Here is a 121,896-nt window from a genome sequence, read left to right as displayed (position 1 = left end):
TCGTTTGATCTCGTTTCAATATTAGAAATATTGTCTTACTTTGGCAGAAGACTCGTTTTAAACAAGTCGAAGATAAAAAGTATGTAGCGGCACATGAGCTACAGGACAATTCAAATCATGTTGTTTATCATTGTTGCAGCAATATCGTTAGAATATACAATGTATTAATAAATAAACTCCGAAATAAAATAATGTCGAACAAAGACGAATTTGAATTTTCCGACCCTGCCAGTATAAATAAACGGACGCAACCGAAAAGAGTTTAGCTATCAAGCAGTTATCAACCAGTTATCTAACAGTTATCGTATCTACGAGTGTCTCTCGAGTATTTATCAGCGATCTTATTTTGCGACTTATACACTGTACGATCCTCTCAGGGAATATTGCCCGTATATCAATTTATTTAATTATTTTTAAATATATTCTACAGTTTCAACAACGAGCAATCTCATCTAACAGATCTCACGATCGAACATCCTCTACACGAGTCCTCCGCAGGTACTTTGTCGTGGACGATGGAATTCGAATCAGGTTACTCTACTCCGAACTTGTGTCGAAGAGAACACAATGGCTCCTCAAGGGCAGCTGCCCCCAGTAATGTTCATGACGACCGATCAATTACGAGAAACATAGCGAGTAGGACTTTTTCGGAAATTCCAGAATGAGATTGCAAAATCAGCGACATTAGCCGAGAACCTTACACGAGCTATCCTTAACAATTAATATTCTTTCTTCCTTTTTACAACGCTAGGATCGCCGACTGAATGGCCGAATAAAATATCCGAGCGAATTGCTGGTAACCGTGTTACCGCGGATATCCGATCGACGAGTTGCTGTACACGGTACGAGTGCAGTGTATCGCGCGAAATGGTCATTAGAGCGACGCATAGGGCAGTCAATAGAGTAATCGTTAGAGGTGTGATTTAATCGTGGCGCAGCAGGCCGAAAACGAACTCTCGCGGTCGACAAATAATTCGATCGAACTTTATTCGCGACCGCTGCCGGCCAAATGAGTTTCCGAACACATTTAACGATAATGAGCTTCGACCCCGGTGAGAGGCGGGATTATTTCGCGCGCCGCTTATTCCAAAGGCTGCTTTCGCTAAATCTGGATTATCAGGCGGAGGGTGAGGCAGAAGGGGGATGGTTGTGGTTAAAATACGCGCTCGGTGAAAGTGCAAGTAGTCGCGATAACGTGGCAACCCGATGAACCTAAGGTCACGCGCGTACAGAGACAGAAAATTATCGGCCAATTGCTGCTCTATCGGGTGAAACCCTGATAATAAAGCGAGGATAGAAGCTAGGAATATCGGATAATTATTGAGAAAAAGCTACCGATTTCGTAACCTAAATTGCTATTATCACTCGCTCACGAACCGAACGCGTACGTTAAAAGCAGAGTAAAATTAGAAGAAACTTTAAGTAGCTGTGCGTAACTAAATATGCCGAATAATATTTGTGACGGCACTCGACCACGAAACTTTCCAACAGCTTCGCGACACAAAGCGCTATACCTTCAAAACGTAAGGTCAATGTGCCTAATGTCCCATCGATATCCCTACGGTTCCTTCGCCGAATATTCGGAAGAATATGTGCATAGTGGCGATATCGAAAGGCAACGAAGAAACGAATCCGTTTGGTTCCGAACAATATTCATTCTGCTCCGAGCTGCGAAATGCGACAGGTTTAGCGTCATAGCGAAGCAAACGCAATTCCGGAGATGTGATTATTAACTCTTGATTCTTAATCTTTAATCGTTAATTGTTGTTAATCGTTAATCGTTATTTGTTGTTGATAGCTAATCGTTAATCGTTAATTGTTGATCATAAATTGTTGATTGTGGATTGTTAGTAGCTTAATAAACTTTTTTGTAGAACAACAAGAGTGTTTCTTGTGGGCACCTTCGCCAACGACTACCTCACGTTGATAGTTAACTGGTGTTAATAGCTAATAGTTAATTATTAATTGTTGTTGATAGTTAATCGTTAATCGTTAATTGTTGACCATAAGTTGTTGATTGTTGATCGTTGATTGTTGATCGTTGATCGTTGATTGTTGATCGTTGATCGTTGATTTTTCATTGTTGATTGTTGATCGTTGATCGTTGATCGTTGATCGTTGATCGTTGATCGTTGATCGTTGATCGTTGATGATTGCCAGTAGTTTAATAAACTTTTTTGTCGAACAACAAGAGTGTTTCTTGTGGGCATCTTCACCAACGACTGCCTCACCTTGATCGTCAGTTATTGTTGATAACTAATTGTTATTTATTAATTGTTAACCGTAAATTGTTGACTGTTGATTGCTAATAGTTCAATAAGCCTTTTTTGTCGAACAAGAGTGTTTCTTGTGGGCACCTTCACCAACGACTATCTCACGTTGATAGTTAATTGGTGTTAATAGCTAATCGTTAATTATTAATTGTTGTTGATAGCTAATCGTTAATCGTTAATTGTTGACCATAAGTTGTTGATTGTTGATCGTTGATTGTTAATCGTTGATCGTTGATCGTTGATCGTTGATCGTTGATCGTTGATCGTTGATTGTTGATTGTTGATTGTTGATTGTTGATTGTTGATCGTTGATTGTTGATTGTTGATTGCCAATAGTTTAATAAACTTTTTTATTGAACATCAAGAGTGTTTCTTGTGGGCACCTTCACCAACGACTGCCTCACGTTGATCGTTAATCGTTGTTGATAGCTAATCGTTCATTGTTAATTGTTAATCATTAATTGTTGATCGTTGATTGCTAATAGTTTAAAAAGCTATTTTTGTTAAATATCAAGAGTGTTTTTTGTGGGTAGCTTCACCAACAACCACCTCATACTCTACACGGTACACACGGTAAAGTAGCAACCCGAACGACAGAATCTAAATAGGTAGATGCCCACTTGGGCGTTTTTGCGCGTAGGTACTTGGAAGACTAAGATCGAGCCGAGATTACAGAATCGTTTGGACGATACACGTCCGGGTTCTCGGTACATCGACCTATTTCACAATTTTCGAATTCGGTGAGTTGTAACTAGCGAATATCGTGGTCCGCTCGCGTTATAACTCGCAGCTACTTGGAATCGATGGCCGGAGCGCGCCTTCCAGCCGATTTTTATTCGGCTCGCCAGCGGATAAAGTTAGGAGAATGGCCATAGATCAGGTGGCTACGTGAGTCTTCCTGGAGCAAAGATATCGACGCCGATTTATTATTCCGGATGAAGGAGTACGCGGGACGAATAGCTAAGCGGTGCTGGACGAGCTACTCTATGCGAAATGGAGAATGGACAGGGCAGCGTGGACAAATTACAAGGTCGGATTATCGTTAGGGCTATTAGTAGCAATTAGAGGCTAAACGAAGGCCAATTTGGGGAATAGAAAGTCACTCGGAAGCGTATTATCCCGGAAGAGTATCCGGCGCTTAGATGATTCACCCTCGTTATCTTCCATCTCCAAACGATCTCTACGATATTTTCCATTTCCGATTTTCCAGACCGAATAACCGCTGGAAATCGAGACGCACGGCCCGTATGTAGGTAGAAGATCCCGAGACTCCTCGGGAAGACAGGAGAACGGCAAAGAGAGAGAGAGAGAAAGACAGACAAACAGATAGAACAGAGAGGGGAAATAGAGTGAGAGGGGAAGAGAGGGGAAACAAGAGCGGTAAAAATGAATCGATAGGCGGAGTTTTTCATGACGCGGCGCTGGAGGCGCCAGAGGGTGGGGGTCGCGATAGGCGGAGTCTGGCTGATTTAGGGCCGCCATTTTGTGACAATGGACGAGAGGGGGGGTATGCCTATCTGATTGGCTGATCTACGGACTTCTCTCGTCCCGAACAAGCTTCTACAGATTGTTCGGTTGTACTCTCCGTCGGTACTCCAGCCACCCGGCGACCCGGCAACGCCGCCAACCCGTCCACGTCCCTTTCCCCCACCACCGCCACACGCACACCGCGCTTTTACCCCCACCCAGCCGACCCGCAGCGCCGTGAAAGCGAGACACGCGTCCTTCCCGCCACGGAATCGAACCGACTTGGCCCGACCACAGAATCACCGAACCCTTTCCTCGCCGAGATGCTTCTTTCGGTAAAGCGCCTATTACGTTGTTCTTGCGATTAGCCGAAAGCCTGAGAGCTCTTTTCGCATCGTCGATCCTAGTTCGGGTCGGGCCGATGTTGGCAACCGATGGTCGATAAGACAACGAAAGAATATCGTTCGTTGTAAATGGAATTTACGTTCCGCCGTTTACGTTATCGTCCCAAGATTGTTTATTTTCGATATATTGGACGATTCTTGCTGTAGCTTTCGGTAAAACTCGTCGTCTATCGCGATGATCGAGTACGTTATCGTCGTACGAGGTAAGAGGGCGATTAGCAAGTTGCGTGGAAGGTTACTCCGTGTACGTGTCGCGTATTTGCGTCACAGAGAAGAGAAACGAGGAGAATAAAAGACAGCAGTAGAGATAAGAAAACGCATACGCACACGTATAAATAGACAAAAATAGGCGAATAAGTGCTACAAAATACACCGAAATTCCGTCTGAAAGCTAATGTTCCTCGAGAATTTTCCCGAGTCTCGAAGGTAGAAAGCGATCCGCAGAGCGATCGCGCGTCGAAGGTCGTTGGCCCGTGAACAGATCTCGCGGATCGGATCCGAATCGGCGCGTTTAGAACGCTTTTAGGTGGAAGACAAGTCCGAATAGCGGATTGCGTGTAGAGGACAACGTCGAAACCGGTGCAGTAACGCGCGGATTGTTAACGATCTCACAGAGGAAGCATAAATCAACGATCGGCCTTTTTCTATTCCCAGAGAAATGCACTTTGCTAGCAAAAGTATTTTGCAGTGGACTATATTCTTTAGAATTTGAACAGGTTTGGAATTACGCGATAGGACGAAAGAAAGCTGACGCGTTATCGATACCTATCGATCGTCAGAGTCAATCGGTTACTCGTTAACGCCGTTCGGCGACGTTATCGACGAGTTCTCGCGGCTGCATCGCGATAGAGCGGATCGGAAAAGTCAGCCGCTATCGGATCGCCCGACCTGGGCCAACTTGTAACGCCAGTCGGTGCTCTCTTGTCGTCTCATCTCTCGTTGCTTTCCGGCCTCTGGTTTTCGGAGGAGGGGCGTGTATCTTAATCGTCGTATCTCATCTAGATAGGCCGCCGGCATCCAGATCGGCTCACGGAAACGCGTGCACGCGTGTACCTGTATCTAGGTAGACACGTAAGCTCTGTATGTTCGCCCGACCCGCTCCAAAACCGAACAACGTACCATCGAATTACCGGCCGATCTCCAACCTGATTCTGTCGTTCGTCGTTTTATCGGTCCACATCTCCGACATACGAAAATTACAATAGCGAATTTCAGTCTCCAACAGGTCGACGATCGATCTTTACTTGCCACGATGTCGCGTGGCAGCAAGATTTTCCTACGATACCTGTCTTTCGCCGCGTGTTTGACTTTATCCGCGTGTTTAACACGAACGCATCGCGAAATACGAATGCTGGTTTTTCCTATTTTTTTTTGGATTGTTCGACAACGTTCGATAATTTAAAAGTACGCGTGATGCGGAGCGCGCGGCGTAGTTGAATCGGCGGATGAAAAATTGGAAGAAACGCGGACGAGATTTCTTCGAACGGCACGCGGAATAGCGCAATTATCGGCGGCACGCGGTGAATATCCGCGGCGATAGAACGGGCGCCAGTGGAAAATTCAATGTTCCCGAGCGAATTTAATGCAGTTCTCACCACCGATTGGCAGATACTGCGGCTCGACGCTGCCAAATCGTTCCATCAGACCGTGCACGTACCATATGCTCGTACGGCCTGCTTTGAATACATTAATAACCCCCGGCGACTCGGAATATTTGCACGACAAATTTGCGTAGATCGCCGATAACCGCGCGTCTAACCTAACGTGCAAAGTGTTTTACAATGGAACGCCGGGGAAATTTACAAATGTTTGCTCGTTATAAATATTTCGGCACGTTACCCCTTCGCTACGTGTCTTCAACAGTTTTCGCGAGATCCAGGGACCACGTTCCGCCGTTTTAAGGTCCGTCAAAAAAAAAAAAAAAAAAAAAAAAATAAAATCCAACGGGCCAAGATCGCGTTGTTGTTACACAGATTTCTTATTCTACGAGTTTCATCGTACAATCCAACTAACATTTGTAACAGCCTTTTGTAATAATTCGCCTAGGCAGATACAAAGATCAAATGTGCTAATCTTCGATTTATTTCTCATTGCAGCGACACTGGTTCAGGTTGTTCAATTTCTTCCTGGTATTCGTCGAGATGTTCTCGTGGGAGACGTACGAACACCTTCCTCGTACGCTGTCGGATGTTCGTACGTCTCCTGAACCAGACAGACGAGGAAACAACGGAAACATCGGAGACTAGGAAATGTGACTGGGAAACGTGGACACCGTGGATGTTGACGAACACGGTATGGATGATGTATAATACCTAAACTGTTACATATAAAACTATGGTAACCAATTCGGGTGCGTTGCACGGTCAGCACATGGAAACAACATTGCACGATTGCGTATAAATGCACCTTTGCTGCTCGTTACACGTTATCACTGTTCGTTCGTTCACGAAATTCGATACAGATATCTACACACGCAACATGTTTTCTAAGAGTCTAGTTCTGTTTCTTACGATTTAAACGCGCGGCCTGATATTCGGTCGTATAGATACAAATACAGTCCTTTAGTGGTTGATGCGTACTTTGATGAAAATTGAAAGATTTTCGAGCGACAACCAGCTAACTCGAAACACTCGCAGTGCATTTTTCTAACTTTCGTACTGGAAGTTTAGCTCGTACAGTAAATATAATTCCGTGCCATGAAATTATCTTTCTGTAATCTCCGTTTCATGAACTTTCTCTCGATCCGCTAAGGGAGCAAGAAAATAGCAATGGAAAATGCAGCATCGTTTGGCTGAACCGGTTAATTCTCGACCAACAGATAGCAACCGAGAAACGTTCGACGAGGATTATTGAAAACTCGGTGTGGTGGAAGGCAAAGTGCAAGGGCGAGTGGCTTGCTGCTGGTTCCTAGACTTTGCAAGTACCGTAAAGATGTCCCCCGGTGAAATCCAGCTTATCGAACGAACGAATATTATGTAGATGCGGCCGCTAGCTAGGGAGGTGTTGAATAATTCCGTCGGATCAGTGCGCTGATTTCATCGTTCTCTGTCGCGAGCGTGTGCGAGCGCGTGCCTTTACGCAGGTGTAGGCGCGCCTGTGTGCGTTTGTGGCGATGAAAGAGATGCCTTGCGCGATCGGTCGACCCAAATTTAGATCGGATCGAGGAAAACGGGAGGCACGGCGCGTGCCCCGCGCGAAGATCATCGCTCAGATAGACGCTTTCACGTACACTGTCCCTAGCAATGCGATTGAAAAATTTGCTCCGTTAATCGGCCTCCTGCTCGCCGCTATCCTTCGCCGAACCTCCGATCCAGATTCGTCTCCGATGGATTTTCCAGCGCTGTCTTTTCAAATAATGTAGGTATGTAGGTAGATACGGTGTTTCGATAATGGGTTACTATGGATACAACGTTTGGCCGCGGTTCGCACTCGCAATATTAATTAAGCACACGTCTCTCGTTTACGACGTTCGTGACAAGAAAAAGGAAAAACGCGTGTAACCGTTATCGGTTGCTGAAGAGAGTCTGTCACGTGCCTACGCGCGTTCACACACAGACGTCGCGATTATGCTAATTGCGATTCATTTTCCAACAGTTTGTTCCGCTCGTTCTGCTCGACGTTGCAAAAGTATCGAGCAACCAAGACGGGATCGTGATCGGTGCGCACGATCTCTCGTATCGATTTCCTCTGAAATATCTTGCTAAAGGGTAACGCCGAGTCCTTCTTCGAGGGAGAGCCGGAGAAAGGCTGAGACGAGAAGATTGGAAAAGTGGGAAAAGGAGCATAGGGACGTTTCTGCCGGGTACGTAAATTTGCCGGCTGCTGTTGACGGATCGACCGGAAAGCAAGAAACTGGAATCGTAAACTCGTTAGCGGCTCTGTCGAACGTATTAACCGCGAATCCTCGGATTCCGTGCACATCGTCGATTCGGCAAGCGAGTGTAAAGAGGGCAGCCCTAGAACGAACAAGGGAAAGAAAAAAAGGCGAAATCGCGGTTGGAAAAACAAGAGGCTAGGCACCGCGGAAAAAGGAGCGCCGCTAGGGTCCTGCTGGAAAGAAGGGAGAGGCTCGGTGTTGACAGGAGAAGCAACACGAACGCCGCTGGGTCGTTCTCGTTGGTTCGATGGTGGGGAGGGAGTAAACGCCCGCTAGTAGGTTGGTCCGTGGCGGTAGGCGTGACCGGGTCGTGCCGAGTCGTGCCGAACGCTGGCGAACCCTAACGAACGCTGGTGAACGCGAGGGGAACGTCGAGACCGGTGTTTTCGTTCGCCTTAGTTCCGCGCCGGGTGCCACGACAGTCGCATCGACTCGAGTTTACGTGCGCGCGCGCGCGTGCTTCCAAAAATCTTTCTCTCTCTTTCTCTCTCTCTCTCTCTATCTGTCTCCCCTCCCAACGCGGATCGAGCAGTCGAGCGAGAGGAAAACAGACGGCAGAAGGAAAGCCAGGGGAACTCGCGGAGACACGCGAACCTGACATCCCGACGACCCGGTTCGAGCACCAAGCCCAGCAGCTCTCCGTGCACGATTTACCGTGCTCGTTTTCCCTGTGCATCGGTTTCGTTACATCGTACTGTTGTTTCTCACGAACGGCTCGGCCACGACTCGGACGACGACTTGGACGACGACTTGGACGACGCGCGCGATACACAGGGGCCCAGCTATCGACGCGGGCAACCATCCGAACGCCACGATGTGCTGTGTGTGTGTACTGTGCAGTGTCTTCTTGGTGCTAACTTAGTGATAACGATATTGAAACACGCCCACAGAGCGACGAGACGCCGCGCGGCGACATACCGCGCCACTCGGAATTCATAACTGTTCAGGTAAGCGTGTTTGGCTCGTAACGATCGCGAACCGCCGCTCCACCGATCGCCGACTCCTTTTCCAGAGAGGAGCAGCGTGTACCTCTTTGCACCGCGGTTCACGTTCTATCCTCTTATCGGTGTAACGAACGCTAAGTCGAATTTGGAGTAGATTCCGTGACAGTTTCCAGCGAATACCTGCTAAGCGCCAGATCGCCGTACGCTTTTCCTCTGGCGCCTCCATTCGATTGTCTTTCGCGATCGACTATTCTCTTGCGAGTGTGCGATAGTTCGATAGTCGGTTGTTTTTCCTTCGACTGTACAGGGTCGTTGTAGGAGGTCGTTGTACATCACCCAAGCAGTTGTTTCTGTTCGTGTTTCTCAGTGCGATGGATGCAAACGGAGTTGAGAGCGGAGTGAATATCCGATCGCTGTGAAGGAAAATTGGCGTCGTAACGTCGACGTATCGCGATCGAGTTGCCATCGGTCCGTAGGTCGAATTCTCTTAGGATCGAACGTCGGAGAAATCGGAATTGTAGAGATCCGTATGACAGATTTTTCGGAGTCGCAACGATACTCCGGTTCCCTTTCTGGCAGAGAAAGTACGACTTTGGAATTTAGGAAGTCTCAGGTCCTTACGTAGGAGAAATTCAAGTTGCCGGTAGGTTGTTTTCGAAATTCGTCCCTCTAACTTTTGTCTGCCTTTGCGTGACAAATGTAACTGCTTACAGACGAACGCCTGCGATTCCATACAAAAACAGCGGTGCCTTTTTATTCGGATAGGTCGTTGACTCCGGTCTATTTAGAGGTCGAAGAAATTGCTTGTTTGCTCACGCCAGTGGGACGAAAAGATGGCGCCGACGGTCGCTAATTCTCTTTCACGCTGCGCTGTTTATCTTCGGCTTGCGTACACACTACCCTACGAAACTAAAAGTTAACTCGAATCTTGGAAAAATTCGCTCGGCGTTACGACCTAGCGGTCAGAGAGCAACAGAAAGGCGAAATGTCGCGCAATCCTACGCTAGTCGATTCGGAATTTTAGGTTCCCAGGGGAAACCGCGGCATAGGAGAGTCCAGTTTTTCCGATCGATCGGGTTACCGGCTTTCCATGGCAAATTGGAAACCCGATGCACGAATAATACTCGTGTAACTCGTTACGGTCGATTGCGTAACAGTTTGATTTCCACGAAAACAGAAAGAGACATAGTTCTTGTGTGTGTGTGTGTGTTAGGCGACCGGAGTCGATCGAACTCCGACGGCGCAGGTAGATCGACCAATTCACCGGAAGAAACCCGGCGAGAACGCGCGGTGAGTCAGGTCTTTCCGCGACTCAGGATTTTCCTTTGTTCTTGCAACGGCCGTTTGCCTGCCGTAGCTAAATCTGTTGACGCGGAAATGAAAATTACGAGCGTCGTTAGTGCCTGTCGTAGGTATCGTCTTTGAGAGGCAACGAGCTCCGTAGAAAAATTGCTCCGCCGTTGCTAGTTCTTTTCTAATCGATTAGCCAGTGAAGGACGATCGATTCGTGGATGACGTCAGCGGAATGATTTAAAATTGCTGTAGCTAATCCCTGTAGGGATACAGCCTGATGATTCGCCGTTTCGTAAACGAAGAAAATTGTCCTCCAAATCTACCAAAATCTCTAATTAGGAATCGAATATTCGTCGCTTTCTAAGCGCAAGTTTCATCGTATCGCCATCGATTCGTATCCTTTACACGGCTCTGCCAGTTGCGTTTAGTTTCCACGTACGTTCCACTTAGCGGCTTATTAACATACGTTAACGTCGATCATATTTTCTTTTCAACCGTCAAGTTGACAACTGCCGCGACCAATTGTCACGTCGGGTCGATTGCATTCTCCGTAAACACAGGCCGTCGTTCGTCACTTTTCAAATTGTAAATATCTCGTTCGGTACGCGTTTGTAAGATTCCATCGAGTCTGGACGTCGAGTAAACAGGAAAAATTCGCAGGTCAAAGCATAATCCGTGTGCTGCCACGGTTTCCAATATGCCAGTGGGACGGTGGCAATTGAATTTTTCGGAGCGACAGGTAGAAAATCGGAGGACAGGGCGGCGAGTCGGCGAGAAAGTGGATGATTTTCAAAGGGAATTCACCCCTTACAGAAGGGAGGCGATATCGGCCGATGGTTTGCGCGCGGCCTATAATTGCTAATTTGCAAGTATAATAAACGACCGTCGGTTTCTGTTTTCATTTATTAGCCGCGAAATGCCTCCGCTTATTAGCGCAACCATGCATTCGAAGCAATTCGCTCGTTTCTTCGCGATAAACATTCTCTTCGCCGACGAAACGCCGGCTGCGTTGCTTCCTCCTCTTCGTCCTCATCCTCCTTCTCTTCCTCCTCCTGCCTCGCCATTCATCGATTCTCCAATTTTTATTTAATTATTCTTCGTCCTTCGTTCCTTCTATGGAGTCGCGTATTTAATGGAAAATCACGACGGTGTGTAGCGAGGGAATTTTTCCAGCGGAAATTTATACACGCGGATTTCGCGTCCTTACCATCTTCAAACGTAAACGGATCGACTCTGTCATCGATAGACGGCGCATTTTCGCTCGATTTCGTATTTTTACCAATTGCTACAACCGAAAAGAAATAGAAGAAGAAGAAGAGAAATAGCATGGAAATGGGCATTTGATTTATTAAATATCGCGATAAGTATTCCGCTTTGGATATCTCGCACATCTTCCAGACATCGTACACGAATTGTGCGCGGTGTTCTACACCCTCGAATTTCTTGTAAATGTGCGAGAAGCCGCGGTCTAGTCGTCGATAAATCGAACGATATCGTAGATCACGAACGAGTGCTCCATTGTTTCTGTAATGAACAATCGAATTATTGGTCGATACGATATCGAGTAAGATCTTCGTATTGCGAAAATTCTCGGTAACGTTGGCTCCAAGGATCTACGCGTTTTTCTGTTTATCGGAAATCATCGAATCCGGTATTTCCCATTTATCAGGTTCGATGTAAATTACGAGATCGGAGAATTCTTCGTAAAGACGATCGACGTAAGATTCTGCTTGCCACTCGTTGTCGTCGTCGTCGTCCACTTTGCAACAAACGTGCAGTGTTGTATTCGACAAATTCGACAAATTCCGCCTCCAGAGGCGCCTTCAGAGGTTCGCAGGTCTGCGAGTATCGCGTTTCCCTGTTGGAGCCTCGATCCGACGGCTGAGAATCGCACGCGCGTCTTATTCTCATCTTCGTCGTTCGCACTCGCGTCGACCATCTCCATCGTCGTCGAGCTTCCACGCTTTACGACTTCTCTGCCTATTCGAATCTCCAGCTATCGCATGATCAAAATTCGCGCACGATCTCGTAGCGACTGGGCAACTGGCGAACGAAAGAAAAGATTCTAAAACGAAAGATACAAAAAGACATTGTAGTTTTGCGAAACGTACCTGGTAAGAGCAAACGATTGTTATTTGTATGGTTCTATGGTTAACTCATGGTGTATCAACTTGAAACTTTCTTTCATCCGGCGATGAAAGTCGAATTTCGGTCAACAGCATAGGATTTTCTGCGTCGCTGTCTTTCGCTCGCGTTTCTGAAACCAATTCTACCTCTTCGCCGATCTCTCAACAGAGATTCTAACAGCATATCGGAAATCTATAACACCTGATGCGATCTCCGTGGTAATTTAAATATTATTCCATCGCCGCAGCTGCCCGCAATACTTGTAATTCCGACTTACGCTGCTTCGTCGGAGAATCAATTTTCCGATCTTGGTCGGACCGATGTGACTGGAAATATTACGCTTCCGCTCGAATACGCGTGCTTTCCAAATATTTGCTTTTTCCACGCGATGCGATTTTCTGTTCGCCACTAAAATAAAGTAGCCGAGAGAAAGAAGATGTGGGAAGAGACGAGCGAGCAGCGATCCAAGAGGCGCGTAATTAATTCAGGCACGTGAAAAGATCGGCCGGAAAAGGGCAAAGATACGTTTCACCATGCTTCGGGGACGATTAATCCGACTGGATACATTTTTTTCTACGTTGCACGCGAGTCTTTGGTGGACTTTGCTCCAGGTTCGAGGTCGCCGCTTAACGATTTTCGAGGCGGTGTCACGAAATCGGCGGCGAGTTGCTCGCACGTGCAACGCGACGCCGTTCTTTTTTTTTCGGACGGAACAAGATTAACAAATCTCGATAAGATTATTCTACGCGATACGTGATCGGCCGGCTCGCTTCGATGGAGGTGTTTTTTTCGCCGCGATGATGTAACGTCGTCACCTCTTGCGATAAATCGTGGAACGTCGCGTTGCGGCGATTTTCGCGCCGATGACGCGCCGATGACCACGATGGAAGTTAACCAGGTTCTATCCCGAACCTTCCGGGCAAAAATCTTATCTCTGCCTCGCCGATAACACCAGATAAGATCCGTTGCCTTGCATCTTTTCGCGATTTGTCGAAATATCGTGGTTCTTGCGCGAAATCGCTAGATTTAATAATGACAGAGTTGGACTCTGAACTGCCAACAATTTCAACTTTGACGATTCCACCGTCCGTCAAACTTCATCTTCTCCACCGACGTCCTTCGAGCTTCGAACCTTTTTTTCGTCTCTGTATCTCTCGAGATACCTGGATTTTTTCAATTATTCTATCGATAAAAGGAGATATAGCGCACGAGAGGTGGAGAAATTACGTGGAATGGCAGAATGAAATATTCCAAAGCTACGCGTCTTTTTGTAATATATTTATCGAAATACAACGTTCATTTCGGCCGATGAGGACAGTCGTAGAACGACGTGATTAGATTCTGCGTTAGAAGACTCAGGTTGGAAAAGGCGCGGTGAAAAATGCGTGAAACGCAGCAGCGTAGATTCTCTTGGGTTATTTTCGACTCGTCTAATCTTGTCTAAAGTCATTTGGTAGTTTTCTTATCGGCTGGCGAGCTTGCTTATCTCGATGGTCGAAACATTCAGGCCCACCTCACGATTTCAAGGAGTGATCAGCCGAAAATATCGACGCCGACGATCGCGATCGTCTTTCCGCTTGTCTCCCGCCATCTCTGCCGTTTGCTTTCGCGCGATTCGCTTCCTCCAGCGACCCTTCGTCGTCGCGTAACGCGAAAATCGCACTTGGGCCGGCGAATTCTGTCATTTTTCCATCGTCCCCTCCACCCGTTTCCACGAGTTCCGCAATTTTTCTTAGCTTTTGGTAGAATCACCGCACGACTCTGGGTATCTTTAGATTTTAGTCGGAATTTATGCAGAGGTTTTAGGTATTAAGGCGAAATAAGGCGCGAAATAAGACGAACAGCCACGAGAAAAGTAGTCGCCGATCGACGCGTTTTTCGCCTGCTGTGGACGTGCAATAACTCGAACGGCAAAGTCTACGAATTCGACAGAATCGTAATCGCTTGGAAATGGAATCGAAGGAATCGCGTACGCGTATTTGGCTGCGGTTTCGCTCGTCAACGATATCGCAGACGATGATAGCTCGGAGGTTACAAGCTGCAAGGTTGTGCACTTTTGTCTAAATAGCGGAAAAATTGGCGATAATTATGAGCGTAATTATTGAATTATAATTAGCGTGGAGAGTAGCGAGAGGCGCGAGGAATTATTGGAACCGCGTAGAGGCCGATTTCGTGCTGTTAATCTTATCGCCAGGCTTTTTGTGTATATCTTATCGGATCTCGTTCTCGAGTATTTTGTTTGGCCTGGACATATAATTTTGAAAACGCCTCGTCCCTCCGTCATCGACTACTTCTACGTACGTAATATATTTTTCTAGCAATTCTGCTGGCCATTACAAACATCTATTTCCACAAATTTCTTCCCATTTTTATCTAATCCGCCGTGTTTACGAGGGACCGCGAAGAGGCGATCCTCTGCGACGATGTTGCCGAGAAGGAGCAAAGTTCTTGCAACCAGCGTATTGTCATTTTCACGCGTAATGTGTACAGTTACGTGTCGTTGTCAACAGCTGACTGGTCGCAATCGAATTATACAGCAAACTGTTCCATAGCTGTAAATAAATAGACGAAAAAAGACATTGTCCATCGCGGTGGTTTTCCGAGCGTACAACGCTCTATCGATATCGGACGATCGGTCCTTTCGGTTACGTCATCCACGACCTTGATCATCGACTGTGTACCCGGGCCGATTGATAAATCATTTGGAGGCACTCGATGGTCGAGTGGGCCGAGCACACATCAGTGTCGCCTGACTGAAGCGCGCAGATCGGGAGCTAATTAACCGAGATCTGTCGGAGCGATCGGCTATCGTGATCGCGGACGGGTGAGTCTGGCCGCGAATTTCTTGGTTTGTTCGCGCGTTTATCTGCGAAGATCTGGCCGAGAGATCGACCCGCCGCCGCCGGCCGGAAGGAAGAGCCGTGGAAATTGGCCGGTCGATCGACACCAGCGCGACCAACATTCGATTACCATCTTAGATCGGTTGTTCGCGCTGCTAGTGCCTTTTTTCTCTGGTTATCTCGCTCCTTTTCACGAAATTCGCGTGCATCCTGGCGCGTATTTGCGGAAGAAAACAGCGACGTTCCCGTGTCTTCGATGATCCGCGTCTAATCGCCTAACCAGACGAACCGACTGTTAGCAACCGGATCGCGTGCTTTTCGGCGGCCACGTCTCCAGTTTCGGTGATGTTCGCGTTGCGTAACCCGCGAATGACATGTTTTTATTTTAGTAGCAGCCGGAGCGGAGTTAGTAATTTTCGACAAAACGACGTACGGCAGCTTTGACCTTGCGAAATTTCAACGTTCCGCGACAATGCCTCGCTTCGTTTCGCGATACGCGCGGTTACGTAGTTTCGTAAAATCGCTTGCGGACGAGCAAGAAAATCGATGTACGTTGCCACGAACGAAGCGAGCGACTAACTTACGGACCACGCTGTGTACGTGCCTTTCCACTGCGTCCACTAATCGCACACGCATTTTCTTCTTTGTCGTTGCAGAAGGCGGGGTCAGAGACAGATTTTCCTCGCGATCGTGAACGAAGCGCCAGGATCACCTATGACCTGGCCGAGCGTCTTCAGTAGGACCACGCTTCCGGCAGAGAGGCGTTTTTGGCAGCGTTCCTAATCCCCTTTCCATTTCCCTTCCCCCTCGCGTCCCCCTACCCCCGTGCATCCTTCCTGGTTCTCCCCCTGCTGGAGCAACCCCCTCTGAACGATCCGATCGTCGACCTTTCACCCTTCCGCTAGTCGCAAGAACAGCATTCTCGACAGGATGGACATGAGCAGCGAGTCGAGCGCGGCTAGGTGGTACGAGCCCCCTAGGTCCACGCTGGAGCCGCCCTCGGGGGGCGCAGGAGTCGCCGGAGTCGTCGGCAATCCCACCGATTACAGGGGTTACTACCCCCACGCAGGACCAACCGCCCATCACCCCGCAGCCGCCGCACATTACGCTCACAGTAAGTGTAATCATTTTGTTGTTTTTCTCAGCAACGTTTCTCAAGTACGCTTCGTTACCGCACTGCGAATTTTCAATGCGAATTCACATTTTCCACGGTGTAACGAAGCGTCCTTACCGAGGCGAGTATTTACAGAAAACAACGTACTATCAGATTGTCGGAGAAGCGTCTTTCTTTCGCAAACCTGTCTTTTACAACGCGAAGCCAAGTGTGTGAAGTGTCGCGCTCTTTATCCCAAGAGAATAAAATCGATCGTACGTAATTCGAGAAAATAATATAAAAGAAAAAACACCGTGCGTCTGTTATTTGCTCGTAAAACGAAAGACAGTTTGAAGACAACCCGATAGTTCAGACGTCCATGTGTTTTCGATATTTCGTTGGTTCGGGTCGCGTGCGTTCCAGTTTCAAATCCGCGCGCTGTAGTCGTAATAATTTCCATTTTCCGGTGTTTCGAGCGTGTTCTTTTTTTTTTTTGAGATTAGAGCGGCGGAGTTACAGTCAGTAGTCGATCAGTTATCAACCAGTTATCAACGAATTATCAGCGATCTAATTAACGGTCCTATTTTACGACTTCTACATTTTACGAGCGTCTCAGCGAATATAGCCAGTATACTAATTTATTATTTGAAATATATTGTATGGTTCAACAAGAAGCAATAATATTTAATAAATCTCACGATCAAACGTCCTCTATACGAGTCCTGTACATTGGAAGGTGTGGTTGGAATTATTCCGTTTCTTTCGGCAAGATCGTGCAGGGTGCTGGCCGAATTTACAGATAAGATATCGTTACGTTTGCTTAGGCAAATACACCCGCGGCACGTAACTTGTATCTTATCGTCGTCTTCGCCGAATTCTTCTCGCTTTTCGGTGAAAAGAGACACTCGATTTCTAGTTGATCGATCGATAGATAAAGCCAAAGGAAGCTTCTTTATCGCGGCCGATCCTACTCGAATCTGGATTTTCCCTTTTTTGCACGTTAACCCTCGGTGTAATGGACGAAAATGTTCGAACGTCCTATTCGCGAAACACCGCATGTACGGCGATAATTTTACTCTCAATTTTCCCTTACCGTAACGAGTACCGTCTCGACGTATCCGCCCGAGTGAAAAGTCACTGGAAATTACGATACAATTTCACGATGAAGTCGCATACGTGCGTGACACGCATTGCTACGCGTTCACCTTGCCTCTTCCGTCGCTGCTTGGTAATTGTAATTTATTCTATCGATAATTGCTATATAATACATATATATATATGTGTGTGTATGCGTAATAATTATTACGTTAATGATTATAATTCGTAGTTTGGATGCTAATAAACAAGTAGCCCCGGAACGCGACACTTTGTATAATCTCGTAAAACTTCCCTTCGTAACTGCAACCATAATTTACTCCGTATGGGATAAGTGTACGGGGTAGCCGGTTAACCGCTTGTGTAAAAAGCGTGGGTATAAATAAGTTTGTCGTGCTTCGTTATACAAAATATTTCGCGTAAATTTTACTCGCGAATCGACGTGAAACTGTTTAAGGAAACGAGAAGGAAACGTCTGGCGATACTTTGTCATAGAACGTTTAACGATTGTCCAAGGGAATATAGAAATTGGTTATCCACACACAGGGGTTAAAGATTAAAAATTGGCGCAGGGAAGGGGTTGCCGCTGGCGTGCGGCGGTGTTTCCACCCCCAACAGTCGTAAAACTGGCCGACATACTCGCACGGGGTAGAGTACGCGGGTCGCGTCGGCTGGTTTTTTCGCGTGTCTCTCGTGACTCGGTTCAACGATCGGCTAATGGCGTCTTGGTCTAGCTCGTTAATTACCACGCGGATATTTAATTATGTCGTCGTGTCCAGGCTGCCCTCCGGGGCACTAAAAAATTCCTGGAAATTTTGCAAAACATCAGCCTGGCTGCACGAAACTCTCTCCTCTTGCCGTTAAATTCTTTCGGCGGCGTTCTTTTTTCGCGGTTAACGATTCCCATGGTCGACGGTTTCTTTCGAAACTGTTGGCCATCGTTTCACGCGAAGACGGACGATCGCGTACTCGCCGGAAGTGGATGGAACGCCGGCCTCGAATTAGAGGCGAGTACGGCGATTGAAAAGTAACATGCTGCTTCTTAACCTCGAGGCCGGCATCTCGGTGCGCAATCGAGCCTCGATTATCCACTTTCGAGCACGCGACCGCGTACGCCGAAACGGCGGCTCTCTTTCTCTCTGTCTGCTGCTCGGCGGTTCTCTCGAACCCTCCACACCTTTGGCAAATGACTTTTCGTTTCCAGTCGACTATTTCACCGCGGTCGTCAGAACCAGCTCTACCCGGTTAACTCAACCCCGCCGCGATCCTCGAAATTTTATGTCGCGGTTCTATCACCGGCAAAAACGCCTTTAAAACACGTTGACTGCCACGGCAAAGTTTCCGGTAGGACCGCGTCACCCGTATTCGGATGGCGCTTATTCGACTACTTGCGAAGGATCGTCGTAGGTTTTTGAGAAGATATTCCAAAGGAAATAATAAAACTATCGAATTGTTATAAAAATAACTTGACAACAAGTACCACCGGACGACACTAACTAGCGTCGAACGACGGTAGCGCAGTGGTTAGCTTCTTAGGTTACGAACGGTTCGGGTCGTCCCGGGTTCAAATCCCGAATTTTCCGAATTTTCCTAGTGCGAATTTTCTTCCACGAAAAAATGAGAAGAAAAGCAGCAGTACACCAGCGGTGACATCCACGCCACAGCAGCTACAATTATCACGATCTGAGTAATATGAAAATTGGTTTATTGAAAAAATGATTTACTCGCATTACTGAAATATCGATGGGAGTAGCTCTAGCACAGCAGCACGCGTGGCCTCTGACGGAGATTTCAGTGAAAACGCGCGTGGCAGTCAACGTGTTAACGTGTTCAAATCGAAAGAAGAATTCACACTCGTATCGATAACGATTCTCTGGTATTTCGCTAAAGACTGTGACACAGGTAGAGTTCTCTTCATATCGAAAGGAATAGAGAATAATCTGAGCGAAAGAACGCCGGGTTAACCAAGCCTGGCGAAGTTTCAACGGGCCTCCATTTTCTCGTCGTTGGTTGTCTGTTTGCGCGTCGCTTTTCGCCCGTGTGTGTAACGACGAGGCCGAGAAAAAGCGATAGCGCGTACGGTCTAGGTAACGCCGATAGTTCTCGGTTCTCCGTCGCTGGCCAAGCATGAAAAAGCAAAGAGGACAGAGAAGAAGAAGCTGGAGAGAAAAAGAGCGCAAAAGGGACAGAGAGAGGAGAGACAGGAGTGATGGCGGTGGGACAGAGGAGGGAAAGGAGCCAAAAAGTGCACGAAGAGGCACGAAACTCGATACAGCCGGTCGGATCTCGAGGCCCTGGAACGCGATATCCCTGATTCTTGCCGACGTGCATGGATCATACTCGGTCCTCTGTTAACTCGTGCTGCGCTAAAAAACCAGCGCCCTAATCGGAATCAAATCTCTATCTGTCGTTGGAGCCGCGGCTGCTCGCCATCCCTGCGACTTCTTTACGACTTCTCTCCGCTCTTCTTTCCCTCTTTCCTCTTTCTTGCGCTGGCTGCGTCGGTGCTTGACCCCCTGACACCGCCGGCCATGGTCCTCAGGAATTCCTGCTGGCCGTGTGAGAACGTGTTTCCAGAGCAAGCAGTCGTTTCTCCGTCTTACCAACCTCTGATTATCGCCTCCGATTGAAACGTCACTACCTGTATCCTCCCCGTCATCCATCAGTGTACCAGTCGCTGTTTTGACAGCCGAAGCCTCGCCAACCTCGCGGGCAACAGACTCGAGCACGCGTATCGTCCCACACGGATTCTTCCACTCGATCGAATCGAATCCTGTTTCACGAAACGACTGCCACGCCAGGAATTTCTTACAGAGAGGGCGGGGGGGGGGGGATGGTCGTTGAGAATTTTTGACGAAAGTTTGACGGGTTTTCTAGCGAAAATTCTGTTGGTGCACGATTAGCGGTAGATCCTGGATTTCTCTCTATGTTCGTGGGAAATTTTTATATTTCAATTATGCGTGCATTTTGTTACTCGAAAGTGAGTTTAACGCTAGAGCCACCGACGATTGAAACGTGTACGGATCGCGTAGGAAGAAAATTAGCGTGGAAGATAGGCAGGAGAATAGGCGAATAATCGAAGTCAGAACGTTCGTCCATTTATTTTACGAAGAATCGTTCAAAGTTTCAAATATGCGTCGTCGTTGCAAGCCTACGAAACTCCTATGGAAAATCACGAATTGACCGCTTCGACCAGCCTCTGGCGTATACCTGCTTGCACTAAATGACGTAAAAGGACGAGGTAATATAATATTTCTGCTTTCTGTAACAGTTGCTAGGTAGAACAACTCCGTATCAGTGGCACCACTTGTTCCATCGCTATTCTAAAAAAATACTCGTCGGCGTGAAAAATGCGCAGTCCAGTCGTTGGAAACGTACGATCGCTTGCAGTCTCGGGTCGTCCGAATCTGCCAGCCTGCAGGCTCGTTAGAGAAACGGTTCCCGGAGGATGTTTCTGTCCGCGAGTGATCGATCGAGGAAAGTGCCACGCGGATCGGGGGCGTGCAGGGCGATGGGTAAAAAATAAACAAGACAGGCGGACGCTCGCGCTCCCCGGGATGCATAATACACACAGTGGTTGCGGCAGACAGGAAGGAAGCGCAGCCAACCGCGAAGCCCACGGGCTCTCAGAGAGGTGCATACGTAATTGCAGGCCACGCGGGAGGCGCTGCTTTTGTAGGTTACCCTCTCCTCTCTCTCTCTCTCTCTCTCCTCTGCCTTTTTCCCTCTTTCTGACTCCCTCCCTGTCCTCCTCTCTCTCTCTCTCTCTCTCTCTATTCCTCCATCTCTTCCTATCTCTGTTCTCGACCTGGCGATCCTCCTGCTGCGCTCCTCTCGTGCGTGTTTATCTCGGTCGTTTTATCTGGCTGGCGTTGCACCGCGCGTTTTTCCGTCTATCCGCTCCGTCTCTCGCATTTTTCCTTCTCGCTTTCCTTCGTCTACCTGCGGCCGCTTAATTGCTCTATTTACCCCCTGCTCGCTTCGGTCTCCTGGCTGCGTACGACCCCGTCGAAAGTTTCGCCGTGCAACAACGAGCGCGGAGTCTGGTTTCGTGCGAGCGAACTGCGGAGGCCCGCCGCGACGAGCCAGCCGGAGGATCCGCCGGTCGAACACGGCGCACAGGTCGTGCAAAACTCGCGACCGCCGCCATCTTGCGCAAATGCACACGCCAACCGAAGGCGGAGCCTCTCCCGGGGCTCTCTCTTTCTCTCTTTCCCGGTTGCGTCTGTCTTGCTGGCCTCTCTCTCCCCCGGAGAGACCAGAGTCTCGCGAGGCAGATGCAACTCGCGATGCAGCTTCGCCGCGATCAATCTTCCTCCTCGTTCTTGCTTCTCTCTCTCTCTCTCTCTCTCTTGCTCTCTCTCTCGCTCGCCTCTGGCTAAGAGGGTTCCTCTGGACTCTCGAGCCAAGTGCAGCGAGTCGGTAGCCCCCTCTCGGTGTCACGATTCGACGCTACGCTCGCCCTCCGCCTGGCGCATTTTTTACTTTTATCCAGAGGTCAGCCAGTTTCCTGGACCCGCGATCCGTTTTCTTTCGAGCTGTCGCGAGCGCTCCGGGCTCCTCGCCGTGGATTCTCGGTTTCGGGCTGCGCCTCGTTTACCCGTCGGTGACGGCGACCAGAAAATAAGAGACGAAAAATCGATCTGGTAGTTTCTTCTTGCGAATAATTGGCGAGCGCTTAAGAGAGCTCGCGGCGAGGAAAAAAGAATCGATAAAGCCGGGGCAAGCGTATGGGGTGAAATTGCATGTTATTACGAGAAAGCCGCTGGTGGCGGTCGACGACCAAATGAGACGTTATTTTCTCCTGGAATTTCGTACACGCCGTGAATCTTATTACGACCGAGGCGCGGTCTCTCCGCCCCTCGCTGCTTCCACCCCTCCATCTGGCCTTTTTCTTTTTCCCTTTGTTTGCCATCGTAATTCCGCGATTTACGACGTGCCGTGGCGAAGTATTTTCGCGAAAATAACTATCCTTAATCTTGACGTGTCTTTAATGCTGGCAGATAAGTCGCGTTTCGTCGGTAGCGTTCGATGAACTCGAAAACTCTGGCCTGAAGCCGTTGCGAACGAAAATCGCGAGAAAAATCGCTGTTACGTCGGTTAAACGAGTAGTCGGTCTGTGGCGGCACTCGACAGCACAAATACCTCCACTCGACGTAAACAATTAACGGACGACGGTAGCGCAGTGGTTAACGCATTAGATTACGAACGTTCGGAACGCGGGATCGAATCCCAGCGATCGAAGTCCGATTTTTATTCCACGATTCTAAATAGGAAGAAAATATAGCAGTGCCCCCAGCAGCGACATCTACAGCCACCAGCCACAATCATCACGGACACGACTTATACACACCTCAGGTCGATTCGTGGAATCGCGGACTGTTAAGGGCGATAGATGGCTTAATCGCGGAACGGTGCGCGACGATTGCTCGATGACTTACTCGAGCAAAGAAGAGGCGACGTAACGAGGGAATAATTAGCGGAGGCGACGGGGCCTTCCCTTGAAATAGCGACGAGAGCCGCGCATAATTCACGCGATTTCCTTTCTCGACGCGATTTTCTCCTGGCTGGCTCGCAGTGAATGAAATGGCCGCGCTCCTTATCCGCCGCGATCTCTCGCCTCAATGGAAAACAAGCGTCGGCGAAATGGCCGCCAGAAATCAATTTCCATGCATTGGCCGGTGTTGAATCAGCGTGGTTAAAAATTCGTGCATCGACAGGCTTCCTTGCTTTCTCGTTACGTCTTTTTATACGTTTGTATACGTCGATAGGGAAAGGCTCGTCCTTTGAAAGCGACGGCCCGACGCTTTCAATCCTTTCCAGCCTTTCACACTCGTCGCTCGTTCACCACGCCTTTGCACAAAAGCCACGCGGCCACAGCCAACGGTTACCTCGAGGCGGCTAATTATTTGGAGTGCAGCCGCTTTGATGTCGAATGCCGACCCAAACGGAGATACGTCGCGCCGCTTTCCATTCACCGGATAAATCGCGCACAGAAGATTTCGCGCCTCTGGAAGCTCCACCGATGATGAATGAGAGAATCCTCTGCTTTTTCCATCGCGCCGCTCGCGTAAATCTCGCAGTCGCGCGCAAGTATCCCGACACTTGGTGCGATTCAATTGAAAGATCGATATCTTTATCGCATTTTCAAAGCTTATGGAAATTGTATACGCAACGTCGGATATCCGGCGACTCGCGAGACCGTACCGCGTTCGACCTTGAAACGTCTCATCACGCGCTAACTTGTCTTCTTCTGTTCGATGGTAAGCTCGTATTGCTTCCGACCTACGCCACCGTGCGCGAGTATTTGGACAGCCGGTGCAGCAATCCGATCGAAAGACCCCCGCTACTTTTATTACATTTTCCGCGTTAGAAAAATCGTCGCGTATGTAGCGTCGCGAGATCGCACCGTGTTGGACATTGAGACGTCTGATCGCGCTGATTTATCTTCTCTTCGGAGAATAAATTCGATAAACTCAACGTACCGTGTTGCTTCCGACACATAGAATCGTGCGCAAGTATTGGAACACTTGGTACAATTCAATCGGCAGATTGGTATTCGTCGAAGCGGGTTTCGCTTTAGGGAAAACTCCACGTCTTTTCTAAAGTTTAGTTTTCTTAGCCCAAGGACCCATTGAGTATTTTTTAGCGTTAAAGCAATTTGAAGGTTTCTTAGTTTTCTAGGAACGTGCGTTGCACGGACGATGCAACGGGGTACGGACAGGTCAGTTTTTCGTAATTGTATAGACACCCATAGAACCCCATAGCTTCGAAGCTCTTTCGTAAAGCAACGCTCTACGAGCAACATTCTTCTTGTAGTTAGATTTGCTTAAATATTTTTCTTTATTATTTAATTTGGACCTTACAATTTGTCTAGTTGGACATTTGGTAAATTTTTCTAGTTTAATTGATATAGTTCATAGGACACCATCTTCGAGTGCTTGACACTAGAACTACCACGCCAGTCAAATTCACTGGTTTTACAATTTTATTTTCAAATTCCTACTTCATGTTGTATTTTCTTCCCACAATGACGCAATGACTTTCGCAAGGATAACTAAAAGAATAATATAATGAATTTTATTTTGTTTTCTATGTATTCAAACTGAGAATAATTTCGTATTAAGGCTACTTATACCAATAACAGTCAAAATGTAAAAAGATCCTGTTTATCGAATCCCAATTAACCAGTTTCCCCGTTTTCTACAACTTGCCACACGTTTTTCAAATTTTTACCGCGTATCGTTCGATATCAGTTATCAGGAAAATTCCGGATCGATCGCTGGATCGCTAGATGCTAACGCTAGAAATACCACAGCAGTGAAAACGACTTGTTCTACGATTTTATAAATGTCTTTATTTTTGTTCATTTAATTCTTTACATTTGTCTAATTTGGATATTTGTTAGAATTTTTTAACTGTAATTTTATAAATGTGTCGACTCTTATTTAGGGATCATTGTCCTAGATGGATTAATAACATCAAAAATGTACTACATACCATGGAATTGTTTCTGTGAGAAGTAACAAATCAATAAATATACAAATATTCTATTATTAGGTATTTTTTAAAAACCTGTCATTTTCACTAGTTTTGATAGAAATAGCTTCGTGTTCGTCCACGCATGGAGATGCTCTCTCTCTCTCTCTCTCTCTCTATGAGATAAAAGCTTAACAGTATTTTTATCAGGTACGTTTGCAAAGCTACGTTAGAAGAATCTTTCTCTGCTGCTAATTCCTTGCTTCTTGCTATAACCGCGATATTACCTGCTCCGCTAAATTGCAAGTAAAACGTAGAGTACAACCGTATTTATCTTTGATAAATAGCTGACACTTGATCGAATCTGTAAGAATTCGCGGAACGTGGTTGAAAACACACAAGTATTCCACTTATTCCGCGATCTCGGCACTCGACAAATACGTTTATATTCGCTGAATTTAGATATTTCCGTGGAATCAATGTTATCCACTTTCGATTATTGCTTCCTTATTTATAGCAATTAACACGAGCTATTTATTTGTACCAATGCTACTAACCGTGTCTATTGGATTGGCAACTAAGAGATTGCGGGTTTTGTCATTACCACCTAATTTATTCGTTCGCCTAATTCATTACCATTTAATGACAAACCCCGCAATCACTTAGTTGCCAATCCACTAGATGTGATCTACGTACGTGACGTGTACGAGATGAGATCGGAGACGAGAATCGGTGCTCTATAAAAGTATCTGTTTAAAAGCACAGAAAACTCTTATGCGTGTATCGCACGCGTTATATAACGCGTTTTGCAATTTCATCGACACTGCAACGACTCGCACGACTGTCGTGATTCATCGTCGAACTTGAAATCGACGTTGGTTAAAAAAGTATATAAAAATTGCAAGTTGTTTATCGCAGACGCGAATTTACTACAAAATCCTGAAATAGAGCGAATAATCATCTCGTAACATAAGCGTCAAACATTATCCTACTAAATAAGTTTGAAGATTTGTCAACGCGACGGCTAGCCGAGTCGTTTGAATCGCGAAAAGAAATTCAACTGAAGTATACTTATCGATAATTTCCACGCGACCAGGTACACTTACGCTCGTCGATGTGCACGTTCTGTACGCGGAAACGTCGGAATTAGGAGCGAAAGTCTGGAAAAGAGGTAGGCGTGATCGTTCTAATTAATCTCGGCTCGAATTAGTATGCGCATAGTGCGCGATATCGCATCTATAGGTGCGCATCTATGCCACGTAGAAAACGAGCTGTGGAAAAAGGCGCTCGAGGGCCAGCAACGATCGCACGCAAATTCGTCTGCTGGAATCGAAAGGAACACGGCGGCGAGCTACGCCGATCCGGTTGCTAGATATTCAGCCGACGAGTCAATTATCATATTAACAGCCGGAATGTCGTATCGCGACCGGTGTGACTTATTGCATCGAATATTTTCAACGCGCGTGGGCGTAGTCTGGCGAGGAGTCGTCGCGATCGAGTAAGCGATTAATGGATCCGATCTAGATTGCGCGTAGATCTCGCCGCTTTATCGTTGGCCGATCGTGTAGCAGTAGCTGCAGCTCTAGTGGAGAACGTACGTCGCGTCGTTCGAGGACGTCGAATTCCTTCCGCGAAAACAGGTTTCCACCGAGAGACGAACGAACCACGTTCTTTTCCTCTTTTCCATTATTCCTGTCGTTTCGTGCTTCTCAAAAGAGTTTTCAAAAGATCCACTGCCATCGCGGATCCACCGACGCACCCACCTTTTCTCGCCGGTATATCCTGTCGCCCATCAGCTCCGATAAATAGATGTTCCGATACGAAATCTTATCCCGGTGTCTAAGGTGAGGATTTGCCAGCTTAGCTTAACCCACGATTCCTCTAGCAGCAAGCAACCAACTACGTCCGTTTGAATCTCGAGCAGTGCGATCGCGCTCTTTACATTTTGCATGGACAGGTGCCAATATATTTGGACGCTGCCGACTGACGGTATTTTGTATTTCACTGTTATCTTCTCAGTAACTTTTATCGAACGAAACTTGGAATATTCATAAAATAATAGCAGGCATGTTTAATAATATAGATGTATTTGACAAAGTAAGAAACACGACGAATGCTATTGTCTTATTAATCGATTAACGTTATCGCGCTGTTCAGGATTTTTCCAACCTGTTTCTTCAAAGACCCCCAAACGGATATTCTTCCTGACGCTGGAGTTTTTCCTGGGTTTTCAGTCTTCTTAGCGACTGCCTTTAGCTCGTTGTGTCTCATACTATTGTCCAATCGACGATGGCTTAGGTGTATCTTAAATCGTGTAAATTAACGTTGCACGCCATCGTAATTCACCATGAACTTGTCTCTCTATTTTACGTTCTATCGTTTTCGTGTCGCCGATATTATCCCGGACTTTCTTCGGTTTCGGTGTCTCTACGTAGTTTCCAGTATCTCAGGTTTCGCCTGTTCACTTTCCACGAGCTTTCCTTGCTTTCCCGACGCTCGTCTGCGACGTTCGAGTAACAGCCCCATGGGAGCTTCTTCGTTGCAGTTGGGCGAAAAAATTCGTTAGCATAACGCGAATAACGCGTGCAAGTTGGGGATCGGGAAAAAGGAAAAAAGGCACGGTGCGAGGTGGAAAAGCGGCGCCATATTAGAAGCGACCTGTTTCCAAACGACCGCCTTGGGAATCGACGCCTAAGCAGCTCCTCGAGACTGCCTTAACGAGACCTCTTCGCCTTTTTCTGCTTTTCCCGGCGTCGCGACGTTTGCCAATCTCGTTGCCGGTGAAATGCACGCGTCGATCGCTCGCCCCACAGAAAAACTTACTCTCGGCCGTGGGTGGAGGAGAAGCGAGCGTGAACGTGAATGAGAATGTCTCGGGGATAACGAGAGACGCGGCAGCTTGCGAGATGGCGGCCGCAAAAAGCGGAGAGGACCGGCGCGCAAACGAACGAAAAAGAGCGAACGTCTCGCGGAGAAAGGAGAGGTAGCGGCATGATAAATATCCCTTAGCGCGAAAGTTTTTATCGAAGGAAGTGCGAACTGGCTTCTGCCTCTCGTTCCATCCGCCACGTTGCAAAAATTAACCCGTGAAAATGACGGATTTCCGATTTCCCGTTCTTCCAGCTGCCGCAGACTTCGACGTATTTTTGCAACAGGATTTTCATCGATTTTTGTTTAGACGGCCGCGTAGGTCCGAATTATAATGATTTACGCGTAGAATGTTTAGGTTACACGTATCCGGACACCCATTTGCAGATCTTAGTTTCTTTCGTGAATTTATCGCGTCGTTTCACGATCTCGTTGTTGCTCTTGCACGACTTTTGTAATTGATGTTTATTAACAAATAACGTTGATGAAGCTATATCTGGAGATACGTCGTTACGTAGAGTAAAATTACCCGAACGTCTGCATCGCTCTGCTTTCGTGTTCATCGATCTTAGGTGGTTGATACACGCTCAAAGGCACAGAAATGCGTAGAAAGGTACAGAATCAGACTTTGCGACAGGCGAAAGTATGAAATGGATTGCACGATGAAAAAAGACAGATAAAATCATCCGAGAGCTTCTTTTATCGTTCGCATACCTTCGTGTCTCTCCTGTAAGCACCTCTTCGCTTACCTGTCTTTATGATAATTAACCCTTTGCACTCCTATGTTGAGTGACTCGATGTCAGTTTTTATCTGAGGAGTTCCTTTGTCGAGTTCCACACGACATCCTTTCATGTCCAAATCGATAGATGTCCTAGAAAAGCAGGATTGCATTTTGGAAATTGTTTCAGGATATATCATACATTTAAAAATTAGAAAATAGAATAAAATAGAATAAAACTGGTATTTGAGTGAATATGCTTCTTCCTTTATTTATTTAAATTGTCTTATTTTTTAGTTGAAGTAAATTTCAAATGAAGCACTTAAAAGCTGCTGGTAACGAAATTGAAATAAAATTCGCAGTGCAAAGGGTTAGTTATATTATAAGGGTTAATTATTGCATCCTGGAAATTGTTTCAGGATATATCATACATTTAAAAATTAGAAAATAGAATAAAATAGAATAAAACTGGTATTTGAGTGAATATGCTTCTTCCTTTATTTATTTAAATTGTCTTATTTTTTAGTTGAAGTAAATTTCAAATGAAGCACTTAAAAGCTGCTGGTAACGAAATTGAAATAAAATTCGCAGTGCAAAGGGTTAGTTATATTATAAGGGTTAATTATTGCATCCTGGAAATTGTTTCAGGATATATCATACATTTAAAAATTAGAAAATAGAATAAAATAGAATAAAACTGGTATTTGAGTGAATATGCTTCTTCCTTTATTTATTTAAATTGTCTTATTTTTTAGTTGAAGTAAATTTCAAATGAAGCACTTAAAAGCTGCTGGTAACGAAATTGAAATAAAATTCGCAGTGCAAAGGGTTAGTTATATTATAAGGGTTAATTATTGCATCCTGGAAATTGTTTCAGGATATATCATACATTTAAAAATTAGAAAATAGAATAAAATAGAATAAAACTGGTATTTGAGTGAATATGCTTCTTCCTTTATTTATTTAAATTGTCTTATTTTTAAGTTGAAGTAAATTTCAAATGAAACACTTGAAAGCTGCTGGTAACGAAATTGAAATAAAATCCGCAGTGCAAAGGGGTAATTATTGTATCCTGGAAATTGTTTCAGGATATATCATACACTTAAAAATTAGAAAATACAACAATAGAATAAAACTGGTATTTGAGTGAATATGCTTCTTCCTTTAGCCATCTAAATTGTCTTATTTTTTAGTTAAATTAAATTTCGAAAGCTGCTGGTAACGAAATTGGAATAAAATTCAGAATGCAAAGGGTTAATATCAACATCTCTCGATTTCAGCGAAAAATAACTGGGAAATGGCGGGGCGACATGGAAAATCGATAAAACAAACTACCAAACACAAAGGTCCAGACATTTACGAACAGTAACGAAGAATGTGGCGCGAGGTATTTTGCAAAATTGGCGATCGCGAGCTTTCACCGAGATCTTGTTCTCTTGTTTACTTTCCATCTAATGCACGAGATCCAATTACAGGCGGGGCATCGCTGCATTCGATTAATTGCATGACGCTGCAGCTGCTCGTCCCGTGCTCTCCCTCTTCATATTACGTTTCATGCTCCTAAATTTAGACGACTTTCCACAGCAGAAGCACGTGCATCTTCAACTCGTCGTTCGTTCCCAACTAAAACGTTCATCTCGATACGATCTCTCTCGATTGTCGCCGATTTCGGGCCACTTTCCTTCTGTTAGACGACAAAATTTCCGACGACCAAATCGCTGCCGCGAGAACCGTAAGGCCACAGGTAGAGTCGTAAGTTTAGCGAGGAATACGGAGCGTGACGTCGACTCGAAGCTCGAATTAACGGCCGTAATTCAGCTGCGCTAAGGGGTGCAACGGGGTGGAGTTTGGCAAAACATTCGCTCGTTATCAGCGTATGCCGCCGAGGTGGCGGAGCAACGCCGGCAAGAACCATTCGATATATCGATCGTGCTCGTGCAACTTGCACCCGACGTAAGCAGGCTTGCGCCCGAGTCACGAATTTGCACGAAACGATTCCTTTTCGCGGAACCCGGTGGAGGCAATGGTTGAAGGAAACGCGAATCCTGGATAGGCAACGTTGCAACGTTCAAATCGTTAATGAACGTCTAATTATACCTAGTCAGAGGCGGAGTCAATCCTCTCTCTCTCTCTCTCTCTTTCTTTCTGGTACAAGGATGTACGGAATGTAAGGGTGAATGCACGATGGCGTACGTTAGAGGGATGAAAAAAGGGGGAGAAGCGATGATAGCGCGCGTGTCGAGCGAGAGCGGGCTTTGCGCGCGTAATTAAGATGTCCTCGGCAATTAGCTGCCTTTACGATCGACGTAAAAGCCGATCATTCCGCGCACGCACGAATCAGGTTCTTCTCTCGGGCGCAGGCAACGATCGCGTAGTTACGAGACCTGTGGAGAACGTCGCGTCGCGTCGCCACCATCTCTGTCTTCGGGCGTGGAATTGACGAGTTTGATAGTAGATCGACCACGTGCAACGATAAGCTCGCAGCCGAAGCTGGAACGCGAATACGATCGAGCTTTGCTCTCAACGAGATATCGTGCAAGATATCGACGATTCTTTTCTTTTTTCGTCGAGATATCTGCGTTGTTTCGCACGAGGCACAGCTTAGATCTACGTAGATAGGGTGCCTGTACGTAGAAGATCGAGAAGGAAAAGTGCGAAGAGTCGTCTAACCAATCCGTTTCCGTGCGTTTTTTCAGCAAGGATGTCGAGCAGCGGCGTGACGAGCGGACCGGTGAGCCAGGTCTGTCGGCCGCACTTCCACAGTTCCGTGCTGCATCCGTGGCTATCGGGCAGCGGGGCGGACACCTCGAAGACGCCCTGGGGATTCCCGACGACGACAGGCTCGAGCGGCGGCGGCGCGGTCAGCGACGATAAACCGCAGAGCCCCCTGGGCTCGTCCCTGCCGCCGACCACCGGCAGCCTGTCGAGTCACGGCGGTGCCGGGGCTGGCCACCATCTGTTTTCCTTCCCGCCGACGCCGCCGAAGGACGCCACCCCCGACAGCATCACCGCCAGCACCACCTCCAGCACTACCAATAATAATAACAACAACACCAGTAGCGCGAACAACAACAACAACACGAGCAATCCTCTGTCAGGGTTAGGTGGCGGAGCGAGCAGCGAGTATCAGGCGGCGGTGGCCCACGCGGCGGCGATGGGCGTGTTCATGCACCATCAGGACGCGCTGGGTGCAGGGGGCGCGAGCTCCTGCGACGTAAAACCGAGCGTGATGCTAGGCCACCATCACGGAGCACCATCGCCGCCGCATCAGCAACACAACGGGACGACGAACACAGGAAACGCTGGGAACGGGACGAACGGCGGAGCGACCGGTCAGGTGAAGCAACGAGAAGGTAATAACCAGTCGGGCAGCGTGTCCGGCAGCCAACAGGCGAGCACCACGCAACAGCAACAGCAGCAGCAGCAACAGCAACAACAGCAACAAGAGGCTGCGTATCAGGGGAACAACGTGGCGGCGGGCGGTGGTGGCGGTGGTGGCGGTGGTGCGAGTTCACCGTCGTGTAGGGACAGTTACGCGGCCGCTGCCGCCGCCGCCGCCGCAGCCGCGGCCGCGGCTGCCTCCAACACCCACCATGCCACCTCCGGATCCCAGTACGACCCGGCAACCAGCGCGTATAACATGTACCAGCACCTGCAGTATCCTAGTACCACCCACCACCATCACCATCACCATCATCACGGCGCCTCCTCGTCGTCTTCTTCGTCTTCGTCCCACAACCCGCACAACGGGACCGCGGTTTCCGGTATTTTCGGGCATCACGCCGCCGCAGCCGGGGCCGGCAACGCGACCGGCGTGGCCGGCGTTAACGTCGACTCGAAGTTGTTGGTCGGTCACGCGCACGCCAACACGCCGAGCTCGCCTTCCGCGCAGCAGCAGCAGCAGCAAAAGCCCAGGAACAAGTCGAGGACGTCCGCCGGTAAGCGGCACGCCTACCACCTTTCCCTCTTACTTTCTCTTTTCTTTCGTTTTTCTTTTCTTATCTTTTGGGTTCTCCTTGATTTTCCGAATTCTTTGGGTTTCAACATGCAACGGCCTAGTCTCCGCAACATTCTAGCCAGTTTTTCGAAGATCCAAGCCGCGCTTCCAGACTACGATACAGAACTACGAACACGACATAATCGGACGTCGGTCCGATGGATTATTTCTCATAGGTTTAACCAGATTTAAGATTCACCGACGCGTTACTCCACGCAGTCTAATCGCGAAAGTACACCGTCGGCGACGATCGACCGACCGTTTAGGATCATCGATGTTCGGCATAAATTACTTGCTCTCAATGGATTTTGCTTCCTGGTAATACCATTGTCGATCTATTGCATTCGTATCAGCCGCGTCTTGTAACGTAAAATGCTAAGCGAGGTAAAATTTCTTGGAATTGTTCGACGTTGGCCACAAAAAGTACCGGCACAGCATTGTATCGTAGCATTTACATAACCATTTGCGCGGTAGGTGTTTGTACACCGTGGTATTTGTTACAACGTTATTATTTATCATCGTTGTACGTGTTATTCGCAATTAGTCAGCTATATCGAAGTATATGAAACTGAACTGCGCAACCTGACAAAATGCGCTTCGTCGTAAACCGCAAGCGTGTGAGTGCCAATATGTTTCGTAGCCACTGTAGGTACCCGATACTAATGGCCGGCAGTGTGAGCACGCGTATTGGCCGAAAGTGCCAACGTATACAAGTAGAATAACATAGCAACGCGTGACAGTGAGCGATAGAGAACAGAGTATCTACCTCGATCGTCTTTCTTTCGGTTATCTCGGTAGCTGCGCGAGTACCAACGTACTTACGGAGACGAGGCCGTGCGAGTGCTGTCGTTTCTGGTCTTGGACTTTTTCACTGTCTGGACGTAGCGAGTTCCACGCAGTAGAATGGCCAGTTCGTGATCGGACGAGCCTCGTTCCCACCGAAACGGCCGCACCCCATTTCACTTTTTCTTTCCTTTGGTTTCACGTTAACGCTTTTGGTTTCCTTAATTTTGCTTGCACGCACGAACCCCGGTGCACTCGACTATCCGCAAGCACTCGAAGCACCGGGATTCGCGCGGTTTTTCGCTTTCAGTTCCAGTATCCTTCGTTTGCTTTCACTTTTGTCACACCGGGTACTTTTTCCTTGGTTTTATTTATCGACTCGAGGTTCGCCTGCACGGCGTTCCTCGCGCCAATCGATATTCCTCGAGCACTCGTTCCTAGAATATAGCGAGGCACGAAGAACACCACTTCTTTCTCCAAGGAAAGAAACCTTGAGTCGTCTTTCTTTCTTTCTTTTTTTTTTTTCTTTTTCAATTTTGTTCCGTTTTTTGATCCCCGAACGAGCTTTTGGTGGCGGTCGTCTTTCGCTTACGGTTCGTTGATACGAACGACCAACACGTCTCTCTATATATATATATATATTTTCTCTTTGTTTTTTTTATCGAAACGAGCTGAGTGTTGTCGGCGAGAGGGAGACACACCGACGCGTATTTTTGTATTTTTGCCTCACCGATGTGTTTTTTGAGTGGCACCCGCGAGACGTCGAGCGTGAACAGCACCACACCTGATTGATTTTTATGACGAACGTGGATGCACAGGGCGGGACACCGAGAACGGCAACGCCTAGACGTCTCTGATTCCAAACGTATGACAATCTCGTTTATTCCTTTGAACAACGTCTATGCTATCGCAGACGTTGCACGGTAATGTCTCTCGATAATTGTCCGAAAATCGGCACAAGCGTCGACCAATTATCGGATCGTGGAATTGGCTCTGAAGCTGCAGATGACGCGTGCCATTTTGCATGGAACGTGGAAGAGGACAGCGCGAGTGAAAAAGGAAGAGACCCGAGGATTGGCTTTGGAGAGCGAAGCATACCTGCGGGACAATATTAACCGCGGTGACGAAAGATTTTCAATTTTGTTATATACGTTGCACACTTAGCAACGCGATATTCGCTCACGGTATATTTGCATATTTAACGACGTTGACTTATTTTCCGTCGTTAAAAGCGATTTAAACTATACCGTGTTTGGTCTCGTTTTAATCAGAAAAACCTGGCAAACTGGCTGGTCAAGGTTTAATTTAAAAAAAGTCACAGGCAAAAGAGTTTCGTTATTGCGTTAGTATTGTCACGCTGACGTTTAAATTCGGATCGGATTACGCTGGTCAGCGGACGAGATTCGCGCTGCGTCAAAGGAAACTCTTGGAAGAAGCTGGTCTAGCGATGCGGATGACGACCGGACATTTATCAAGTATGTACACCACGCTGGGCAATTATCGAGACGTTACTGTTGCTCTTATTTTTTTCGAGGCGTCGGAGACGCTCGAGCGTCCGCTCGCAGGCGACTCGACTCGGCGCATTCCTTTCTCTGTGCCTTTCTCTCTGTATGGTTCTATTATATATATATATATATTTTTTATAAATACACACAGGTGTAAGACACACACGCGCGGGCGAATCAGCACACACGTACCTGTTTTTTTATTTTTTTCTATGTATCTCTCTATCTCGATGTGGTGTGGCTACATGCTACTCGTTTTTTGGTTTTGTCACTGGCAAAAATCTCCCTCTCGAAAAGAGTCTGCGGACCAACGTTTTTGCCGTGCTTTCTCGCACGATTTTTCTCTGCGCCACGAAGCGTTCGACCGATCAACTCAACGGCCAATTCTTTGATTCGGAGAAACTGTGCCGCGGATACTCGAGCCGTTTGACGGAAAACTAAGGGGCGGCCACTCGCCACAGCTGGAAAGCGGCAGGAAAATCGGGCAAAACGGAAATCTGGGTCGTCGCTGGCGATCGAAGGGGAGGTAGAAAGGGCGAAGGGGAACGGGAATGGGAATGAAACGGTTGAAAAATGCCGGATACGTTGATTGCGGTAATAATAGCCGGTCTGCGGTGAGGACGGCGCGGCGTGGTAAAAATCCTAATTCCGGGAACAATGGCCCGACTTCGCGGCGTGGAAGTCCGCTAATTAAATCGACTTACGACACACACAACGCACAGCGTGCCAGCCTCGATGACTGCGAAGCCAGACAAATCCGTGGATCTCGTACAAAGCTACGACCAAACGTATCTAAATGCTCTTTTAAATCGCTAGAATTCCAACCATATTAATTACAACGAATATAACTTATACAGGGTGTTTCCTAATAAACGAGCGATGTTCGAGTAATCGTTGCGGTACCTAAAAGCGATAAGAACGTAGCTCGTATCCACTTGGGTTTCTTCGATCTCGTTTACGAATTTTCTGTTCTATCGTTTCGTATCTAATTCGTCTTTGGATATCGATGCGCGACTCCTTCGATACAGCCAGATATTTTTTAAATTTGTCGAAATCCTCGTTCGATTTTATGGCCACGTGTTCGAAGAACTTGAAGAGGTGTGCATTATACAAGAGACTTCGAGTACGCCCACGAGGAAATATGCAATGTACGCGCGTGCATTGAGACGCAAGGAAGTAAATTTGAGTACGAAGGTAATCAGATACGAAATGATAGAACACCAAACTCGTTACGCAAGTATATCTCGTAAACAAGATCAAACGGCGTCGATTGGAAGGCTTTTTTATCGTTTTTGAACGCTGTATCCGTTGCTGAAATATCGCTCGCTTGTTATGAAACACCCGTTATAGTTGTATAGTTCCGGTAATTGGAAAAAGAAAAAAAGAAAATCTAAAAATTCTTCGTTTTGACGAGTTGTTGTGGCGCAAAGGCTGTCCGCCAAGAGAACGGACAGCTTTTGCGCGAAAGAACCGCGTCACGCCGCGCCTATCGAGTCGAAAGTAAAAATTTAGCATTTCTAATTCGCGAGAGTTACGAGAGTCTCGAAATACACGCGACGCGTATAATTTTCATCTTCGTTAGAACGTTTCTTTCGGCTAATAGCCGTAGAGAGATTTCTCTGCCGCGGATGCTTTTATTAATTAATCGTTAACGAAGACGCGTGTTTTTGCCACAAGTGAAAATTGCAATTAACGAGCCAGCTCATATTCCGTTGCTTTTCTCCTCGCAGCGTTTCATGCTCTTTAACTCGAGCGTCGTTTTCGTAAAAAAAATCTTCGTAGGCCTGGCGATTCGAAAGTTTAGACGACAACGTTCCATCCGCAACCATTTTCGCGCAGCAATCGTTCGAAATCGGAATTGAGAAGAAGAAGAGGAAGAAGAAGAAGAAGAAGAAAAAGAAGAAGAAGAAGAAGCAACAGCAACAGCAAGAGTCGCCGGGCCAAATTCGTGACGGAACGCCGGTTTCCTCGTCCTGGATCATAATTCATCCGTTTATGGCAAAAGTGGCACGGCTTCCATCGGTCTCGTTCCCCCGGTCGAACTCGTCTTTTCGTCGAAACAATCCGCCTCTTTCTCGTAAGCATCGTTTTCTCGGACGCGATACCGAGACGTTAACGATCGGCGATCGCAATTAAAACAATCTCGCGTAGTCGTCTCTGAATGAACGCGTGCACTTGCGACACGATAAATCGCGTTAAAAGAGCAAAGATTACGGTTAAATTAGAAATCGTCGGATGTATCTTTATTTTTCCTTTTTTTTTCTTTTTTTTTTTTTCTTCTAATATTTTCCTGCCCCCCTGGTTAATCGAAGAGTTTTCGAATCGCTCTTTGGCCACGTCGGTTGCGTAAGATTCGACACGAAAAACGCCTCGGCGCAGTCTACAGATCTTTTGCAGTCATGGCGAACGCTCGATTCGATCTCGAGGAGGATGCAGCTCGAAGGACCACTTCGAGAGACGCGGATTTCACGGCTCGAGGAAAATTCTTGCCTTTTCATCGGATAAAATTCTCCCCTCCCTTCTCTTCTCTTCTCCCGTCGTACGATTCCCAAAACTTTCAGGCTCGTTCCTCGTTAAGGCGAACGAAACAGGCAACGCGATAAAAAGTATGTTTGATCGATTTATGGCGAGTACACAGCGTATTACGATTTTTATCAAAGTGTACGAATGAACGATCGGTTATTATCTAATTAGGAGCAACGACTATTACTTTTTCATGAAATCACGCCATAAATCTGTAATTGCGTTCAAAAAAAACGTAGCAGTAACATGCTTTGATATTTATTATACGTAGGTAATGCTGTAATTAACTACGGTTAATTGCCGCTGTAATTAAGAAATTTGAAAAATCTGAAGACGAAGGATTTGTTAGGTAACAAATTAATTTTATACGTCCTGGGAATCGCACACGTCGCTTTTATCATTGCACATTGATTTCCAGTAATCGGTTAAACCGGTTGTAGTATTAGTATCATACGCAGTTACCACGATTATAAGAAATATAGTCATCGCCGTTTAATTTCTCTATAATTCTATAACTACATATTTTACAACTATAACTGTCCTACTTGTTTCTTCTTCGCGACCCTATCTCTTCGGACGTCTCTTCTTCTTCGTCTATTTTACTCATAGAACAGACTGTATCTCTTCGCGCATCTTCTCTACTTAAATCATTTTGCCAGTAACGAGCGTGAAATACGCAAAAGATAGGAAGATCGCGTTAAATGGTAAAACCAAGCGTTCGAAAGGTGCGCGCGTACTGCGACGCGTCTCGGGTCGCGACAGACCCAGGTAGAATTAAACGGACGATAATTAATCATGGATAAAGAGTACGACGCCTGAAACTTTTGATCCTTCCCTTTCCGTGTGCTGTCTGGTGGGGGTTAGAACTAACGATACCAGGTCTGTTCATCCTTCGTCGTGCAATCCCATCTGAAACGTCGTCCCCGCTATTAACAAGCCGCTATCGGACGATCGTGTTCGATCCACGAGTCCTTCGAACGGCCACGGTCCTAAAGAGACTCTGCTTTTGCTCTGGTAATCGCTTGATATGGTATGTCTGCAACTGCATGCGACTCCCATCACCGATCTTCGTGACTTGGTGTCCGCGTCGAGCACGCTGACTCGTCGAAATCCTCCCATTTTCTTCTTGAACGTTCTTCGCGGACCTTCAAATTTTCCAGGTCGTTTCGAGAAGCCAGCGTGCTCGAGCTTCTTCCCAATACGCTCGATCGGACGATATTCAAACGGAATTCTTCCAAACGGCATAATTTACGAACGTCTTGTGAATCGTCGAGATACTTTTGCATGGCCGGTGCTTAGTCCGAAGTGTAGTTTCAGCGCGTTTGAAATTAAGCGGAGGGAGAATCCCATTGCTGTTCGTTCGATCGACGTCACCGAACGTAGCTTCTCTTTGACACGAAGCGTTCCAACACCGAAGGATTAATCAATTTGTTGTTTTGACGGTGCGACACCGACAGAGGGCCGCGAGTGTGTGAATTGCGGCGCAACTTCCACGCCTCTGTGGAGACGAGACGGCACTGGTCACTACCTCTGCAACGCTTGCGGGCTCTACTACAAGATGAACGGACAAAACCGACCTCTCATCAAGCCGAAACGACGCCTGGTAAGTACCTAAGCTGAATCATTTTGCTACACTGGCGTGCGCAAGTACTTGGACACCTGGTGTCGTCGAAAAATTCGTTATACCTTCAACAAACAACGATTCGATTGACTTTGATTAACCGGATCAAACGGCCCGCCAAGTCAAAATTGAAAGAAGAAATACACGCGCGTCTATGGAGTTTCATATTCGTCAAAATAAAGTTTTCGAACGTGTTATTCTCAGACAGCAACGTGCAACGCCTACGGTTACGATTTTCGTACAACTTGTATCGTTTTATCTATACTAATTAATATTAACTAACGTTTTCATCAATATGTACCAGGTGTGCATGGTCGTTGTACGTTTTATTTATCTGTGATAATTCGCGAGTGTCGAAATGCTTATGCATGCCGGTGTATTTTTACTCGAGAAGGATCGAAGACGCACACAGCCTTCGTGCCATTTGCATTGTAAAGTCGTGGAAAGGAAACTTTACGTAACGACGAGGCGTCGTCGAAAAATGTTAGTTGGAACGTCGGACCTTGCGGTTTGACCTGTGCGCGTATCGGAAATCCGAGATTACAGAGCTGCCTGCAAAGGTGTCAGTGGGTTTTCGTTCCGTTCGTAAACCGACGGAGGCAACCGACGAATCGTCTAGGAGCTGGTGCACCTGTCTGCCTCGTAAAAGCGTGTCCTTGATCGTTTCCTCGGTGCGCATCGAGCCGCACATTACACTTAATTAATACACGCTCGCGATACACGGCAGTTGTGTGTTTCTCGCGATATGCAGATGCAGTCATCAGAATGCAAGATAAAACAAGGCCAAGCTAATTTCCTATATACGCGGCTATTAACACACCACGTTCCCGTTCGCGTATTCCTCGTCGATTCCAGCGTTACGAACTGTCCGAAAATCGCGCACACACGATTTTCCACCAAATGAAAATCGTGTCTCGCTAGAGCAGGTCTGTTTCAGCAGCGAAACGATTATTAGCCCGTTGTGTGCGTCAAAACGAGCGCGGTTCGCTCGTTTTCCAATGATTCGTAGCTCGCTTCTGACAAATACCTTTCTGACGAAGAAAACCGCTGACTTTGAAAGTGCACTGTAGCAAATAGTAGCAGGAAGATATATGCAGGCTGGTCGTGAGATACGATCAATCTGGTTCGATCAAGTGCCATGAATATCCATTAGCGCGCAGCCGCAAAAAATTCTAATTTATCGTTTCCCAGCTTTGCACCTTTATCGAATGAATTATTTGTTGCTTGCAACGAGTTTGACAAAACTGAGTCTCAGTCGGCAGCAAATGTACGCGACGCGTTAGAAATGGAAATTTCGGATCACCAGGTATCGGTAGGGGCGGATCGATAACGCGAAGGGTAACCGGGGCTTTCGTGCGATCGGCCCGTACGACTCGTGCGAATTCCATCTATTTTCGTCGAGCAGACGCTCTGGCACTTACGCAAACGGAATGGCGAAACTCGATATCTTCCCTCCTTTCCACGTCAGATTCATAAATTCGCGTCGTCTTTCCACGGAACAGTTGGCTTTGGGAAAAACGTTTGGCCCACGAAATCGCCGAAGAATCGTCGATTCGAAGTGAAAGTGCAGGCTTTCGGCCAGTGGATCGAGGCGAGTCGCGTTCGCGAGAGAAGAGTCTGCATTCCGCGGATGCAAAAGCGCATAGCACGGTGACGTTTCACTATCCCTCTCGCGCGCTTTCTCTCGTGCGCGATAGAGCAAAGCTGATGGATTCAAGCTTTTTCTCGCCGCCACCTGCTCCTCTAATTACGCCGCTCACGCACGCACTAGATTTATTAATCGTCGTGTTTTTGCCATCATTTGTCGGCCGGCTGCCTCGGCCTATCAACTCGCCAAACGCCATCCCCAGCTTTTGTTCGGTTTCGCGCGGTTTCCAACGTGTCGCATTTTTTGTCCAGCGAAATGCCATTGGTTTTCGAAGCAGGAGAACTGGAAACTGTTGGAAAATACATCGCGACCGTTGCTCATCCCCAGGGTGCGCACGTGAACAAAGATCGCATCGTTGTTACACCTTTCTGCTCGTTTTATTCGTCGTTTCATCGGTCTCCACGTGGAAGATAGTCATCAAGACCCGGAGATTTATTTCTTCGTCGATCATAGTGGTTTAGTAAAAAAAAAAATGTAGCTAAAGAGACGCGTGTAACGCGAAGTACGTAAATACGCGTCTCTCGGTTCCAACACCAAACGGAGCTGATCGCTTGCGAGTGCCAGAAAATTCGAAGCGCGTGTTTGAAACACCGCAACATCGTGTGGAAAAACGCTCGATACCGTGAAACAGTGGCCTGAATAATTCGTCCCTGATATAGTAGGTTTTCCCGGAAACAGCGAGGGTCTAACGATCGCCGCGTAGTCGGCGTCAGCTCAAATATTATGACAGCGCGACGAGCCGAACCCGCCCACCTATCACTCACACAGCGAGGACGTACTCGCGTAGATCGGTAGGCGCGAGCCGAACCTATAAAATATGTATCGGTTTAAACCGGTAGGCGTCGCCTGATCGCCGGCACGCGTGTCACATTTTCGGCCCGACGCTATAATTTTCTTGCCGTGGCCATTTCCTCGGGCAGCAGTAGGCTTTCTCTGCGCTGTGTGTTTTAATAATCGACGAAACTTCGCCCTCCATGTTACGCGAAAGCACCGGTCACGTCGAATAAATCATTCAATAGCATCGTATTTTTTGGTAATTGCTACGAGCCTTGTCCCTTTTTCCCAGTTGCTTCTGACATTTCGAGCTCCCACTCCTTCTCGGACAGAGCGTCGAAAACGATTTATTTTTGCTTAGAAATATGTACAAGACGAATATTGGGCGATAAAATAACGCGTAATATTTGGATTCTCAAAGGTTGGTCCCGAATGCAACGAAACGCTATATTCCCCTAACGCACGCGTTTGTTTACGTTGATCCAGAGTATCCATCTAACTGCACTGTAATTTCTAGCTGCTCTTCGACATTTACAGGTTACCAGGTAGAATTTTACCATTTTCTGTACTAATTTCATAGAACAATTCCTGAGGCAATAGATTTGTGGCGGCACTCGACAGCAAATACCACCACTCGGCACTAAGTAGAGTCGAACGACGGTAGCGCAGTGGTTAGCGTCTTAGGTTACGAACGTTCGGGTCCCGGGTTCAAATCCCGGCGACCCGTAGTCCGATTTTTCTTTCCACGATTCTTAAATGAGAAGAAAATACGACATCCACACCCGCAGCAGACACACAACTAACTCGTCCCCTACATGAACAGTAACCGCACTAACTCGACCAAACTAATTGCAATCGTAACCACTACTCCACCTCAGATTGGTTATGTGACAGCAGCCATCACTGTTATAGTATCTGCTGGTGTAGCATTTGACTCATGTTCAATGGGATAATTATCCCCCATCACTGCTATGCTCATTCTACAAAACAGATTGATTTAAAAACGTATATTGAATCATTCATTTCTGGTTATAATTCGGCACATAGCTAAACAATATTGTGACACGATTTTCCAGAACTTCTAATGGTTTCTTAACCCATTTGCATCATGGCTCTACTTTAGAGGATTGGTCCCTACGATGGCGCGCGTAAAGTGTTCAGAAAATTTACTGTTCGAAACGATTGGTAGACAAAATGTTACTTCGCAAACATATCGCATCTTACGTTCTTTACAACAAAGGGAAAAAGGAAAAATTGTTTATTTAAAAAACAAGAAATTAAATCATATTATTTCTCGTGGAATACTTTAAAATGGTCAATACAATAAACTGATATAGGCGAAATGCTGAGAAACGGGTCAAACGTGACACCTGAAGAATACTTGGCGACTGAAATAAAAGGCAGTCGCAGCGCGCGTTATAATCCGCGCTTGTTAACTATGGTCCAATCTATTGTTTCTGTACAGTATTCAAACAAATTGTTGTTCAAGTTGATAGGTTTTAAGCACATTTGTACCCCGGTGTGCGTATATCGTTGGTAGGTTTTAGCGCAGCGTGTGTTACGTTATAAAGGTAAATCGCGAAGCGGACAGGATGCGAGAAGCGGGAAACGTTGAGTTATAATTGGAAGGGAAATTTCGAAATACGATACCGTGGAAGGAAAAGATGGGAATCGTTAGTTACACCGAAACTGAAGGCTGCGCTATGAAATACAAATTAAAAATGGAAATACCACGAGCTCTGGGTATCAAGAGGGAAGGAGGCGTTTGCGCGCTATAGGAGAAAGACCAAGAATCGGCCAATGTGTAGTACAAGGTTGAAAATAAGCAAGTTATGGAATTACAAAGTAGCGAATTAATCAGTAGCCTTGTGTAACACGGTGCATAACTTCGTAAATAACGTCGATAAATTAACATTTTCCACTTCGAATCTCTCAATACGCGCCGGCCACGGTGTGGCGTCACAATTCTGTGGTAGCCCTTCGACACGCTCCCATGAAATTTTTTATAGTTTCGATACAAAAAACCTGCATGTTTCCTACGTTGCGATATACTCGTGTTGGTGATAAACAGCGTGAAAAAGAAAGCAGGAGAGTGTGACTGGAACGTACAAGTCGATCGTCGAGAAGGGACACAGGGTCGATCGACCCCCTCGCGAGACCTCGTGGAAAAAGGCCCCGAAAAATAGGAGGAGCCACCCGGGCCATATGCTTTTCGCACAATATGTCGCGTTTTTACGGGGCCGTGCCATGGGAGCGAATCCGGTCGCAGATGTGACGAGAGAGGAGAGAAAGAGGGCCGCCGATACGATCAGCGAAACAAAGGGCGGCCACCACCAGGTATTCACCCCCTTCTTCCCCGTACTCTGTCTCTGCGCCGAAATAATAAAGTCGTGGCACATATCGGGCCACGTGAAAACGCATTGTGCCGACGTGTCTCTTCCACGGAAATTCCAGCCGTGCGTTATTATGAACGGGTACGGTCTAACGTGCTCGAAAGCCCCGATGGGCCAGATAGCAAGGGTTGAAACCCTCTCTTCGTCGCTCGGCGCGTCGTCCCGCTCAACCGACCGCCGCCATTTTTGATTCGTTGCGCAGATAGCCTGGAACAGCTGGCAAGTTTTCGCTGCTGCTTTTTTTATTCCTCTCCTCCTTTCTGTCCGCGCCGCGTTTCTACCTTCTCTTTTTTCTTTTTTGCCGGTTCCTTGCCCGGCTGGATGTCTCTGTTTTATCGGGCCGCAACAGGGGCGAGAACCACCCCTGCTGTCATTGCTTACGGTTACCTTCGCAGCGAACGCGCGTTTCGTTATAAAACTATCGCCGTGTATTTAGCTTTATTTGTTACGGACGGAGCTGGATTTGTTCGAACGAGATTTCGCTCGACGCCCGACTAGCTCAACTTCTGCAAGCTTCAGACTGCTTCTGACAGCTTCGTTTTGTAATGTAATAAATTGTTTTATATTAGTTTGTTGAGTCACGCACGAACAGGATAATAGAAATATGACGTATCGTACCTGATTCAATGAAATAAAATAAAACAGAAATTGTCGTTCGTCTGTTATCGTCTTATAAAACGAAAGACACTTTCCGGAGAAGCTGACACTTAACGTAGCGCGAGCTTCTGTCGGGAAATAATACAAAACGAGGGAAATTTGCGAGTTTCCATTACGAGAACTCCGGTTGTATAGAAGACGAGTCCAGATAAATAGATTTTTATCGCAGTGGACACCGCGTTCGGACTATTCGCCACAGTATCCGAACCGATGACTGTGTCGAGTCACTGTCGACGCAGCTTACGAGGAACACTGTGGAGAGCAGCTCGCGATAGTTTCAAGCTGCAGATCCAGCCACGAGCTAAGTTCAGCTAAATTCGAGAACGTTCGCCTCGCGTCTGTACGAAACCGTGTGCACCGGAAGCACCAGCTATAGCAAGATGTATACAGATAACGATCGCGTCTAATCCGACTTACTGGGCGCAGTTTTCTGTACGAAATCGCAGTGATTCAAGTTTCATCAATTAAAATTCATCAGGACTCCGAAACAGAACTGTAAGAGCGAACGTAACTCAACGAGCAAACTCATATCAAATGAGCGAATCTATGGAGCAGATTTAGTAAGTTCGTGGACGTGCTTGCGAGGAGAAAGATGATCGTAGGTGGTAAATAATTCTGTTGCTTCGAACTGCGAACGTTGTACGTAAAATTGCAACACGTTGCACAACGTGGTCCCTGGCTGACGTTAAACGTCCCTTTCGTTTCACGCGCAAACGCATTTTCTACGTTCACGTTTAAATGGAAAGTGACAGAAAATTATGTCAAATGACTATTAACTGTATCTATCTTATTTTTTATTTATTATCGCTTAGCTCGTGCCTCTCGGCTTTGGGCGAGCTTTCGGAATTTTTGGACTTTTGCCTTCTTGCTGTGCTTCCTTATTGTCGTTCCTCCCCGTCTTATATTGCCCTCCTCTTCTCTGTTATTGTTTTTAGTTCTGCTAGTCCTTCTCCAGTCTCGTTTAGTATCTTTTCCGTGTCCTTTGGTCCTCCCGTTATTTCGCATTCTTCTATTACATGTCTCGGGTCTTCTTCTTTCCTTTTACATAGCCTGCATCTTTTTCCTCTTCTTCTCAGTATTCCCTTGCTTTGGTCTGGTTTCCACATTTGAATCTTGCTAATACTTTTCCGTCCTTCCTCTTCATCCTCCTTTTCCAGTATTTTGTAACTCTTGCTTGGCGATTTTTCTGCAATGTGTGTTATAGTGTCTATTTTATTATCATTTATTATTGCGCGGCAGAAAATATCTTCAAGCCCAACTTTGCTCGGTTTAACTCGCCGCTGAACCTCCGGTGATGCGCTGAAATGCACGCGGAACTCGGCGCGCGTTGCGTTCAACGGGAGAAGAGGAATCGCCAGGGCGAAGATACTCGGCGGAAGATTTTCCAACGAGCGAATCCTCGAGAACGTGGTGCAGCCACGAGCAGAGAGGCAAAGGGCATGTGGGGCAGCGGAGGGGCCAGGCTTCTGCGAGGAATCGCTCGTTAACGGCTGTCCTACACGCTCTCCCTTTTCTTCCCTCTCGTCCTGGCGATGGTTATCGCGCGCGCCATGCCACGCCGCGCCGTGCAACGCCGAGTTACGGTCCTCCGGGCGTTCCTGGACATTCCGGTGGCAACAGAAGCGCCAGCGTCGCTCGCGGCACCCGTTAATCCAGCCGTAGGAATTTTTTCCCCGAACTCGCCGTTGTCTCGCGTGCCCTTTGACATTTTTTTCGCCGAGTCGGTGGCATCTCGAAGGGGAAAGGGAAATTCGAGGAGAAAATTCGTTTCTCCGTTTCCTCTGACTCGGCAACGCGCATAGCGGCTTTCCTATGGCTCGCAGACACGCACGGCACAGACAGAGTACAGTACCTGACGTCCAGGTACCGGAAAGTACGCGAAGAAACAGGAAGTGAAAGTTCGATGGGAAACGCAAGATGCGAAAATCGGGAAGAGGCAAATACTGGGAAACCTGGTTGTTGCTGGGAGGAGCTGGGCGGAGTTCGCGAAATAGCTGAGCCGCAGATGGGATCGTTGAAACGTTTAAGAAGACGTAGAGACAGCTAGGAATCTGGAAAATTGTGTAGCCACGAGAAAAGTCGTCGTGAGAATAAAATATCGAGACATCGGAAGATGTAGCGCACTGATCGAGATGCGATTGATCGCTACGTTTAAAGAAAGGAATGAGAAAATAAGCCACGTAATGCTAGTTTATCGAGCGAGGAACTGAGCGAGTGTGAGATAAGCAGATGAATATGTGTGAGCATGTGTCGCACCATAGTCCTGTCTCTCTCTCGAATCGAATGAACATCCGACGAACGTCCAATCTTTCTCCACGCCTCGTGGTCGTCTCTTGCGCGCTCTGCTGCAAAGATTTTCGAGTATCGAGTTGCGAGAGACGGCCACGTGTCGCGAGCAGGAATCGGCCAGCGACTCTTCCGAGAAAAGAATCTGCTCCGCTTGGCGCGGAATCTCGAACGACCGACGCTGCGAGTCGACGAAGAAAACGTCGTTCGCAGTCGCACAATGCGACTAGGTGTCGTCGTTATCCGAGACAAGAATCTACACCGCTATTGTTGCGATTCGCGCGTACGGTCGAATTCGTGAAAGCGTCGTCGCTCGATTTTCCTGCTGGTCGAAAGTAAAGCGAGTTTTCGCCGCTTTCCGAGACCCATCACGTGCCTCTAATTATTATGGACGTGTCGATGGAAGAAGCAATTGCTGGGTGCTCGTCGTGCAAGCTTCGAAGCTTAGAAACAGAAGAAATAAACCCGAAGAGGGAGAGGAGGCGGAGACGAAGAGGAAAAAAAAGCGATTTCCCTGGCAGGCGGATTTCGTGAGATCGGCACGGTGGTTTATGAGCAGCACACGCAGCCATGGTCGGGGGCAGAAACGTCGACTGAATTATGTACCAGATGCAAATGTCGTCGTATTGTCCGGTGCCGGCGGCGTGCTCCATCCATCTTTCAGCTTCCTTGAAAATTCCGCTCATGAGAGACGAGATTTGCATCCGTTCACACTTTGAATACGTCGCTGTCCACCACCGGAGATCCAACCGCGCTCCACTGCTCTCTTTTTCTTTCTCTTTTTTTTTCCTCGAACGAGAAGGCAAAAAAAGAAGAAAAAGAGAGGAAGATCGTGTGGCGATTCGAGATCTTCCTGTCGATTTCTTCGCCCCTTTATTTCTTCGTTGCTTCTCTGCCAAGTAGAAGTTACTATTTGCTGGAAGGAACAGGTTCCTTCTTCGAATCCTGAAATTCTTATCATCCGCTGGAATCGCGAATTAGACCGACGATCCTCTTGCCGAGCGAAGTTGCGAGCGGTTTTGCCGTCCGCGTTCTCAAGGAAACGGCCAAATCGGACGAAATTTCGGTCATAAAGCCGCGCGCGATTCTTTGTCGTCGCGACGTTCACGTAGTTTTCAGACTCAGACGACGCGATGCAAACGAACGATCCGCCGATCGACGCCGGCCAATAAGTTGGTCGCGCGTCTCGTTTCGCCGCACGACAAGCGCCACGATTTATTTCGCGAATTTATGCCGGCCAGGATTGCCTACGTCTCTCAGCTGCATCAGTCGGAAGCAATTTACAAGTTAATAGGTTACGCGGTCTTCGACCCTGCATTTATTCCCTGCGATCGCCTAATTGGCTGGTCTACCTCGTTCGTGGCCTAAAGGCGTCCAGCTTCTCGTCCAGCTTCACGCTCTGCCGTCGAATTTTCCAATCCAGAAACGGGAATCCCTGTGGCTGGCTGTCAAACAGACAGAAACACGCTACCGTTTAAACATCGAAGCAGAGAGTAAACGCTAGCACACTTATCGCGACATTTACGTTTACTGAAAGTGTCGAGTTCATTAGATGAAAATACATAGAAAATATATTTCAACACAAAAGTATAAGCACAAATGGGAATATAATTTGAGCTAGCAGTGTTACCCTATAAAGCCCCGAACCCATCGTCGCCTGTCTACTGTCTATGGTCTGCCTTCGTCCCAGTCTATCGTCTATAATACGCTGTGGAGCAAACTAAAAAGACCAAATGTAGAGTTCTCTTGGAAGCGGTGACCGCATCATCAGAAAGAGCCAATGAAATCCAAGCGAAGTAGCGTGAAACATAAAAAGAAGATCGAGGTGTAAATCACATTGGAGTGTACAGCTAAGTGATTGCGGGTTTTGTCGATGCCACCTAATGACAATCCTAATGTCTTTCCTTCTTCCTTATTTTCCATCTACAGCATCGTAAACATATTGTACCTATCGTTTGTATCGTATAACGCGATGTGTACACGTGTGCGTATTTTCTATTGCAATTTAGCTTCTCATCTATTGGATTAAAGTTTAAAGTTTATCGAGTCGAGAAAATACAGTTTTTGGTACATTATTCACAACAAACATGAATTTTTGTAATGGTATGTTAGGCAAAGGTACCGATACGCGGCGGTGCGACGTAGCCATGCTGTATAATGTGTCGGCGCTTTACATTTTTCGTTGTGTGATACAGTTTTTGGGTTTAAGCCTCTGGGGAGCGGAGCTTTTTTATGTATTTCTTTTTATTTTTTTCTGTCGCGAAAACTTGGTCGCAAAACAGGACGCTTCGGTTGCAAAACAGGACGCTTTGGTTTTCTCATCTATTGCGGGTCCTGTCATTGGGTGGCATTGACGTTGCTGAATCGCCAAAATGGCTAAATTGCGATAGAGAATACGCACACGTGTACACATCACGTTATACGATACAAACGATAGGTAAAATAGGTTTACGGCGTCGTAGATGCAAAATAAGGAAGAAGGAAAGACATTAGGATTGGTAGGTAGATATTAAATAGCAGGGCGGCAGCGTGTGTTTGGAGAAGGGTGCAGAATTTGAATTTGAATCGCAATCGATGCGATAATAAGAGAGTGGAATCGAGAGTGGACACCGTTAGCTCGAACAATAATACTTTTTTCTCGTCGCCGGCCGGCTACTTAAGATTCGGCACGCCACGATTGGATGACCAGTTTCGACTGTCCGACAAGTCGATCGATCATTCACCGACACAAAGAAACAATCGGCCGCTCGATAAACTACCGTGCTGTACAAGCGACGCTCTCGAAATTGATTTACCTCGGCCAATTCGGCTCGCAGCGAGATCGCTCCTCTTTTTACGCCCAACAGATTTGTTGGGAAATTTTCATACGCCGTTTCTTACCTTCGTATTTCACATAAAAAAAGAAAAACGAGACGAGAGACGGTTAATGCGACGTAAAAGTGGTTTCCAAAGGAGGTTTCCACGCAACCGAAATGGAATAATACGCGGCGTAGGCAGAACAAATTGGTAGGAAGTTGCAGGTGAAACGTAGCAAGGAGCAGCGCGTAGGATTTTGCGCGCAAAAGCCGCGCGAGAAAGTACGAAAGAATTTTTCTCGCGTGCGTCCGCTCGCTTCCGTGCTCTGGCCGCTGCTCAAAACGATATTCTCCGGCCGAGAAACCTCGCGGTTAAATAATTAAACCAGCCGACGAAAGAAAATCTTCCGCCTCGATAAACGTTGCCCGCTCGTGAACGATAACGAGGTGGAAAAAGACGAGGAGAAGTGACGGAGGGTTGGCGGCGCAACGAAAGAGAAATTCATTCGCAGGGAAGAAAATGGTGTACGAGTGGATTGCAACCCGCCCATGGAAAAGTCGATCGTGGCCCGAAGAATGCATTGTTTCGAGGTCAGCGCACCAGCCCGGCGTCGTGCACACAGGTGCACGATGCAACCATGTTTCACGGTGATCGATCGTGTGTGCAGCTTGCGATTTATATGCAGGAATGTTTACTCGCAAACGAACACTCGCCAGCGTGTAATTACGGACAATCGCATTTGCAAAAATTCTGTTCCACCTTGCCCGAGACCTAGCAACCTCTCCTATTGTCTGTTCTACTTTCGTTCGCCCCACGCAGAGTCACCGAAATTGTTATCTTTTGCCACATGTGAACGTGATCAAGGGCAGAATGTTGCGTCGTTAGGGTGGAGAAAGAGGTTGGCGAGGGAAGAGAAGGTAATCCAGGCTCCTATCGTCGTTTCGAGGCGTCAGCCTCGCTGCCCCTCGTCAAAAGGGAGAAGGAGTCTTCCGAGAAGGATTCGTAGATTCCCTAGGGCAGCTGCGCTCGCTATCATTGGTCGCGATCTCGATGGATCCCACCCGAGTCCTGGAAACGACCCCTCCAGCGATCGAGCACCAATCCTATCCCGTGTTTCCCATGCCGAGGGTAGATCCCTGCCTGGGGTGGATTTTTCGGAGCTGCCGTCCCCGCACGAAATTACACGGGGCGAAAGATCGGAATCCTCATGAGAAACGTTAGCCCGGCAACTTTCCAGATATCGCTAGGACTTTCGCCTTATCTTCCTTCTTCTTCCTTTTTCCCGAATTTTCCGCAACTTGCTAGGCAATCCTAGCGAACGACGAGACGGCTAAAATTTTGCCTGCTTCGTCCTTGACCAGCATTTTATCGAGAAACTATCGTCCAACGAAGACGAGGATGAAATAATGATAATTAATAACAATTAACGTTAATCGATAATAATAGCGATCGATAATAATACGTAATCGTAGAATCGTAGAATCTTATTTTAACTCGTCGCGTTTTATCGTGTGTTAATCGACGATCGAGGAACTTTGATTTTCTATCGACAAATGTTCCATGTAATTGCATAATATATTTATATTTTAGAATAAAATTCAAGTGCAATTTCTCTTCCTGAATAACTGTGTTAATGATGCTTGAAAATGGTATGAGAACGTCGCCTCTATAGAGAAAAACACAAGTGCCGATAAATAAGAGTTAATTGTTTCTCCATTTTTATCTGTGTCGTCTATCTAAACGAGTGGAACATCGAGTTTCCTTTGGAACTAAGAACCAGCAGGTACAAGCTTCTCTACGGATACTTTACGCGTTTCTTTTTTCACGAATTTCCGCCACGTTGTCGCGCAAGTTCTCTTTTCACAGTGTTTTTCCATCTCCCTTTACGAAACGCATCTCACGCGTTCATTTCCAACTTGCGATCATTCGAAGACAGACAGTCGCATCTATCACTTTGTACGTTCTCACCGTATTTCCTATAAACAATCGTACGATACGTCAGGGCTTATAGAGCAAACGTCTTATTAGAAGCCTGTGGATTTCTACGCGGAACGAGGAACGTAACGCTGCTTGCGATTATCTAGCGAGCCAAGTAATTGCCATTTTCAATTTAAACGCCACCTCGTTTGCAACCTGCTTTTGAATTTCAACCCTTTCAATCTTCTATTGGCAAAGATATGAATCCGCTGCTTATTGGAATTTTCAAGCGCCTCCGAAGGGCTGTAAATTTCACCGTCCTGCTGTTACCGCGATAAATATCCCAATAGCGTTCGCTGTATTTAAACCTCGCGATAGAGAAAATCGGCCAACGACGGGATCGTTGCGTCGGAAATCGCCACGGACCCGGTGGAAGCTGGCGCGGAACGGCTACCAGAAAAAGGGTCTCGTCGATCTAAAAAGAATCGTCGTGGAAGTCCATAAATCTTGGCGAGGAGGCGGAGAGGCGCGGGTGGACGGGGGTGGTGGTGTAGGCCGACTGGTTGGCTGGCTTCTCCATGGTTGGGGCCCGCGGGCACGAAAAACGCGGCTGCCGGTGGCGCGGTCGAATAAATCAAACTGGCGTGAAAATCAATTGTAAGACACTCGCCTCGCGTGTAGTCGTCCTCTCTCCCTCTCTCTCTCTTTCTCTCTATCTCTATCTCCCTTGTGGCGTGCTCTCGTGGCTTTCGTGCGTTATCCGTGAACCGAGTCACCTTCCTTTGTGTCCCCCGCGTTCCCCGCGTACGCTCGTTCCGCGTTCGTTCTTTGTTCCTGCGCGCTCGTGTGGCTCGCGCGGCGAAGGGTGTGCGTGAGCGTGTACGCGCCGACTCGAGCCAACGACACAGAGAAAGCGAAAGAGAGAGAGAGAGAGAGAGAGAGAGAAGAGAAGCGTCGCGGATGAACGAGGGGGGCGAGGCGAAGGGACGTGGGAGTCGCGGGGACGCGAAGAATCGCAGAGGAGAGGGTGTAAAGTCAATACGGGTGGAAAGGCGCGCAGACGCCCGGCGTCGACCAATGCCGGTGCCGGGCATCGCGCATGGCGTCCCTTCGGCGCTGGCGTCGCTCCATCTTGCCATCGCGACGCCGCGGGTAGTTTCTGGTCGACGGGAGCTTGGAATTGCGGCAGAAATATCCTTCGACGACGCGACGACCTACCATGATCGCGGTATCGCGAGGAAACGTAGGCCAGCTGCATTGTCGGTACAGAAGTTTCGCATACGGTGGCGGACAGAGGAAACTTTCAGATTCCTACGCTATGAATTTTGGTAACTTTTCTCCTAAGAACATGCGTTTTACCATTTTGTCATTCGCTCTATTCGTTCGTTGATTCTATCATGTACAGGGTGGTTGAGGTATTCGACGTCTGAAAACGATGGAAACGGCTCGTATGGGTATAATACGCGTTCCCATTCATTTTGTTTACGGGACACAGCTAGTTCTTTGTGCTCTGTCGTTTCGTATCTGATCGCGTGGCTTCGTACGAGACGCTGGAAACGACCTCCTTGCATTTCAATGCACGCGCGCATTGGATTTTTATTTATGCGGGCACTCGGAGTCCATCGAAAGCGTCAGAGCGCTACTTCGCTATGAAACCGAACGAATTCAACGAATTCGGGGAATATTGAAAATATAGGAATCAGGAAGCATGGAAAGCGTATCGCCACGTCGACATAGCGAGACAGCAGCGACGTCTCCGCGTTGAAGATCAAAAGAAATTTATTTTCAGCATCTCGTACGAAAGTAATCGGATACGAAACGATAGAACATAAAACTCGCAACATTCTCCTAGAGAAGATCACGCGGAACGTACGTCGATGTCCCAACGTTTTCCCTTTGTCCCTTAAATATTTCCCCTTAGTATGAAACACCCGGTACAAATCGATCTGACAAAATTCTCGTGTCTCGTTGTACTTTCTTTCTATTTTAGAATCCTCCCCTTGCTCGTCGCTGTGCTATCAACGCATTAGCTTGTCCCCAAAGTGTCCTTCGTTTTACACGAAAATAACAAATATACATTTTTCCTTTTATATTGTTTTATTCGTCCATTTTGTAGCAATGGAACAAAAATTGAAGTTGAATTAGTATGACGCATCCTGCGGTAATAGAACAGAATGGGTCATACGTAATTCGATAAAATGATATGAAACAAAGATGTGGTGCATCTGTTTGTTACTTGCTGATTATAAAACGAAAGAAACTTTGAGGACAAGCTATCGGGCTGGTGTGTGATTCATCCTGATGAATACTTGACACACAGGTATATCGTTTAGAGATTCCTCAAAGAACGAAGAATATCGTCAGAATATCAGAAGGACGCCACTCGTGAGAAGCATCCTGGTGCTTTCACGCTTTTGCTATATATATTGCGCTGGCAACTAAGTGATTGCGGTACTTTGTCAATACCAGCTGATCAGTTTCCAACACAATAGTACACCTTTGAATTTCATCATACGCGTGTTGTTAGCAGATTGTCAAGTTTAACGAACGAATTCAGAGACGTAAGTTTCTTCGCGCGGTCTGCGTCTTCTTCTCGATCAAACGTACGAGAAGCTTTCGCAGTTGGACTGCACGATCGGACGATTACTGTTAGGTCGTCCGAAAAGTTTCCTTCGTTTTGCGAAGCAACGATAGACGTACGATGTTTCGTCTTTTATATTATTCTGTCGAATTTCGTACGATCGATTTTGTTCTGTCGAGATAAACACAGCGACGTTTCACACACTCGGTTTCACGTTTATACGAAGGTACATCGTTGCAAGAAACACGTTTGCCAGAGAAAGACACTTTCCGGACAACCTAATATATCAGCATCGATCATGTGCCTCGCGACATTATAAACAAACAGCGTTGTGTATTTTTCCACTGTTAGGTTTTTCTTACAAATACACTAGTCATTAACCAGTTTCGACGATGTTTCCAGAGTCGAACGATGGAAATAGAGAAATGGTCGACGAGTTTTCTCGTCACCTCTATGTGTCTGTCCATCCGTCTCTCCGTCTCTCGTCTATTTCATCTTGTTCCATCACCACCTAACGACAAAACCCGCGGTCACTTAGTTGCCAAGCTAATAATACGAATCTGCTTGGACGCGACAATGCCGCTCGTAACCGACCACCGGCTCGATTCAAGGACCGGTCAGGTGCGTTCTCGAAAGTACGCTTGACGAAATAATACGTTCACCGGGGAAAAGTGCAGCGACCCCTTCCTCGAACCGTAACAACGTCGCGTTATCGAAGCTAATAACAGCTCGAAACCAGAGTGGTCGTTAACGAAGACAAAAAGCGCAGCGCGCAATTAAGCGATACGATTGGAGCGGCTGCTGCAGCCACGATATTTGCTTGTCACTCTCCGTATCGCAATCGAGACGGCCGCGACCCGGCCGGCCCGCCAGTCAGAACGAGTAGATCTTTTTTTTATTTTTTTTCTTCTCCAGCAGAGTTTTTGCTCGACGTTATCTCGCGCGTTGTAATCCGGTTAGAAGGCAGGCGAAAGCACGGAGAAAGCGAGAGACACAAAGGGAAAGAAAGAGAAGCGGAGGGGGTTGATAGCAACCCGCAAGAGCAATGAAATATTATAATGCTTGAAAAACTTGTTTGCTAATTTAACGCCAGTTGGTTCAATTATTTATTTGTGTTAAAATTAGCAGCGCATTTGAAATCTCGCGGAAGTTTCAAAAATGTGGTCGCATTGTCGCTTGAAAAATAGAAAGGACTCGGGATGATTTCATCCTTTGTTGAAGCTGTCGCGCGGGATTACCTGGTTATGACGCGATAAGGCTTACTCTTACGAGTTAATACACGTTGAAGGGATCGATATCCGCAAGTGTTATTATTCAAGTAGCTGCGTTATCCGCGGATCATTTGTCCGACAAGCAACGGATAAGATAACGAGGATGCTTCCAAATTGACGGACTATCTCGCTCCGCTTTATTATAGCAATTAAAAATCTGTTAACACCTGGACGACTCGTGTATTTCTAATGGTATTTTTAATACCGTTGCTACGATTTCGAACAAACGCTCCATAACATAGAATACAATTAAATTACAACAAGTAATAAAATATACTTTTCGTCATTAGTGTTGTTATTTCTATACTCAGAGATAGGATCGCAATAGTTACTATTTTATTCAGTGGATAAATCTATCATCACAATGTTGCGAGCCAAAAAAAACCTTTATTGCACGCGCATACAAAAAGATAAAAGCATAAAACAAAATAGCAAAGTACACAGGGATAAAAACAAAAAAGCATCCTAAGCCTATCGATTAAATCTATCGATTCTAACTAGGATTATCTTCCAGTTGCTATTTCTTATAACTAACGCATCTGCACATGGATGGCGAGCACCAACTCAACTTGTCATTTCCAACAATTAGTTTGCCATCGTACGGTTTAGCGACGATCCCCATAAAAATTGGCCAGAATTCCGTGTACAGTGTTGGTATTGCCATACTTTTACACGTTTCGGCCTGCGCCGAGGAAGCCTCCTGGATCCGCCACTGAGGAGAAGAGCCGGTCAGACGTGGTCGTGGTTGGTGATCGATTGCAGAGCGTTTCCGGTGGAAAGTCGGGAAAGGAATAATAGCGTGCGCGCGCGGGGGCGGCCGCGCACCCCCCAGGAGGAGCCGTGGCAGAGGGTGAGCGACAAGTAATGGCCGCCGCGGCCGTTATTTATCGCTGTGTCCCGGTGCACACGCGAACACGTAGGCGCGCACCGGCAATTTCCAGCGATAAGCGAGCGCGTGCTCGCGCTCGCTCACGCCTGTCCCGGCGATTAGTCGCGCGACTGAATAAACGGCGTGACGACCGCTCTAAACTCGAACAACACCGGCCTCGCCGATTAACCGCGCGCCTCCTCTTCGTCTTGTCGTCGGCTGCCTGAAATCCCGCGTACCCATCGAATCTTTCGGCTCTTTCCGAACGCAATTCTTATCCGTCGAAGTAAAATACGACGCAGCGGACGAGTCGGCCATAGGTTGATCAGGACACGCCTATCGAGATCTTGGAATAAATTACACGCTTTACGTGGCTTTTATTGTTTTCTAGTAATTTTCCTGTAGATTTGTTGTTCCGCTCGTGCGTCGTATTTCGTCGTTTTAATTCTCAGTCGATCTAGCTGCATTGCATTAAAAAGGAATGTAATTGATCGAATCTTTGGTACGAAGAGTACAAGTTGATAGCTTTCTTTTAATCGCTAGCTTCGAAAATCCGTCTCTCAGCTTCGTTTCAAGTTTATACGTTTCTCGTCAATTTCAGCCGAATGCAGCGATATAAAATCGTAAGTAGGTTTTTAGTTAGTCGGAGGATATTTCATTTCTCGTTGTCATTCATCTAATTTCTGTCCGACTAAATTCAATTCGGCTTAGAGAAATGGACTTCGCTTACGATTCCTTTCATTCTCGTCATATCTGCCTTGCTATCGCTCCTTATTCAACACCAGTTGCCTGTTTACCTTCGAACCGTTCTACTTTTATTTCTACTTTATTGATGCCTAACCATATCGTTGCTTCTGCTCGTCCAGAGGATATTTCACTTCCTTATTTCCCTATTTCTATAAAATTAAACCGCGCAAGCTGCACACTCAATTTCCTCGGTTTACAAGCTGACGAAGATAGAACGATGGACAACTGGAGCGACGATACAACTCTGAACGGAGTATTCGTTAGAATCGTCGACTAAACACGACAAATGGGTATCCTAATTACACAGGGCCGTCACTGTGAGCGTTGTTGGTCGGAAGATGGGAAGCCAGGTTTCCTTGGCGGACCACGCTGCTGGAAACAGCTGGGCGCCACGATTGCAGGATCGATGGAGTCGCGGATGCTGGGAAGTCTGCGGGTGCAACCGCGACGAACGTAATTTATCGCGACCATATAAACGCGTACGAACGCGCAACAGCTATTCCCGGCGACAGTCATGGGTTTTACTGCCTAAGATACAACACTTACCATTCTCATCATTAAAACGTCGGCCGGTTGGCCGACGCTCGGGGAATAAACCACGCGCAGAATGTAAGCTACGTACCTAGTCGACCAAAGCGAACACATGTAGCGATAAGCGCGGCTGGTATAAATTACGACCGATAAAAAGCTTTTACGGTAAATATTAATCCAAGTATTGGCTCATTAAGACGAGCAATCTGTTTCGTTCGAGCGCTGCCTTTTATTTCACCGTTACGCGGAATAAATTTACACGCCGCCACCTTTCCACGGTCCACGATCGATTCCCGACCGTGCTAACCGGTGTATCCACTTTCTTCCTTGCAATTTTACATGCTGCGTCTTACGATTTGCCTCTTCCTTTTCCTTTTCCCCAATAGAATTTCCACGGAGACCGCGTCGCGTGGAAAATCGCGCTGATTCAGCCCGAACGATTCTTTAATTCAGCCATTACACTTACGTAAATAATAACCGCGATTGCGTAGACGGCACGGCCGAGCCTTGAATATTAAAACAATCGTCCCGACGATACCGCCGATCTATCCCGGCAGCAGTGCAATTTTATTTGTTCGTTGGCTTCGAGGGCAACTTTCTCCGGCGATTAAAACGTTCTATAACCGGATCACAGCGTGCACCGTGGAGGATGGCAATTTTTCGGAGGAATAATCGCTTCTTTTTCCAAGATCCGCGGCCGTTGGAGCGTGCCCAGACCTCGGCGGAATAATAAACGCCAGGCAAGTGGGTACGCCGCAACAAAGAGCCTTTCTACCGTGCTTAGACCGTGGCATTATTATTTATTTATAGCGTCATTATGTTGTCTCTATTGTTGTTGCGGCTCGAGAGCGTATGGTAAATGTTGACCGGGTCTCTCTCCCTCTTTTTCTATCTCTCTCTCTCTGTCTCTCTTTCCTTTCGTCCTCGCGCCCCCACCTCTCTCCCTCTCTCTTCGACCGCTGCCTCTCGAGCCACACGATCGAGAATACATAATTATCGAACGCTTTTGCCGACGGCAGGAATCAAGGACGATACACGTGTATTTTTTCTTCCATTAACAATTATAATGGACTGGACCGAGAGGTTCGAGATCGAGCGATTCCAGAGAGAGGAACGACGACGATTAGCAGCGGAAAAGTTACACGGAGGATGGAAAATCGTGCTGAAGTGACTGCCACAGCGCGGTGTTTTTAACCCTCCTGGTAGACACACGTTTGCATAAATATTTATCTGGGACAGTTGGCCAATTGAATTCGTATTAGCGAAATGTTTTACGAGCGCAATTATTGGCTCGGCAACTAAGTGATTGCGGGTTTTGGCATTAGGCGATAATGACAAAACCCGCGATCACTTAGTTGCCGAGCTAATATTTTCTTTGTATTTACTCGAGCGGCGATCGTGCGATTATTCGACTGGTAATACGAATGATTGTTTCCGCTTAATTTCAGACGCCAGCACGACTCTCGATATTAATTTAGCAAATAATTAATTAACCAGGGACGATCAACTTTCTAATCGGCCGTTTGAAAAAGGTTGATTGTAAAAGGCAATGTTGCAACAACCGGGCAACATAGCTTGAAAATATATCTCACGTTCGGTACCATGTCCATCCTCCGCGTAGCGCATAAATATTTATGCATAATACATAATTTTATCCGAATAAGCTCTTATCTGAATAAGTTATTCGATGAAACTTTTATTAGGATAAATTCTTACACGAATTTCTTGTTCGAATAAATCCTTATTCCTGCGATATTTATTCATCAGCGACGAATAACATTTTATTTCTTGTTCTCCTTCGCTATCTGTTGTTCGAATAAAGCTTTGCCAACACTGTCATCACCTCAAACCCGATATTCACGTTGTTCGTTTTTGCATACACATCGAAGTTCCACTTTAACGCGTGTGACGATGTCTCGTTCTTGTGAAATGTGTTTAGTAATTGTAATAGTTTTGTGGCGGCACTCAACAACAAATACCACCACTCGACACTAACTAGTGTCGGACGACAGCAGCGCAGTGGGTAGCGCCTTAGGTTACTTACGAACGTTCGGAACCCGGGTTCGAATCCCGGCGATCGGTGTTCCGATTTTTCTTTCACGATACAAAAATGAGAAGAAAATCAGCAGTACCCCGGTAGCTTATAGTCGACGTCTACATCAACAGCAGCACTATCGCGACTACTATTGCACTTATATATGTATGACTACTATTACACCTCAGTTTTATATATATAGTTTAGTAGTTGCAATAGAAAATATTTCTACCGTGGAATATGCACGTTTCAACAAGCAAAGTTCACGTTGACAAGTGTAGTGAAAAACGCATGTTAGCCATGATATTTCCGAACGCTACATGGAAAACTTGTAGCAAGAGGGTTAATACAATTAACCGGGCGAACGTGACAACCCAAGACGGATTGTCACGAGCCACGGTGGATGACAGCGGTTGAATAATTACCGGCAGCTAGTCTGGTTTTATCGTTGACCGAACAAATAACAGAGGCCTGAGTGTGCTTAATGCGGTCGAAAAAGGGGGGAAAAAAGGAAGAGAACGGAGGTGATGAATGGCCGGCACGTGGAAACGCGGCGTGTTTTCCAGCTACGCGGAAAACCTGGGAGAAAAATCGCGGCCGCTTTTTTCCTCATGTCGTTAGAAATGTAAATCCACTCACATCGAAGCCACATAATCACGACGCAAGCGAATGATTAATTCAAATTCGATACGGATCGTCGGATAGGTTGTCGTTTTTATCGAGAAACGGAAGTCGATCAGGCCACTTCTTCCTTAGACTTTGTAACACGAAGAAGCGGACGAGTTTTTGAATTTTCCATTGGAAAGTTTGTCTCGAAAGTTTCGATCGCCTCTCGAATGCCCTTGAAAGCACCGGCACACTCGAAACCGGATCAAATGGAAAAGATTTCCCGATGACTGCCACGAATCTTGTGAAAAAGTAAGCTCGCTGCATATGCATATCGCTTATTGAATAACATAATCGTGTATAATGTAAGGTAATGTTCGCAGTGAAGTAACGTATGCATTTATTAAATAAGTCGATGATTAAATAACGACGATTCAGAATACTTCTATGATATATTTATCTGATAACAAAAACGTATCTACAGATGTTAATTTGTATCGCCGACTATAAACGCAAATAGAAGTTTTAGAATAGAATTTACGATCATACGAACTCTCCGCACTTTCTTCCGTATTTTATATCGATGATGGCATTCGAGTTCTAAGATATTGACCATACGCCAAGCTTTCAACGCTCGTGAAAATAACCGAGATTTTCGAAACCACGCACTTTCACAAGACTCGTCGAAGCAGCCAAGATCTACAGGATCTTGGTCGGTTTCGATAGTTTTATGAATTCTTCGGCCGTCGAATCTTCTCATTCGAAGCTACTCGAATTTTCACGATGTCTGAAAAACGTCGGATCTCTCGCAGACTGACGTTCGAACGTTCATCGCTAGCGCTAGCCGAATGGGCTCGCGATGGAGCGTAGCGCTATCGCGCCGCGACCGGTATCAAAGTGGCAAGGCTGGCCACCTTGCCCCAATAAGCCTGAACAGGATATTCAATCCTGTGCCGTTGTCGGCGTGCCGCGTTGTATATTGTCTGACGTGCATACAGTTGGATTGCGCAATTCGTGGCACGCTTATGCACGACAAACTCGCGATATATTTACCTGTACACGGTTTTACGTGTATTCGCGCGCCTCGTAACCACTTGCCCGCGACGATGGAGTCGAGTTACTTTGGTTACTCTCGCGGATGATTGGCGTGGACGCAGCGCGCGTTCCAGCTCCACCAGGTGGCCAGGCTTCCAGAGCCCCATGTTTCTCTCCGCTTTCCATATTTTCCTTTACACTTTGCACGATGATCGCGTCCGACTCTTATCGAATAATGCGATTTCAATTTTATTCCTCTGTTTCGTTCTCTCGTCGTCGGCGGTTCAAGATCTTGACGAAGATCGGCCAGCAAGAATCGGATTGAAGCGCGGAAACGCGATCCAGTTACACACAGTCGCTTTCGGTATAACCGTAACAGCTCGCTGCGGTGCAAGTCTCTGCACACTCGCTGCAATTCAATAAAAATTCAATTAAGACAGTTGATATTCTTGTATTTTCGATGGAACGTTCTTCCCTCGCGTTGACTCTTCGCTTGCTGCGATAACTGCGACTACTAAACTTGCCTGTGAATTGAAACTGAAACGAGCAATACAGCTGCATCGATCGAGTTCCATAGTTGGCTGTAATAAATAGCCGATCAAATCTATAGAAACTTTTAGAAGGCCAGTGTTCGAGACAGATGTTTCGAATTCTAAGATCGCAACATTTTTAACAGGCACGTTTAAAGTGGCGTAACTTGCGTGTTCCCGTACGAACAATTTTCTATCGTTGCTCTTTTATTCCTGTCAATTAATATCGTTTATCGATCGGTTGCTTTTCATCGATATCTACCAGCTGTGTCTATGGTTGCCAGAGATAAGGCGAAATTCAGATTAAGCAATGATTCGCGAGTGTCAAAATACTTGAAGCGGCCGAAGCTGCAGCCAAATCCACGGGATTTGTGACACTGTCGTGGAAGGGATCGCGTGTAAGTTGGAACAACGGTGTCTAGTTACGAACGCGCGGGCGTCTAGGTGTCGTAGCAAGAGAGCAGCGTTGTAAAACGACTTAAATGCCACACACCAGCGGCGTTACACACCTGGATAGCGATACTCGTCCGTTGGTGAGGTAGGCGACGCGCGAGCGCGCTGCCGCATACGAACGCGCACGTGCACCAACAAGGACGCACGTGTACTACAAGAGACAAGAAGAGAGACAGAGGGTCGTGTACGCGGCGTTATACGCGTCGGCGGTGGCGAAGTTTTGTCCAGTGACGTAATTAATGCACTGGCTAGGCTGGAACTTTCTCGTGTCGAGGCCGGTGTAACACCCGCCAATTCCGCCTAACGCTCATTATATTTTGGATGTCCAAGCTTTCCCACACCTGGACCTCTAGCTCGCCTAGAGCTTCTAAAAATACCAACGGCCAAGCTCGTTCATTTCCAACGTTTCTCAAGTATTCGTTCTTGAAATTACGAGTAGATTTATCCACGTTATACGTTATGATTTAACAGTGGAAAATACAGCAGGGATAGGCATGGGGTCACGGTGCAGCGTCGTCGATGAAATCCGAACCCAACAATAAGGAGCGCGGGTCTCGTGGTGGAACTAGACTCGCGTGGTTCTTCGAATAATGCGCGTCTTCGAGATGTCCAACTATGGGGAACAGCGAGTAACTGCGACATAGAAATTCTCCAACGATTCCAATCGAAAACTCGAGGATCCTCAATAGATCTTGGTATGTTGGCAGGGAAACAATACATCGCCACCTTGAGATACCTACAGTTAGAGCAGAAATATCCAAATTCAGTAATTACCCAAATAAAACCCGTTAATTACCCAATTACTCGACACGACATTAAGCATTAGATTGAACTAGAATCGAACATACTATAAACTCTTATAATCCAAGTTACAGTACCACGGCGAAATAATCTACTTATAATTCTCAATGAGAATTGATTGTAAAAAGTCTATGAAATAGAAAAGAAATCTTCAAAATATACATATTGCATGAAGGAGCATTCAAAAAGGACCGTAATTGGCGCCAAAACTACCGACAGATAAGGTAGGAAGCTGGTACGCGTCGAAGAAATGAAAGCGCGGAGAATAGGCAAATGTTTGTAAAGCAAAAGACACGACGTTTCTGTTATTCGTGCATTTCATGGAAAATCGCTCGAATCTGTAGAAATGCATCGTTGCGACTGTGCAAAATTTCAATGGAAAGTTAGGAATCGACCATGTTGACCGTGGCAGTTGTAGCGTTAATGGACAGAATGAAAATCGTGTACGTGCGATGCGACGAATTTTAGGTTAGGTGGCAACATGGAGCGCCGATCCAACGGCATTTTCCTCTAGCGAACGCGTAGATCCCGTGAAAACGGCTTCTCCTCGCGCGGCAATGTAATGGATAAACGTTAGCCGGACACGGCATTAATATACAGCGATAATGAGACTCGCGAAGGAAGGGAAACGATTAACGTTCGATCGAAAGTAACGCGGCGCGCTACTCGCGTACACCGTACAGACAAGATAATTTTTCCTTGCAACATAGTCGTAGCCGCGGTAAAAAAAAAAACGTCTCTAATTGGATCGGGCAATTTGTCACGATCGACGACCACACGGAGAAATCATCGCGTAAGCCAGCTACGATTTTCAATTATCGGCTGATCTTGTCTTTCACGTTGATCGCGTCTACCATGTAATAGCCGGTAAACGACATTGCAATTTTCTGATAACGGGAATTGATTTTAATTCGAGCCGTAACGATGCTCGTTTAGAAGCCACGGGCGCCCGCACCATTGCAAACCTTGCCATATATTTCCTGCGCGGAATTCGCACGTTCAAGGTTGAACGAATTGCCCATCTCCATAAACAGCGAAAACGATCGATCGGTAAATTGAACGCGTTCGAAATTGCGATCTCGCTCCAGCTTTCCCACGCCGGTTTCAACCTTTTTCTGCTTCTCCGCGCGAGTTTCCAGCTCGTCCTTTTTCCACCCGACACCCGTTACATCGGATACGCCCGGACGAAAGTACACGGTCGAGTGTGGGTGTGTGTAAGAGGTCCAGCCTTGCCTCGGACGGAGGCTGGGTGTGGCCGTGACTAAAAGTTCACTAGAGCACACTTAACACACTTAACACGCGGTTTCTCCGCGCGATAGACGAAGGCCCCCGACCGATATGCAGGTACACGCTGCCAAGAGAAACCGTTTCTTCGCCATCCATCTTACAATTACAGTCCTTCTGTTATCGTTCATCCTCCACCAGCTTCACCGGTGCCCACCACTTCCGATCGCATCGAATGTCCGCACGCGCCGCACGATTACGATCGTTGTTATTATACTTGGAGCAGCAGTCGATACACTAAGATACCTGAAAGTGTTGGAAATTTTGGTCATTTAGAAAGTCTCGCGAAACACGAAGGTCTCGGCTATTTCGGTTAGAGTTTTGAAAGCTTGGCGCGCGGTCAATATTCTCCGAGCATCTAAAAAAAATCCAAATATCATATTAATTTCGAATTTTTAACGTGATATTGATATTCCGTAGATGTAATTTTATTCTTTCCGTATACAGGGTGGTTGGTAAAAATTAAAAATAAAATTAATAAAAATTAAAAAAAAAAAATGATAAAGTGCACGCGTACCGAGCGGAGATTCAAAGTCGATTTTCTCGAAAACAAAGCCTCGAACGAAAAATTTGTATTCTATATTTTCGACTTCTTTTTTCGCGTAGAATCACCCCCTTTCCGCCTGTACCACTAGTTACCAAACACCCTGTATATTGTTTATTATTGGAGCCGATAGTATGCTATGTAGTGTCATTGACGTAAATGTCGGAGAAAATGTAACAAGATCGAGATATCGGAAACGCATTACGCCTTCCAAGACTTTCGACACGTTCGGCGATTTCGTGGCATAGAATCGTTTCCAAACTAAATGTCCGTCGCTGAGCGACTCTTTTTATCGCTCGCCGAGCTAAAATTCTCTAGAAAATCGAGCAAACTTGATGTACGCGGCGTTTCTTCCCGCAGCAAATTCTTCGACTCGCGGAAAAATCAACGAATTACGAAACTCTTGCGCAGTTATTTTCTGCTACTCGAAATTACTCTCCAGAGATGAAATACTCTTCGATTTTGCGTTACAACTCGCAGATTAGATAAAACTAGAGATAAAAAGAAAGCTACTTTCTTTAATTGGAAGGAATATTCGGAAAAAAGCTTATCGATGTTACGGCAAAATAATTAAAATCGGCAAATAGCCTGCTGTTCCAGAGACAATTTCATGCCTGGAGAATAAATTTGGACAGAAAAGTAATACACGTCTGTATATTCTCCACTTATTCCCAAAGTTTCCCAACTTTTTGAATTTTTGGATCGAACAGGCATCTTCCCTCGTTGGCGTGAAAGATGGAAATCAAATGGAAAGCTCGTAGGAGGTTGGTTGGTGCGAAGGGAAAATAGCCGATTGGAACGAATGATCGGCTCGATGGACGAGTTCCTACGGCGGTTTTTTGCCCGGAGAGAAATTAATATCGCGTCCTGATCGAGTGGAGAGCATTTGCATATCGACACGTGGAAGATCGCGTCGACTCCCGTTCGAACGCGGCTCCATCTCGTTCACAGCAAAATTGATGCGGCTGTGATCGCGAAAACTCGACCACCCAGTATCCCGCAGCCTTGCGAGCGAATTTTTATCGAATTTTTCCAAGCCTGGCGTACGCGAAATCGACGCCTCTCTGATTTACAGCTTCACTGACGATGATGACGACATTAACGTTATCGATCGTTGGCGATCTTTCGCGGATACTCGAGAAGTTGTATCCACGTCCTCTCGCAGCGATTAATAGCCTTGTCGCTAGTCGTTTTTCAAGCGCGCGTCGAGGAAAGCGTATTTCGTTGATTCACGAGAGAATATTTTCATTTTCCGCGACGTTTACGCTCTCGGATCTCGGATCGCGTAAAACATCACGATAGCGATCGCGATGGTATTTCGACTGTCCAGGAGTTGCTTAATGGCTGTCCATTTAGCTGGCAAACATCTTCTTCCCATAAAAAGGGAAAAGCAAAAAGGAAAAGGGTGGGAAAAAAGGGGGGAAAAACAGGTTAATAGCGTGGAACGCTGGTGTGATTTTTTCCAACCGGGCGTTACGGATTGACTGGTGAAACGAGAGAATATTCAGCTGGATCGACGCGACATTAACGATATCGTTAGCGTAAGAAACGACGGCCGATACGCGCGGCGTTTGCTCGCTCGATCGACAATTTATTCGCTCCGGACGTTGATCGTTAATTACAAAATTACAGAAATCAGTTAAGTCAATGAAATCGCGTAACATAGTGTTTGAGGCCCTGAACGAGGAGGATGATGATGCCATTAAAGTGGCATCGAGCCTCCGTGAGGCAGAGAGAACGGCGCTCGCGCGCTCCGACCACAGACCACACACGCCTGTCTACACGTGTCTACACGCCAGCCAACTGTATGGTAATCGTGGCCAGGCTGCCAGCCATCCTATCATACCGTATATTATCTAACTGCGGATTACGGCCGGCGAATCGCAATTATCCCGCGTCGCCTCGTGCCTATCGTTTCGCGCGCCTCACCGAAAGCCACCATTTTACCGATCATTAGACAACGTTTGTCCGTGATTAGTAGGCTGAGGATATTTACGCGAAATTACATTTTTATAGCAACGATCGAGCAGATGCCAACTAACCAGACAAGTATTTATTAAGCGTCCTGATGAATACTTAACACACACGTATACCGTTTACAGATTCTTCAGAGAACGAAGAATATCGTCAGAATATCAGAAGGACACCACTAGTGAGAAGCATCCTGGTGCTTTCACGCTTTTGTTATATATATTGCGCTGGCAACTAAGTGATTGCGGTACTTTGTCAATACCAGCTGATCAGTTTCCAACACAATAGTACACCTTTGAATTTCATCATACGCGTGTTGTTAGCAGATTGTCAAGTTTAACGAACGAATTCAGAGACGTAAGTTTCTTCGCGCGGTCTGCGTCTTCTTCTCGATCAAACGTACGAGAAGCTTTCGCAGTTGGACTGCACGATCGGACGATTACTGTTAGGTCGTCCGAAAAGTTTCCTTCGTTTTGCGAGGCAACGATAGACGTACGATGTTTCGTCTTTTATATTATTCTGACGAATTTCGTACGATCGATTTTGTTCTGTCGAGATAAACACAGCGACGTTTCACACACTCGGTTTCACGTTTATACGAAGGTACATCGTTGCAAGAAACACGTTTGCCAGAGAAAGACACTTTCCGGACAACCTAATATATCAGCATCGATCATGTGCCTCGCGACATTATAAACAAACAGCGTTGTGTATTTTTCCACTGTTAGGTTTTTCTTACAAATACACTAGTTATTAACCAGTTTCGACGATGTTTCCAGAGTCGAACGATGGAAATAGAGAAATGGTCGACGAGTTTTCTCGTCACCTCTATGTGTCTGTCCGTCCGTCTCTCCGCCTCTCGTCTATTTCATCTTTTTCTTTGCAATTCAACGAGAACCCGACGAACAGGGACAGTGATCCGTGGAATTTCACTTGGTAATCGCGGTGCAGTCACTTCACAATTCTCCCGATCTCGATATTCTAATTCGGCCGCGGTGTGAAACCGTATCTATTCAAATTGCCCGTCGTCCCATCGGTCGGCGGCGTGGCCAGTGAATTTAAAAAGACGCGTATACGCGCTGGTGGGCGGTGGAAAAGGTTAAGAGTATTCACCACACGTTTTCTGCGTGCACGCGTCCGACGTGGGAATTCGTAAAAGCTGCGGCGCCCTACGATTTTCGTTGGCGATCGACGTTCCTTGAAAAAATCACCGCGCCAACGAGACAAACGTGTCTGCAGAAGTTGTTCGCCGAGACACGCAGCGGCGGGTGGCCCGTACAGTGAAAAATTGCTCGTTGTTGGTGCACCGAGGACGAAACTCGAGGGAGCAATGGGAATCTGAAAGAGGAGAAACAGAAACGAGGAAAACCGCCGAATCTCGAGGCGAACGCATTCTCCGTCTCGAATATTCATCGGAATTCGATTGCGCAAGCTTCACCTGCCGATCGCGAAGGAAAAGATCAAGGTGGAAAGAAGGCGGCCGGTGGACTGCGAGAATACGTGGAAATCCGTGTCGAACCAAGTTCGCTATTGAAGGATCGAGCCGGTGGAGATTTATGTCGTGTCGGGACCGTTTACTTGTAACGCCTTGAATCGTAGATGGCTATCCTTGCGGAAAGCCGCATACGCGCCACTATCCCGCGCCAACAACCAGTCGTTGAGGTTGAAATCGAGCCGCGATTCCGTGTCATACGAGAGCCACGAACGGTTCTCTTATTCCACTCGCTGCACGACGGTTCCAAATTTCTACGTTTCTACGAAATTCTTACAGATTGCTCGAACGTTCCGCGTTCGGTTCCGCGGATTCTCAGATTCCAGCAATTTGCGAGGTTATTTGTATCGGTGGAAAGGCGCGGTAATTACGGCGAGATACGGCGATCGCGGACAACCGGCGAGGAGACGAGAGGAGAGAAGAGTCGTCGGGCGGGTCGTATGCGTTAGCATTTAAGCGCGGGTCCGTTGGACTGGCAAGGGCAGCAGCCGGGGGCTGCCGGCCTCTGAGCAGTTAGCCAAAGTCATAAATCGAGTTTCGAGAGCTGAATCGCGGCCACGGCACGCACACGCACTCGGAACGCGCGTGCTTTATGCATTGTACGCGCGTAGATAGGGGTGGCCCGCCATAATTCACCCTGCTTCTTCCCTCTTGGGATTTTTGTTTCGTTCGACTTTATACAATACATCGGCCGCGCTCTCCGACCTGCTATATCCTACCTCGTTATTCCCTGTTCATTCCACGGAATGCGAAACGGAAAGTCTCTCGAAATAATACGATCGTTTATTCCACGCTATCCGCTGTTTTCTACGATCTGGAAAAAATTGTTCCGTTCGCGGGAAATGTAAGTAGATCGGGTCGTGCTTTGTCCCGCGTGCTCGCTTCCGGCCGTGGTTTTACCTAGGGAAAATTAATTTGGAATTTAGTATACGACCTTAATGGCCGTGTCCCATATACACGTGCAACCGTGTAGGTAGGTAGGCGACGCGTACACGTGCAGCGAGATGCATTTGAACGCATCCTGGTGTAACTGGCAGCATTGTGGCAGGCCGGTCGATCGTGCCGGCGCCGCTTCCTGCTGGCGTAATAATTAACGAACAGACCGGCCAGCTTTATGTTTGTTTAGGCAGCTGAACGAGCTTCGCGTGAACTCTCGCCATCTCGGGAAAACTATAATGAATCTCGTGTCACCTCGTTGAGTGCATAAAGAGCTGACCTTAATTGCGCGCCGGCTCGCCGCGACGCCGCGCCACCAGGAAACCGACTCGTTTGCCGCGCCGCGTCCGTCCCTTCCTTATTTCCATCAATTCCTTCGGACCAACTTCTCCCTCGGTTCGTTCGTTCTAATTGCTAGCTGCGATTCAAGTCGCTCGCATGTTCCAGCGACGAGGATGATGCACATTCGCTCATCAAAGCGGCACAATTCTTCGCAACCGTTGCCATTTAAATTACACTCTACTGGGCTTTTCGACGAAATTATCCTCGCGACAGGACAGAAATAAATCGTATCAAACATCGAAATAAACGATATTCCGTATGAAGCGTGGAAAATACGAAAGAGGGTGTCTCCGTCCAAGCGGATACGACGAAACGATCGTAGGAACTGGAAGGACGTGGAAGCGGAGGCCACGCCGCTTCGAAGCTTCTTTTCGAATCGCGAAGCGGATTCCACGACGAGGACACGGCCGAACGAATCGCAGTTTCGCAAAACGCCCAAGATCCTAATCGTTGGTTGCATATAGCGAGGAAAGCACCGCGGCGCTCTCCCAGGCACACGTTATTAACCCATTGTTTAGCGCATGGTAGCACTTAGAGGCAAGTGGAAGATGCAGTAATTTAAACGTCCTTTGATCCGCGAGAGTTGTTTTCAACTATCGCCCCGTAAATCATCTCGCGCTCCATAAAGCTGCGGCCTCCGTCTCGCTCTCTACTCCACTTTTCACGCTCGTTCGCCCCCGCTCCGCGGCCAAATAACAGGCCACGATTTACAGCGTAGTAATTTACAGCCGAACGTAAGCGTTGCATACCGCGGCCTCATCGTGTAAATACGCCACTTTATTTCGCCTGGGTCTGCCCCTTCCACGCGGCTCTCTTCCACGCGATTCCGTCCATTTCTGAATTGTCTGGCAGTGTGCGCGCATAGAAAGTACAGTCAACCGAGAAATTCCTCGCTGCAGAGAAAGAACGTGGCATACGCGCGAACGCAACGTCCAGCTGGCCGAAAACGCGATGGAAATGCCGGAGAAAAAAAGTGGTTAGACGATGAATGGCAGAGGCAAGGGGAGCGCGGCATCTGTAACGAACCGATTGCAATTAACAGGTAGACAGTTCAATAATGCCGCGAGAATTCCGTACTAATTATCGGTTGCTTTATTTCGCCGGTTCGACGCGTACCGTTATTCGCCAGCTTTCTGCGCTGTAATTTTCATCGCTAAAGCTCTGTCCGTCGTGCTTGCTCCCTTCGAGCAGACGGCAAGCTTCATCTTCCTCGAGTTTCTCTCGATAGGCTGCCGATAAATTGCTAGGGCTACGAAAAATCGAAGGTATAATTGTTAGTTCCGCGTTGCGATCCAATTAATAATCGGCTGTGAGGAGGCCGCGCGAGGCGGATACGCTCTCCGGACCGGTGCAATCAAGCGGTGCACAGCACGCGTAAGCCGGAAACCGGCTCGATGGCTTCTGGGTATCTATTTAACGACGTTACTGCGTGGCCCGTTGGCAAAAATCGCCACTACCGTTCCTTGTACCTTCTCGTTGCTCGTTTTATTGCCAACTCTTATAATCTCGCCGATAATAATTCTTCGTACAAGTAATTCCCTCTGGCGGTTCCCGCGGCAATTCCAGGCTACCCTCGAAGGGCCGAGTCGTCCAATCGTTGCTTGTCGTTGGTGTTCGCGTGGTGCAGTCCGGTCGTTTAAAGTTTTAAGCGGAACCGTGGCGCGGAGTGTCGAAAAGAGTAGAAAAAACGCGTGGCAGAGAGAAACGAAGGGGGCCGAGGGTGGGAAGAGCAGCGGAGGTGGTTCGGTGGCGTTGTCCCACGGGGCGACCCACCGTTCGACTTCTCCCCGCCTTATATAAACCGGCGATCCAGCACGCTTTGCTGCTCGTTTTGCTCGATTTCGATTGCGCCGGCCCAGAAGAAGCTGCTGAACACGCTGGAACATTGCTCGCAATTTAAATAAATTCACCGTGTCGTCCCCGTGGCTCTGCTCCAACCGTTCTATACCTTTCCTCCTCCTCCTCCTCCTCCTCCTCCTCCTCCCTTTGCTTCTTCCACGCTGCTCTGTTCAGCTTCGTTCAGCGACGACTCTCGATTTTTCGGACAAAGTAGAGACGCAGAAACGTGGCGATTCTACGATGCCGAGTAACGAGTAATTCGTACGAGTTGGCGAACTCGCTGAACGATAAGGAACGCGCGGCTGTTTCGGCGTAAACGTCGAGGCGGCCGAGTCAGGACGACGAATTAAGACTGGTCGGTGATCGCAGTGATTAGAAAGGCAGAGAGGAGCGTTGGATCGACGGAACGCCGCGGCGTGGTCGGCTACGTCACGGCGCGTATCGGGTACGCGGTGAAAATCGTTTGCCACGTCGCGTCGCGTCGATCCGCGTGCCGCGTTCAGCGGATAGAAGATGAGTGAAAGGTTGCCTGGCCGGACCAAGGTCTGTTCAATGTCTCGTGCCGGAATAGCCGTAGAAAACGGGTCGTTGCATCGAATCCGGTCGCCAACGAAATTTACTGGCTCGATAGCTGGCGATAGGAATTCGCAATTTGAAAGGAAACGCCAGTTTACGGATAATTGCGATCTCAAGGGACAACCGATGGACTTGGCTCGCGTTAAATCTCGTTCCTTCCACTCTCGCGCCTACTTTTTTTACATTTATCGCGTTTAAAGCTTCTCCTATTTACCTCGTTCCTCCAGCTTACGCGATCTTCTCTCCACTGTTCTTAACCAATTAACTACCGTCCGCTTTTCGCTTCCCTTCCTCGTCGCCTTTCAGTGAGCAATTTCCTTTTTCTGCTCTTCTATTTGGCAGAAGCGTAATTGGAGAATTAATCGAGTCTCGGCTTCAGAAAATCAGGCTTCTTCTTTTCCAGGAGTTGCTCTGTCTAAACGAAAAACGTTGCTCTATTTTCCGCGAGCTCGCCGATTAATTGGATGCCACGTGAATTCCTCTCGGCGAATTTGTTTTCGCGCCGGATTCCCTATGACGTGCCTCTTCCCTTCTTCCTCCGCAACATCGACGAACGTTTCGCTCGGCCGAGAGGGTCCGAGCTTCTCAAGGATAGGCGAGGCTGGTTAATCGCGCGACAGACAAAGAGACTGTTACGATGTCCTTTGCTTCGCTAAATACCAGCGACGATGCATCTTCCCTTAATAGAATATTATTCATCGGTGAATCGCGCGCGGCGAAAGACAAGCGGCTCTTCTGCAGCGTCGCTTTTCCAATTTTCTACGCGGCGATCGGTTCTACCGGAAGCGCAAGAAACGCGTCGAAGACGAAAAAAGCGGAGGCGCGATATAAGCGGCGGGTTATCACGGCTAGCCGGGAAAAATCCGGCTGGAAAACCTGTCGGCGAGACATCGGATACGACGGTCATTAATATTAATCGAATAAATCCAGACGCGTTTACGTGGCAGGCAGTCGTTTTCGCACGATTTTCACACGACCTCGTCAAGGCGACATCGCGCTTCCTCGCTGCGTTCTCCTAGAAAAATACACAAAGTATGTGCGAAATAATCTTCTCTGGAAAGCGTGTCGCTGGTTTAACTAACTGACGCGTGACTAGCCGACAGCGGCGATCCTTCGTTCGCTCGTCTGCCCTCGCGAGCCAGCAATTCTAATAAATTCTAATCGTATGAGTCTGAAACGCATAAACCTACAATCGCTCGTGGCAAACGCGATGGGAAAGTTGGAAGTTTCTTTGAAAGTTGGAATAATGGGAACGAAGGAAAAAAGGAACGTGGATAAAGTTGAATATTATAAAGTGGAATCGTGCGTTTTAATTGCATCAATTGTCCAAGTCAAGCGACGAATATCGGCGGGCCAAGCTCATCTCGCGCCTCGGCTTCGCGCTAAATCGCGTGTCGCGAAACTGCGAATCGAGAATGTTTTGGGCGTTTTGCACGAACCCTCCGATCGTTCGTATCCTTCTCTAGCCGGTGGCCAGGACTCGTGGAACGGAAAACGGCGAACAGGGGAGGAAAGAGACGGGGGAAGAGAGACAAAAGGGGAAGGAGAAGGTGCACCGAGAGCGGGTCGAGCGCGCGCTAGTGTTAGGAATGTGGTACCACTGCTTGTCACAGTCACAAGCGCACGCTGCACGGTACCACCGGTACCTTGTATTATGCGGCTGCGGTTGCATATAAGTGCAGCGCGAGTAGTGGCCCGGTAGGCGTACGACGCCTCGTGCGTTCGTCTATAGTTTATATTGTATATCGAGCGGCTTGCCGAACGCTGGCCACGTAGCCGCTTGCTTACCTGTGCTTGCCTTCGCTTGCGCGCGTCCAACGACCTACGATAATTGGCCCTGGTGTAACAGGTTTCGCAAATCCCCTCCACTTTCCATCGGTTCGAATTTCGGAAAATTCGAAAACTCTCTGTTACGATGGAATTTCGCGCGCCTCGTTACTCGTCGGTTCACCTCGCTCGATCGCCAATGGCCGGTCAATCGGCAAGTCAACCGAGACAATCGATGAAATTGTGTTATTGTCGTTTTATTATCATTATTGTTGTTCTTATTATTATTATTGTCATTGGCAGGCGATTAAATACAAACGTACGTATCGTGGCAACGCAACGTCCTCCAACGAAGGTCCAAGCGCGCGACTAAATTCGAAACGCGATTCGGTCTGCGAACACGAAGCTCGAGGTGTACGGCGCATAACCGGCATAGTTTCGCCTGGCTGAAATCACGAGGCATAAATTATCGCGCATATCACCGTGGCGATGCAATCGGCGTGCACGTAGGATCGGAAACGCAATTAAAATAAAATCAGGGTCCCGGCCGGCGCGCTCGCTGGCCGCTCGCCGCCAGGGAACTGCGCGTCCAATCGATGCCCCTCCCATTGTTTTCAAAGAGAATTGCTGTAAATCGGAGGATTACCAGGCCGGTCGGAGAGATCGAGACTTTTCCGGCCGGATCGTACGAGTACGAGTAAACGATCGTTTTACGAGCGTAGCCCCGATAACGATCTCCGTGTATCCTTGACTAAATCGTGACTAGAAGCGGAGGGAGTGCGCCGATACAACCTCGATACAAACATTGTTCTCATCGGGATACAAATTGCTCGTATGCCGATGCGGTTCGGCCCGTGGTAGGGGAATAAATAAAATCGAAGGAGAAAGGGAGAGAGAGAGAGAGAGAGAGAGCCCGAACAGCCACGTCCTTAAGCAGCCTGTTCCTAGAACAATTGCATCGGCGATTCCAGGATTTTTAACATCCTCCGCTTAATTCCTTCGACGAACTTTCAACTATGTGTGTACGTCTGTACATAAATCCATCGTACACGGTGAGACACGAAAGTATTCGCACAATTGGAATATGGAAATAAAAAGAGAAACCTTGTTCGTGTTATCAAACATATTCGGATAAGCGTAATTATAATATCGTTTGCAGTAAAATAAATACACTGTGCAAGCTGTTTTAATAAGCTCGATAAGAGAATAATTTAATTGACAATTTGTTCACAGTGACACGTAACGATTAACATAGCAATTTGCAGTAAGAAATGTACGAATTGCGATAAACAGGTGGACGTTCGAGCGGAAATATCTCTCTGCTTTCACGTTACGAATACCCTCGTCTCTCGTTGTACGGTAGGCGGCTTTCAGTCGCCGTTATCCTTTATTTAACACATTGCACTCCGAATTTTATTTCAATTTCCTTACCGGTAGCTTTTAAGCGTTTCATTTGAAATTTACTTCAACTAAAAAATCAGACGATTTTAAATAAATAAAGGAAGAAGTAAATTCACTTAAATACCAGTTTTATTTACACTATCGTTGTATTTTGTCATTTTTAAGTATAACAATTTCCAGGATGCAATCCTGCTTTCCTAGGACATCTATCGATTCGGACGCGGAGGAATGTCGAGTGGAACTCGACAAAGCAGCTCCTCAGATAAAAACTGACGTCGAGTCACACTCCACATGGAGTGCAAAGGGTTCAAAGCGTTCGTTTCGGATTTTTCTAAATAAATCGCACGGCGTATCGCGGCTGAGAATTCGGCAATGATAATTCTATCGGCGAGCGAGATCCGGCTGCGATTTCGGGACAACGGCTGCAGCGGTAGCGCGATAACGGGACAAGAGGAAAAGGAAGCGAGAGTCGGCTACCGATACCTCGGCGAGAGCCACGCAAGATGCGTCTGTCGGTCGATCGAGCGTTATTAATTAACCCGATAGGCTGATTAACGAGCGGACTCGCGACCGCCGGTGCGCGCACAGTGTACGTCTTTCATCCGGATCGATTCCGCCTTTCGCCGAATCGGCCGGTTTTCGCGGAATCGCTCGACGATCGGGGACACGCGCGCCGCTCCGCAGGAAGTTCGCCGCCCAAGATTTATCGAAGCGCGAGTTATAACAGATATAACAGCGGCCGCGGAGTACGTACACGTACGCTACCGTGCACAAGCGTCTGGACACTTATGAATTACGACAAACATACAGAACTATCGAGAATTTTGGATCTTAATTTTGTAATCTTTATTTTGTTCTTTCACTTTTATACTTCGGAAAGTATCGATGGACCTTTTACGATATTACCATACGGATATTATACGAAAGATTTGCAAATTTCATTGATGCTGTAATGACATCCAACTGTCGTAATTGTATTTTTAAAATTTGAAACGATTCTGAAAACGAATGCAGAAATTATGAGATATTTGGTACAAGTACACGTACATATATTTTGCGGAGATTAGAAAAATATTTAAATAAGCGATCATTCGTAACGTTGGTAAGTCTCGGTATTGAGTGGGAGCATTTTTAATACAATGCAGTATGCCCTTAAGGTGACTATACATACTGTATATTAGTTTTATATTAAATATTCTGTAACTTTTATATGTATTTTCAAATTGGCAATATAAATAGGGCAATATCGTTATAGTGGTAACAAAATTTCAAAGTGTTTTATATACAACACACGATATGAATATTAAAGTTTTCTGGGACAAATGTAAATACTTTAGCAAGCCACTGTACATATCAATGTTAACAGTATGTTTTTGCATATGTAGAAATAAAATAGAAGTAAACTTTCAAAATATTTGTTGAGAATTGTGGATCTTGATAGCTGAAATAATGGTATAGGAACATTAAATTTACACTTAGAATTCGTATTAGAATAGTTATTTATTTATTTGATAATCGATACACACTTGCTCGCGTCTCACCTTCTTCCATACCACACTGTTAACTCAACAGTTTACATTCATCTGTTTTCGAAACGCCGCGCGAAAAACATACTTCCACACACTGATACTCACACACAAATATCGCTACCTCGCATCTAACCCAGTCCAGCACACAAAATTATACAAATCTCAATAAGAACAATAAAAACAATGCCCTGTTATACGGATCACGCTATAGCACGCGTATTAAGAAGACACGTATACGTAAAGTACAAATTGTAAAGTACAAACTAAATATTAATAATTAAAAAAAATATCCACGCCACGATCCGTGTAAATTTTATTTAAGTACAAGTCTTTATTCGATCGATTTTTCCCCGTGCTACTCCAGCAAATTGTAAATTGTACATCGAACTACTCTAAATCTTTTGTTAATCACGCAATCTTTGAGGTCCCCTGGATATTTGTCTATTAAAAGTCGTATGAATTAAATTGCGGGTGTAGTTAGATACACGATACGTTAGGTCGTCGGAAAAGTGTCTTTTACAACAGTGCTCCTTCGTCCAAACGTGAAATGTCGCGGTGTTTATCTCAACAGAAGAAAATCGATCGTACGTAATTCGAGAAAATAATATCAAAGAAAAAACATCGTGCGTCTGTTATTTCCTCACAAAACGAAAGACACTTTTCTCACAATCTAATACGTTAGGTACGTTTAGATACTCGTGAAATATTGCACGAGTACGCGTGTAATAAAAGTTAATACACGCGAAATACAAATCTCTATTAGACAGTCGATAGCGATGGATTTGAATGAAATTATTGGACGGAGAGTTGGAGAACTGGATCGCAAGAAGGTTGATGGTTTCCGTCTCTGATCTTATCTCGGGCAAGCGTATACGCTTGGTATACGTTGATAACAACGATCATTCATATTAATTAATATAAATAAAAAAGATATAAATCAAAGATGCATGAAAATTGCAACCATCGTAATGTTCAGATCTTAGAATAAGTAGAGTACGTATTTGCAACGATGTTTCAAGAAATTTCTATACATTTGATAGAGCGGCAGCACTCGATCGACGCAGGTAAACCGCTTGCTGCAATTTCAATTTAACGTTCGATCGCAGGTATGGCGAGTAGCGAATAATTAACGTTCTTCCAGCATAAAGCTTTAAAATATCGATCTTACGATTGGATTGCACCAGGTGTCCGAATACTTATGCACGGTTTGCGTACGTCATAACCGGTACAATATCTCGAGGACTGAATTTATTATCGAACGGAAGAGGATAAATCAGCGTGTGATGAGACGTTTCAAGGTCCGCCGCGGTACAGTCTCGCAAGCCAGCATATCTCACGTTAGATACACGACAATTTTCATAATGTTGAGAATCTAACAAACCTATCGATCCGTCCATTGCATTGTATCGGGTGTCCAAATACAAAGGTATGCGCGCGATAGTGTAGATCGATGGAGAGAGTGAGGCGAGCGCGCGCTCACCACGTTGACTCGATTCCGATGATCGGCTATTATGCAAGCGGTTCCGAGAAATCGAGGCTGGAAAGCGAAAGAAGAAGGACACGAGTGGATGGGCGAGTTCGGCAGAGTCGGATACTGGAGCAGGCAACGGTAATAATTGCTCCCGCGCCGTCTGTCACGAGCGATCGATAACTCGCCGGCAATTAACTTTGAAAAATCGTCCCGAGTCACGTACGATCCGGTTTCCTACGGATCACGCCGCTCTCCTCGTCCCTCTGTTTCTCCGTCAACCACGATATTAGATTCTCCTGGACGAACAGTCTCTCGTGCGCGCGGCCCAACGACCGCGCGAGCCCTCGTCGTCTTTCAAAACGTGTTCTTACCGTTGTTCGAATTTCGCGCGCCTCGATAGCTGGCCCCGCGGACCATTAACAGCGGATAAACGATCGTGCGGATGTTCATCGCGTTATCATCGGCATCGTTGTTATTATCGCGATCGTCTACACGCGAATAAATAGCGCGCAGCAGTTAGACGAGGTTTCGTGGATCGTTCAGCCGAGAGAACGAGCGACTGCTCAACCGGGACACCCGTGCACGCATTGTTGAGCGATTAGGCGGTTGGAACTTGGAACTGCGTAGGATATTCCCCTCGAGAGACGGCCTTGATCGAATTGGCCGCGAGCAGACTGGTTCCGTGGAATCGCGCGACGCTCTCCGGACCTCGATAGAATAATCGAAAATCCTCGATAGAATAATCGAAAATCCTCGATCTTCGGAGAAATACCGTTGCGAATCTAGAACCAAAAGAGGAGACTGCTATCGTGTGAACGCGCAAGGGTTGAAAGAGTTGCTCGGTCGAGTTTGGCCTCTTCTCCGCGAGATTTCTCGTTTCTCAGCGCTAATTTCTTCGGTGATTCCTTCGAGAGCTCGTGGACGTTCCCGGGAAATTAAGAGCGCAGCAATGGCGAAACATTTGCACCGGGCAGGAACCCTGGCGCGAGCTTAACTCTAGACGACGCACGCCATTATCAGAGAAAAGCGGAGATCAGAAATACCCGCGGAAAGATTTCTCGTTGCTTCTGATTGTCTTCCGCGGTCGTTCCGCCTAACGTTGGAATCGGCGTACCGATCAACGGCCCATCGTAACGAGCCGTAACACCCTGGTGTTGTGACGAGGATAAGAGCGACGATAAAATTACAAACGAAGCTTTCGCTTAACGAGTAGCCTGACGCGCAAGGGATTTGCAATTCTGAGAATCGTCACTCACGGGGGTAGGAGAGTGAACGATCGAGGCCTAGCGCACACGGTGCCACCGATTGGCCGTGTAATCGGCGTTTCACAGGGTGGTTAGCAGAGTGGGGACGATACCGACGCGATCCGCGAGCCGGGAACCGGTTGCCTTCGAGGAGGCACACAACCGTGGACACTGACGGATATGACATTTCTGAAGTTCGTGGCCATCTACGTTTCTCTTCTCGTTCGTTTTACCCGCAGCTCGTTCGTTGGCCGTGTGCGAGCGCGCGCGCTCTCCTCGCATCCTCGTCCCTTCGACGTCCTCCTTTTATTTCGATTCGATTTTTCTGCCGGTCTTGTTCCCTTATTATCTCGTTTTGCTCGTCTCCGGGCCACGTCAGTTTCTCTCTCTTTCTCCGGCTCTTGCCGCCCGGTGGTTCTCCAGCGTTTCGCGTGCATTTCATTTTGCCCTCCTCCCTGTCCGTTCGCCCGTCCAGAGGGAGGCTCTTCCTTCCACCCGGCGCGGCGCGACGGTTCGGTTCGTGCTTTTATTTCCTGTCGACCTTCTTGCCGCCCCTTTTTCCTTCGACCGGAGGACCGCGCGCGGCTCCTCTTTCACGTCCTACGAGTCGTTCTCGCGTCATTCTCCAAATTTCTTTTTATTATTATTTAATTTGTACTTTACAATTTGTCCAGCTGGACATTTGGCAAATTTGTCTAGCTTAATTGTTAAATAAAATGGCTACCCCCAGCGGGATACCATCTTCGAGTTTGACTATTTTATTTCTTTAGGGAGGTCAGTGGGGTGTTTTCTTTTTAGTCTTCAAATTGAACGCTCTCGTCTCGCTCGAAACCATCCACCGTTCTCTCGCAATCGAATTTCGCCGCCACGTTCCGCGCACTTCGTCCGATCGCGACGGTTAACGATCGAACGAGCAGTCGCAGCAGAACGAGCACCCGCCCTTAATATTATTTTACCATCGTCCTAATTATTATCACGAATATCCCCTTCCCCTTCTTTCTCTTTCTCTTTCCCGTGTTTCATCGAATCTCCGACTTTCCCAGACAGCTTTCCCCATCAATTTGGAAACGGCGCAGCTCGGTAGGACGAGCGGCAGCTTCGCTTTTCTCCCTCGTTTAATAACCATTAGACCGACCAGGCCTCGGACGATTTTCAGACGACTCCACCCCCTCGTGTCGGAGGCCGGCGGGCGCGAAGGTGAAAGGCTGGACGCGGCGAGGGTGTGAAAGATCTAGAGCAGATAGGGGCCTCTATATTGATGAGCTGGCTCTCCGCGTATTGATTGCACGCGGAGAGGCTCCGCCGGGGCCCGGAGCACCCTGCAGACCCCTTTTGCTACGCGCCAGCCCCGATAAGATCCGCCAGATAAGCCATGATTACACACCGCGTCGAGCCACCCCTCTTCCAACGTTCTTCTCTCCTTCCTGTGCCACCCCGCCACCGATTGTGTAAACAGTCTTCCGCGTTCATGGCTGTTTCGTTCTCCTTGCCGTCCAGATAACTCTCAGTTTTCTTTTATATTATTTTATTCGCACGGACAGTTACCCTCAAGTTGCATTTCCACGATCTTACGCAGGTTAACGCTGGAACTATCACATCAGGCGAATTGACTGGTTTTAGAATTTTATTTTAAAATTCCTACTTCACGTTATATTTTCTGTCCGCGATGATGTAATGACTTTCGCGATGATAACTAAAAGAATAATATAACGAATTTTATTTTCTTTTCTATGTATTCAAGCTGAAAATAATTTTGTATTAAGGCTACTTACACCAATGCCAGTGAAAATGCAAAAGGATCCTGCAATCTGTTTATCGAACCCCAATTAACCAGTTTCCTCGTTTTCTACAATTTTCCACACGATTTGACGATACCAGTTATCAGGAAAATTCCGGATCGATCGCTAGATCGCTAGATGCTAACGCTAGATATACCACAGCAGTCAAAACGACTGGTTCTACAATTTTATAAATGTTTTTTTTTTAATTTAATTCTTTACATTCACAGTTTGTCCAATTTGGACATTTGGTAGAATTTTTTAACTGTAATTTTATAAATGTGTCGACTCTCGTTTAGGGACCATGGACCTAGATGGATTAATAATACGAAAAGTGTACCACATAACATGGAATTGCTTCTGTGAGAAAGTAATAAATCAATAAATATACAAATATTCTATTGTTACGTATTTTTTAACGACCAGTCATTTTCACTGGTTTTGGTAGAAATAGCATCGTGTTAACTATCGGTAGTTCTAGAGACGAGAAACTAAAGACGAAGAAACCGCGTTTTGGAAAACTGCCTGTCGTGACACAGTGGCTTTTATATCGCGGTTTTTCGAAAGAGAGTTGGAATGCGGTTAAGATAGAAATTTAATGATAAATTGATGGGAGAAATGGGCCAGCCGCGTCGCGTAATAGTCATAGTGCAAATAAACTCGATGTATTAGGTTGTCCGAAAAGTTCCTCTCGTTTTATAAGGAAATAATATATGCACGACATTTTTATATTATTTTATTATTTTATTCTATTACTACAAAATGGATCATACGTAAATCCGTAAAGTAATATAAAATAAAAACTGTCGTGCATCTGTATTGTTTCACTTATGAAACGAAAGTAACTGCTCGGACAATCTGGTACTTATTACTCAAGAATAAAGCTTCTTGAATTTATTCGCCATTCGCGAATAACAAGTAGCTTGAATTTATTCGTTGTTTGAAATGTTCAACCAAATGGACGATTTGTACATTGCCAAGGATATAGGAAAATATAATACATCAAAATTGTTCGTCATTGTAAACAATTTTATCGAGCAGATCGGAGATTGTATGGGCACAAAGCCTAACAGTAAGCGATTACCGCGATAGCCTCGATCGTCCAGCTTCGATTCCAGAGATCTTCGAGCATCGGACTAGAAGCGAGGATCGAATTATCGAGCTGCTTTCGATTAGGAGAATTACGCGTACGCACGGATTCTTGCGCCGTTTTGTCGAAGCAAGACAGGCGAAAACGGTTACATTGTGCGGACGACAAAGGGCGAGACGCAGCCTGTTTCTCTCGAGGACTCTCGAGACGAGGACGGGACGGAGACACCGAAGAAAAAGAGGAAAAACAGTTGCGTGGACATTTTATATTCGTGGACACGCGCTCCAGAGGCGCATTGTGACGGGGGCACAAAGGGGGTGCAATTTCGACGACGCGTTTTCGCTCAAACAGCTTTCAATCGGTTTTCCATTAGAGCCCTCCCTTCCGCCTGCGTCCACAATGCCCGAAACCGGGTCTGCTTTTCGTTCGAAGGTTAAGTGGCCGATGAATGGAAAGCGAGAAGGACGATTTCCAAACGAAACTCGACGCAACCTGACCCTGTGAAGAGCGTGCGACGATCATCGAGGATCTGACAAAAGATATACAATGTTTAACGTACATTATAGATCATCGATCGCAATAAGGTTCCCAGAATCTCTGGAGATCCAGCGAGATTTAGTACGCTCGATGCCACGCGCGAGTGCTTGGAAAAACGTCCCAGTCGAAAAACATACCTCGAGAGGACAAAGTTGCTGGAAGAGTGGATAACGCGCCGCGTTTTTAACAAACTATCGAGCGTATCGATGCTACAGAGTTGCATAGACCGGTGCTGTCACGTAAAATCCGTAACTGTCGGGACGGCGCGACGCCACGACGAGACGAATCCCTTGGTTCTCGCTCGCCGATGGGGAAACAGGTGTAGCGGAGACGGTCTCCGATCCTTTTACGAGACTGTGATCCGGGCTCACAGGTAAGAACACGGGCTCGCATTTCCAATCCCCGGGACGAGGATTATGGGCGGCCGATTTCACGCGATCCCGGCTCGGTTTCTGGCTTCTTGATTCTGGAAGCTTCTCTCGATTCTCCTCCCACGAATCTCACGGCCGGAGAAAAGCTGCAAAGGGATCCCTCTGACCAATTCTGTCGTCGAAAGCTTCGTCCCCTGAGTCCACGGATTAACAGTTTATATCAACTTTTCGCTGCAAGCGGACCAAATCGTTTCGATATAGAAGCTCGTTCGTTCGAACAAATTGGGGGGCGAGACAGTTTCGATAGTAGAAATTCGCTAGACAGTTCTTATCGGGTTCTTCTAACGGGTTCGGATATGTGTGGTGACTTAAGCGTTGCAATTTCAATTGTTTCTTATTCGACGCTCGAATTTATTTCGAATACGAGTAAATTCCACTAAAGGAATTTTTTCTATTTAATCTAAAATTCTACTTCTTCTAAAATTTATTCATTATAATTTTAAATCTAAAGGCTAAAAAGACATTAGCCTTTAGATTTAAACATTCGATTCAGCTAGAACCAAACATACGATAATCATTTATTATTCACGTTATAGTAACAATTTACTTATAATTCTTAATGAGAATTCATTGTAAACTACTTCCAAATTAAAAGAAATAGAAAAACGAACGAGTAAATGACTGCATGTATTAGTATACTTTGTACCGCGGATGATATTAATTGATTACAATGATTACCAGACTATGGTAGCTCGCCATTAACACTAAGCTTACCAGGCTGTAACCTTCGCCAAAAATTGAGAAATCGATTAATCGGACGATACAAGAATTTTCATAAAGTTGGCTGAACGAAGGGAACGACAACTTTAAGTTCAATTTTGAAACCGGTCTTTGTGAGGTCTGGTGAGGTTAGGTTAACCCTGCAAACGAAAAATCTGTTGCAAGATCGGTAAGTTTGGGCACCGGTGTACGCAAGGATTATCGGTGTTTTTGCTTATTATTATTATCTAATTTGTACTTCACAATTTGTCCAGCTGGACATTTGGTAAATTTTTCTAACCTAATTCCTGAATAACACGTGGATCGATACCCCAGCGAGATACCATCTTCGAGTTTGATTATTTTATTTCTACGTTTAGATTAACACAATTTTCGAAATCCCTTTTGCTTCTCTATTTTTCCTTATCTCTTGTTTTATGTGGTTTCTTCTTTTATTTAATTTGTACCTTACAATTTATCCAGCTGGACATTTGGTAAATTTTTCTAACCTAATTGCCGAATAACACGTGGATGGTTACCCCAGCGAGATACCATCTTCGAGTTCGACTATTTTATTTCTTTAATGAGGCCAATGGGGTTCTCCCTAGTCATCTTTCTATGACAGTTTATCGGTGTGTGCGTGTTCGATCCTCGAAAGCGTCGCATCGGACAGAACAGCGACGCAAGCCGAGTCGACCGCGATCTAAGAGGCTCGAGATCGAGCTGGAAGACGGCGAACGACTCGGTTGGTTAATGCGTTACAGGTGTGATATCTGTGTGTTTTCTTTTCCAAAACTGTCGCTGCAGAGCGCGGCGAGGCGGGCGGGCACCAGCTGCGCCAACTGCAAGACCGCGACCACCACGCTGTGGCGGAGGAACCAGGCCGGGGAGCCAGTCTGCAACGCGTGCGGCCTCTACTACAAGCTGCACAACGTAAGTAATCGATCATACATTCCCTCCGTATCGACGTTTCCTCCGCTGGATCCCCAGCCGCGACCAACCAACCAACCAACCAACCAACCATCTTTCCATCGGATTCGACGGTTCAGTCTCGCGTTCGCCACGCCAAACGCCGTAGCACGCCGATGTATCCCTTTGTCAAACGTCTTTGGAACAAACGGTGCTTGGCTATTATACTTTATTTGCCGACAACTTCCGTTCGGAATCGGGGCGAGCGATCGAAAGCGGAAGATCCGTACCACTCGATACAATGTTTTCGAGAAGGGAGACATCGACAAAAGGGGCCCGGGTATTAAAACGACGGATACGAGATCCGACGAACGAGAGCGGCCCTTCGATAAACAGCGGAGGCAAAAGGTCGTCCTTTGGCCACCGTCGAAGCCACCGATCGTGAACCGGCCCATGTAACGTAATATCGGATCGCTATTGTCGCGGCAAGCCTCTTCAGAGTTCCATTGTCGACCCGTGGAACCTAATTCCTCGATCCTCTTTCTGCCGCGGTGGTCGGATTTTCCTCGCATTCTCCGCCACTTTCCAATCTCGCCGCGCGTTACCGCTCCGACGTTCCATCTCTTTTTAACTCGTGCCATGCGCCAATCAGTTACTGCACCGCGGATTTTTATCAATTGTCTGTTTATTTAACGGGCACAGGGCCTTCGGTGTCGCAAACGAGCGTAAAAGAGCCAGCTCCAATCTTTTAAACTGAGATTTTTATGCAATCTTCACGAGTATAGTTAGAGTAATACAATTGAGATAGCCTCTTGCGTCATTTACCGAACGTTATACGTAACACGTGTGTCAATGATCGTCGCGTAGACGTCTATAAACAGGGCTTAACCTATGACCTGTTTTCGAGGAATATCCTCGCCACGAAGAAATATTTCGTGTTGCTAACAAAATTAAATAAAACAGTGATTTCGTTACAATTTAATTTTGTATTATACAGGGTGGTTGGTAACTGGTGGTACAAGCGGAAAGGGGGCGATTCTACGTGAAAAAAGAAGTCGAAAATATAGAATAAAAATTGAGTCGTTCGAGGTTTTGTTTTCGAGAAAATCGACTTTGAATTTTCGCTCGGTACGCGTGCACTTCTCGTTATAACGGATCTCACTGTAGATCATCGTCTCGATGGAAAAATTAAAAAAAAAAGAATCACCCCTTTTTCGCTTGTACCACCAGTTTCCAACCACCCTGTATTTAACAGCCACACGTGCTCTGTCTTATTCGTCATCGCTTACATTTGGCAACGCGCTTTTCAAAGTCTTCAACAACAGCCAGCTAATTAAAAGTTCGACAATCCTCACGACTCGCTTGCGCACATCTCGCGACACAAATCCAGGGAGAAACGTAGGAAGCCGTGTAGCCAGCTTGGAACGTGAATCTCGAGGGTGGTTTGGTTGTTTCCGAGAGACGCGAGAGAGCGGGTGGCCACTCGAGTCAGCCCTTCCGCTTACGCGACGCGACCCTCTGTTGTGGCAACAATTAGGGTGCTCAGCGGGTCGCCGGACGTGCGAAGAGTGTCGCCAGGATCCCCTCGAGGCGGTGGCGGCGGCGGGGGTGGAGCGTGCTCAACGGCGTGTGACACAGGAAGCAGCGATGAAGACAAAGGGAGGAGGGAAAAGCGGACATCCTGCGCGCAGTTTTTCTCAGCAACTCGACGTATTTCACGCGGCTAGCGATCGCCCTGTGGAGATGTTCGAAGGAACGCGGCTTGGCGTCGACCTATTTAGATCGAAGTACGCGTCTCATCGCTCGTCCCAGTCCAAGAGATAGCGGCGTTTCTTCGCGAATCATCTCTTAGGTGTGGCATTTTCTCGCAAGATGACGCGCGATGTCTTAGCTGGCAAACTATCGAAATAGACGAACGACCAACCATTATTTTTGCCACAAACGCGTCGGCTCAGTTTCTTGTACGCGAGCGGAGTGTCGCGAGGTAGAAATTTAGCGCTGATATTGTAATCGTCGGAGAATTTTCTGTGCGTTCAGTTGAAAAGGGGCCACGAGAGAAGTTCGTGCCGCTGATGATTTGGTTTGTCAAATTTGACAATCCTGCGATAACAACGGTACGTTCGAAAGGTAAAGACGCGTCGCGTGGCGGAGACGCGGACGCGAAACGAGTTGGACGATTTCAACGAAGCGCCGTCACCTCGAGTACTCGCGTTTTCTTGGCTTTTGCGATCGACGTAGGAAATTGAAGCGGTTTCCAGGCTGTGAGCGATCGTACACTGCTCGTCTTTCTTCGCCTTGGCGGAGTTTTCGCGGCTCGGAGAGGGCAGGCCAAAAATAAGGCGCGTCTCTCGCGCGATCTCGATAAGGATTCGTTTGCGGCTCGCGCTAATTGGCCCGCGATGACACAACGGCTCCCACTGTCCGCCCCTTCTGCTGAAAGCAAATGGTCCGTTCGAATTTACGCGGCTTTTTTCCCTCCTCCGCCAACTTATCAGCCCATCTTCGCTTCAAATACGAACGCACAGCGAGCCTCTGAGTCCTGTTCGCCGTCTCCGTCCCGAGTTATCCAGATTCCACGCAGTTGCAACGCGTACAGTCGCGGACGCCGCGTACTTTTCGCTTTGCACTTTCCACTGGAAATCGCTGCAACCAAATCACCGACGCAGGAGAATCGCGTTTTCTCGCGACGTTTGTCCGACCGAATCGATAACGAAGACGAAGAGAAGGGGGCGAGGCGGGGGCAGGATAGCGACCAAGGCAGCAACGTACAGCAGCATGAGCAAGATCCTCGCGCTGGTTAATGCCGGGCATAAAGGCCGGGCCCAGACACGTTTCCTGGTAATCATTAATTAAGCGTAGGGCCCCCTTCCGCCCCGCCTAGCGACATGGGACGCCGTGCACGCTCCACCAAGGGGGGAATAAATTCGGCGACTCTCTCGGTCGATTCTTCCCTTCTTCTCGTGCGGCGTAAAACGTCGAGACGGAAACGCGCGAAACTCGTAGCTCCGTTCCCAACCGACCTCGTCTTTCTTTCACTCGCGAAGAACCGGGTAAGCCGGAATAGGCGACTGTCTTCGGTGACGTTAAGCCGACACGTTACAGTCTCTCGCGCCGAATCTCGGTTGCCCGGTCCGGCCACTCCGTCGAACAATCGGACGGCGAGGATTAGCCCCGGGGTCCGTGCACTCGTCCAAGGTTCCCTGGATCGGTCGTCGACGATACAGAAAGTTCGATGGAGCAACAACCACTTTGGTAGAATCGACGCGCGTACACAACGCAAGGGATCCCGGATCTCGGCTGGACGAAGGAAAGGAGAGCGGGTGAAAGGTGGAAGGAGACGAACGAGGAAGGAAAAAGAAAAAGCAATGGAAAGAAGAAAAAGAGACAGAGAGGAAAGAGAATCGATGGCTACCAAGTATGCGTAAGGAGGCTCGGGCGAGAGATCAATCATTTCGAGAGCAGCGTCTCCGGCAGTTTCTCTTGTACCTGCCACCAGAGGGTATACGGCTGTTGGCCGGGCTTGTCCCGAGATTCGAGATAGACACCGTTGCTCTGTGGCGCGAGTGGTAGAGCAAGAGAAAGGAGAGGGACGCGCAACGACAGATCTGGCGTCGTTAAGATAGAGCGGGCCGATAGCGCGGTCGCGGTGGCGCGCGCGCCATCCAGCCAGCCATCGAGCCACGGCTAGTCGAAAATACACGGATTATTCGTGCTCTCGGCGCCGAGCTACCGGCTGCTCGAAATATGGTAATCGCCGCTCGAAATCCTGGCCGGAGGGTCGCCGGGGTCGCCGGAGAAATTCCTCGAACGGGGACGATACTCGTTCCCCCGGAAACCGCGTTCCACGATCACCAAAGGAGCCGGAGACGCGAGAATTAGACGCGCGAATCTTCGCCGCGTTTTGCCCTCGCGCGTTCCGCACAATTTCCGAACGTTCGATTTGGCGGCGTTTGAACGAGCCGCAGCGTGTTTAACGTAACACGAATTACGTATACGCGTTAGATACAGCGCGGTCTTGAATTAAACCATTTAAGGAAGCAACGTTCATTGACGTAGGCGCACCCAGAATCGTGCGCGTTTTGTTAAAGCGTTTTAAATCTTACACCGCACAACATCCTTGCGAATTGATATTCCGATTACGATCTATCGCTGAAATTGCGCCGCGTTGCTTTCCCGCCTCTTCTGCTCGATGCTTCTCCTTGCGAATTAGAAAGCGCGTATTTTTCTCCAAAGATGCTTTTATATCTGCGCAGAAACCTCGTTATACGCGTTTCCACGCTACGAACGTACGAATTGTAGCCGGTCGTCGATTTTACGATCGACGCGTCGTTCGCATATCGTATCAACAGCTCGACAGGAGGAAATCGTCGCGTCGATTCCGATCGCCGCGCGACTTTAACTTACTTTGCCCGAAATCGATTTCGTCGGTCGAGTACGCGCCGGCATATCGTGAGTTGCTGGAGGAAAGAGGTGGGAGATGTACGCGAGGGGAGAAGCCGCCTGAAATTTGAAATGGAAAAGCGACGGAAATAGCCGAGTCAGGGGATCGTAAACAGTGGGCCGCTGTCTTTTCCCGATACGTATCTCGATGTCAGGTTGAAGATAGGCGCGTGTGTGGCCCGAACGCGCCGATCGACCGATAACACCGGCAATTTTCGTCGTTTCCACGGCAGATCGACAAGGTTCTCACACTTCCTTTTCATTCGAAGCGCGGCTGCGGATAAATCACGCGGACGTTCGACGAACGCAACAGCGCATCGCGTCGCGCGGCTTTGTCCCCCCGAGGAAGTTGTAAAATCGCGCTACGGGGAGGAGGAACGGCGCAAAGGGCCGCCAATTGATATGCCCCCGACGAGCCGGCTACGAGACATTCCTCCGTGCCGCTTTCTGCGAACGTTTTAGCCGAGCTAGAGATCCGAGTCGCCTCCGCTCGCCTCTGTTCCCGTTTTCTACGCCGCTTGCGATCTCCTCGCAGAAGACGAAACACTCGCGTCGCTTCCGAAAATCCACATTTTCAAAATTATCACCAGTCGTCCGCGAAGTAATAAGACGCCTCGGTTCTTAACTCGTCTAGTCGCATTTTTCACGAAACCTGTGATTAACCGATCCACGCGCGTACGTGTTCGCACAGACAATGCAAATTCGTAATAATACGATGGAAATTGTACCGGGTGGGCAATAAATATTCCTAGCTCCGTACAATAATGTCAGACTTTGGAAACTTCAAACTCTGTTTTCTCCGAAGATGTGGAACAGCTGAGAACTAGAGCGACGAAATGCATTCGAAAATGTTTTCTTTATTTCTAACTATCGTCTTTCGATATACTCGCAGATCTTACACCAACACTTATCCCAATGTAAAACGAGTATACACGTATACGTACGATATATGTGTACGATATATCTCTGTGGCGAGTTTGCATAATTATCGTTGCACGCTGTCCTCTAAATTTAAATCATCGTTTCCTGCGAACCCTCCTTCTCGCAGAAACTCTTTCAGTTTTACGAAAGGATGGCCCGTTTGATACGTCGACGCGTTTGGAGTATAAAATCGTAGACACGTTTCTCGATGTTCAGGACGCTCACTATCGCGCACACAGTCTTACCATTCGCATTGAATGCTCGCAACCATCTTCTTACCGATGATTCATCCACAGCCTCGCCGCTGTACTGCGAATTTTTATGCGCATCCGTATTTTTATAAACCTAATTAAACAAACAGAGTCTAACTAGATATTTATACATCCGTTATTATAGCGATTATTATAGTAACTATACCGTTGCTTCTTATATTTTTGCATGTTACGTATATCGCGCGAATTTTGGCAATTTTAAATTTCCTACAAATGTGCAGACTGTTGCAATTCGACGGTGAATTTCTTCGGACGAGAGTTTTCAACGTTTCAAAAGCGCGTGAAAGATCTTTGAAAATTAAATTTCCTACAAATGTGTAGACTGTTGCAATTCGACGGTGAATTTCTTTGGACGAGAGTTTTCAATGTTTCAAAAGCGCGTGAAAGACCCTTGTGAAGGAAATGATCTTTTATAAGCACGTTCCATCGTCTCGTAGAAGAAAATTCGTCAACTATACTTGAACGCGGTCAATTCCGGACTGAGATTATGTAAATCGAAAATAGCAGGACGCTTGGTTTCCGAGAGAAATAAATAAAACACTTGGCCATAGATCGTAGATCACAGATTACAGAAGAGATCGTATACGAGATCAATTCTTAACTAAACACGCGCATATCCTGTTTTCTCGAAAATGAATCCTTAAAGCAAGCAATTTTATTTCCCACTTTTCCACGTCTCCACTAACACCTAGTTGTCGTCGTCGTTATCAGACTGCGCGCGTTTACGCATCGATAGAAGATTTGAATCGCACCAAATGCGCACAATATTGGCAAATGTACAGGCTGGTTGGTAACCGGTGGCACAAGCAACAAAAAAGAAGTCGAAAATATAGAATAAAAATTTGTCGTTCGAGGCTTTGTTTTCGAGAAAATCGACTTTGAATCTCCGCTCGGTACGCGTGCACTTTATGGCTTCTCGTTATAACTGATCTCACTGTAGATCGTTGTCTCGATGGAAAAATTAAAAAAAAAAATCACCCCTTTTCCGCTTGTACCACCAGTTACCAATGTTCGAAGGTCGAAAACCATTTTTTACCAAAGTTCTACTCGATGACTTTGCGCGAAAATCCACAGAGTAAATGTCATCGATTAGCCAAGTTCGAATATACTCGACAAACATTCGAACTCGAAAGCGAAGCCTCGAGAGACAAAAACGTGTCACTGCGCGCCTTCCGTCAATTTTTTCACGTAGATTCGCCAGTGTTTGCGCTCGTACGCAAAGCTTCATCGACAAACCGCGTAACTTGTACGTTGGACCATTAGAAACTTGGAGCTTTGGAAATGCATAAAACTTGTGGAGCGCCTGTTTCGACAGCTGTTCGTTAATTCATGAGTAGCAGACCTCGTATTCGAGGAACGAGCGGGGAATCGGTGTTAGAGAGTGGAGAAGGAAATTCGACCGTAGGTAGGCTCGTCTCCGATCTTTCATTCATTGACCCCACCCGGCGCAGGTTCGCGGCGCGATTTCGTATGCGATCGGTGTGCGGTTGCATCGTGTGTGACCACATCAATCTGCATTCGAATCTCCGCGGATGGGGCCGTCTCTCTCCCTCCGGCTCGCTCCTCTCTCTCTCTCTCTCTCTCTCTCCCTTTCTCTTTCCCTCTCTTTTGTTTGCACCTCGCGCTCGGTTTCGTCGCTCGGTTCCTATTAAAGCCGCTCGTATTGTATTCAAATCGGTTCGAGCTTTCTTTCGTGTCTGCTTGCCGTTCTGGCTACTTTTGCTCGCTCATTAAGCTTCATCCGTCGATCCGCTAAAATACTGCGTTTTCGAGCCTCCCTCGACTCTCGACCTTCGATCCTCCGCTCGCGCCATCCTTCCCATTCCTTCGTCTCTCGTCCACCGACCTTATCTCTTTCCACTCGCTCATATTCGCGACACACGCGGATGGATATTCGTACGAAAGTGAAACTTCGCCTTTTCGGAAACGACGAGACCGCGAAATGTACCACGAAGCACACCGATCACATTTGGCGTAAGCTTCCCGTCGATTTTAATTTCGTTACGAATCTATCGTCCCATCGTCGTACGCGTCGAATAACGAGGAATAAATCCGCTAGAATCCTCGGATAATGGCGTACAGCCGGCAGCGTGATCCTCGCTGGCGAGTAACATGGTGGTCGCGTGTGACAGTGTGACTCGAATCAGCGACGAGAGTCAGAGATCGTTGGCGATTGCGTTTAGCTGGTGGATAATTTCAAGGCGTCCCGGACAAAGCATCTCGATCGTGTTCTCCGACGTAACCGATCGATCGAAAAAGCTGGTCGCAGAGGCGGCAGATTTTCGCGTCGCAGGACCAATTATGCGTGCGTGTGCGCGCGCGGATGCTCGCGGTGCGCGTGCAATGCTTAAGTACGAAATAACTAGGTATGCAAGTGTGGTGTGCCGCATGGTTGCGGCGGCCGCCGCGGCGGAGGAGGAAATGCACGGGCGGCGGGCGGAGGGGCAGGCGGCAGGGGTGGAGGAGGAGGCGGAGGCGCGCTTTGTAGTTGCCGCGACGTGACGCAACTGCCAACTTAAGGAAAAGGTTCCTGGTATTGCGGGATGCGCGAACGAGCCTCCGGAGGTGGCGGTCGTGGCATCATCCTCCCTCGTCCTCCGCCTGCCCAGCCCCTCTCGCCTTCTCTCTCTGTCTCTCCGTCGCGTCCTTCTCTCGATCGCTCGTCGCCTCTCCTTCCCTCCGACACCCAAGCCAACGTCCAGACGGTCAACGACTCTTTTCGGAATTACGCGATTGCTCGAATTTGCCGAATTACGCCCGATCCCATTAGAGTCTCGGCACGCTGCGCTGCTTCCCCGTGACCCTTCGGCCGCACCGACCCACCAGCGTATCCTTCGCGACTAGAGCTCTAGCCCTTTCGTTACGGTGCTCTCTGCTAGCCACTGCTCTGCCACCGTGTGTGCGTATATGCTGCACATTCCGCGTGCTGTTACATTCGACGAGCGTTCAGCGTTATCGGCCGACCATAGCCGACTATAGCGACGTTAGCAACTTGCTACATAGCGAGCGTGGAAAGTGACTGTAGCATTCGGTGACCATAGTCGCAGTTGGCAACGAAAGGATTAGACGAAAGTTACGGTTGGTCGATCTGCCTCTGAACTGTTTCGAACGCGTGGAGAAAACTGAGTTGCACGTTTGCGAAGTTTAACGTTGTTGCACGCAGCGGAGAATATTCGCCGCTTCCTACACGAGCTGCTAATCCGCTAATTGCGAACAGCAGTGTTTCCCTGGCGAGACTCGCATGGGAATTCGCGGCTAGTGACCGGCACGCGAATCTCTTAATTACGGATTGAAGAACGATCGACCGAGCCCACTCCCTTCTCTCCCCGTGTCTACGTGTGTCAGAGGGCTGATTTATTTCCATTTCATGTCACTTGCACATCGGTTGCCCTGGTTGGTGAGAAGCCGCGTTAGATTAAAGCCGATCGACTCAACGAATTGTTGGCTACGACTCTTGCAGGTGAATCGGCCGCTGACGATGAAGAAGGAGGGCATTCAGACGAGGAACAGGAAGCTGTCGTCGAAGAGCAAGAAGAAGAAGGCCGGCGGCTGTCTAGGACTTGGCGGCGTCATGGGCGATATGATCAAGGCCAGTGGTCACCTCGATCTCGACAACAAGCCCTTCCATTCTGGCTTCGGCTCACCCATGAGTAAGTACTGCACGCTCTATTCTTAAATTCTTCGACAGATTTTCTTTACCTTTTCCCACGCGATGCTTCCAATTTCATCGGTGAATTTTAGTTTTACCGATTACGCTGAAGCGGCACACGAGCTCCCATCCTCCGCCTGTTGGCGACTACTTTCTCAATTTCTTCTTTTCATTTTGAATGCGCGTTCATCTTCATACTTGGCAATTATTATTTTACATGTTCACGTTAATCGGAGGCAAACCCGTTGTATGAGGCGTGTTTGCAAAGGAAAAACACTTTTGAGACAACCTGATACAATTTAACCGTCGACAAACTTGTGGTCTGTATTTTAAATAGAACAAGGTGGATCATACGTAACGTTTGGCAGATTAGGTTTCACGTTTGCGTAAAAATACATTTTTGTATGAGACGTGTTTGTGAAGGACAGACAATTTTGAGACAACCTGATACAATTTAAATATCGACAAACTTATGTGTGATCCACTTTGTTCCATTTAAAATACAAATCACAATGTTTGGCAGAGTAGATTTCATGTTTATATAAAAGTATATTGTTTTATGAGACGTGTTTGTGAAGGACAGACACTTTTGAGACAACCTGATACAATTTAACCGCTTACAAACTTATGTTTGATCAACTTTGTTCTATTTAAGATACAAATCACAATGTTTGGCAGAGTAGGTTTCATGTTTGTGTAAAAATACATTGTTTTATGAGACGTGTTTGTGAAGGACAAACACTTTTGAGACAACCTGATACAATTTAAATACCAACAAACTTATGTATGATCCACTTTGCTCCATTTAAAATACAAATCACAATGTTTGGCAGAGTAGGTTTCATGTTTATGTAAAAGTATATTGTTTTATGAGACGTGTTTGTGAAGGACAGACACTTTTGAGACAACCTGATACAATTTAAATATCGACAAAATTATGTATGATCCACTTTGTTCCATTTAAAATACAAATCACAATGTTTGGCAGAGTAGGTTTCATGTTTATGTAAAAGTATATTGTTTTATGAGACGTGTTTGTGAAGGACAGACACTTTTGAGACAACCTGATACAATTTAAATATCGACAAAATTATGTATGATCCGCTTTGTTCCATTTAAAATACAAATTACAATGTTTGACAGAGTAGGTTTCATGTTTATGTAAAAGTATATTGTTTTATGAGACGTGTCTGTGAAGGACAGACACTTTTGAGACAACCTGATACAATTTAAATATCGACAAACTTATGTTTGATCCACTTTGTTCTATTTAAGATACAAATCACAATGTTTGGATAATTAGGTTTCATGTTTATGTAAAAGTATATTGTTTTATGAAACGTGTTTGTGAAGGACAGACACTTTTGAGACAACCTGATACAATTTAAATATCGACAAACTTATGTTTGATCCACTTTGTTCTATTTAAGATACAAATCACAATGTTTGGATAATTAGGTTTCATGTTTGCGTAAAAATACATTGTTGTATGAGACGTGTTTGTAAAGGAAAGACACTTTTGAGGCAACCTGATACAATTTGATAAACTTGGTTCCAATGACTCGATCGAGAGTTCTCGTAGCTTTAACTTGCCGCAAGCTATCGTACTATAATAATGAACTATGGTATTGTTAACTCATATTGATTTCATGTCTAGTCAGAAACATAATTACATAGATTTATTTGCTTTAATTAATTGCACTCGAAGTGTACTGTCTCACTTATAGCTATGGTTATAACGCTAACTTCATGAGGCGCGGTCAAACGACCGGTTTCAAAGTTTCATTGAAAATTCTGCATTCGTCGTTGTTTCCTTTGCTCGTCTAACTTTATGTAAATCCTTCTATTATTCAATTTTTCTTGACACAAGAATCTACATAAATAAATAAATAAATAAATAACGCGAACGAACCTACAATCTTAAATTCAATTTTAAAACCGGTCGTTTCAACGAACCCGGTCAGGTTCCTATCAAATTGTCCCATCGACGAATATTTTCTCGCAAACTCTCAACATTCGAACGAACCAACCGCCTACGCACGTCGCTGACTGTTAGCACTTTCGCTATCCGCGAAACACTGAATTTCATAGGAGCAGGAAATACGAGACGAAAATGATTTCTGATTGCAGGCACGTCGCAGCATCATCACACGATGCACCCAGCGATGCAACACTACATGTACCACACGGGGGTGGGAGTGGCAGGTGGTCTTCACCAAGGGTTCGCGCCCCCGGCGCCTCCACCGATCCATCCCCACTCGCACTCACACTCCCATTCCCATCACATGACGAGTCTTCAGGGTCTCCAGCTGGCCGCCACGACGAACGCGATGGTGAGTCCTCCATTGGCCGCGTTTCCGCCCTTCTAGCTGCCCTGCTTATAGCCGCGTAGTGGAATTAGAGTAGACGGAGAGAGCGGTGGTTCGATGAAAAAGCCACATGGATGTTCTGTTTGTCTGGTTTCAGACCGGTTGGCGATCGGAGTACACATGAATCGCGAGTGATCAGCAGCTCAGGACGCAGCCCACCACTCTAATCTCGTTCTAACGTAATCGCGAGCTCGAGCTCTCCTCTCTTTCTCTCTCCGCGAACGATACCGAGAGACGTTCGAGAGGCGCACACGGACGGAAAAAAAGAGAACGACGCGAACGAAAAAAGAAAAAAAAGAAAAAAAAAGAGAAATTAACGCACGAGTCGCGAACCATTTAGAACGTGCGTTGCCCCCATTTCTTCTTTTTTTTTTCTCCCTTCCTCCCTTCTTTCTTTTCGTTTCTCCCTCTCTCTCTCTCTCTCTCTCTGTGTCATCTCGCATCTGTCCCCTTTCGTTTCGCGGTCTCGCGTCGCTGTAAATATGTAAAGTTTCGCACAAAAGGTAGGGCCGTCGAGCCCGGGCCCCAAGTACAAACAAAGTCAGCTATAACTTGTATCTGAGTCTAATTAGACGTGCTCTGTACATAGACGACGCTATACCTTAAACCAAGAGTTTCTATTACGTGCGTGGCGTGAGAAACGGGGGTGAGCGCAAGCCACCCCCCTCCTCCTTTGTCGTGTAATCGATCGTCCCTCCGAGGAGGCTTCGAAGACGATTCTTACAGGGTGAACCAGCGGAAAAAATTATTTATTCGAGACGTTCGAAGGTGTTCAATTGTTTTCGAAAGGGTATGAAACCCTCGGGAATCGGAGTCGGTCTTCGGAGGCCGGTGTGAGTAATATTAGATATTAAGCGTGTATCCGTGAGAGAAATCGTGCAATTTTCAAAGTCTTTTTATTAAACGAGAATTCCGCGCGGGGACCATTGGACGCCGATTTTCTTCCCTCGCTTCTCTACGTTTCTTTCTTTCGATCCTCGGCGCCGTTCTGCCTTTTCCACCGGTCGTCGATCGCCTTCACACGCGCTACTGCTCCTAAGTGTCCGGACAGGTCGTAACGACAGCACGCAAATTCTACCGTAGTATAGAAATTAACGGGAACTTAATTGTCAAAAGCAGCGATCACCGATCTGCCATCATTTTTAACCCCTTTACGATTTACGTTCGAGAATGTCCATAATATTAAGGGCTATGCCCTTAGTTGTGGGTTAAGGGGGTTAAATGTATTTGTAAAAGTGCAATAACCTCTTGGGTACGATGTGCCACCATAGTGGCTTTCGCGAATATTCTACATTACGGCGCGCCACCATAGTGGCTTTCGCGGATATTCTGCATTACGACGCGCCACCATAGTGGCTTAGTCTACCGACTAATTGGTTCACCGTTTGACTTAATTTGCCTTGCTTCACACTTTTTTATCCTCGCAATGTTTTTGGACAGTGTTAGCAATATATAATTTGTTTCTGATACGCCAGTGTCAGGTATCAATTGCTGCTTCTCGTTAAAATAAATATACCATTGTTAACATGGCTGTTTTTAACATGCTCACCCGTACCCTTATAATTTTGTAGAATCTGAAAATGGCGCTTGGGAATAGAAAACAAAGAGCAATTTGAAAAACACTGACGCGAAAATTCTGACGTGGGTGAATGCGTCGTACCGTGCTTTAAAACATATCACACTCGATCGTATTATTAACAGCGTCGCTTTCGCCTAATTCAGATCGATCTTCTTCGGAGGTATCCTCAGAACAATCTTCGTTGATGTTGACAATTTCGTTTAATATCTTATTATATCTGCTGGATTTACTCATGGTTGCTGGAAAAGGGGTCGAAGGAAGAAAATACTATGCTCAAATTCAAATATCCTATTATTTGCAAATACTTGACAATAACGGGAAACGTCTACCAAGTTCAGTTATCACTGAAACTTTTGCACACTGTGTTTGAAAAACGGTTGGTTTATGAAGTCAGCTAGTCAATTTCACGGGTTTCGCAGAGAAAGATATATTACATACAGATTTGAAAAATTAGAAAGCCTCGGAAAAGATAATTCTTTGGATGAAATGATTAATTTACGATGAAAACTGGTTAAAATTGATCCTATGGTTTTTAGGATATTTCATTTCGAAGTTTGAAATCCCGGAAACTTAATGTTAATTATCAAAGTAAATTATTCGAGTCTCGGTACATGCATCGTACGTTTAAGGAAAATTATGATTTAGTTATCAAACACGTGGTTGCGATGTGTTTGCATGTGTAGGAAACAACATTATCCGCCACACATTGCCGTGCTGTACGTGTTACGCGTAATTCGCGTCGAACTCTGCCGTGCAAAGAAACATCTTCGCGCAAAATTCCCAAGAGGTTAAAGGCGTAACGATCATACATTTTGCTATCCATTGCGTACACTGCCACGTACTATACCGTTCAAACGTGAAAGTTTGAGTCATTGGAGTCTCGAGTTTCTGTAGCTGCTCGTTCGGCGATCGAAGAACCTAAGGATGAAAAGTCGCGAAATAAAATAATTGTATACAGTGTGGCAATAGAAAATTGCGTGTTTATTGTAGCTACATCGGCGTTTGAAAATCAATCGATCGAATTTTCTATTAGCCGATTACGAAGAGCAATGTCACCGAATTTCAACGTAGTTTTATAATTAAAATACGTCGTATCGAAGAGAAGCAAATGTCCGGACGCTTTCGAGCGCTGTATCTGTTTCGCTTTGCGAGGATCCTGCGATTATTCACAGCGGCGGCGGAGAAAACGTTTCGACTCTCGAAATAATTCCGCGAAATCTATAGATTCTCGTAGTCTTGGGCAAATTTCTCACGAACTCGTTACGTTCGTTAGCGTTGTGAAACGTTTTCTGTTGCCACGAATATCTCACGTCGATCCGCGGCTTCTCCATCTTTAACTCGTATCACTCGACCGTCGAACAGTTTGGCTCGGCGTTTTAATTTTCCCAGTTCCGATCGAATTTAATTTTACTTTGTCGTAGGGAAAATTCAAGCTAAGAAAGTTCAATATCCTAAACGCGAATAATACATTATTGTCGTCTGCGAATATTTATGGAAATTGGTATTTTTGTGAATATTATTTACGAAATGGAACTAGGATAGGCAAATGTTTCGTCTGTATCGTACACAGCCGCATTTTCGATATTTCCCATTTCAATATTCGCATGTTACGTGCATTCTTCTATCCTCAAATTTGCCCCAAGCGTACATTTTAAAATCCACCGTCTACTGATCTGTAGTCAGTAAATCAACAACACTGTTTTCAAGGTTAATGACACGCGATTTCTCCACTCAAACTTAGTTTCACCGTTCTTTAATCGCGCACCATTTTTACATTTACTTTTCTACGTTTCCCTCTTCCCCATTTTAAATGGCAGAACAGCTTTCCACCGCTCGTCGACGATACGCGACAGCGCTAAGGGAAACACTCCGGTGACTTGGTACTTGCAGATAATTTTCTTATTTTTCCCCATTTCCGTCACTCGCTTACGGCCACTAGCCGTTCGCGGACGAGACCGCTCGACGTGCGAGCGTCGCTGTTGATCGTTTTCCTTGTTCCTTGTCCAGGCTTGTATTATTTTTGTCAACGATTAATTTATCATCGTTATCACTGTTACTAGAAACATTTAAACGTCTTCTACCTTGTCAGCTTCGAAATAATATTCGTCATCGCCACTATCACAATCGAACATGTTCTTTCTGGGTCTTTAAAAAAAAAATATACAGGGTGGTTGGTAACAAGCGGAAAGGAGGTGATTCTACGCGAAAAAAGAAGTCGAAAATATAGAATAAAGATTTGTCGTTCGAGGCTTTGTTTCCGAGAAAATCGACTTTGAATTTTCGCTCGGTACGCGTGCGGCACGTTATAACGGATCTCACTGTAGATCGTTGTCTCGATGGAAAAATTAAAAAAAAAACAATTTTTATTCTATATTTTCGCTTGTACCACCAGTTACCAACCATCCAGTATATTAACAAAATTTATAAAAAGCTTGCTGAGTCGTTTGGTAATGCCACTGAAAGGTTGAAATTCGTTCTGACTCGACTAGCATGCCGTATCGCGAGCTTACGTTAAACGCAAGAGAAGGTCTCCAAAGGTCAACTTTCTTTCATCAAAAACACAATACTATTTTGTTTACTAAAAAAAATATCGGTCAGAAAAAAAGACGTAGGCCAGCTACTTGAAAATAAGTTGAAAATAAGGAACTGTGACACGCGTGCGAAACTGCAAAAAGGCTCGCGCGGCTATTTGCCGACACTCGTCCGCGAAGGGCTAGTTGTTCTTTCTGTAAGCTCGAGCGAGATTTGGCGAAGCTCGATTTGAGGAAGCTCGCGAAACAGATTTCGCGCGAGCGACGTTCCGTCGTCTTTTGTCGCGTGGCGCGCGCAACGCTCTCCCCAATTTTTCCGCCGGGAAATCGGCGTCCAGTGGTCCGAGCGTCGCGTCGTGTGTCGTACTGGTTTAGCGATAGCGAGCAACAAGTTAGGTGTATAAAGCACACGTAGAGAAGTCGGTAAATTATATGGAACTTCCGGTGATCCAGATCGCGAGTCGATCGTCCCCGTCGAGAAATCGAAATTCTCGATTCGATGGAAGAAAAAGAAAAAGAGAAAAAGAAAGGAAAAAAAAATAAGAGAAGATAGAGAGGATAAAAGAGAAGGAAGACAGGGACTGGACACGAGAGACGGAGCACTGGGCAGAAATGCAAAAGCGAAAATACAAAAAAAAAAAAAAAGAGAGATAATTAAATAATAAGGATGAAGAAAACTAGGGTAAAGAAAACGAAAAAGTCGCGCTGTAAATTTTGTATCTTCGAGATTGTGTACCGTTATCATTGTAATAATAGTATATATATATAAATATTATAAATATATATATATGAATATAAACGAAAAAGTCTATATATACAAAGATGAATATAAATATATATATATATATATAAATATAAATATTATAAATATTATAAATAATAGTTGAGGTGTGTGTGGATGGTGGTGTGCGTGGATCGTGCGTGCGTGCGTGAGTGGAGGCGCGCGACTGGCGAAAAGCAAAATGAAGTGAAAAGGGTGGGGAGGAAAGAGAGGAGTAAAAGTGATTGTGCATAAATTAGCGGTTAATTGCGCATCGTAAGATTTGCATCTAGATAGTCGGAGCGCGCGATGGTAATTAAAACGATTTATCGCGAGCGAGAAAGGTTAATAGCCGTGAATGACGATTATCATTATTATTCTTATTACTATTATCGTGGTCGTCGATCGGCCGGTATCGCCGATTATTCATTAATCTCTCCTTCTAATTAATTAATTAATCGCGCGGGCACACTCGGCACGAGCCGGCCAGATTCGTCGCAATTGCGATCCTTTCTTTTCTCGATCTTGCTAGGCCGTGAACATCGCAAAACGGCACCCTCCGTTCTTCGCCATCTCGCCACCCCTTCGAACATCCGATCTTTCGTCTCTTCCCTCGTGCGAGCTTCTTTTCAAATTTTCCCATCGGTATCCTCCGCGTTCGATTTTCATTCGCAACGCGGATCAACGTAGATTTTTCTGTCTTTGGAAGTACGTTGCTGGCCATAAGCGAGCGGACAACCGATGAAAATTGTTTCGTAGAGATACGAACGACGCTGCTTTCGTTTCTTAATTACTTCATTACTCTTACGCTCGAGTGTTACACACGCGCCATATAATTAGACCGCGGTTGTTTACGCGTTTCTTTCTCTACGCAAACGTCAGATTTCGAAAATTTACAACACGCGTATCATACGCAACAACCTACGATATTTAGAGTACACGTCGTGATACGCTAGCGGGCGAAACGAAATTTCTACTTAAATTTCTGCTCTATTTACATACCATTTGTTCATGGCCGTAGAAATAGAAAAGCACGTAAACAACCACGGTCTACTTGTAATTCGACTTGTTCAAGTAAAATTTGTTCCAGTCGTTCGATAGACGTAACCAGCAGCTGTCCCTGTGCCTATGACCGGCGATGTACGAAAATATATTCGTAGGTTTCCAATTTTGCAGTAGTTTCGAGCCGCGATGGCAATTATTTTACACTCGAGAAACGATATGTAAAAGAAATTCGAGTAATACACTGTCGTACGCGTAGTCGTGCAGTTGCTCGAAATTCTTTGCGATATCGTTTTCCAGATGTAACGTAACGAGAGACAGAGAGATCCATCGGACTGGAAACTTTTGCTCGTCACCGCGTCGTCCTTGCAGATTCCTCGCGAAATCGATTCGCGCGAAAGCTTTCGGAGCGAAGGTTTGCAAAGCCGATTACTCGGATTCCGTGCGAGCCGATCAGATAGCGAGATTGAAAGACAGACGCGGTGGATCGATTGTTCGAGATCGCTTCGTTCGAAGAGATGGCGGGCGACCTGGAACGGCGTGGTGGCTTCGAAAAGCATCGAGACGAGGGAAACGAGAGAAAAGGAGAAGGAAAAAGAAAAGACTGACGAGAAGAGGAGGGAGAAAGGGTGGCGGATGTTCTACCGCGGCCCCTTTTTTCGCGGAATGAGACGAAGAGACGCAGACGGCGGAGAGAGGACAGATTATTCTAATAAAATAGTATTATTAGGGTGTAGCGTGTAGACTGTATAAAGAAACACAAAGGCGATCACACAGAAACACAGACACAGGAAACGCGGAGGAAACGGAGAGGGGAAAGAGCGCAAGTACGATGATTCGGAAGGCTGGACGTTTAGAAGATGAGCAGCAGGGATGTCACTGGAGGCCGAAAGTGAATTCAACGACGCAAGTTTCGTGGAGATACTGATTTCGTGAACATGTATAAAGCGACATTGTAAGATATCGTTGTAAAAAAAGGTTTTAACTTAAAATAAATTAACGATAATTCACGCATAAACGCGCATGTTTTCAGCTTCCGAAGCATAGTCTCTGCTAACAGGTTCGCTGCCACGCGATCGTCGCCGGTTACCCGCCTTTTCCACGATCGTCATTTAGAACCAGCTAAATTACGCGATCGAGCGAAACACGCAGTATCGTTTCGATTATTCCAATATCGTTCTCGTCGAACGAAACACTTTTTACGTATTCGCGTTCGATTTCAGTCTCGTTGAGCGTGGTGCGGATCATCCGGCTATCGTTTCGCGACAGCAAACGCAACAGCTTGGAAAAACCGTAACGTAAAAGGAATTTCGATCGGTCGCGGCTGTCAGACCAGAGCAGAGAAAATTCGCGTGGCAGTCAACGCGTCAGCCGTGTGTTCCAATTCTTTCAGCCGAGCTCTCTTGCAAGATAAACATCGGAAGAGCCGTGGCGTGTTTTTCCAAGACGATTTTCGACTCGGATGCGACACGAGAACCTTATTAATTAGCAGGTGCGAGTTAATTAAGCGTTATCGAGCCGACGCGACGTGTTTACATGTAAATCAAAGGCCGGTGCGCGAGATAAGTCGGCGGCTTTCGCGAAAGCGAATAAACTCCCTGCCGCCGACCGATGGCTATCGATATCCGGCAGAGGGACGTTTCCGAACCGGGGCAATTCCCGTGCGATGCAGGCAACTGCTGCTTACGCGATCGCTACGTTCATTTCGCTTCCATACAATTTCACCTGCATAATTGACACAGCAGCTTTGGCTTCTCTGCAACTCGATCCGCGAGCAACCGGTCGACTTAGAAGCTCGCGCAACTAGTACGGACGACGCGAGTTTTCCACCGGGTGGCGAATTTTCCCGAATACGAATTAGCAGCGACAGTTGTTGCCACGACCGTCTCTATTCGCGCTACGACGCGAATCTCTGGTACAGCGGTACACACGGTGTTTCTTTGGAATCGATCGCCCCTATGTTTCTCGTAATTGATCGGTGACATCTCCGCTACTGGGAGCTTCCCCTTTAGGGGATCCTCGTGTTCCCTTTGAAACGTAACGAAGTTCGACGGCCGAGTCATGTAATCTGATCGAAATCGGTGCAGGAAGAGACGCTTGTTATTCAGGAGACCGATTGCGTGAAGTAATAACGATTATCCTATTTCGTAAAATGATATCGAGTATTCGTTCGCCTTATCTTTACGATTAATTAATTACTTTAAGCAAGCACAAACTCGTTTCGAAGGGAATTGTAATGGACGTTTCTTGCTGCCTCGCGTATGCACGTTGTGTACGGGGCTTTACGAGCCGCCATAGTCGGAATTCACCGTAGCGGTACCGATAGTTTCTTCCGAATATCTCGGAAATTGAACGAGATAGACGGTTATATGTATAGGGAAAAATTGTTGGAAATTTTGAGCTTTGCGACATATTCAAAAATCATCGACATCGGAGAAAACGGGACAAAAATTTTTGTTGCAATTTTGCTGTTGTTTATACTTGAGCCCTTGTGCAAGGTTCTTAAAGTTTGCTTCTTGGAAATTTATTATTGTAAAATTTGCAAAGGGGCGACGAGTAAGGACAATTGTATTTCACTTTCAAGGTTAATGTTTCGTTTTTTTCCGACGCTGCCCTGGCGGCAGATACGTTCTATCTTTACATAGTTAAATCTCATATGACGATATTTAACACTTTGCGTTAAATGATTTTCTTTACTCGCGTTAACCAACTACTCGAAGCGGTTTGAGCACAAGGAACATATTTACGTATAGATAGAAATGCGCGTAAAAAAAAGAACTATAGTTGCGTCGTTCGTGATTGTTGTCGCGATTGATGACGTCACTCATTCGTTGTCGCAGAGTGCAGCGTGATTTTGTTTGGTAATCTGATACTTTTGTACAATACTCGAGTATATCTTTGTGATTGTATCTTATCTGTCCGTTATAAAAACACGCGAGGTCACTTGTTGTTTTTGTCGCGAGGCTACAAACTGCAAAATTTGCAAATAAGGCTGGAAAAAAGGTTGGAAGATTGTTTGCGGTGAAAGCGGACTCCTCGAGTTTGAAGAGAAATTTTTAATGGCTCGTACTGGACACCACGAGTTTGAAGGCAGATTTTAAATGGCTCCATAGCGAAGGCAAAAGGTTAAAGAGTTCAAGAACGAGTAACACGTGGTTATGAGGGAAATTCGAAGGGTGGAACCTAATCTGTCCGCGATTATTTTGCCGCGAGGCTTCGAAGGAGAAGGATGTATCGTCGATTGCTGAATGAACATCAAACTATTTTTAGGTAAGTTTAAACAGATCATTTCAACATCATCGCAATCGAAAATTAGTAGAAGATGTTGTAACACTAATTCTTTGTCGTATATTATTTTTATTGTTTTTATTTTTATTATTATTACGCCTGAATATTATTTTTCGTAACGTAGAAAGCAAAATAAAGATTGTGAGATCGGTTCCCTCTGTCTTTGTATTTATCTGTTTTAATAATTTCGACAATTGTGCAGCGACTATTTGTCAGTTAATTAACGATTTGAGATTTGTTAAAGTACTGAATGGTTTTATTATAGTTATTGCACTCGTTTAAGTTGTTGGATAACATCACAGTCGTGTAAAATAGCTTGGACTATTACTTTCATGCAAAAAGAGAAATTGCATGCGATATATCGTTTAAATGGTTTAATTAAATATTAGAAGTAAATTGTTTTCTTTTGTATTTGTTACAGGAAAACTACTTTGGGGACAGACACAGCAATCGGCAGATCATAAACAGGTAGCAGCAATCAACAACAAACAACAGCAACCATGGATAAATAGCATGAACGATCTTCTTGGGAATAATTACATAATACAATAAAAAATGAAATTATTCATTGTAAAATAATTGTACAGAGTGTATTCAGAAGTTTCAAGAAACCAGAATAGTTTAACAGCATTTTATCATCTTGTTAATTACCCTTTTCATTATCCAATCCCAGAAAGGTTCCAAAAGCTGGCGAGATTCGTGCCATCTCATGTATCTTCGTGTTCTCCTGATGCAAAATCGCAAAATCGGTCAAAAATTTTGGTCGAAATTTCAGAAATCTCGCTTCCACGAATTCCTGGTAAATGACGTCATTTCCAAGAATCGCCGAGGTTCGTGCCACCTCCTGTGTCTTCATGTTCCCCTGATACAAAACTGAGATTTTCTTTCCACACGTTTCACGTTCGAGCGGCAGATTTTGTGCTCTCGTGTTTCTCAGAAGATGACGCCATTTCCAGGAATTATTGCTCAAACCATTGTAAATTGGAAGGACTATAAGGACTGTGGATGTTGCGTGGACTTTAAACGGCTGAACTCCTTGTTAATTTGCTCAATTGAGTTAAGCTTTGTACAATTGAATTTGCGGGTTTACAATAATCGTACAATTTCATAATGAATTCATACTTTTCTGCGTAATGAATTATTTAATTACTTATTTAATATATTACAATAACTATGTATAGCATATAATACACGTTTCGTATGTATGTTTCCTCGTGCAAGGAACGCGATGCGTTGCAAGTGAATTTTCATCGAGCCTCTTCAGCGTTGTTTCCGTATACGAACTTCCTGCGAGAAGTTGAGACTTTCCAGAGATCTTCCTACGCAGAAAATCATGGAAAAATGCATTATTATACATAATTCCTTGCTACATTTTATCATAAAGTTTCATTATAAACGTAAACGTGGAGTATCGCGATCAAGATGCGATAAGTGGAAAACGTAAGTCATAATTGGAAGGGAAATTTCGAAATACGATACCATGGGAGGAAAACATGGGAAGTGGGAATCGTTACTCTGAAACTGAAGGGTGGAGTATGAAATACCAATTAAAAATGGAAACATGACAAGGTAGGTATTAAAAAGGAAAAAGTGTGTGCACTCTACAGGAGGTCTGACGGGAAACTGAAGACTAAGAATCGGGGAATGCGCAGTACAAAGTTGAAAATAAGCAAGGGGAATAGACTTATGGAATTACAAAGTACCAAATTAACCAGCAACGCTTGTAATACGGCGTATAACTTTCGAAATAATCGCAGCGTTAATAAATTAGCATTTTTAACTTCAATCCCTTAAATGCGTAGTTCACTTCGAGCGTGACCAGACGCGTCGTCGCGTCAGAACTGTTTTTATTCCTTCGACAGTCCGATAAAATTAGAAGATTGGGATTAAAAAACGTATACTCCTCGTATGTTGCAAAATGCTTGTGTTTATGCTAAAGAGTTTATGACAAAGAGAAAGCACGCGTTGCATCTAGCTTTGTATAACGACGAACCTTCGTCTGAAGGAAAGATTTAATTGCTCGAATGCACGATTAGTAAAACGGGCTAAACTTTCCAAATTTGGATAATTCCTTCGTATCTGTCGGTTATCGTCCGTAAAATCAACAATGAGTTCTCAAAGATCAAAAATGAAAAAAGAGACAAGGTATTACTTATTATTATACAGGGTGGTTGGTAACTGGTGGTGCAAGCGGAAAGGGGGTGATTCTACGCGAAAAAAGAAGTCGAAAATATAGAATACAAATTTTTCGTTCGAGGCTTTGTTTTCAAGAAAATCGACTTTGAATTTTCGCTCGGTACGCGTGCGGTACGTTATAATGGATCTCACTGTATATCGTTGTCTCGATGGAAAAATAAAAAAAAAGGATTAAAAAAATTTCTTATTCTATATTTTCGACTTCTTTTTTCGCCTAGAACCACCCCCTTTCCGCTTGTACCACCAGTTGCTAACCACCCTGTATAATATCTATAAAAAATAACAAATTTGTCACATTCGACGCAATTATGAAAAGGCAATTGGTAATTCTATATGAAACTATCGAGGTGAGCTAAGGTTAACTGTCGTTTTGTCTCAAATTACCCCTTAAACTATGCAACCAATGGTTTACAGCCGCGGCTCTGAAGAGGAATCCAGGCGATTGGCGAGAAATAAGGCGATTCTAAGGGTGGAAGGTCTTTCCGGAGAAGGCAGGGGCTCGTTTCACGGCGAATTAAATCCGTGTATAGGTTTCTACTAAGTCTCTGCAGCTGGCCGGCAAATGGCCGCTTGCGAGCAAGGGGAAGATCCGGAGGAATCGAAAGGAACAGCCACGGGTAATCGTGGTCGAAGAGAAGATGCGTTGGTCTCGGGGAAAACTGGCTGGGATTCCGCGTAATCCCGTTCCCTGGGAAGCTCCTTTACTTCTCGAGGTCCTCGAGTCAACCTACTCCTCGCTTTTGCCTTTGCCTCACTTTGCCTTTACGCGGTTCGCCGCAGCTGCCCCGAGATCGTCGTGGGTCGATCGTGGAATCGATAGCGCGATCGTTGGCAGAATATTCTTGTCGAGAGACGTTTAAGAGAAGGCTATTTCGAGTGCTTGTTATCTTCCTGTGAAAACTTGGAGCTATATTGATCGTTTAATTAGCTTCTGGCAGTCTGACTTTATTATCGCAGTGACGCGACGATCTCTCAGTCACTGGTATTCTAATTTCGTTATTTGTTTGAAAAATAATACGCAAAGTTCGCGTACTTTACGCTTCTATCGGAGGCAGAACTTCAAAGTTCACAGCAAAAGATAAACAGCTGCTGATCGGCCGCGACAAGTGTGTGCCAGTGTGCACTGAGCTTTAGGACGACTCGAATCGAGGGACTTACGCAGATAGCGAGGCGAACTTTCGAACGACGATGGACACCTTCGCTAAAATTCGTTCGAAGCTGCGTTATTCGTCGATCGGACTACGGTCGTCTCGATGTTCTATGTCAGATCGATGGCTGTCCTTAAAGGTCCCCCTAGCCATAAACTCTAGCGACTAAAAGTCTTGCCGATAAAACGGAAAGCCTGGCACAGCGCTGGATTAAACGTATCGAGGTAAATCCGTTGGAAATCGAGTGTTTCCGCGTCGATTGGCAAAAGTGACGCATGGACGCGCGACTCTCGTGCCGAGAATCGGCTGCAAACCCTATGGAAAATCGGTGAATCGAAACCGAAACAGGCTGCACGTAATCCCTGTCGCGTATCCCGCCGCGTGGGTCAAGCGGCTGGGGTCAGTCTCACGTCGAGTGTGAAACTGCGGGATTTCCAGCTCCTTGGGGAAGAAACGGGAAATCAATCGGCAGGATTTCCACTCTGGACACCTTACGGATCGCCTACGGTCACGTCGTTTCTCCGTTCACCGTATATTTCCACGAGGATGATAGACAGGTACGGAGGATCTCTTTTATCGGTTAGCCATGACGTTTGTCCGCTTTCTACTTGGAATCTGTTCGGTGGCAGAGCGATGATATAGAAACGGAGAAGAAGACAGAGCGTAATGAGAGGAATCATCGAGCCGTTCTTCGTGATTCGCCGATTTAGATGTGTTCCGATTGTTACCAGCTATGGCACGCAACGCGGTTTAACACGTCACGCACTTTCAAGACGGGAATTAGCTCGGATTTCTACGCGCCGCTTCCACGAAGCCTCGATTCTCTCCACTTGAGGATGATTTTTGCCGAGCGTATCGTCGTCATACGAAAGATTGACGGTCCGTCAGCTTCCTGACAGAATCAACGATTCTAGAATCCGCAAGAGTTTCGTCTAGAAAATATTGGGAAAAGTTTCTTTCGTTTTATAAGATGAACAACGATATTATTTTATCGAATTGGGTATCATCCATTTCGTTCTATTTCTATTATTATGTTCGTGCATAATTCAATAAACTAATATAAAACGAAAAGCACTGTGCGTCTATTATTTTCTTATAAAATAAAAGAAACTTTTCGGACGACCTAATACTTTCTTACGGATAACAAATAATTGTTGCACGAGATAAAGATAATTGTTGCACAAGATAAAGATAATTGTTGCATAAGATAAACTACAGCGCAGTTGTGACAACGACCATAACCAAATCCACGCCATTCGGTGCTACCTGACAGCGAAACGTTAGCTTTTGACACGAGCTTTGCACATGGCCCGACATTACACTTTCCCCATTACGTAGGGCAATCAGTATCCTTTCCTTGCCCCTCTTCATTGTAATATTTAATCATCTTCGTGAATAACAGCCTACAAAATTATAAAAGCACAGTCAAGTTAAGTTATTGCTCAGCTACTCCTATTTCATCATTAATTTTACGTGACACAGTCTCGACCCGAGTCCCGTTTAATCGAATTTCCATATTATCCGTGATATTTCCCTTCGTTTTTCTTTCAAATGTTCACACCAAGACTACGAAAGCGTAAATATTTCAGTATCGTGTAATGTATCTCTAACTTGATAATTAATCAAATTTAAATGTATTTAACGTACTTGGATAAATATAATTAAATCCGTAACGTGCGGCGTTAGGTTGTCAAAACGTTTTGTGCGATTCTACAACGCCAGGTCCAAGTCGCAACGAATAATCGAGCTTCTACCGCAATATTAATTTATTCAGCTAATTAAGCTAAATTCAGCTAAATAACGTGAAAGCAAGCTGTGAAATTCAAGAAAGAACTTAGTACTTTTCAGACAGAGACGACAAACACGTGGCTTTCTAATTTTATTTCACTTCAAAATACGAGAGAAACTCGCCGAGCTACGAATGCGATCACAACGTTCCTACAGATCCTGAAACGCGCTGAAACAAGCTAAGAGGAGCTGCGGTACAAACCAGCAATTATCAGCAATCGAGTACGAGCTGAGTGTTTCCAAGCGTACACGTAAACCTAAGGGCTGAAGACACACCCACGTTGGCGAGTATCCTCGAAATTTTTATACAAATTCAGTAATTTTAACAGCTGTGCACGATGGCACACCGAAATTCCAGCGGTCTTTTAATTGGCTGTTAACGAGATCCCGGGCAATCAACCGTATGGATTCTACTCTGGCAAAAGTTTCAATTCGGCGTTCAGACCGGTGTAAATTCCAGGCCAATGCTCGAACGAGAAAAATCAGCTCGAACAAGGGGAGATCGATTAGCAGAAAGGCAGCGGTGTATGGAAGAGTGGAACGAAAGGAGGTTAGAATCGAACGAGAGAGTCGGATAGGAAGGAGGAAGGAAGAAGAGGAAGAGGAGCGGGCGCATTGTTTCTGTGGGAGGATCCCATGCATAAGTTAAAAGGGCTCGTACAGGTGTAAAAGAAGAATACTCGCGCGGGTATTATGGGTGGCAGAGCGGGGGCGAGGGAGGCGGCAGGGCTGGTTGGAGGCTGGCGTACAAAGGCGCGAGTTTCGCCAAGTAATCGTGCCCATTAATAACGATGCTGATCCACCTCCTCCGACCCTCCTCCGCCAAAGATTCGGCCGCCCCTTGGACACTATCCCCTCGAAAAGCAACCTTCCATCTGACCGATTCCGCGTTCGTTTCGACTGTCGCGTCCCGCGCCCCGCACGATCCGTAGCGCGAAAGTAAAATTGGTCATTTCTTTTCAAATCGAGGTAATTTAAAACGTTCAGTCGAAACCGTGTTTACAGTATTTGAAGTGAAGTATGTTTTTATAACGATATTAAGACAATTTAAACTATAAAGAAAGTCGACAGTTTGAACGAACGTTGGGGATAACCTAACCCCAACCTAACCCCAACCTAACCCCAAAAAATTTTCAAAAGAAAGACCATGACGTTTTCTATCTCCGACGGATATAAATAAATGTAACGATTCAGAGGTGTCAATAATTAATTACCGTTCGTCAACCGAATAATTACCATTTTGTCAACCGAGGAATTACCATTTTGTCAACCGAAGTGTTACCATTTTGCCAACCGAAGAATCATCATTTTGTCAACCGAAAAATTACCATTTTTTCAACCGAAAAATTACCATTTTGTCAACCGAAGAATTACCATTTTGTGAACCGAAGAATTACGATTTTGTGAACCGAAGAATCATCATTTTGTCAACCGAAGAGTTACCATTTTATCAACCGAAGAATTACCATTTTATCAACCGACGAATTACCATTTTGTCAACCGAAGAGTTACCACTTTATCAACCGAAGAATTACCATTTTGTCAACCGAAGAATTTCATATCCGTCAAGTCTGTCAGTCAATTGTCAATATCGAAATCGACTAAGATTTGAATAAATCATTACGTATTGTTAATTTACCTTTCGACCAACTTTAATTTTCTCTCGTGTCAGTATTCCCGCACATAGCAGTTTAACCGAAATTGGAACTCATTGCCAGTTGCATTAAACGTCAGTTAACGCTACCGAACGCGGCAACTAAATAGAACGTGACATCGACGATTCCTTCCACCGTCTTCCAATGTCCATTTTTATCCCATTTCGCGGTGTTTCTATATCGCGATAAATCACCGCACATCATGCGCGTTCGCCCGCTTTTCAGATCAGAACGAGCAACGTGCAGCAACGAGAGCTTGCAATCGGTAAACGTGCGATCGTTGGAAGCGGATCGGAGGATCGAGGGAGACGGAGGATCGCGATCGTGGACGCTTCTCGCGATGATTCCTCGGCGATTAATTTTAACTGCGAACGGGTCACCAGCGCGCAAGGGGAGGTCGATCCGGATAGGGTTGGCCGATTGGATAGAAGCGCGGAACTTTATCGTTCAATTATCTACGGAGGTTGCAGCGTCGAAATTCAGTTGGCCGATTTAATTGCAGGTTGATCATGAACGTCGGCTCGCGGAGACGAGACGAGAGGCATCGACGCCTCGTAGACGCCCTCGTGCTCGATTTTCGAGCGCAAGATCGCGGCTCTCGATCGCTTCTTGCCCGGCACCTCCCCCGGACCGAACGATCCTTTTTCCCGCCACGCTCTTTCTTCCCCTTTTGCTGCCTGGCCTCTCTTCTCTATACCAATCACCCTCTGTCCTTCTTTTTTTCCTCCAACTCTGACGATATAGCTGACGGTGCTCGGTTTTCGATCGAGAGGAAGAAGGCGAGCGTTCGATCGGCCACGTCCACCGGATTAATCGCATCAACGGCTGATCCTGTTAATCCAATTCTTCCTTCGACGCGATAAGATCGCGGTCGATAGGGAAATTTCGCGCGTGGACGTCCGGCTGACGGCTCGACGCCTCCCAGCCATCCTGCGCCACAGTCTCGTTAGCCCGAGGAAAGCTCGTTAGTCGCCGCTCGTGGGATGACGCGCGTCATAGGAAAATTTCTAAGAGAAAACCTTCGGATAGACGAATTTGCCGATACGCGGTTACCTGCAACCTCTGTTTCTCTTTCTCTCTGCTGCGATTTATCGCCTACCGCGCAGATACCGTGCGTTCACTTGACGTAAAATTTGACGAACGACGAACAGAAGCAGAGATCGTAGTCGAAACGAAACGAAAATACAGGAATCGAGAAGCGTAGATTTCTAAGCTTCGCTTCCTTCTCGCATTTGCTTCGCGTTCCAAGGTCTATGCGCGAAAAGTTGCGGGGAAATTGAAAAGTCTGGAACAGCACGTGGGGTGGTTGGTCGACTCGGCATGTGGAGCGTGCGGTGGCAGCTCGCGAATAAGAAATCGCACAAATCACGATCGACTAGTTAAGCGAGACCGAGATAAAAGGAAAGAGAGACGGCAGAGGCTTTAATAACGGCAATTATCGGCGCCCTCCCGTTACCGAATCGTTCGATCGTGGCAGCTCGTATTCGGCAGAGATCGAATAAGGTAGGCGCGTGTTAATCACCGACAGGCAATAAGAGAAAGAGAGGCAGAAAGAAAAAGAGGAAGAGAGAGAGAGAGAGACAGAGAAAGAGGCGAGTTAAAACGAAGAAAGAGAGAAAAAAGAGGAAGAAGATAGAAGGTATCCCCGAATACCCGTGGATGACCAGTCATTGTTGCCTCATAAAGCCAGTGAATGCCCTCCCCGTGATTCCTCCTCGATGGGGCAGCCAAAAAACGATCGGGCTAATCGTCCAACGATTGTAATAGCTTTTCTTCACGGTCATTGTCCCGCCTCGGCTCCACTCCCGTGCACGCCGAGTCCAAGAGAACGCGGACTGGCGCGCGAGCCAGTTTCTCTCAACAGCAACGTAAACGGCTACGCTAATTGGTAATTTCATCGGGATCGTTGAATCGTACGAGAGGAAGAGTCCACAGCGGAGAAAGAGAGAGAGAGAGAGAGAGAGAGTGAGGAGAGGGGACGGAAGTGCGCGCAAAAGGAGAGCGTAAAATCTTATTTGCAAACGAGATTTCGAGTGTCCCACGGGCGGGATGGAAAAAAGAGCGGACAATGAGGAGCGTGAAGCGGCTCGGACCGGGAAGGAGGAGCGGGCAAACCGATTTGCCGCATGAGCTGCCCTGTTTGCTCTCCGGATCACCGCCACCTATAATTTCCTCTCGTCCTGCGTCTGCGATTTGATCCTGTTACGTGAATACCGGCGACCAGGAATCCATTCGAGCCCCTAATCTGCCTATTGTCGCGTCTGCTGCGTCGCAACAGGGTCTCCGATCGATCGAGGGATCTGCTTTTCCAGCTTTCTTTGCGAGTCGATCGCGTCGCGCGGTTAGTTAACAGACCCAGGCCGATCCTTTCACGGGATTTCTCGGTGGGAGGGGAGCGTGGTGGAACTGGCATGGCCAGGGTTTATGAAGTCTTCGCTTCATCGCCAACGAGCAATCGTTGGAAAAGGAGGGAGACGTAGGTGTTCGGCCGCGCTCTACCCGCTAGTTAGCCTCCCATAAAGCCACGGCGTAAATTATCCGCGAGACTGACACTCCGGGGAGTGTTTGCGATGGTCCACCTCCCGTCGACGCCCTCGAACCTCCGCTCAGGGAACGCGAGCTCGCACGAACGCAGAGAGGAGACTTTCTGCGGCCGCGAAATCGGCCCGAGCCTCTCGAGAACGTTTTCCACGGGCCGGATCCGCGACCACAAATTCATTAACGAGCCGAGGATCCCCCGGAGGGAGCGAACAATGCGTCGCCTAATAGAAATCAAATCGCCTCGCCGTTTATAACGACCCGCCTTCCTTTTGTTTCCCCCTTGTCCCCCGCCCGTCATGGACCTCCTTCGCGCCGCTCTTTTTCGCCCATCACGGAATAATCGAACAAGATTGATGAGAGCGGCGTGACTGGCGCTTAGACGGAGACAACAGACGCTCGATTCTCTCCACTATCTTTCTCTATCTCCGCGTAACCTCGTTCCACGGAAGGTTCCCTCCGGTGTCACGGTGCCCCGTGACACTGTGCTTTATACAGACACCAGCTCCCGACGTCCGGAACATCTAGGTTTCACGCCTGGAATTTCCATTGTGGCCGGATGCTTCAGAAAAATCGACTTGCACGAGCGACGTGGCATTCGAAATCGGTGCGTCCTCGCTGTTCCATTCGAATTCCACGACGATCGCACGATGCGTGGAGATTGTTATTAGTTCAGATCGACAGATAGACAGCCTGCGTGTACCACGCGTAGGTCCTTGATCGATGCGATCCGATCGAGACATTGATAGTTTTATTGTATCGTTGTGCGATAGCTTACGTCTGCTTGGATCAATAGTTTCGTTGGTTTCGTAGGGAAATGACAGATTCTAGCGTGCAGTCGTCTTCCATTTCCAGAAAACCACGTCCCGTTTTCTCCCACCCACCTTTTTCCACGTTCTAACGCGTCTTCGTGTTTTACCTGTGCAAGTGCGTCGTGCATTTCGCAACTTCGTTACACGCGGAACGAAAGATCGCGTCTTTGCAAAACGAAACAGCGTTGAACGAGGTAACGAGAAAGGTGGAAAAACCGAAAAAAAAAAGGTTCGATTATAAGATGAAACTGCGTCTCGACGTCGCTGTTCCCAATATTCTCCACCCATCAGCGCGTTTATCGACCGTTTAAACTTTATAGATGGTTTATGGATTACGATTACATTAAGGTCGGGTCGGATTTGCTTCGGATCAGTCGAGGAGAATGGCGGGGGTTGGAGAGATCGAAGCGGCTCTCTCCGAGGGACCCCTGGCGCGAAACAACAAGCAGTCAGAAAAATGGATGGGCTGCTAACCGTGCCACACATGGTGCCCTCTCGGTTATTTCGCCTTTTACCTCACCGTCCCGCGGCGCGCAACGCGCTTTAATCGACTGCGTTCTTAATTACGTTTTCACCTGTGTCCCCGATAAACTACCATGGGCCGAGGTTGCTTTAAAATCGCGCGCCAGATACGCGATAGAACATCGCGCCAGTAAGCTTCCTTTAATCGTCGCGCGGATCGTTTCGCTCGTCCGGCTTTGTTTCGGCTTCGATCGCCGCGTCTCATCGACTGCTCCTTCCGCTTCTTCGGCCACGAACGTCGGCAGCGTCGAGGAGAGGTCAGTACTTTTTGCCACTCGTAGAATGTACATAATTTCATATCTCAAAATTCAATAATTTCATTTCTGAAAAAAAAAAAGAAAAAAATCACAAAAAGACGCTGTTTTGGAACATTCTAATTCAGGACACCCCCTTAAGAAACATCGGATATGAAGTGCGGAAAGAGTCGACTTGTCTAATCTGTTGGAGGGTGTGGGAAAGACAATCGAGAAATATTTGCAGAAAACACTGGCAAAATTGAAAAACTTTGATTTTTCTATTGCGAAATGTTCCACATAGCAACGAGAATAACCGCGGTACAGAATTTCAACTCAATTTTCCTTTCTAGATAGCCGTTAATAATGCTGGTAGCTGGTGTCACCATGTCCCCAATAAATTGGTCAATTGGTTCTTGGCTTTTGTCTATGCCATTCACATAAATGAACGGAATATCGTGTTCTCTTCGCGACTAAGAGCTGGCACGTACAGGCTTTCCTACAAATACACCCTCTTTTCTCACGAATTTCGACCACACACGGATACCCAGGTTTTATTTTCCTCGTGAAAAAACTGGTTTCTCGGTGTTACTCGCGGTGTTTTTCCACTGTCCAATTATAACTCTCAGCTGGCATGGTCGCGAGTAATTAATACAAAAGCTTGCGATTTACAACATGTAAATGTGTATTTATTTTTCGACCACATTCAAACGGCACGAGTTTTCTTTTCCTCCTGAGAAACTCGTTTCCTCGCGTTCACAGTGTTTGCTACGAGCGTTCTTCCATCGTCTTACGTTACGTTATCTACCAACTCATCGTTTCTTTCGACTTCTCCTCAAACTCAAAAGCGTATTGCCGCTGGAGAAAATAAATAACGAGCTCGCATTGGCAAACGAGTCAGCGGGCTGATCGAAACGAGGCTCGAGTGGGAAAAAAATAAGGTTCCCTCGGTGAGAGACGGTCGGAGAGCGGATCGATGGCCCTGTTTCCCCGGTATGTGCGAGAAACGCGGTCCTGGCGGTGGACGTTCGTGCCGAAGGCGTGAAACGGCCCCCGCAGGAACTGCACAGGACGGCGTGGTACGGCGGTGACGCCTCGCAGAGTGGCGTCGTTAAGACGCATTGCTTCCACCGTTGGTATCCGGGCATTTGTCCAGGACGACGCGTCCAGGAACTGGACTGCCGGCACACGGGGTTGGGGAGGATTTAGTGGCCGGCTCCCGCGCGTCTCCGGAATCGTGTTAGGATTTTCTTTAGCCCGAGCGCATGTTCTTCCCCGACGTTTCCACTCCTGGTGGGATTAACCTCTTCCGTACGCCGCTCGTCCATCGTGTACTGTCATCCGATGCGACTATCATATTTATTTATTTCTTTGTTTATTTGTCCATGGCAAAGACCTATGTTACAGTGGAAGCTCGATAATTCTAATAAAAATGTAATTACACAAATTTGTGTATTGTGTTTTACAAGATTTTTTAAATTGAAAAATAATTGCGCAATCTGATATATCTGACGTTCGAACGTCTTCGTTCTGGTGCAAGCAAACCGCGTACTGTCATCCGATGCGACTATGATATTTATTTGTTTATTTGTTTATTTGTTTATTTGTCCATGGCAGAGACCTATGTTACAGTGGAAGCTCGATAATTCTAATAAAAATGTAATTACACAAATTTGTGTATTGTGTTTTACAAGATTTTTTAAATTGAAAAATAATTCCGCAATCTGATATATCTGACGTTCGAACGTCTTCGTTCTGGTGCAAGCAAACCGCGTACTGTCATCCGATGCGACTATGATATTTATTTGTTTATTTGTTTATTTGTTTATTTGTCCATGGCAGAGACCTATGTTACAGTGGAAGCTCGATAATTCTAACAAAAATGTAATTACACAAATTGGTGTATTGTGCTTTACAAGATTTTTTAAATTGAAAAATAATTGTGCGATCTGATTATTAGTCGCTGTCCGGATCGTCCAAAATCACGTTCCAACTTCTTCGTTCTGGTGCAAACAAATATTCATTTTCGATCGTCGAATCAGTTTCGATAACAAATTCGATCTTTTCGACGAATCTTTCAACGAATATTAACACTTTGCACTCCTATGTCGAGTGTGACTCGACACCAGTTTTTATCTCAGGAGCTCAAAAGCAGGATTGCATCCTGGAAATTGTTTCAAGATATACCATACACTCAAAAATTACAAAATACAACAACAGTGTGAATAAAAGTGGTATTTAAGTGAATTTCTTCCTTCCTTTATTCATTTAGATTAGACAAAGTAAATTTCAAATAAAACACTAAAAAGCTACTGGCAACGAAATTGAAATAAAATTCGCAGTGCAAAGGGTTTATTACATGTGTGTGTCGTACGAAGAATCGTATTATACGAACACAATAATCGCGGTATCTTTGGCGCGTTACAGAAATTCGCGTTATACGGCAGTCTGCTGTATGTGTTAGATACAAAGGCCACTTTCGATGTTGCGCTACGGAAGGCGCACCAGCTAATCGGTACAAGTCAGTCTCGTCAACGTATAGCTACGACATAGTGTGACAGGATGCGCGAAACCAATCGTCCGATGCATCGTCTCCTTTCCTCCGGCTGTTGCAATTGTCTCAAACAACAGACCAAGACGACGCAATCTCCCTAGTTTCTCCATTATCCACTCAAGCTAGTCGTTTTTCGTCAACCGGACGTACAATTATCATCGTCGATCGCGACTGCAACTTGTTGCATTTACTTTGTATAAAGCGAGTTCTAATAGGAAGCTGAAAACGTCAACGTTTTCCTGAAAGGTGAACGTAATCGAAGTTCCCGGAGAATTTTCATCCGTCGAGTGTCTTTTACGCGGAAACTTCGAATCCTCCGTAACTCGAAGATGCTAGCGCTCCGAGTTACCTAGGTTCGACCGTGTTACGAGAAGAAAAAGAAGGAAGAAGATCGTTTGTCCCCCATCACAGTGTTTTCTGTGAAATCGAACGATTCAGCCGTGAAGCCTCGCCAATTATCACCGACCGTATAATTGCTAAATAATAATACAAAAGGCTGGCGATACGATCGAGAGCCGGGAGGGAGGATACAATGAGAGAATACGGTACTTTTTCCCTCGCAGCGTTTAATTAATCGGAAAAAGTAGGCGCGCGATAATTTCACGGTAACATCCTATTCGAGGCTCGAGACAGACGCGCGGTTGCGTAACGAGACAAAGACATCGATCGTAAATCGCCTGATCGGTCGCCATTTTGCGGAGCCTGGCGGTGGCGCCTCGGCTTCCGCGACACGACGAACGTCGTAAATCGTGTGCCGTGTACACCAGCGATCGCGGAATAACTCTGGCGGATAATTTTCCGTGACGCGTAATTTTCCGATCCATCGTTCGTGGAAAAGCTCGTCAAATGGAATATTTTCGTTCGCGGTGTTTCGCGTTACATCTGCCACCGCTTATTTATACATTTATTTATTTATTTATTAACAATATACCAGATCAAAATATGCGTCGATTCTTCCTCGAATGAAGTTTCTTCCTTAAAGACAGCAGGAGAATTTGTACGCGGATGTAACGATGCGACTGTCCCATAGATGGCGGAAGATCGTTACGTCGGTGACAATGTCAGTGATAACATTGTTACGCTTCGCCTGAGACAGTGTACGTCGAGGTTGGCGTAACGGTAAAGCGCGATAGATACTACACGAAGAAAATTTGCAGGAGCGAGCGTACGCGGCGCGAGTTTACCTGGACTTTTCACAGAACCGGAGGCGGCGTTAATTACGAGCAGGATCCACGTCGGAGATTCGTGGACGCGTCGGGATAATGCGATTCCGAGACGATGGTAATCGCTGCCTCATTGTTCGCTGCCTGGCCTTACATAAACGCGCATACAGCCGCCGCAATTACTTAGCGTAATATATAAAGTATCGTGCAATTACTCCGGCAGCCGCGTTGCGCCCCATCTTATCGAGGGAAAATCTGATCGGACTGTTTAACAGTATCGGTTTCATCCAGAGCAAACATCGTAACTCGTCGATGGACGCGCAATGCGTGTAAACGGCTCGCGTCGAATTTTGCCTGTCGGGAGAAACACGCGCACGTTCGCCGATTCCACCGACTACTTTCCAAGGTGAACTCCGTTCGGTAGAGCAGCTCTCCTCTCGGCGTACTTGACCCGCTGGCTATTAATCTCGTGTGCCATCACCCCTCTCGATCCCGCAGGAGGCGTTTCCCAACTAATATACGACGACACGACCCACGCCTCTATCGGCCACGGCCTAACGAGGACTGACTTTAACGGTTAAATAATATTGCTTTGAGCTCTTTCTCCACGGCTGCCAGGAAAACATCTACAACGTAACGTTTGCGAAATTATTTTTCTCTTCTCTTCTTTCTTCCTTCTTTCGTTCGTTAGCAACGAATTTACAAGCGTCGATATTGCGATCCGCTTGAGCGCACGACGAACGATTATCGCGCGACGGCGGACAGAAATTCGCGGCCTCGTTATGCTTTACGATCGTCCATGTAAAACAATGGAGCGTTCTGTCGGTTTTACAAGGCAACCGGGCGCGCACAGGTGGATCGTGGTTATTTACCGCGCAGTAATCGTTAACCCCGGCTCGCTCGTGTTGCGCGTATTTCTTCGGCCGACTTCTTGCCACGCCAAAAAACTCCCTGACCTAACCGTGCATCGACCTGTTCCCTGTTCGCGGTAACGTCGTACGAAATTGCGCCGACGAACGCTAGCTTCCTCGTGTTACGCTTCTGTTGGATGTGCCAGCTTGTCGAGACAAGCCGCAGTGATATCATCGCCGTGTCATTAACAGCAAATGCTCGTTTCTTTATACAGTGGCGAACAAAAGTTTCGGAACACTGACTTTCTCATAGATTCTCGCACATGGATTTTAAATAGGCCTTCGAATTTGTTCATACAATTACGTGTATGCTATCCATGAACAGACTTTTGAAACGAACGATATGCAGGGTGGTTGGTAACTGGTGGTACAAGCGGAAAGGGGATGATTCTACGCGAAAAAAGAAGTGGAAAATATAGAATAAACATTTTTCGTTCGAGGCTTTGTTTTCGAGAAAATCGACTTTGAATTTTCGCTCGGTACGCGTGCACTTTATCGCGTCTCGTTATAACGCATCTCACCGTAGATCGTTGTCTCGAAGGAAAAATTAAAAAAAAAATTTTTTATTCTATATTTTCGACTTCTTTTTTCGCGTAGAATCACCCGCTTGTACCATCAGTTACCAACCACCCTGTATTTGAGAGGATGAGCGTGAAACGATTGAGCGGACACTAGTTTAACGTTGACCTTAGCAGACTCGGTCAAACAACCGGTTGCAAAGTTCAATTTAAAGTTGTATATTCGTTGTTATTGCTTCTGTTTGTTCAGTTTTATGTACATTCTTTTATTAACAAAAATTGAGAAATTGATTGATCGAATAATATAAAGACTATCTATGGACAGACTTTTGAAACGAACGATATATTTGAGAGGATGAGCGTGAAACGA

The 121,896-nt window shown here is 46.4% G+C and overlaps 1 protein-coding gene and 1 pseudogene across 3 annotated transcripts; one reads left to right on the top strand and one right to left on the bottom strand.

The window, feature by feature from the left end:
* Positions 1-1,978: 1,978 nt before the first annotated feature.
* Positions 1,979-2,827, bottom strand: LOC117236583 (annotated as a pseudogene).
* Positions 2,828-6,338: 3,511 nt separating this feature from the next.
* LOC117236484 (GATA-binding factor C-like) lies at positions 6,339-96,594 on the top strand. Of its 3 annotated transcripts, none has more exons than XM_033499486.1 (8): positions 6,339-6,436; positions 15,882-16,339; positions 31,176-32,417; positions 38,745-38,890; positions 84,567-84,701; positions 93,771-93,960; positions 96,090-96,292; positions 96,426-96,594. In XM_033499486.1, exons 2-8 carry the CDS (start codon positions 16,156-16,158, stop codon positions 96,450-96,452), a joined length of 2,127 nt encoding a protein of 708 aa, XP_033355377.1. In that variant the 5' UTR covers positions 6,339-6,436; positions 15,882-16,155; the 3' UTR covers positions 96,453-96,594. The 3 variants fall into 3 exon arrangements, with proteins under 3 accessions (XP_033355377.1, XP_033355378.1, XP_033355376.1); XM_033499487.1 differs by lacking the exon at positions 6,339-6,436 and adding an exon at positions 8,405-8,968 and having other exon boundaries at positions 84,576-84,701; XM_033499485.1 differs by lacking the exon at positions 6,339-6,436 and adding an exon at positions 8,405-8,968.
* Positions 96,595-121,896: the final 25,302 nt, after the last annotated feature.

The sequence above is a fragment of the Bombus vosnesenskii genome, unplaced genomic scaffold, assembly GCF_011952255.1.
Source record: "Bombus vosnesenskii isolate JDL3184/JDL3185 unplaced genomic scaffold, Bvos_JDL3184-5_v1.1 scf7180000013349, whole genome shotgun sequence".
Classification (NCBI taxonomy): domain Eukaryota; kingdom Metazoa; phylum Arthropoda; class Insecta; order Hymenoptera; family Apidae; genus Bombus; species Bombus vosnesenskii.
This window is presented reverse-complemented; position numbering and strand designations above follow the sequence as displayed.

Bases quoted from the DNA above. Each gene is read 5' to 3' on its own strand.
- LOC117236484 (XM_033499486.1), top strand. From the start codon at position 16,156: ATGGACATGAGCAGCGAGTCGAGCGCGGCTAGGTGGTACGAGCCCCCT. The intron at 16,340-31,175 runs GTAAGTGTAATC...GCGTTTTTTCAG, and splicing joins CGCCGCACATTACGCTCACA to CAAGGATGTCGAGCAGCGGC. The intron at 38,891-84,566 runs GTAAGTACCTAA...TTTCCAAAACTG, and splicing joins TCAAGCCGAAACGACGCCTG to TCGCTGCAGAGCGCGGCGAG.